General features: G+C 34.1%; 9 protein-coding genes and 6 long non-coding RNA genes across 24 annotated transcripts in view; 9 read left to right on the top strand and 6 right to left on the bottom strand.

Annotated features, from left to right (window-relative positions):
* The first annotated feature begins 11047 nt into the window (after positions 1-11047).
* Positions 11048-12168, top strand: LOC132695601 (uncharacterized). The gene is made up of 3 exons (XR_009617860.1): positions 11048-11580; positions 11663-11733; positions 12114-12168. It is a non-coding gene; the product is annotated as an uncharacterized LOC132695601 (long non-coding RNA).
* Positions 12169-27044: 14876 nt separating this feature from the next.
* LOC132706950 (CCR4-NOT transcription complex subunit 2) lies at positions 27045-33047 on the top strand. Its single transcript, XM_060678552.1, has 7 exons — positions 27045-27501; positions 28479-28677; positions 28847-29027; positions 29097-29379; positions 29784-29891; positions 30005-30140; positions 32575-33047. The coding sequence occupies exons 1-7, from the start codon at positions 27353-27355 to the stop codon at positions 32638-32640; spliced, it is 1122 nt and encodes a 373-aa protein (XP_060534535.1). The 5' UTR covers positions 27045-27352; the 3' UTR covers positions 32641-33047.
* A 1046-nt stretch (positions 33048-34093) lies between these two features.
* LOC132707979 (cAMP-dependent protein kinase type II regulatory subunit) lies at positions 34094-51613 on the bottom strand. Of its 2 annotated transcripts, XM_060680031.1 has the most exons (7): positions 51486-51613; positions 50671-50915; positions 46214-46496; positions 45707-45883; positions 44873-45032; positions 42359-42545; positions 34094-39597 (listed from the first exon to the last, which is right to left on the bottom strand). In XM_060680031.1, exons 2-7 carry the CDS (start codon positions 50900-50902, stop codon positions 39467-39469), a joined length of 1170 nt encoding a protein of 389 aa, XP_060536014.1. In that variant the 5' UTR covers positions 50903-50915; positions 51486-51613; the 3' UTR covers positions 34094-39466. The 2 variants fall into 2 exon arrangements, with proteins under 2 accessions (XP_060536014.1, XP_060536013.1); XM_060680030.1 differs by lacking the exon at positions 51486-51613 and having other exon boundaries at positions 50671-51394.
* Positions 51614-51677: 64 nt separating this feature from the next.
* LOC132707981 (dynein light chain Tctex-type) lies at positions 51678-52453 on the top strand. 2 transcript variants are annotated; one of them, XM_060680034.1, is made up of 2 exons: positions 51678-51832; positions 51890-52453. In XM_060680034.1, exon 2 carries the CDS (start codon positions 51911-51913, stop codon positions 52271-52273), a length of 363 nt encoding a protein of 120 aa, XP_060536017.1. In that variant the 5' UTR covers positions 51678-51832; positions 51890-51910; the 3' UTR covers positions 52274-52453. The 2 variants fall into 2 exon arrangements, with proteins under 2 accessions (XP_060536017.1, XP_060536018.1); XM_060680035.1 differs by having other exon boundaries at positions 51713-51832; positions 51907-52453.
* A 49-nt stretch (positions 52454-52502) lies between these two features.
* LOC132707980 (INO80 complex subunit B) lies at positions 52503-53986 on the bottom strand. Of its 2 annotated transcripts, none has more exons than XM_060680032.1 (2): positions 53565-53986; positions 52503-53466 (listed from the first exon to the last, which is right to left on the bottom strand). In XM_060680032.1, the coding sequence occupies exon 2, from the start codon at positions 53333-53335 to the stop codon at positions 52523-52525; it is 813 nt and encodes a 270-aa protein (XP_060536015.1). In that variant the 5' UTR covers positions 53336-53466; positions 53565-53986; the 3' UTR covers positions 52503-52522. The 2 variants fall into 2 exon arrangements, with proteins under 2 accessions (XP_060536015.1, XP_060536016.1); XM_060680033.1 differs by having other exon boundaries at positions 53777-53986.
* Positions 53987-54076: 90 nt separating this feature from the next.
* LOC132707984 (uncharacterized) lies at positions 54077-54943 on the top strand. The gene is made up of 3 exons (XR_009619803.1): positions 54077-54502; positions 54594-54650; positions 54740-54943. It is a non-coding gene; the product is annotated as an uncharacterized LOC132707984 (long non-coding RNA).
* Positions 54944-55071: 128 nt separating this feature from the next.
* LOC132707983 (uncharacterized) lies at positions 55072-55591 on the bottom strand. Its single transcript, XR_009619802.1, has 2 exons — positions 55296-55591; positions 55072-55229 (listed from the first exon to the last, which is right to left on the bottom strand). It is a non-coding gene; the product is annotated as an uncharacterized LOC132707983 (long non-coding RNA).
* A 383-nt stretch (positions 55592-55974) lies between these two features.
* On the top strand, positions 55975-57927 carry LOC132707982 (cyclin-Q). Its single transcript, XM_060680037.1, has 3 exons — positions 55975-56237; positions 56383-56636; positions 57629-57927. Exons 1-3 carry the CDS (start codon positions 56016-56018, stop codon positions 57906-57908), a joined length of 756 nt encoding a protein of 251 aa, XP_060536020.1. The 5' UTR covers positions 55975-56015; the 3' UTR covers positions 57909-57927.
* A 6309-nt stretch (positions 57928-64236) lies between these two features.
* On the top strand, positions 64237-79821 carry LOC132695596 (uncharacterized). Its single transcript, XR_009617859.1, has 4 exons — positions 64237-64442; positions 78460-78653; positions 78705-79598; positions 79658-79821. It is a non-coding gene; the product is annotated as an uncharacterized LOC132695596 (long non-coding RNA).
* Positions 70156-71342, bottom strand: LOC132695609 (uncharacterized). The gene is made up of 3 exons (XR_009617864.1): positions 71262-71342; positions 70317-71210; positions 70156-70257 (listed from the first exon to the last, which is right to left on the bottom strand). It is a non-coding gene; the product is annotated as an uncharacterized LOC132695609 (long non-coding RNA).
* A 2348-nt stretch (positions 79822-82169) lies between the features above and the next one.
* On the top strand, positions 82170-84055 carry LOC132697296 (uncharacterized). Its single transcript, XM_060662709.1, has 4 exons — positions 82170-82307; positions 82355-82896; positions 83325-83438; positions 83980-84055. Exons 1-4 carry the CDS (start codon positions 82170-82172, stop codon positions 84053-84055), a joined length of 870 nt encoding a protein of 289 aa, XP_060518692.1.
* Positions 84056-109766: 25711 nt separating this feature from the next.
* Positions 109767-111850, bottom strand: LOC132699716 (RNA-binding protein NOB1). 2 transcript variants are annotated; one of them, XM_060666586.1, is made up of 4 exons: positions 111694-111850; positions 111413-111640; positions 110617-111247; positions 109767-110506 (listed from the first exon to the last, which is right to left on the bottom strand). In XM_060666586.1, exons 1-4 carry the CDS (start codon positions 111757-111759, stop codon positions 110382-110384), a joined length of 1050 nt encoding a protein of 349 aa, XP_060522569.1. In that variant the 5' UTR covers positions 111760-111850; the 3' UTR covers positions 109767-110381. The 2 variants fall into 2 exon arrangements, with proteins under 2 accessions (XP_060522569.1, XP_060522560.1); XM_060666577.1 differs by having other exon boundaries at positions 109768-110506; positions 111308-111640.
* Positions 111851-125256: 13406 nt separating this feature from the next.
* Positions 125257-139346, bottom strand: part of LOC132697841 (farnesyl pyrophosphate synthase) — a 111687-nt gene continuing 97597 nt past the window's right edge. For all 5 annotated transcript variants that reach the window (XM_060663545.1, XM_060663553.1, XM_060663562.1 and 2 more), the window contains 4 exons: positions 127268-127419; positions 126391-126534; positions 126100-126250; positions 125257-125865 (listed from right to left, as the gene is read on the bottom strand). In XM_060663545.1, the coding sequence (XP_060519528.1) occupies positions 125530-125865; positions 126100-126250; positions 126391-126534; positions 127268-127419 (783 nt within the window). In that variant the 3' untranslated portion in view covers positions 125257-125529. The remainder of the gene's footprint in view (positions 125866-126099; positions 126251-126390; positions 126535-127267; positions 127420-139346) is intronic.
* Positions 127505-131417, top strand: LOC132697871 (uncharacterized). Of its 2 annotated transcripts, none has more exons than XR_009618311.1 (3): positions 127505-129044; positions 129149-129305; positions 130289-131417. It is a non-coding gene; the product is annotated as an uncharacterized LOC132697871 (long non-coding RNA). The 2 variants fall into 2 exon arrangements; XR_009618310.1 differs by having other exon boundaries at positions 127505-129091.
* On the top strand, positions 133358-138738 carry LOC132697866 (arrestin homolog). Its single transcript, XM_060663585.1, has 7 exons — positions 133358-133602; positions 134398-134628; positions 134684-134834; positions 134894-135090; positions 135147-135344; positions 135400-135590; positions 138175-138738. The coding sequence occupies exons 1-7, from the start codon at positions 133459-133461 to the stop codon at positions 138257-138259; spliced, it is 1197 nt and encodes a 398-aa protein (XP_060519568.1). The 5' UTR covers positions 133358-133458; the 3' UTR covers positions 138260-138738.

The following is a 139346-nucleotide window of genomic DNA, read 5'->3' as shown; positions in this document are numbered from 1 at the left end:
AAATATGATTCGTAATGTGGAGAGGGCGCTTAATATAATGAGGTACATTTGTGGTACTTGGTGGGGAGGTCATCCCTCTACCCTTCCCTGTATGTTTTACAGAGCTTTTGTCAGATCTCATTTGGACTTTGGATCAATATTATTAGGATGTTGCACTAAAAAGGCACTCTCTTCATTGCATAAACTGCAATATAGAGCTCTCAGATTAGCCTTAGGTTATGCACTCAACTCCTACCAACATCCTACTGGGCGAAAATCCGCACGCTTTAACAATAGTCCGGTTATCTAATCCGCCAGACAACTGTTTATTTATTTTAATGCTAATTACCACTTCTTTAGTCGTAGAAGCATTCAAGTTCTGGTGGAGGCTTTTCAGAGAGTCAAACCATTTTTTCCTCTGCAACTTTACCGTATTTTCTTTTTCCTCTCGAGACTATTAATGCTCCCTTAAAATTCGAAGATCTGGGTTTGAATAAAAATAACGATAATTCATTAATTTTTATAAATAAATTTAAAACAAAGTGGCCTTTTCCAGTGCACTCTTTCTACACCGACGCGTCAAAGGATTTAGGTGACCTCTCTATAGCTTCAGCTGAAATATTTGCAAACAAACAAGCCGTAGACTTGATAGATTACCACAATTCCTCTCTTGCAGTAGTTTTGTGCGATGCCAAAAGTGCGCTTCAGTCTATTATTAGGAATGGTACCACATCGAATGCAGATTGTTTGAAACTGGAAGCCAAACATAAGCTTATCACGTTAAGGAATACACCTGATCGAAAGGTCTTTTTATGCTGGATCCCGAGTCATACCTGAATAAGGAACAATGACATAGTGCATAGCTTGGCTAATGCCGCCCGACTGGAGGAACCCGTTCATCTTACACTCGGACATAACGAATTCCTTCCTAAACTGAAGAACAACATATAGACTGCTTGGACCCGGGGATGGCTTGCATAGGCCTCGCTAAAAGGTCTAAATTACTGTTCCCAATTTGAAAGTTCTCCTCGGAAACCTTGGTTTCATGGTTTAAACCTCAACTGCAGAGAAATTACTATCACTTGCCGCATGAGAAGTAATCATTGAAGCCCCCCTGCTCATCTGGGGATAGTAAAAGTTAGAGATACAAGGAACTGCGTTTGCGGAGAATTAGGTGACCTCCACCACATTTTGTTTATTTGCCGGTTGCATTGAGGTAATTCTCAACGCTTGTATGAATCCCTTGCTTCTTCACACTTCTCAACCCCTCTTTCATGTAATAGCCTACTTTTCCATCCATCGAAGATGGAGTTGTCATCCAAACTTATATGTAAATATTTGAAAGCTTGTTGCATCAACCTTTAGCTTCTATCTATTCATTGCATTTTGGTTCCTCTGGGAGGGTGATGGACTTGTCCAGTCCCTTTCAACTAAGGCACCCTTCCAAGTTATAGAGTACAATCATCATTTACCCAGAAAATAGCCGAATGATCCTAGCAGTCGTGGCCAACAGAAGAAGAATAAAAACCTTGCAACATTTTAAGTTGCAAAAAGTCGATTTTTTAAATAAAACACCCACTGGTACTCTATGTTAGAGACAAAAAAAATTACGTACATACTTAAATGCAACAGTTTTACAGAATATAATAATTTTATGTGCCTCAGATTTTGATGAAATTTGGTGATCACCACGCGTACGATCTGATGCGTTCAACGGAACTTTTTGAACGATACGGCCAGAGCGACCGATTTAGAGCTTCACCGCGATTTCGAGTGGAGCATGCGCCTAAGGGCACTGGCGGGTACAGCTGGCCAGTTAAGTTTAATACTTGAATACCGCGAAGGAAGGAAAATTCATAGAAGAAATAATAAAATGAAAACTAAGCACTCTGCTTCAACTATTTGCAAAAACGGATATATAACGTTCACGCGCGAAATCACGATTTAAGACCACTGGATTTTTTTTGCACTGTCTCGATGGACTAAAATTTAAAAAATCTGAATATATTAATAATCCAAATCAGGGGCACATGGTTTAAAACTATATATATATATATATCCGGTGTGACCCGGGACCCAGACCAACGTGACATTCCTCGCCTCGGCCACTTTGCTCAGTACCCCTTTGCACTCCTTTATCAACAAGGAGCGCGTGCGCACTGACTTTAGCGCCATAAGTGCAGCCCTACTATCAGAGCAGAAGAATACTCTCCTTCTTCTGTGGTTAGTGGTTAGCACCTCTCTGGCCACCATCAATATAGTGAAAATTGCCGCCTGAAACACGGTGCAGTACTGACCCAGCTCTCGCAGCACGCTCCAGCTCCGGCCAAATCTCTCATTTTGGACCCGTCCGGGTACCAGACAAGCCCATCCCAGGAGCCAACTCTGCCCTCACTCCACTCTTCCCTTGATAGGAAAAGAAAGGATCATTTATCAAAGAAGGTCATCTCAGGGATCATGACGTCACTCGGCATGCCGATGACACCGCGATCCCCGGGTCAGCCCTCTAAAATGTCATCCGTCAAAGAGAACAGACCCACCAGAGCCTCTAGGGCCCTCGTGGGTGTCGTCCTTATGGCGTCCGTTATACAGAGGCATGCCAATCTTTGCAGTTTATCAAGAACTAGCCTTGCTGCTCTCTTTTGGTCCCTGGCCACCATGCCACTCGCACCACCATGGTATCGTAAATCCAATGCATGAAATTTGGCCCCAGGCCCCAAGTGCCTCCCACAGAGCTCCAAAGGCCGATCTGGTCCTTGATCGTTCCTGGAAGGTCAACTTGGAGTCCAACCATATCCCCAAGTACTTGACACTTCCGCTTGCAGAAAGAGGCACCCCACTCATCGAAATGTTAAGGTTACGATCCACCTTCCTTTTCCTGGTTGTCCCGCTACCATTGTGAGAATCTTGCCAATGCCCCCTTTAGGAGCCGCTGCATTCTTCCCACTTCCGCCTCCCTGTGTCATTATGACAAGGTCGTCTGCATATGCTCAGGTATATGACCTGCTCCCCACCCAGTCTTGCCTCAACCCTCCGGTCGGTTAGCACGGAGCGGATCCATTTTACAATAACCGTCCCCACTCCAGTACGCTCCACCGCCCTGCAGACCGAGTACAGAGCCGTATTATTTAAGGCCCCCTCCATGTCCGCGAACACTCACACCAACAGCCGTCCCGAGACCACACCCACCTCCAACCTGGAAGTCAGATAGTGCAGAGTGTGCAATAGTGAAGGAAGAGATTTTACAAATTCAGCAAAAATATGTTGAACCACCCAGAAAGAAGTCAGGATTTTACAATTAAAAGCAACAGAATTTTGAATTCGAGGAAAAGATTGGAAATAAAACTACTTTGATTGCCCCTAGAGAGAAACAATTTCAGAGAAATATTAGGAATTAGTCTCTAGATGAAATATATTTAGAAACACTTTTAATTAAATTTCCTTGACTTAGTGTACCTTTTTTTTAGGCTATAACAAAGGCTGACTCTGTGCTATGTGTTAAGAATTTGTTTTATTTTTATAAAAAAATATTTTTTTAAGACTTGTAAAAAACCAAAGATTTATACCTATATGCATTTTATTTTCTAAATATCAAATCAATATTTATCTACAAACGTTAAATCACTATTTTTTGATTGATTCAATTGATAATTCTAAAAGCTCCTTAACACTGACAAATGAATTATAAAAAAAATACTTCAATGTAATTTAAAAACTTAATTGGTTCTTCTATTAAACAGCATATTTGTTATCTCATTTCTCTTTTGAAGAGCAACTCTTTTATTTTCATTATGAATGTTCAACATTCTGTCAAAAAAATGTAATGCACATACCTCAGTATAAAATTATGCAAACCCAGGCAAACTTATAATTATATCAGTTCCAAAATCAGGTTCGTCTACATCCAAATTTTTTTAATCTTAAATGATGATAACTCATTGTATTGCAGAAAATTGTCATAATCAACTTGCATATTATTTAAATGCAGAAGGCAATTCATCAGCGGATAAGCTGAGTCTCTTCATATATTTTCTTTATTTAAGTACTTGGAAATCATGTGCTCTGTCTGGCAACAAACCCATCTAAAAATTGTATAATGTTCACAGATTCCTAAAATTATATAACCTTATCATTATACAAAATACAGCACTTTTTGCCATGAACATAATGTATTCCTTCCTATTATAATAATCATGTGGATTATTTCTTGGCTGCTTTATAAGAATGCGGCAACGATCTACCTAACTCGAATTACTCCTAGGAAGCCAAAGTGAACAGAGAAATCCTGTTACAATATAAACTTAATAACTTGATATTAACTGCCACCAACTAGCTTTAAAAACATTATTACTAGCTATCTAGTTAAACCATACATACTCACATTCGATAATTCGAACTACTTTAAATATTAGGGCTGTACTAGGTGCCAACCCCCTGATAAAAAACTTTCTGGTTTTGCTAACATGCATATTGTAAAGAGCCGTTTTTTTGCTGGTGGTACTTGGTTTGGTCTTAAATTTTGAAGATTTCCCACACACAAAAGTAGTCCCTACACAAACAACAACAAATATCTTTATAAAAGCAACCATTGCAATAGTATGCAAACGGACACTTAAGCCAATAATTTTTGGGAATACTTCTACCCACTAACATTAAAGATTTGGTGAGACGTGGGTCTACTGCAAGAGGTTCGGCTAATTCTACCACAACATTTCCGATTAAATTTATAGGATAATTATCTTCTACTAGTTGTTGTAAAATCACGTGGGTAAAAACGTTCGACGGCGCTGCGTAACCGACGCGAAGTTTTATTTTCGTTCATCACCCATTCCATCATTCTTTTGAATGTGTTTGTTAAAGTCACGCATAACTTAGTAAAATTAGTAAGAAGTCTGTTCCGTGTTTTTCGCGCTACCCACTTTACTCCGAGAGGACTCCGTTCTCTTACATTGTCGCTCCAACTTGTGGCTCGAAAGAAGTTAGATTTCTGAAATTTTACGTGAGTTTGACCGGTTTTCACGGATCTTTCGGAATCTGTTCAACTGGACATCGTGCTCTTCAACGTTTTGCTCTCGGTTTGCCGATTAAGGACTAGAAATATGCAAGAATAATTACGTGTTCGCGCCGAACGCTAAAACTCGGAAAAAATTTTGTTCCCATCGACTGAGTGAAGAACACACACACAAACACACACAGTCAATTCGTGAAGAAAAAGGATCTGAAACCAAGCCCTCCGAAAAATACGTCAGTACAGAACGCTGGAAAAAAAGAGGTGACTGAGTGGCAGAAGGTTCAATCCAAGAAGGAGAAGAGGAGCCAAAGCAGAGACCAGCTTACAAAGCAATCGACAAAAAAGCTCCATCCGGAACCAAGGAGAAAGAAATCGCGAAAATGGATCAGACCAGATGCTCTTATCATCCGTCCAACAGAGAAGGTAAAGTACGCCGAGATCCTGCGTCGAATTAAACAGGATGTTCCTGATGAACAGGTCCGCAGTACTGTCCAAAAGATCTATAAGACCAACGCTGGAGATATGCTAATTACTCTTTCGAGGAAAAGCACCGACAAAGGCCAAACATTGAGAAAGACTATTGCGGACATTCTGAAAGAAGACACCAAAGTAGTCTGTAAAGGGCCACAGGAGACGATCGAAATCCTTGACATTGATGACGACACTACAAAGACGGACATCCAGGCCGCCCTTCAAAAGGAAGTTGGAGATAGCTGTGAGATATCATTAGAGGCAATCAAGATCCGTAAGGCCTACAGAGGTACTCAAATCGCTACAGTAACCCTATCAGTAACTGCGGCGTCGAAGCTATTAGATGGAAATGGCAAAATAAGGATTGGCTGGGTCCATTGCCGAATAAGAGCAATTAGAAGACCAGTCCAATGCTTTAAATTTGGACATATTGGACCTCAATGTAAAAGCCAAGTAGACCGGTCTAAACTCTGCATCACATGTGGACAAGAAGGGCACCGTGTCACTGACTGTAAAAATTCTGCCAAGTGTGTAATATGTGCTGAACAGCAAGGAGTGAAGGATGTGGCTCATCATGCCTGCACCCACAGATGCCCGGTATTTCAGGAGGCGCTCCAGAAATTGACAAAGAAACAAACATGAAGATACTGCAGCTCAATCTCAACCATTGTGAAGCGGCGCAGGTCATGCAATCCGTACGAGAATTAGAGCTAGACATAGCACTAATAACTGAGCCGTACAAACATCTGAGTAATCAACCGTGGGAATCTGACAGCACATCTAAAGCTGTCGTTTGGTCATGTGGTAAGCTCCCTCTCCAGAACGCACTCGACAACAACAATGCAGGCTTTATAGCAGCATCAGTAGAAGGCGTCCGCTTCTATAGCTGCTATGCACCACCTAACCTCTCCATTGTTGACTTCACTGATTTTTTGGATCGATTAACCGAAGATGCGAAGAAGTACCACCCAGTAGCGATAGCTGGAGGCTTTAACTCATGGGCAGTCGACTGGGGTAGCAAGCAGACTAACGCTCGAGGTAAAGCACTACTAGAGGCCTTTACTACCCTAGATGTAGTTCTACTCAATAGTGGTGACACGCCGACCTACACCAAAGGCAACGCAAGCTCGACTGTAGATCTCACGTTTGTCAGTAGTAGCCTTGCTAAAGGTAACAACAAATGGAAAGTGTTAAACATCTACACTGCCAGCGACCATCATGCAATATTCAGAGAAATATCAAGCGACCAAAACCTCAGGAGACAAATCAAGAAATCTAACACCATTGGTTGGAACGTAAAATCTTTTGACCCAGAAGCATTGCTAATAGCCTTCGATAGTGATGCGATCAACACTGGATGTGCGGAAGAACAGACGAAGAACCTGATGAGGAGAGTGACACATGCTTGTGATGCCAATATGCCTCGTAAATGTGACATAAATTCAAGATCTTCGGTGCATTGGTGGAACGACCACATCAACAGCCTTCGTAAGAAGTGTCATAGAAAAAGAAGAATCTCAGCGGAGTGAATTGCAGAGTACAAAAAAGCGCGTCATGAACTGAATAAATCCATCAAAGAGAGCAAAAGAAGATGCTGGAAAGAACTTATATACGAGGTAGACAAAGACGTGTGGGGTAGACCTTATAAGGTGGTTATGACCCATCTGAAAAGGCAACAAATGCCATCACCTACGTGTCCTCACCTCCTTCAAAAAATCGTCACTGCGTTGTTTCCACAGCAACAAAATATCGATTACCAATTGGCTCCAGGTGAACTGGACGACATACCATCTGTCACGGAAGAGGAACTGATGGAGGCCTGTAACCGTGTAGGAAATAATAAAACGCCAGGATTGCACTGAAAACCATTTTAAAGGCAGCACCGACATTATTCTTAGACGCGTACAATACCTGCCTGAAAGAAGGGACTTTCCCAAAGAAGTGGAAACAGCAACGACTAGTACTGCTTCCGAAAGGAAAAAAGCCTCCAGATGAACCGTCATTTTACCGTCCACTCTGCATGTTAGATACGGTAGGTAAGATTTTAGAGCGTATAATTCACCAACGAATAGAAGCAGTAGTTGACCAACTCCTAGCAGACAACGAGTATGGATTTCGGAAAGGACGATCAACCCTGGACGCGATCAACCTGGTTGTTGGTATGGCTAAGGAAGCAATCACAGGAACCAGATGGAAGGGTGGCACAAAGAAGTATTGCCTGGTGGCGGCATTAGACATCAAAAACACCTTCAATTCCGCAAATTGGAACTGCATCATGCAAGCTCTTCGAGAGAAAAGGGTTCCAGAGTATTTATGTAGGATAGTGGACAGCTACTTCACCGATAGAGTTCTCAAATACGACACGAAGAATGGTCCAAAAGAGTACATTACCGGGGGTGTTCCACAGGGTTCTGTTCTTGGTCCACTTCTGTGGAATATCATGTACGATGGGCTGGTAAGACTGAAACTGCCAAGAAATGTTAAAGTAGTAGCGTATGCACATTATGTAGCCGTAGTGATCGTCGCAAAACATCTTGACGAGATAAAACATATGTTCGACATAACCTTTGACAAAGTCAATCAATGGATTAACGAAATCAATCTTCAACTGGCGAAGCACAAGACTGAGACAGTGCTTAAATACCAGCAGAAAAGCAGTAGAGACCATCAAGCTGAAAGTCGGTACACATGAAATAACATCGACTCAATTTCAAACAACAGGTGGAACACGTCAGTGTCAAAGCATCAGTACTAAGAGCTAGTCTCGCACGAGCGGAAGACTACTACTATCATCAGTTGTCACATTGGTGCTTACTTATGGAATATCCATTTGGGCCGATGCGTTGGAGAGGGCTATGGAGTTATGGAGAAAGGCTCAACCAGTATATCGTCTAAGTGCTGTAAGAGTAGCCAGCGCCTTCCGCACTACATCGACTCGACTCAATTTCAAACAACAGGTGGAACACGTCAGTGCCAAAGCATCAGTAGTACGAGCTAGTCTCGCACGACGGAAAAAACAGTGTGTGTCATTTCCGGAACTTTGCCACTCAGAATTCTAGCTGAGGAAAAACGGAACCTTTACTAACGAAAGAGGTCAACCACACTAAGTGCCGAGGAACTTAGAACGGCAGAACAGCATCACACGATGGCAATCGCAATTAAAGGAGAGAGTTTGGGTTAAGCATAATACATTGAGCAACGCAGCCAAAGGAGTGACAGTAAAATTTTACCCGAAACGAGATGGCCCCTACTAAATAATCAGAATTGTATCACCCACCAGTTATGAAGTTCCCCGTCCAGATGACTTGGGGAAGACCCTAGGAGTGTATCATGTCTCCTCGTTAACTCATGTAAACTCCGTTGAGGACAAGCAACCAGTCGTTACCTTGAAAAGACGAGGACGTCCACCAAAGAAGAACAAGAAAATATCTGGTTCCTCCTCGAGCCGAGTTCGAAACCAGGGGTAAGAGTGTAACGAACTACCACTGCACCAATGCCATTATATATTAACCGCAACGCCTTGAGACGGCCCGACGCATAAAAAATCCTTTGATCCCGCTCGGACCACGGCACATCACGACGAGTCCGAATTCCGACCTACGGGAGTTGCAGTTCCGACGGCACTGCGTAACGGACGCGAAGTTTTATTTTCGTTTATCACGCATTCGATCATTCTTTTGAATCTGTTTGTTAAAGTGACGCATAACTTAGTAAAATTAGTAAGAAGTCTGTTCCGTGTTTTGCGTACGACCCACTTTATCCCGAGAGGATCTCGTTCTCTTACAATATTAAAATGTTTAATACAATTCCTGTAGAGTATCATAATTGTTTTGAATCGCGTTTAGTGGTAAGACAAATAGATGCAACTATGCAGCTGACCACTTGAAGCCCGGACTATCCGTTATTAAGTGTAACAAAAATAGGGTAAAAACGATTTTTGATTTTGGTTATTCTGTCATTTTGATATTCTCTTCGTCCTCTCATTTTTTCAATCGCGATGTAAAAATAGAAAGAAACTGACCGACCGGTTCGAAGAAGTGTGTATTAGGTAGTGTTGTCAATCGTTCATTTTACGAGGACCGAATCAATCAGTGATCGATTTCAAAAAGGACCGAATCAGTTCAATCAATCGTTCATTTCAATACTTTTTGTTGCCAACTAGTATTGTGTCAATCGTTCATTTTACGAGGACCGAATCAATCAGTGACCGATTTCGAAAAGGACCGAATCATTTCAATCAATCGTTCATTTCAATACTTTTTGATGCCAACATAAGCGGCAATAGTCACTGAATCCGAACTGTCCGAACGACCGATTCAGATTCATTTCAATTTGAATTATTGTTGTGTCTATGTTTTGTTTTCTGTTCTAGTTAGTATAATATTTAGTTGTATTCTGCTTTTTATTGCATTGCATATTGGGTTGTACCAGTAATACATTAATTTGTTTAAATTAAATACCTGTGTGGAAATAGATATTTCATACAATATTCAATCCAACACATAAGCAAATGTACCAATCGATGTTGCCACTCAATACTATAGAATAATTATAACAATACTCCCATTCCTTTTCCGTGACCTGTCTGAGTCATCCATTTAAATCTTCCATTCAAATGAATAGTATTCCGCAAGGCGAATTCGATTTGTTTTGGTACGGTCGGTCGATCGGTCGTCCTGCATTCGGTCACTTCAGACCGGTCAAGGCGGCAGTGCGAGCGAACAAGATGATCGAATCGTTACGAACAAGCGGGATTGGGTCGTTCGATCCTATGAAGTGATTGAATGAAAGTGACCGAATCAATCGCGATTGATACAACTCTACATTCTACTTTGCAGAAACCCATTCAATTAATTTAATTTAACAGCAATCTAGGTATTTTTTTCAAAAAGAACCTTATCAACTGCCTCGATGGAGTCATTGATGTTTTAATATTACAAAAAAGTTTAGTAAAGTCAAGTAATTTTATATTTGAAGATGTATTGGGTCGTCAATCGCCCAAGTTGCATTAAGACAGCAAAATTATTAAGGGCAGTTCACAGATGGTATGTGTCGCGTCACGCTTACGAAAAACCTACCCGGTCTTATCCGCGTAACTAGGTTCGAATAATAATACAAATTAACTTTCGGTAATGACTATATTAGTGAAAACACAAAGAATACGCCCAACAAAATGCAACATACCGCGCCTCATCAAAATCTTATGCACGACTACTTGTTAAAACATATCGAAAACGTCGTCAAAGTTCCTTCCGAACAAATCGGCAGCAAAAAACAAAACCTTTAGTAAAATCTTAAAACAGCACCAACTTTCACACATATGATCGGTCCGGGTAAGACCGCAGGATAGGATAAAAAACGGCGGATTTCTTTTCGTGCGTCTCCAACAGTATGAACTCCTGTTTTATATGCAGAATGAAAGGAGACACTTAAGAAAACACGAACTTCTAGAGGGGAAACCTATTGGAGAAAACTACACATAAACATATTTTCAACCCACCCCTGTAACTTAATTATTTCTTTTTTTTTTTTGATACTGTAAAAACATTCCACTTTAGTTTTTTAAAATGAACTCTTACTTTACGTTTTTATAAATTATTTAATAAATACTTTTATTTTTTTTCTTTAATTTAATTGCGGCTTTTAAATTACTTGATGAATTTTGTTAATCTGGAGGCCTATTCTAAAATAGCTACTGCCTACTGCTTAGTAGATATTTTTAGAGGCGTTAAATAAAATATGAACAAAACTTAAATGAAATCGCTAACTGAACCCACCAATAGCAGGTTGTTGAACACCTGTAGTTTGACTATCCTATTTGGGGCTTCCTGTTCTTACCAATTTTCTAAATTACTGTATCTTCATATAAAAATCACAGAAAAATGTTTAAAAGCAAAACAACATAAATAAAAATTTGTGTTCAGTGTTCCCCATTTGCAACGACCGTTTGTGTTCCCTGGAAAGAATAAATAACACAATACTAAAATTAGCATTGCAGGTCTTTTTAGAATACACAGTTCACATTGCGACATTCTGTTCAAATAACAGCAACAGGCATAATATGAACAAGTTAGATGCTCGGATTGGATTGTTTGCTGTTTCTTGCTCTTTTACATATGGTAGGAATATAGTTTGATGAATATTAAATTTATCATTTCTATTACAGGCAAGACCCATGAAGAGTGTAATATTTTTTTTTAGGTTACTAAATATTGAAGTCAAAAGAATATAAAATTGTTTTTTCAGATGGTGTAAAAATACAGAGTTGCCTGGTAAGTCTTGAAGCACTGGAAACTGAACTTGTACCTGCTTTTACAGCAGTTTTAATGAATCCAACAGATGAAAATTTATCGCTCGTTTATGCTGAGGCTAAATTGGCTACAGAAAGCTAATAAATTAAAAACATACATTTTTCATGTTATATGAAGGTTTAATTCAAATTATTATAATGAGCATTAAACTTGAAATTTTTGTACATATATAAAGTAAAAAACTGAAAAAGCAAATAATATTATATAACCTACAGAAAGAATAAAAAAATAGTATTTATGAATTAGCCTTATTAGCCATTGACGAATAAAATCACCGTGTTTAAATAGAATTATTCTTAAGACTCTTGACGCATGCTCCATTCCCTAATTTTCTTTTGCAGATTGTATCCATAGAGGCAAATTAGTATATCGAACAAATTTTCGAAGCTATAAGATCAGAGAGTTTTTCAGACATAAGTAAACAAGTGTTTATTGGAACTAATTTGGAACAGTCAGATTATAACATTGAGAAAATAAAACTAATTTTTGTCAATTTTTTAAAAGGTAATTTTTCTCGACTTCTAATAAATGTCCACATTATCTTGTGTGCTCAATATGTAGGCATTTTAAAACTTGTTTAAACTAGAGCTTTATTTCATAGTCTGTTTTAGTGTATCATGAAGTAAAGAGTGTAACACATATTTTATTAAAAAAACTTTGCCGATATCCTGAAAGCTTTCCAAGGGTCTTAAAGAATTGTAAATATTAGAAAATCAGGTAAAAGCAATGTATTGCTTTTTGGAGGAGAAGTCTGTACAAGAGAACAGTAATAATAGTCTACAGTTACCTATATTACCTATATTTGGATTTTTGCGAGGTCACCATACATTTTTAGACGAATAATATCGTAGGCAAATGTACGCATGGTAAATAATTTGTATCTTCGTTACCTTTTCTAACTGGTTTACTAATATCGGTACTATTCTGCAGCTAATTTCCTTTCTTTCTTAAAGCAAAGAGTATTTTTTTTGTCTTTGCTTTGCTTTTTTTTTTTTCTACATTAATTTCAGATTTATGGTTTATTTCGTTATGTCTAGGAAAATTTAAGACCTCCGTCTCGCAATAGTAACAAAATGTACTTCTTTTAACTCCGCTATGCCAGTCCCAAGCCTGGGGCCTTGCCACACAAGGGGCAAGGAAGGAGGAGGGATCGAGAAGTAACACCTCGCTAAAAAACCTAGGTTCAGCTGGCCCCGGCTGATAGCACCTTGTAAGGGCCCCTTGTCCAGGGTTACGGATGAAGACCACACCGGCAGTGAAGGCGAAGAAGAAAGCTTCGATTCGGCGGAATCGGCGTAAGTGGCAACCTAGGCTTCTAGGGGTAAATTCAAAGCACCGAATGACTGCCGGTATAAGCAGTCCCCCCCTGTCGGTCAACAGCTTCGGGTGGAAGAACTGAGAGGAGTCGGGGCACTCTCTTGTCCCAGAAATGAGAAATCGTTTCAAAGGCGGAAGAACCAGCAGATGGTCAACGGCAGGGGAATGCAGAAGGCAACGGGAAACCACTGCATTAAAGATCTCTCTAGATATCCCCAGGATATTCATCCGATAAACTCTTATCATGTTGGAAGCTCAAACACAAATGGCCTCCAGTCCCGGGCAGACCTTAAATGGTCAGGAGGTGCGAAGAATCCCCCGGTTCCAACTGGATAAGATAACGAAAATAGCGACCTGGAATGTTAGAACATTATTTGCAGCTGGAAGGCTCGATAATTTGATTCAAGAAATGGACAGAATGAAAATAGAGATCCTTGGAGTATGTGAGGTCCGATGGCCTGGAAGTGGAATGGTCAAATCAGGAGGAAAAGTCTTCTACTACTCTGGTGACAATGCTAATCGTAATCAACACAGTGTTGGTATCTTGATGAACGAGAATCTGCAGAAATCTATGAAGTGCTTTGTCCCAATCTCCGAGAGAGTGGCTCTCGTCCAGATACTTGGCAAGCCTCTAAACATCAATATTATCCAGGTTTACGCTCCGACAGCAGACAAACCTGAACAAGAAGTCGAAGACTTCTTTAAACAAATAGATACGGCCTTGAAACTCACAAGGACTAATGAAATAAATATAATTCTTGGAGATTTTAATGCCAAAGTTGGCAGGGGCAGGACGGGGTCAGTGGTTGGCGACTGGGGTTTGGGTGAGAGAAACAACTGCGAAGAAAACAATCTTATGATCGCAAACACATGGTTCAAACTCCCGGCAAGACGACTATACACCTGGAAATCCCCACAAGACAATAATTATCACGTTGTTCGAAATCAAATAGATTACATCATAATTAACAGAAGGTTTCGAAATTACCAAAATCACCAAAATTTCTACAATGCCGGGTGCCGATATCGCATCAGACCACAACCCGGTGTGCGCCAACATTGTTCTACATCTAGCTAAACCTAAGAGAAAGAGCCTTAGGAAGACATTCGACCTACAAAAATTAAAAGTTGAAAAAACAAGACTATCATATGAGGACCATCTTAATAAAGAACTAGAAAACGTTGTCAACACCAACGACACTGACAGGTACTGGCTCGATCTCAAGCGAGCCTTTACAACCACAAACCAAAAGTTTCTCTTGAAAGAAAAAACAACAAGTAAAAACAAGTGGATGACCGAAGATATCCTAAAACTGATGGAGGAACGAAGGCAATGTAAAACCCAGAACGATTACAACAGATATGGAGCTCTTCAAAGACGAATACGAAATGAGATCAGAGCGGCAAAAGAGAAATGGCTACATGAAAGATGCCTAGAGGCCGAAGGCCTTTGCAGGCTTGGGGATAGTTTTCACCTTCATAAAAAAGTAAAAGAAATAGCGGGGTTATACAACAACAGACCGCTTAGCCTCATTAAAAACCAACACAATGAAATAGTGACAGAACCTGAGGAATTGCTGCAGGTATGGAAAGAATACACAATTCGTCTTTTCAACGACGATAGACCAGATAATCCCCCAATAGAGATATCTACTCTCTCAGGACCGAGCATACTGAGGAGCGAAGTCACACATGCCATCAAGCTGATGAAAAATAACAAAGCTCCGGGCCCCGACGATATGTTCTCAGACACGCTTCATTTAGTCAGCGAACAAAACTTGGAAAAGATCATGACACTTTTTAATGACATCTATGATTCCGGACACTTCCCAGCGGATTGGCTCCGCTCTACGTTCGTTGCAATGCCAAAGGTGAACAGCGCAACATCATGTAAGGATTATCGTCTCATTAGTTTAATGAGCCATTTTCTAAAACTTTTTCTCCGAATACTTCACACAAGGCTCTATCGGAAATGTGAGGAAGTGAGTGGGGCTAGTCAGTTCGGATTCAAGAGCGGGTTTGGAACTAGAGAAGCCATATTCAGTCTTCAGACGTTGGTCCAAAATTGCCAGGATCAAAGAAAGGATGTCTTTATGTGCTTCATCGATTACGAGAAAGCGTTCGACAACGTTAAACACGACCTTCTGATGACATACCTTGGAGAACTGGGACTAGATGGAAAAGATATAAGGTTGATCGGTAATCTGTACTGGCACCAGAGAGCGGAGGTTCGAGTGAGCAACGCTGGAACAACCGAAGATTTCGAAATCAAAAAGGGCGTTCGTCAAGGATGCATCCTGTCCCCCATGCTATTCAACCTATACGTAGAAAAGGCATTCTCCGAGTCCATCTCGGGTAGTCCTCTTGGTATCAAGATAAACGGAATCCCCATCAACAATATCCGGTACGCAGACGACACCGTGATATTGGCAGACAATGCACAGGATCTCCAGAGTCTGCTAACGCAGGTCAATGAAGAAAGCACAATATTAGGCTTAAAAATTAACATCAGAAAAACCAAGGTTATGATCGTTAGTAGGAGCGATATTCCTAATGCGCGAATACATATCAATGAAGAAAACATCGAACAGGTCACACAATTTAAATACCTGGGATGCATGATCAATAAAGGATGGGACCCGGATCAAGAGATAGGATGTAGGATCGAGCAGGCTAGGACAACCTTTTTGAGGCTCGGAAAATTCATTACAGACAAGAACTTGAACTTTGGCCTCAGATATAGAATGGTGAAATGCTATGTCTGGTCCGTCCTCCTATATGGTGTCGAGGCATGGACACTGAGGGCACAAACCATCAACAAAATTGAGGCTTTCGAAATGTGGATTCTACGACGTATGTTAAGGGTGTCTTGGGTCGATTACGTGAGGAATGAGGATATCCTAAGAAGAGCCGGCCTGGCAGAGCGAGAACTATTCGAGAACATCAAGAAAAGGAAAACAGGCTATCTCGGACATATAATCCGAGGAGAGCGATACCACTTTCAGCGTCTCATTCTTCAAGGTAAAATTGAAGGAGGAAAAAGGGGAATAGGCAGAAGAAAGTTATCGTGGCTAAGAAATATCCGACAATGGACAGGGATAAGTGACTTCCAAACGCTACAGAATGCTGCAATTAACAGAACCATCTGATAAGAAGGCGATGAACGCCCACGCAGAAATCTGCTTGGCACCTGAAGAAGAAGTACTTCTTTTAGATTTTTCTTTAGAAGTTGTTACAGTAGTTGTTGTCGTGTTGCTAATATCCTTATCTAAATTCAAATCTTCGCAGATTAAGAGACTCTCGGGTGGAGTGCAGCAGAGAAATATTGTCGAACTAACGTTAGACAATATTTCCTGAAAAAATATTCATTTGATTTTTCTTACAACTTATTATTACTAATACAGTCTAAAAATTTGGTAAAAATTATTTTAGTGCCGAAAGAGGTTTGAGCTGGTATTTGCATGAAATACATAAGATTTTCTTGGCCTTTAGGAATTGCGTGGAATGGTGTTATGTTGTACTGCAAATAAACAAACAAATAAACAGTTAATTTGTTCAGGCGTACCTTTTTATACTTTTGTATTTAATGAGATAACATTTTTTGTGAAATAATAAACGCCTTCTTAACATGTTAAAAACTGAAATAGATGAAGGAACAAAAAGGTTTACAACCAAATCAGCATAGTAAAAAAAAAGGAATTCGGAATTCGTTTAAGAAGAGAGACAAGTTATTATCCATTGAATAATTATGAATAATATTATTTATTCGATAATTTATAGTACCACCATAAATTCACAATTAAAACTCGAAAAAAAATCAGAAAATCATTCGATTCTTGTGGCGTCAAAAACAAATGGACGAATTAGTCAGATTTTAGTTGAAGATAAGAAAAGCAAAAGTACATACAAGTTCCCACCTTTGCGTTCATTACCGACCACTATCTCGAAACTATGTTGCGCTATCAAATTTCATGTTTTTAATCAAGCCTTAGTATAAATAAACCTTAATATTCCACGTCAATATTCTACAATATATATTAACTAAAACTGGTTGTTTGTAAAAGATGTAGGGAAACTCTGTTTAGTGCAGAATAATCTAACTTAAAAGATTACTCCGGGGAAGCAGGATATGCAGGCTATTTTGGTGAATATTTATAATCACGCTAAGAATATTGACGCATATGAAGGATTTGGTGAAATTATTTTACAGAAATTATAGAAACTTTAATAGATATGCCAGCAAACAAGGAAAATTTCTTCTACGAGAACTGATGTGGTCTATTAGAGAACAGCAAAAAAGTCGAAAAATTCATACGTCAAATTAAAAGTTGTTCCCAGTATTTTCTTATCGCACAACTCTCTCCCTAATGTGCATTTTGAAGGGAAAAATATATTTTTTTCACGTATTGACTCACGGATGGAAAAATGTGACAAAAATATATTCCGGGATATCATCCATTCATAATATTCGAGTCCAAAATTCAAAGGAATCTCAACCAGACCTGTAAGTATTATCAGCTATTGGTTGGGTATATTTTATTGATTAAAAACAGTTTGAGGATGAAACCACGGATACAAAAATAAAAACAATTAAATTGTTGAGAAATACAAAAGAAAATAAAAAATATACTAGGAAAAAGGACTTGTGCTACTTTTGCGAAACCGATATTAAAAATTTTCCTCGATAAATCGAAAGGAATCACCCGTATGAATTAGAAATTGCAAGTTTTTTCGAGATCTAAAAAGAGTGAGGAAAGGAGAAAACTTTTAGCCATATTAAAAAACATGGCAATTTTATTAAAAATTACGAAGCAATTTCACAATGCACAAACGCTTGGGATTTTACAGATCGAAATTTTTATATCGACACACAAAGAAATGCACAGGGGCTAGTTCATCAAGAAATGCTCAAGTTGCAAGTGAAAACTTTTTGATAAAAAATTGGACCCGAATTGACCAACAATTAAAAGATCAGGTTTTTCCTAGAATGAGATCTGATAAGGTTTCTTTAGAGGCAAAGAATGACTTTTTAATATATGCCTTTGGAGCTCGTTATCTTAAGACCCATCGCGAAAAACATTTTATTAATGTTACAAGCAGAAAAATGCGAGAGTTGTCAAAAATTTTCTTAGGGCTTAAAAAAATAGATCCAAATATAGCAAATTTATTTCAAGCATTGCAACCAAAGCACTACGATAAAATGGTGGAAGCTACAAAATCTGTGGCTTGATTTGATAGCATTAAGGAAGCCCACAGATGCTGTGAACATTTCCACATCTCTGAGACAGTGTTGCGATATTGTAACTTACATGACCATAAATAGTAAACCATCAGTTGAAACGGAAAATAAAATAGTAAACCATCAGTTGAAACGGAAAATACTGAATCTCGATTAAAAACGATGGTAAATTTATTAGCATCAATAAATTTAATAAAATAACAATTGTTCCTCTAGCGTCTAATCTAAAACTTCTAAAAGAATACTTGATGTCTAGGGCTAATTTGCTCTCTGAAAATGCAGTGAATGGTAATCCCTTCTTAATTTTGGTGGAGGGAGTGTATTGTAGAGTTATTTTATTGACCCGGAGAATTACAGCGTTCATTAAAGGATACTTACGTAGCTTTTCAAAAATCATCAAACTCTTATGAAGAATTTAGTGAAGCTGTCTCGAAAGCAGAAAAAATTTTGTTACAACATTTTAAAAGAATAATGATTAGAGGAAAAAGAGACAGAGGAGTGCCAGTTATATTTAGTCACGATGTGCGGGTGCATATTGAGCAACTACTACAGGCGAGATCAAATTTCGTCACTGACAACAATCTTTACCTTTTTGCAAACCCAAACACGAATACTCCAATATGTGGCTACAAAGTTGTTGCAAAATATGCTAAAGGTTGTGGCGCTAAGAATCCTGAAGCTATAACATGCACAAGGTTGTGAAAACATCTTGCAACGCTAACACAATTATTCAATCTAGCAGAAGCTAGCAGAAGAATATATATATATATATATATATATATATATATATATATATATATATATATATATATATATATATATATATATACTTTTCCCGCTCTCCTTTTTCCATTAAAAAAGAAGCTTGGATACCTTTGTTTTCTGGCAATCTCTATGTTCCTCTGTGCACGTTCGATGTATGGCCCATGAAATTTGAGAGTTGTTCAATTTCATTTTCGGTTAGATTGAATAATTGTGTTAGCGTTGCAAGATGTTTTCACAACCTTGTGCATGTTATAGCTTCAGGATTCTTAGCGCCACAACCTTTAGCATAGTTTGCAACAACTTTGTAGCCACATATTGGAGTATTCGTGTTTGGGTTTGCAAAAAGGTAAAGATTGTTGTCAGTGACGAAATTTGATCTCGCCTGTAGTAGTTGCTCAATATGCACCTGCACATCGTGACTAAATATAACTGGCACTCCTCTGTCTCTTTTTCCTCTAATCATTATTCTTTTAAAGTGTTGTAACAAAATTTTTTCTGCTTTCGAGACAGCTTCACTAAATTCTTCATAAGAGTTTGATGATTTTTGAAAAGCTACGTAAGTATCCTTTAATGAACGCTGTAATTCTCCGGGTCAATAAAATAACTCTACAATACACTCCCTCCACCAAAATTAAGAAGGGATTACCATTCACTGCATTTTCAGAGAGCAAATTAGCCCTAGACATCAAGTATTCTTTTAGAAGTTTTAGATTAGACGCTAGAGGAACAATTGTTATTTTATTAAATTTATTGATGCTAATAAATTTACCATCGTTTTTAATCGAGATTCAGTATTTTCCGTTTCAACTGATGGTTTACTATTTTATTTTCCGTTTCAACTGATGGTTTACTATTTATGGTCATCTAAGTTACAATATCGCAACACTGTCTCAGAGATGTGGAAATGTTCACAGCATCTGTGGGCTTCCTTAATGCTATCAAATCAAGCCACAGATTTTGTAGCTTCCACCATTTTATCGTAGTGCTTTGGTTGCAATGCTTGAAATAGATTTGCTATATTTGGATCTATTTTTTTAAGCTCTAAGAAAATTTTTGACAACTCTCGCATTTTTCTGCTTGTAACATTCATAAAATGTTTTTCGCGATGAGTCTTAAGATAACCAGCTCCAAAGGCATATATTAAAAAGTCATTCTTTGCCTCTAAAGAAATCTTATCAAGTCTCGTTCTAGAAAAAACCTGATCTTTTAATTGTTGGTCAATTCAGTCCAATTTTTTAACAAAAAGTTTTCACTTGCAACTTGAGCATTTCTTGATGAACTAGCCCCTGTGCATTTCTCAGTGTATCGATATAAAAATTTCGATCTGTAAAATCAAAAGCGTTTGTGCATGGTGAAAATGAGTTCTCTGACTCCCTTGCTTCTTCCATCGGTCCTTTTTCCTAGTATATTTTTTATTTTCTTTTGTATTTCTCAACAATTTAATTGTCTTTATTTTTGTATCCGTGGTTTCATCCTCAAACTGTTTTTAATTGATAAAGTATACCCAACCAATAGCTGATAATTCTTACAGAGTCTGGTTGAGATTCCATTGAATTTTGAACTCGAATATTCTGCAAAATTGTAATTTTCTGTAAATGAAAACTAGGTTATAGATTGCTAAAATAACATGACAAAGCAAACTAAGGAGATTCTTGTTTATACTAACTTAAAGACTGAACCAGTTTTGAAAAAACTGCCTCAAACCGACGATTTGCAACCAAAATTTTATGATATGCTTTAAATATATTTTTTGTATTGCAAGATACCTAGTTAAATTGCCATAAAAAAAATCTAAAACTACCAAGGTATGGTTGGTTTAACACTCCCGCAATTATTTGAAAATATAGTAAGGAAGTGTATGTGAAAAGAAGCCAAACACAAGAAAAACAAAAAATAATTATTGAACGACAAGAACAAAGGGGCAATTTAATTCAATTGTCTTGTTTTTTAGCGCAAACTTCTTGCTCTCGAGTAATCGTCCAAGTTATTTATTATTACCTTCTTAAATTACAGATCTCTATTTCTGAGTCTGACGACGATCTATCTGAAAAAAAATCTGGGTTGGCATCATCGCTATCGTCGAATGTTGAATGCGACGAAAAATCACCCTGCAAAAGTTACTAAAATAGAATTCACAATTTTTCTTCCGTGATTTTCTGGATGTTTGCAGATTAACATTTTTGTAAGCATGGAACGTGGTATATCGTCCATGAGCTTTACCAGTGGTAATCTTGGTCAAGAATTGAAATTTTGGAAACAGAAGTTCACAACCTATCTCAAAGCAACAGAAATTATTAAAAAGGAGGAATCGACAAAAATGTGCTCAACTTTTGACCTTGATGGGAGATGAAGGTATTCGAATTTATAACACATTCACATATGAAGATGATGTAGAGGAAACTTTAGAATTGCTTTTTAACAAGTTTGATGAATATTTTAATCCAAAAACTAACCTTACTTATGAGAGATATAAATTTTTATCATATCGGCAGAAAGAAGGCCAAACTATAGAACAATTTATAATTGAATTGAAAAACTTTTCATTATCATGTGAAAATCTTTAATAAAAGACTTGTTGGTATGCGAATTGAAATGCGATAAATTAAGAAAACAGCTGTTTGATAAAGATTGCAAGACTCTACAGGAAGCAGTCAGCTTTTGTGTGAGTTCTGAGTCCACAAAAGAGCAGAATCGCCACATAACTAGGAGACAACAATGGAGATGTAGATACTGTCAGCAAGAAGTTCCGAACAATCAAGGGCGAGGCATTTTTCCAACCAGACGAGATCTGTTCCGTCCAGTAAGCACAGTGCGAGAAGTTTGCAGCAAAACCAGCCATGTCGTAATTGTGGTCGAGTGCATGGGTATCTACAATGTCCGGCGTACCAAGTTAAGTGCAGAAAATGTTTAGGTTTTAATCATTTTTCTCATTTATGCTTAAGATTTTCTAATTACAGTAATAATATTAATAAAAAATCATCCTTTCAGCAGAAACAAAATGCTAACTTTAAAAAAAACAGCAATTTTAAAAAAGGGTTCACACGGTTGAACAAAACTCTTCTTTAAGTGAAGGTGAGATAGTAAGAATTTTTTACTTTTAGACATCATCGAATAAAGCTTTTCTATTAATCCTGAGCTAGGACAGTCTGGGACAATAGGGACAGTCTGTGAGGATTCTTGGGTGACGAACCTTGAGATCAATGACAGGGCAAACATATCATTTAAGATAGATACTGGGGCAATGGCAAACGTAATACCTGTGAGCATACTAAATAAAATCAATCTTAACATTTCAAAAAAACAAATGTAAAACTAAGCTCGTATACAAAAAATAATTTACCAATTTTGGGTCAGGGTTTTCTAAAATGTAAATCGAATAATAAGATTCGCAACCTTTTATTTTATGTAGCAGACATTAATAGCATACCAATTTTAGGTTTGAAAGATTGTTTAGAACTGCAACTTATAAAAAAAATTCAATCAATAGATGATTTTTCTAATAATTTAAATCTCAATCAAATTTTAAATAAATACAAATATATTTTTCCTGGAATAGGTTGTCTAGAAGGGGAATATCATATAGAACTTAAAGGGATTGCTATACCTACGGCTTGTCCTGCTAGAAAAATTCCGATAGCTTTGACTAAAAAATTAAAACATACTTTAAATGAATTAGAAAAAGGAAAAATCATAAAAAAGGTAACTGAGTGTACTGATTGGGTAAATCCCATAATAATTGTTAAAAAACCTAATGGAAATCTTCGCATTTGCTTGGATCCTTCTCGATTAAATCAATTTTTAAGGAAACCAACCTTTCATTTGCCTACTTGGGATGAAATAGCATCAAAAATGCATGGTTCTAGATATTTTAGTACTTTAGATGCAACTCAGGGGTTTCTCCAGATACAATTAGATAAAGAAAGCTCTAAGCTTTGCACGTTTGCGACACCTTTTGGTAGATATTCTTTCCGGAGATTACCCTATGGTCTTTCATGTTCATCTGAGGTATATCAGAACGCATGCAAGAAATTTTTGGAGACATGGAAGGCTGTGCAGTTTTTATAGATGACGTTATCTGCTTTAGTAACTCAATTTCTGGTCATAATTTAATTCTGGAAAAAAATTTAAAGCGTGCTTCACAACATAACATTCGTTTTAACAAAGAAAAATGTAAAATTCTATGTAAAAAAGTCTCCTATATGGGACATGAACTAAGTGAGCGTGGCATAGAAGTAGATAGATCTAAGATTCATGCCATTTTAGACATGCCAAGTCCAGGAAATATCAAAGATCTTCAACGTTTTTTGGGCATGGTCACATATATAGCTCGCTTTGTAGATGGTTTGTCTGAAAAAAAACTTAATTTTGCGTTCTTTACTGAAAAAAGATGTAACTTTTCAATGGTCGGATGAACATGAGAGAGCATTTCAAAACTTAAAGTCAACTTTGACAAAAACAGCTTGTTTGCAATTTTTTGACACTAGCCAACTTACGACTATTTCTGTGAATGCTTCTCAGAGTGGAATGGCGGCCGCTTTGATGCAAAATAGGAGACCATGTGCTCATGCACCGAGAGCATTAACAGAAACTCAGTCACACGTTACTCACAAATTGAAAAAGAATTATTAGCTTGTTGGTTTGGTGCTACACGTTTTTATCAGTATGTTTTTGGCAAAAAGTTCATAATTGAAACAGACCATAAGCCTTTAATTTCAATTATTAAAAAACCTTTGTATCTTACTCCACCAAGATTACAAAGAATGCTCATGCAGTTAAAAAAATATGATTTTGACCTTATCTATAAACCAGACAAAAAACTCATTGTGGCAATTGAGTCGAGCTTTCAATTCCAAAACTAACTTTAATGAAAGTGTTGATTTTGATATTGAGTCACAAATTTGTGCTGTTGAGCTTTCCCTTAATATTACTGATGAGAAAAAACAGCAAATTCGAAAGTTGACCCTTGAGGATCCAGAACTTTGTTTAATAAAAAAACCTTTTGGAGAAAGGGTGGCCCAAAAGCATCAGAAGCTGTCCGGAAAGTGTCAAGTTCTATTACAGATTTAAAGAAGAAATTTCTTGTATTGATCAACTCATTTTTAAGGGCCATAAATTAATTGTTCCTCAAGCTCTACGTAAAGAAATTTTGCAAAAACTTCATCATAGCCACTTACGTTATAAAAAATGTTTGGATATGGCTAACTTGTCATTTTTCTGGCCAGGGATGCAAAAACAAATTGAAGACATGATAACATCTTGCAGTGCATGTCACATGTATCAGAGATCTCAGAGTTCCGAACCTTTGAGGCCTCACAACATTCCCAGATTACCTTGGCAAAAGGTAGCTGCAGATATTTTTTAATTTCAATCAGAATGTTACCTCTTAATTGTCGATTACTATTCAAACTTTGTGGAAGTTGTGAATTTGAATCAAAATTTAACCTCTCAAAATTTAATTAATAAATTCAGATCAATTTTTTTACGTTTTGGTATTCCCAAAATTTTAATAACAGATAATGCAAGCAATTTTTTAGCTTAGAATTTAAGAATTTTTCAAAAAATTGGGTGTTTCAACATGTTACTTCTTCTCCTTTGTATCCTCAGTCAAATGGACAAGTCGAAAGGACGGTACAATCTGTTAAAAATTTACTTAAAAAGTGCTTTTTCAATAAGGAAGATCCATATTTAGCTTTACTAAACTTTCAAAATACACCTTTGGATGGTGAGAACTCTCCAGCAAATGCTGTTATGAATCGAAACTTAAGATCTGTAATTCCAGAGATAAATAATAAATTTTCAAAAAATTTCAACAAGAAAAAATTCAATTCTCACATAACAAAAAACCAGCAGAATCAAAAAAAATATTATGACAAAAATAAACAAGCTTTAGCACCTTTAAAAAACAACTCTTTAGTAAAAGTTCAAATAAAGCCAAAAACACCATGGCAAAATGGTAAAATTTTAAGAAAAGTAGCTTTTAGATCTTATTTAGTACAGCTGGAGAATGGTTCTATTTTTAGACGTAACAGAAAATTCTTAAAAGAGCTCAAAACATCCAAAGATTTTCTATCTCGAAGCTTGAGAGAGCCGAGGAGTTTTCCTGATTTGTTTTCGGAAAATAATTTTCATAATAATAGATATTTTTTGAGAATAGTCAATAATTCAAACAACAATGAAAAGTCCATTTCTGAAGATGCAAAAAATTCTCCTAGACAGAATGATTCAAATAGAGAATATATACAGGCTGATCCTGGTGTAAGCAACAACTCTGGTAGCAACTTAAATGTAAATAGCTGTAGTGACAATGACAGTCTTGTGAGCTGTAGTTCTAATTCTTTTTTAAATTCTAGTTTTATAAATTCCAACTCTGACAAAGAAAAAACTCTAAAAAGTGTAAATAACTCTTTTGACAACCATCAATTGGAAAATGTAGAGAATAAAAAATTTTTAGATGATGCTGGTTTAACAAATAAAGGAATTGACGAAAATAATTTATTGTTAAACTTCTAAGCAAACTAAATTTTTCTTTAAATACTTCAAAGAAGGGGAAGAGAGTACTAGTCATAGAACTAGATCTGGACGAAGTGTGAAAATTCCACAGAAACTTAAAAATATATATATATATATATATATATATATATATATATATATATATATATATATATATATATATTTGCTTATACAACTTTTGTACTCTCACTTTACATAAAGTGAGAACTTCTTTTTTTTTATCAACTTTAAACTCACCTCACACAAGGTAAAATCATTATTTTAATTTCACGGTTGGTCCAAATGAAATTCAATTTGTCTTTATACATATAAGGAATTATATTTTGTCAATGTAATAAATTTACGGTTTAACTTTAACTTTTACTAATTAACTATAATTAGTATTTAACATCAATTTAAGCACTTTTAAATGATTTTACAAAAATCAAAAAACCAATTTTAAATGTAAAATAAAATGCAGCTATGAATTTGTCTGTCTATAGTTTTGTCCATATATGTAAATTGACCATAAAAATGATAGAATATTGTGATATTAGATATAAGGTACCGATAACAATAAAATTAAATCAGTTTCCAACTTATTTATTATGTTTTCAGCATACATTTTGACTTGTAAACTCTATTTGTAGAAAGTTACACTTTTAAAATTTTATTGTAAAAAGGGGGATGCCACAAGGTCTTATTGTGTCTTATTGTATCAATCCCATATACTGTGATGGCTTTATATTTGTTTTATACTATGCTGTACTTTTGGATCACATGATCTAAGGAAACTATGTAAAATAAAAGTACTTTGTTACCGGGTTGCGCTACGACCAGACGTGTTCTTTATTAACCTGTCTCCTCTAAATAAAATAGAAGTTAAACAACAAAATAAACAATGTGTATAGGCCACTTTAAAATGGAAAATAATATACGGGCATGTATACGATCGTTACGCCACGTAGTGCCACTTTCGTAAACTAAAAAAAATATACTTTTCCCATATGGCGAGCTCGAAGCTCACAGAAAGGCAAACTAAAACGAATCAGAGAGATATACTGGATACTGAGTGAATCGTGTAAATTTGGTTTATTTATAATCCATGGTAACCGAGCTATTGGGCAAATCTATTTTGCGTCCGATAATCTAGTCTTTGATGCAATTAATTTCAACAAATTTTATGTAAAAATAACAATGGGCAACCCTGCTGAAAGTAGTTCATAATAGAATTCGAAACACGACTAACTAATAATGACAAATACCTATTTTAACAGCTTTTTATACTATATAGTTGTGGTTTATACAATGGATGATGTAGCGCCATCTTAGAACCAGGTGATTCGTTAAGTAATCGGCTTGATTATATACGTGTGGATAATTCTCTGCTGCGAAAGAAATCTATATATTCTTCGGGATTGTGACAGTTTGACACACGATTTGACATTTTGTTGGACAATTGTAAAATGGTAATGGCGGAAAGTAGTTGGACAATAACAATAAGTAAAAAAGAAAACGCAAGGAAAGCGTTTAATGTGTGTGCATTTTTTCGATTGTAAAAGTTACATCGGATATCGTGTTTTGATCGAACTGTTTTATCAACAACAACGCATTCATCTCCAACCGCATTTAAATTTACATTTGTGATGATTGTATACTTTGTGTACTCTAGTTGTTAAAAAAAGCTTTCCGTAAAAGAAAAGTGACTGAAACCAAACTCTTCCAAATCTTCGTTATGCCTGAAACCAGCTCACAACTTAACAGATAGCTATGGCAAATTTGAACTTTACTAGAAGTATTGGAGGTAGCAGCCTCGGAAGACCGAGTGTGAGTTTCGGTAGTAACTCTATGTCTGGGCATGTTACTCCAGTGTTCGGCCAAAGACCACCATCTGAAAGAAGAACTATTCCTTCACTAGGGTAAAGATTTTTTAATTGAAATTCCTATAAGTGTGGTAGAAGTAATGAAAATTTTAAATAATTTTGATACCCCATACCAAATATTTTACTTATTTTCATGAACAAAGTAGTATATTTAATTCATGTAGAATTTTTAAACCCCATAGCCTTTTTTGGGAGGTCAATAAAAAAGATTTATTCTAGGTATCTGAGATTAACTTACATTGCTAAAATTGAATCTGAAGTAATAAAGTAGGCTAGGAACAGTTTCGACTCTAATGTATTTAGTTCTGTGGGCTGGTTTAAGTCTTCTGTATGAAAACTTGTGTAAAAATGATTTGAATCAAATATTTAACAACAAAAACGAGAAAATAGAAAGCTGGAAACTTCTAGGACCTATGATTCCTAAACAATGCAGTAGATATATTGTATTCCTTTAAGTGTTCAATGCTTGTATGATATATTTTGGAGACCTTATTTATTTAAAATGAACAGATAATTATTAAGGTTACTAGGGTCAAAATAGACACTTGAATTTGGTAATGTTCCCCAACACAGCTATCACACTAGTGTTAAAACTATATTCAATTAGTTTTGGTTAGTCTTGTGCCATAGAATCCTAATGTTTCGTTTGTTCAGTACTAGTTAAATATTAGATCAGTCTAACTTGTTTTAGGACCTAGTTGCACATGTGCTAGGCTCCAAGTTGTGTTTGTGCTGTCAAAAAGCAAACTCAAACTTTTTACCAGCAAAATTAAATTATACTTAATATAATTTGCCAAAGTCAATAATGGCCATAATAGTATCAAAAATTGTATCTAGTTCTCTGTGTCATATGTCATTAAAATCAGTTTTATTTTAAGTTTCTAATGTCCTTCTCATATTTTTTATGGCGAGAGTTGAACAATTGGAAAATGAAACTGTTATTGCAAAGGCACAGTATCTTTCCAATTACAGTGAAAGAAAATCACTCTCAAAATGTTTATATTAACTTTTAGAAATAGCAACCAAATGGGTAACATGAACAGTCTTGGGGGTTATAGTTCCTTTAATTCAGTATTTGGATCGGGTGATGCTAACACACCTTCTCTGTTGGACTTGAGTGAGTTTCCATCCCTGACAAATCGAAGTTCAGGAGATGTTCCCCAGCCTAGTCCTATGCCTGGAGGAAAACCGTATGTTGGAATGGTAAAGCAGGTACACGCAACTTATATAGTTTTTGAAAGTTGTGTGGTCCTTTGTTAAAAAACAACTAGAAAGTTTGATTAATTGTAAATGATAGCTATGAGTCCCACAACATAAATTACTATGGTTTCAGTGTAAAAAGGCACAAAAATGCAATAGCTACTTTAAGACTTATTTTTAGCCAACGTCTGAGACTAGTGAATTTACTATGTCAAATGAAGACTTTCCTGCACTGCCAGGTACCCATAATCATGTTGAGGGCGCTTCACCAACAAGTGCTTCTACAGATAAAAATGGACAAGGTGTGAATACCGAGAGCAATTCAAGTTCTAGGGATGGTGATAAAAATGGTTCCAAACAAGGTAGTTATTTATAGTCATAGTACTGCTTTCTTATACCTTCTTATTATTCTTATTGTTTTTTCAAATTAGGAATCCAGACATCTCCAGATGGTCGTGTCACCAATATACCTGCCAGCATGGTTTCAGATCAGTTTGGAATAGTAGGTTTATTAACTTTTATTCGAGCTGCTGAAACTGACCCTAATTTGGTGTCCCTTGCGCTTGGTCAAGATTTAACAACTCTTGGTCTGAATCTCAACTCTCCAGATAACTTGTATCCATCTTTTGGAGGACCTTGGGCTGAACATCCCTGTCGTCCTCAGGACATTGATTTTCATGTACCCCCTGAGTACCTCATTAATCATGCCATCAGGTAAGTTATGTACGATTTGAATTACAAAATGATTAACAGTGTTACTGTGAGATATTCCTGTTAAAGTTGTATATTTGCTATTATCGTCAATATGCTTTTGAAAGTAAAATATTACCAGAAGTGTTGGGGGAAATAAAAAAATTTTTCTGTAGCAATTGCTCTCATTCCCTTTTATTGTGACTAGAAATTTTCCATAATTTTAATTAAATTGTTTATAATTACTCCGTTTCATTCTGACATGGTTGCCTCGAGAGATGCCTGTCAAAACAGTTATCACCACACATTTATGATGACATTAATTTTGTGATTTTCTTCATTGCCATCTTGGAAAATTTTCCCACATCGCCGATGCGCAACTTTGCCTATATATACCATGTATATACACAAAGTTTTTCATTTTTCAGGGATAAGCTTGCCGCAATGAAGTTGAGTCGATATAAGGATGATCTCCTTTTTTTTATGTTTTACAACAGTGTAGGCGATGTACTTCAAATTGCGGCAGCTTCGGAATTGTGAGTAATCAATAATAAAAATGACGAAAATAAATTTTTAATTTGAAAAAAGTGAAATGAATGTATAGGGTTTGTCTTAATTTGTTAAGGAAACTATTTGTTGCTAATTGCAGGTATAGTCGAGAGTGGAGGTATCACATGGAGGAGAAAGTGTGGATAACACAAGTTCCTGGTATGGTTCTTATTGAAAAGACTTCATCATATGAAAGAGGCACATATTATTTCTTTGACATCCAAAGTTGGAGAAAGGTGTGTATGTTACAGTTGAGTATGTGTCATGGGTTGCTATATAAAGTTGAAATCCAGAAAGATGATTATAGAGCCATCTACTAACTATTAACTACCAAACTAAGAAACGGTCATACATCACATTATGAAGATAATTAGAGGTAATAAAAAATATATAAACAGAATAAACAGAAGCCCATAACAAGAAAAGCCCATAAAGAAATAACAGATCTACTGCATTTTTTCTACTACAAAACAAAAAACTGTTTTTCGCAAAATAACTATTTCATATTCACCCATTTTACTTAAAGGTATGACATGATGAAATTAATGTTTAAAATATCATTTTCCTTTAAGGTAGGGTACAAACAATAGCAATACTGCAATTATCGAAATAAACGAAAATATTCTAAATACTATCAAATAACAGACTATGATTTTGATAGCAGTTGTTTGTAAAACTAATTATTGCCTGTCCACATCAACACATCACAAGTCCGCGCGAGTCATCACATTAAAGAAGCGATATATCTGGTTGCATGGCATTCATAATATCAAATATATTTTGATGTTTAAAATAGGTATAATATATTAAAATAGTCTAACGCACATAAAATTATAAAATTTTATATATATTTTTTTTAAACTTATAGGCATGAGATATTGAAAATAATAGGCTGCAGAACAAGGACGTTTCCCGTAAGTGAGTTCTGCTCAACTTCTAATAAATTCGTTTTACTCTTTTAAGAAGGATGCATAGGTTTTTTCAGGCAGTTCAGAAATTATACCATAGTTGATGCTTTTTGTATATTGTTTTCTAATCTATTCTTTTTTTTAAGCAGATTTCAGTTACTTTAAATAGAAATTGTATGGCTGTTGTTGTGGAACATGTAATTTTGGTAATATCAGTGCCAAGCTGTTGATTGAAAAACAAAAATACTTCTTCAGCATAAAATAAACGTATGTTTCTGTGGCCTTTTGTTACGTGCCAGTAATTGTATATAATTAAACTATTTATCTTTTCAAAGGCCTATTAAAAAAACACTTTTGATCAAAGGATGTGCTTTTAACTTGGCTGTTGGTACTTCGCCCGTTGATTCAACTGTGCAGGTTATAACTTTCAATTTTGTGTGATTGAAAATAAATCTCAAACGTTAGAAAAAAAACAAATATTTTGACCTCACACACTAATTCTGATTGTAACGACGGCGAAACTGTCTATACGCTTCCGCGAATACTGTTTCTTGTAAGTTGTAGTTTTTCAATATACCTATTATTGTGCATAGTTTTCAAAACAATAAAAATAACTCGATGAAAAACATATAAACTTAAAAGCGACCAGCATTTATCCTCCTTTTCCTGATGGCTCACCGATTGTTTACATTCTTCGTTCGCCTTATTGTAGAGGTCGTTTTTGTTAAGTGGGCTGTACTTTGTTATTAACATTTTTTAAATATTTGTAACGATTGTCTTTCTGAAAAATAATCTGGTGAAATGGTCACCTTTCTGATTTTGCATTTCGTAGAACACAAAAACGCCGTGTTTACATTCAATCCGCCATAGAAAAAAAATCGCAAATACCATTACCTATAATTAAACCATTCTACGCAATCCCCACAGGACCGTATTATTGGTGATAAATCATTAAATTTTTAACGAAACAAAAATATCTTGCTGAAACAATATTTTTTATATGGCTTCCCAAAGGACAGTAACTGTAAAGCTTGAAGCACATTTGTCCACTGCAACTAGATAGTATTCAAAGCAAAAATTTTGAAGGAATAAATAAAGGAATAAAAACTTTAAAAACAAAAACGTTAGTGTGTATGTAGAAGAACGTTACATTTTTAAGTGCGCATATAACATACACACTAAAGTTTTTGAATGAGCATTGATCTAGGCGGATATCAACGTCCCTCTGTGTGGGTCTTTACACAACAAATTGAGAATGCAAAACATTTAGAAAGAAATTAGGCAATAAAATGGAAAAAATAAGATTCAAAGTTGATAAACAATTATAAACATACAAATTTTGTTTTTATAAATGTACTTAAGCGTAAACATTATAAACTTTCCCTAATTTCGATATTAATTTTTGTCCTTCACACTATATGATCTGTTTGCGTAGGTAGATACTAAATTCGCCCTTAAATTAAATGAATATGCGAACCTATTTTTTTGATGAAATCGTGAAACCTGACGATTTTTAAGAGATTAAATTTTTATGCTTTTATCTAGGCCTGCCTGGAAAATCAGCTGGTCATAACATTTTAATTTTTTAAATTACTAACCACAAGATGCAAGAAATAATTTGAATGCTGTTGGAACTGATGAGGACAGGTTTTTTTTTTACAACAATCAGTAAATAATTAGTTCATATAGGAATCTGCATCATTGAGAAGAATTCAACCAAGTTCTTCAATCGGTTTATGGTATTCTATATTTTGTGGTATAGGTGGCAAAGGAATTTCATTTGGATTACAGCAAGCTTGAAGGTAGACCAGTCCTGAATACAACGTGAGCTGTTTAGGCTGATTCCATGACCTCCCTATTTTGGGATCCCGCGTATAAATAAATGAAAAATGTATACATTATAATAAAACTTGTTAATTTTTAAGCTTAATTCTGGGCTGCAAAATGGTTGATTTCAATCCAGCTATTTTGCATGTTCAGCTAAGTATGATGAAAAAACATTATATCCAAATTAGATTCAAGTCATTTTATGGATGTATGGATATAAAAAATTTTATCCCTGAAAACAGGTTCTGATGACAAATATTGTTACAGTTATAAATAGTTGACATGAATCCTTGTTTGTTTCTAAAAGTACATTTGCCAAAAACAAATAAGACATGCAATCTCCTTTGGATATAAAGTAATTGGTTTTAAAATTCAAAGAAAACAAAATAATGAAGGATTAAAGTTGTAAATCTATACAGTTTTCATTTCATTTGTATATTGATTTGTACAATATTAATAAATACTTATGGATTTATTTTAAATTTGAGTTAAACAAATACCCCCATCTATAGCATGGTACCTTATAGTATATTATTTGACACGAGCGGAGCGAGTGGTTAATCAACGAGTGACTTAAAAAGTTTACCGAACGTGTTGCATACTGTACTTTTTCTACGACCGTTAGTTTTTGGGTATATTTTCGCAAAACAACACGAATACATTCATGGCCCTCAGAATTGACAAACGTCAACTATCAAGGTATGGAAAATATCTCCGAAAACATCAGGTTGCTTCCAAACCCGTGCGGTAATATCCCGGAAATGTCCAAAGCGGTTCCGATCAGTGGGAAACGAAACTAACGTGGTAAAGTGGCGCTTCCCGGACGCTAGATCGGTGTGTAATTAGACATTTTACAAACGGGAGTAGAAAAATAAGTTTTTTCCACAATGGCTAAAATTAAAAATTTTATGGTGAAAAGCGTATCAAGAAGAGGATGTTGAGCCAGAGTGATTAAATAGTGTATACCTCTTCTTCTTCGCGTGTATACTTCTGCCCTTACTGCAGAGCAGTTTAGAAGAAAAATTATTTTCAGAGAGTTTAGTACTTTTTTCCACTATTCTAAAGTATCCAATTGTGCACTGATCAGGCGTACGCGAGTGTCATTTTAAGAGCTCAGCTCTGCAGTTAATTTATTCGTGTCGTTATGCAAACACGTACCCCAAAAATTAATGATCATAGAAAAAGTGTAGTTAATAAACTTCTAGTTTACACACTTACAAGTGGTGTTTTTTCAAACTTGCGACATAATATACTATTATCTACACATTTTTCTTCATTAAAAGTTTGTAAAAGATGAAATTGAATTGAAAACAATACAGACAGCCGCAAAAATGTTATTGAGGATTCGCAATCATGAAATGTCGGCAGCCGGAACATGAATCAGTAAATGAAATATAAAAACATTTCATAATATTTTTTATTTCCATAAATAATAAATATTTACAAATTCTTACATCTCGTCTTGTACATAAAACATCCTTTGTATATAATAAGCTCTTTAAATTTTAGTCATAAGAAGAAACATGAATGACTAAAGAATACTGAGCACGGTTGACGGTCGAGTGCTTTTCCAGAATGAATATCTTAAATAGTAATAAGCCCACCCAGAGTGACAAAAGTTGTAAAACACTTTTCTGTTCCTCTTAATACAGAACGAGTTGCTATTTATAAATTTAACATATTTCTTTTCCCTTATTTTTTCCCTCATTTCCACCCACAAAATTTACCGAAAATTATGTTTGTGCTCTTAGTAAATTCTGTAGCTGTCAGAAAAAGGTGATTTTTTTTGTTAATGATACAAGATACAATAGTAATTACAAGAAATACACTTACTTTTTAGCACATTTTTCGGAAAATAATGCCAAAGTAATTAGAAACTATTGTTAAAAATGTTAAATTATTACACTAAACAACTCTTTCACAATGCAAACTGTTTTCCGTTGTTCACCAGAAACCATATGCTAGTTCGGTGCAACATAAAAAACACCATACTATATAAAATTCGCCCAAAACTTTCACGTGAAAGACAGATTACAATATTTTAAATCCCAGCATAGCAATAATATGATCAGGCATTATCAAAGTCTACTAAGTAATCAATATACAGTTCGAATTAGATGCAACCAGTGACTTTCACCACTTGCATTTAATACATGCAGGTCTACTGAAGTGTTGACACTGTACCAAATGGGATAAAAATAGTTAGAGTTGTTTAGGAAAAACTATTTTGATATTCTGTATTTAGTCCACAGAAAATTTTTGTAGAAGAAAAATCTTTACTACAGTTACAAGTCAACCACAGTTTCATTTTGTAAAAGTATTTTAACATACTGTATCATGTTAAAGTTCTCGCGTCCAGCGAAATTAAACGCTCAAAGGGACAGTATAGTTTTAGCCTTGTGCCAAACCACTAACACGCTTTATAAACACTTTAAGAGAAGAACGATTTTTTTGCTCAATATTCCTGTAAATGACAACTTTTGTGCAACTTTTACCTGTAAAAAAGTTGCACGTAAAAACTGAGGTGAATTTTCCACAATAGCATATTCTTCAATCGAACTATTAATTATTGTGGGATTTGTTATTTATCTGTCAGCCTTAATTTTTTTTATATCCGAACTGTAGTTCAAGTTGAAACCAGTGAAAGGAAGTGTAGAGGAAGATAAATCTGTGCCGTCTGTCTTTTGAAATGCTTTTTAAATACATATATTCTTTTTGGAGACACTAAAAACAAGACTATTTGTTTATGTCAATGCTACTGCAAACTGAAACATTGTAAAAAATCTTTTTTAAAAAATTATGCAAATTTACATATCTAAGTTGCATTATAAAAACTGTATATGGTTGGTTAGTTTACTATACTGATATTAATGATTAATATAATCTTCCTTTTTTCTGGAATCAAGTATGAATTAAAACACCTAAATTAATAGCACCATACTGTTGTTGGATATATGCTTACTACCTTTGAGATAAAGCATTTGTTTGCTTTCTCTGTTATAGGTAAAGCCTCGTGACAATTCAATTTCTAATTCTTATATGTATATCTACGCCTATAGCGCCTATTTTAATATGGATGAGATGCGAGCATTGCCCACTAACAAGCATTCTATTTTGCACTTAAATTTAAAACTAAAACTGGCAAACGAAATTTTATGTCAGTGAAACAAAAAAGTATAAATACTAAAGCTTACATCCCGAATCCAATAAAAACATCAGACCACAAAAAATACTCTCTTTTTAATAAACAAATAATTAAGTAGAACCAATATTTTACTACACTCCATCATACCCATCTGTTATCGTGATAATTCCACACATCTCGATATGTGCGCAATTTTGTTTCTCGGTCAAGGATTCCAGAAAAATGAAATATTTCTATTGATAAATTTATATTCTGGGACTTTTAAATTTTATGATGTGTAACATATTACCAAAGGTGTACAATTAATTAATGTCAGCCTTATATAACTATTAAACACATAGTATTAATAATTTTTTTGTTTGGGGGAGACAGAAATGATGTATTTTTCATTGAAATAGTCTATTCTTAAAACAGACAGGATCCAATTAATTTTCCAATTTTGAAAAATATTTTAAAATAAGATAAAGCTTTCTGAAATATTCTTATAATCACTTGGTACACATTAGAATATACACTACAGCCACCGATTAGACAACAACAAATAATGTGCAATAAATTAGAAAACAAAAATAAAAAATATAAGAAAAACTTAAGAGATTCTCAATAAGCTATGAGAGAAAACATAAAAAGGGAAAATATTGTATTACAAATTAAAACGTTGGATCGTGATTATCATTGTTAGCCCTTCACATACTTCAAGCTTGAAATTCCATAAATTAATTAAATACCAATTTCATTACAATTTCTAACATTTTGGGTTCATTCAGATAAATAAAGTTAGTACAGTTATCACAGTTTATATATGTATGTAGTGACAATAACAATATAAAAAAAATCGGTTTATCTGTACAATTTCAAATCTTCAAAAAAGTGACGGTTCAAAAACATTGGAATAGCAGTTCCTGAGTTTTATTTGTTTATCATTTCTTATGCATTTAAAGTTGGCCTAATAAACACTTAAATTTCATGGAATTTAATTCATAGTGGTAAATAGTTTAGTTGTTAAACTAACCTGATCATTTAAAATACAATTTACTGATGAACTGTTTTGGTTTAAATTATTTCTCATATAATACAGAGACTACTATTTTTATTACAGAGCAATGTAAAATGAAATTGCCGATAAATAGAACAAGAAATCCCAAAAATTATAGTTTTATCATGTTGGTTCAACAGGCACCTTTGTAAATATTTTGCCGTTTTATAAAAGAAAAAAATGTCTTTGAATTTCGAAAGTTTTATGGCACTGGAAAATAATTAAAAAGAAATATCAAATAAAAATAGATTTATGCCAAACTAGCATTAAATCAAACTTTTTTTTTTGGGGTTAATCTGTGGAAAATATGACAACACAATTTGTTGGTAACCTTTTTTATTGAGCAGGCTGCATATTTCTCGTTACTTACTAATTATACTCTTTCATTACAATATCGTTGATATCATAAAAAATTTCATTTTAAATCAATCATTTTCGATATAGTAACTAAACTCAAACCCGATCAGTAAAAGTCGGCCACTGAACTAGATATTTAAACAAAATATGTAATGTAAGAGGAGATAACTTGAATCATTATGAAGCACCAAAAATTACTGCTAATATAATTTTTACCAAATTTCTATAACTTTAGGAGGCACATTCTGACCTATTCTTACAAATATTTCTGAGCACATTGCACAGACGATGTGGAAAAAGCATGTAGAGTAACAAAAAAAAATTAACAAAATAAGAAATGAAGGATGCAGTTCTCTACGAAAGAACTTTTTAAAAAGATCTTTTTATATCCTTATGTACCATCCACATTCATAACGAATTTAAATTTGCGACTAGAGATTGAGCTTTTTTAGTCTATTGTTCAGTCTTTTTTAAAATGAACATGAAAAGGACTGTTGTTTTTGCGTTCTTCACAACATACGTTTATTCAAATATTAAAAGTCCTAAAAGCCAGAAAATCAGAAACTTATAACCTGACTATTTCTACCAAAATACTTCTTATTCAGTTGCTAAAATTGAATACTTGAAGACCACGTGAAACGTGCTATTCTCAAGTTTTAAGTGTTATTATGGCATAACAATTTTTTTCAAATATTGAGTATGTACTTTAAAAATCAACCTGAAATTCTGACTTAACGTTTTTGACTATCCCATCCGTTAAGTTTAGTGACAAGTATTAACAATAAATTTAATTGAAACTTTAATAGTTAAAAGATTGATAGGTATTTTTTATAGTAATGGAAGCAAAAAATCTAATACTATATAAAACTTCAACATGAATGAGAATAATGAATTCTGCCCGTTCTACCACATTTTGATTTTACAGCAATAGTTCATATGAAGACGGTTTGGTCCAAACCACTTGCCATTTGACGTTATGAGCATTTAAAATAGAAAATTTTTGTTATAAAAATAATGAAATATTTGAAATTGGCCTCAAAAATACAATAGAAAATATAATTAACATAAAATTTATAACAAAAATAAATGCAACTTCTTGTTTAGTAAAACAAAACAGAACAATAACAAAAATAAAATATAATAAATTAGAACAAAAATGTAAAGTATTTAATAATGATGGATGAATTCATCTGCATTATTTTTAAATATTACATTTTTTCTTCAATAAACTTTGTATGCTTTCGATTTTACTGTAGTTTTCAACTGTCAAAACGGAGTGGTTAATTCAAATTCAAAACATCACAACCCCTTCGCAGAAAGTTGTCAATAACGGATCTATTTCGAACCCTGCCTGCGTAGTTGACAATCAAGTCATGCATATTAATCAGAAGTCAGGCCGACATCGTTTCCACGAATGAAGCTTTTAAAAAAGCATGGTTTCGGTTGTTACAGCGTCATTTATGTGAATTCAGATTTTCATCTTTTACAAATATCTCAAACTGAAATTTTTGAAAAAATAACGGCTAGGTATAAAAACAAGTCATATTTTATAGCAATTAAATTGGTTCGAGGTCAAATATCGTCTTTGTTGCAAAATAATTGGCTCGCTAAAAACAATTTATTCTTCTAATAATAAAAATTGCAGGATTTGCGGTCTAATGTAAAATACTTTAAAGTGACTCATTATACCCCACACCTTTAGTCAGTTTATCTGCGTTCGTTCTAATTATTTTTTCTAATTATATTAAATAAACATAACACCAATTTTCACCCCGACTTTTTTGTACATTAATACAAGTGCTGAGCAGAATACAATGTGCTATGCTTTTTTCATGAAAAATGAAAGATGTGCCCAAGATCTCACAAAAATTGACTAAAGACATTTTATTTCCAAATAGGAATCTAAACTAATTAAATGTAAAACACCATGTTCCACAATATTTACATTGACTAGTAGAATTTAACATGTATAAATAAAAATGAGAAGTAGACCCCATTTCAAATGTTTTTTGAATGATTGTACAATGATATAATCACATTTATAGAAGGAAAAATAGAAAATTACCAGATTTCTGGTAATCTCTAACAACCTCCAAATTTTAAAATTAATTAATTAATTATTCAATAGCCACAACTACTTCCCATAAAGCTTAATGGATTTTGTTTTTAAATAAACGACCACACATTCAAAACATTCCCGTACCATTTACCACGAACAGGGAACACAAAAGGAGTAAGAATTTCCAAAAACGTCCCCCCAATAATGAGACGTGTTTTAACACCAGTCATTCATCGCACGTCTTTAATATTCTGCTTCGATCCAAATATCTTGAGCATTTGGTCTTCATAATCAGTAATATTACGTTTCATGATTTCCATACACGGTCCCAAAAGTCGTTCAAAAGCCTCCACATCCAGGACTGCAATGAAAAAGAAATCTACTTAAACCATGATGCAGTTTGCAATTTGCAGTTTATTTAACAGTTGAGTTATTTTGTTTCTGTAAAAATTCACAGTGACACACGAACACAACGACCCAAAAATATATAAAGTGTAAAATTCGCCAATTAAAAAAAAAATAGATTATTTATTCGTTACTTTAATTTTTGACAAAATATAAAACAGGGAAGGATTGTTGTCCATTAAATCGAATTGCAACACTGAATTAAAATGTAAGTGGAAGACAGTCTTCCTGGGAAAGATTGCTATTTGTTTGCTGTCTAGTGAGCGATCAGCATAATGCCCACGTACATCAGATGCATTCACAGTTTTAAAAATAGTCTTTATCCACGTCCACATTATTTAAAAAAAATAACAATATAATATAACCAACATGTATATCTATCGTTAAAGATATATTTTTGCATTTTTATGTGATGCTGAATAAGATGCTTTTGTCATTGTTGTGAAGGTTGACATCGTCTGCTTTAATGCACCTTACAAAGTACAGGGTGGGCACTTTATTAGGGGCCTGCACCTTTTCTCAGTAACTACTGATTTAAAAAGAAAGTTTATACAAAAGTTTTATGGTTTAAATTAGATTTTAAAATTATTTGTTTTTTATATATACAGGGTATCAGATAAGTGCTGGACCGACAAATTAAAATTTTGAACAGAGCACCCTATCTATATATTTTGAAAATTTGCGAATCCTTGCCAAAAATAAAGGTAACTTTTATAGAAACTACTCATTCGAATTTTGTGTAGTTTAGACAGAAATTGGCTTCCACGGCAGGCAGTAAAAACCACTTGATCAAATTTTAAACACATTTTTATAAAACTTCGTTCTAACAATGTTCGATGTCTAGGTATTTTAAAATTATACAGGATGTCTTGAATTAAATATAGTATTCATTTTTTCATTCAATTTTTTTAATGAGACGCCCACATTTTTGATATTTTTACTCAAAGCGGGTCAAAATACTTATAATTTGGTATACATATTATATATATATATATATATATATATATATATATATATATATATATATATATATATATATATATATATATATATATATATATATATATATATATATATATATATATATATATATATATATATATATATATATATATATATATATATATATATATGTATATATATATGTATATATATATATATATATATATATATATATATATATATATATATATATATATATATATATATATATATATATATATATATATATATATATATATATATATATATATATATATATATATATATATATATATATATATATATATATATATATATATATATATATATATATATATATATATATATATATATTTGTTATATACTGACATCTAATTATTTTAAAAAAATTTAAAAAACATATAATTCTTATTTTTATATTAATTTTAAGGATTTTTGCAATGGGTGATGGGTCTTTTTTTGATAAGGTAATAGAGCGATTTATAGGTTTAGGAAATCAAAAAATGTAAAATAATATGTATAATTATAAGATAAGTTTAGAAATATAAAACAAGTAACAGTAACAAGTAAAAGCAACAAACAGTAACTGTAACAATCAAAGTAAAAACTAAGGTAAAACATAATAGAAAATCTACAGTAGGTTTTCAACATGTCCATCATTTTGAATAATATACGTTGTAGAAACAACCTCTATATGGTTTATAACATTAAAAACAAAATCGGTGTTATTTAGTTGGACTACAGCTTCTCTAGTACATCTGTGTAGTTCATTTATCATAGTCCATCTTTCTTTATAGACCATATCTTTAATAGCCCCCCATAAAAAAAAGTCCAGTGGGGTAAGATCTGGACTTTGAGGTGATGTTCCATCCAGAGAATGTAATTTTGATTTAAAAATTCAGCGATATCGTTTCTCCGGTGGTACGGGCGACATCTTGCTGCCATATTAATTGAGTACGTTCACAAGCCGGTATTTCATTTACTATTAATGGTTGTATTTCATTTTTTAGCATATTTAAATATCTTCCTGAGTTTAAGTTTTCATTAAAGAAAATTAGCCCTATAACCTTTGATCGGTATATTCCGCACCACACTTTCACCGATCGTCTACCTTGTCGTTTTACTTCCAACACCCTTTTCTTATTTTCATCACTCCAGTAATCTATGTGTTTTTAAAAATTGAGGCTTTTGTATGAAAAATCGACTCATCGGTCCAAATTATATGACGCAAGGCGCAATAAATTGTCCCATGAATCGTTGAAACAATTATTAAAATTAAATAAAATATGAGAAAGATATGCCATTATAAAATAATTGGTTTTTTTCGCAAGCGAGTTTATTCCAAAAAATTTCGAAAACCATTAGATTTAGGTATAGGACATATATATACCAAATTATAGGTATTTTGACCCGCTTTAAGAAAAAAGATCAAAACCATGGGCGTCTCCTTTTAAAAAAAAAATTAATACTGCAAGTGGAAATTTAAAACAATGTCGTTTAATTTAAGACACCATGTATAATTTTAAAATACCTAGTCATCGAAGATCGTTAGAAGGAAGTCTTCTAACAATGTGTTTATAATTTCAACAAGGAGTCATTACTGACAGCCGTGCAAGACTAACACCCTGTAAGCGTCAGATGTCGCTAGGCATTCACATAATACAAAAAATAATAGTAAGCTGTTAATGGTCACTGTGAAAATTAAAAATTACAACGCAACAAAGAACGGTACTTACAAGCTAATTTTACATCTCCAGACGCAAACACAGATGCAGCACGAGGTCGATGAGTAACCAACGCAAGTTCACCAAAATATCCTCCTTTACCAATACGATTAATTTCAATTTCTTTGCCACTATCATCTAAGACGCTAACAATAACTTCCCCAGATTCGAGAAAGTACATTCCGTCAGCAGCATCACCCTGTGATAAAATATAAATGATAGGTGGCTCAAATTAAGGCAGAATTAAGGTGAGAGTCGACCAGCCTGATAATATTCCATTACAAAATGAAACCCATTATGTAAAGAATTTTTGACTCGGACAAAGAGAATGTTTTAAGCAGTGTTTTGCAAACTTTGATTTTTATTAAAAAAATCAAAAATCATTGATTTTTTTATTTTAATTGATTTTTTTATTTCATAAGAATAAAAATATGTATTTCCAGTTTTTTTTGTAGCAATTACAAAATATTTTAAAGAAACTATAAACAATATAGTACTATATACACACTAAGAATTCGACAGAACGCGCTTTTTGCACGGAAAAAGAATCTATAAATTGTCATTCGACAACGCGTATTTAGTTGGTGATTTGTCAAAGGAATGGAATTAGCGGAAAATAGAGCATTAGGCTGGAAAAAAAGAAAATAGCATATAACAGTTTCACATCTAAACAAATCCAAATAAATCTAGGTGTAACGTGTAGTTCAAAGACTTAAAGCACACCTTGATGTTGATGATAATAAGCAGAATAAAACGAATACAGGTAGGTAAATAATATTTTATTTTATTATTACTTATTGCATTTTTATCTAACTTTCCATCTCGTAAAAAGTAGAAGTATGGTATTCACAAAAACGTTTTCAAAAGAATTAACGCATTTATTATTTTAAAAATGTCACGCATATTTTATTTAAGTTAATGTTTATAATTTTTAGATACTTTCTTATTTTTATTTTCTACGATACATAAAAAAAGTATTTCGTATTCATATAGTGTAATTTATTTACCTTAGGAAAGAATGTACAATGTATTTAAAAAAAGTTGTATGTATAAGTATAAATTTAATAAAATCCAATAAACCCTTTACTAATTTTTTAAAGGAAAATTGGGCGCGTATTTGGTTTACCATTTATTAATAATGGTATAACAGTTCTGTAGATCTTACTACTTAGTGTGCCTCGAGTTCCACAAGAGATTTGTCAAACCTTTGGAAATTTCCGCAAAGTCCAAACAAAATAAAAAAAACTGAAAATCAGCCTAATTTCAGTAGGTTCGTAATGCGAACATCACAGCCGAAAAAGAAATGTTTGACCAACAAATAACAAAGGCAACTTTTCCTAGTAACTTTAGTTTTCGATGTATTGAAAACTCTGAAGCAAAAAAAGCTCTTCACTTATTAAGACCTGGTTATAGGCCGCCACCAAGAAAAACGTTATCAACAAGCCTACTATAAGAAGGAAAAGGCAAAATGTGTTTCCTCTGTCAGGATGAATACGTCCATTTACAAGTGGTGAAACGTCCACGGTAAGCCAGTTATATGTGCAAGAATAACAACTAAAGATGGACGAGCGCTTCTTTACAAAATTAATACTTCGGGAATATCTGATGTACTCTGCCAAGACTTACAAATACCGGATGTCAGGGAACATGTAGTCCAAATTATTAAGTATTTTCGCGATAATCATCTAGCTAAAGCGAAATTCAGTCAAACAGGAGGCAAAGCTTTAGATTAGCGTTGCTGATGGGATATATTATTCAAAATCTGCGAAGAAAACAAAGCCAGATTCAACCATTAAAAATAAACAATAATATTTATGCATTTTAAAACCAATACCTGATGCTCTTGATATTTTGTAGAGAAAAAACTACGATCTCAGATGCTGTAGAGCAATGGGAACATTTTACAATATCACTTCAAGAATGTTATAGAATTACCATTATCAAAAACACAAACACCTAAAGAAAAGAATCTGGCTTTGGATACAAATAATTTATATAGAAACACTGGACTTTTGCCATTAGTAATAAAGTTGCAGTTCCCATTTAATCAAAAAATACGTTTTCGGGTGAAATAATAAAAAACGTAAATGGAATACAGCAGTGCACATCACAAAAGGTTAAGCCAGAAACAGCTGCCAATAATAAAAACAGTTATAGTGTACAACTGCTTTCTCAGTGTCAATAGAACGAACTGTCAGCACTTTTGGTTTTGCACACTCAGATATAAGGAACAGGTTGGGGATAGAAGAAAAGGGTAGTTAGTATTTTTTATTCAAACTATTCAACGAAAATGCAGAAACATAAAATGTATATTATTGTTATTTGTCCTATGTTGTGAAGAGGTCTTTTACTTTTTGTGATATTTTTAGGTTGTGCTTTTTCTGTTGGTCTCAATAAAAAAAAAGATTTAAATCACTTGATTAAAATCAGCCCAATTCTGCTCGTGAGTATTCGTTTTGGTTAACAATCAAAATTGAAGCACAAGTCTTTGGTGAAAAATATGAAATATTTTTCTTAAATCTTTACCTGTTTTATAATTCTCTCTCCAGCAGCAAAAGACTGTGGGACAAGTGCATCTGCGAGATTCATCCGTTCATATGGTTGCAACGTCTTAAGCATAGGAACACCTTCGATAAGTGCCTCATACATCTTCCTTTTTCTGAATGCAGATTTTAATACAATTCGCCTGCAAAAAAGATTTGATAGCGTGTTTTTTGTGTAAAAAACGAAAACTGCAAATAAAGCAACCAATAGAGATTTTTGTGTGAAATAATTACTACCTAGATAGAGATTGTGTCCTCACAGGAATAGTCTGTAGATATATTTTCTGCAAAGAAGCTTGTTCTGAGTGATATATAAAAACTGCATTATTGTAAAATTGAATGCCCTATACTTTATCAACTCTAATGAAATACATTTAGTGCCGCTTCACAGGTTTTGCTCAAGACGGGTTATCAGCGCAAACAATGAGCGCTGATTTACTATACGTTATGTGCTGCTTTCACATGCACATCATATGGAAATTAACACACCAGTAGTTGTTGAAGTTTTTGTTTCATTTTATAATCATCTTATCTCGTGTTACTAGTTTCAATATATAGTACTCTTTGTAAAACGTGACTAAAAAAAAAATTCATAAAGTGCAAAGTATTGATATAGGAATCAGCAGCTTTCATATGTTTCATTTTCCATAGACATCTAACCTACTATCTGGCATGAATTACCCTGTTATGTGTTTTGTTATTTATTACTATTGTTATTGGTTTTATGATTTATGATCCATGTAATTTATAAAAAAGTGTACTAGCAACTCAAATTGCTTAATATGCTTTAAGGCAACCCAAAAACCAACCAAATTACCTGAATGTTTGACGATCCATTGCCCACAAAGAGCCATCACTAGCAGCTTTAATTGTAGCTGCACGAGGCATATTGTAAAGTAGCGCCAGTTCACCAAAGCTGCCGCTATTATCGTAGGTGTGAATGTGTACTGGCTCTTGACCTGGATCACTGGCTACCAATGCGTGGAAGATTCCACTAGAAAGACGCAGGTGTGAAAATACAAGTATTTAGCGCTAATTCCCATTAACATCTAAGTCAGTGGTCGCCAACCTCTTCATTGCGTTGAGCTACTTTGTTAATTTTGGAATAAACAGTGAGGTACTCCCACACGAAAGCCCCATGACAATAAGATTTTTTTGTGCAATTTTGAAGCTTCTCTGATTTTTGCCGTTTCTATTTTTAAAATTAAAATACTTGTGAGAGCTACCAGAATTTTTTCCGCGAGCTACCGGTAGCTCGCGGTCGACAGGTTGGCGACGGCTGATCTAGATGATACAAACTTTTGATCATGGCTCAACAACTAACCTTTGAATAACATAAAAATTATCCCCATCGTCACCTTGTTTGATCACTAACTCGTCTTTAGTTACTTTCCTTTCGAACATCGCATCCAATACTTCATTCATCTGCTCTTTATCGAGAGAACGAAAAAGTAAAATGTTTCTCACTGCCTCTGACAAGCGTTGCCGTTGTTCATCCGATTTGGGAAAAATTGTCCGAGTACCGTCATCATCATCATCCTCTTCAGGGTTGTATGTTTCGGCAAAGACAGACTTACGCCTAGTTTGAAAACGACCCACTGGTGGTTCTGAAACATACAAAGGCATCGGCAACGACAATTACGGTCAAAACTAACACAAGAAAACAAATTTTTGATTGCAATTTGTGCATAACTGACCTCAACAAAATTAACGTTTATCAATTGTTTGCATCGGAAATACACATATAATATAATACCAGGAAATAAGACGAATACATCCGAATGATGACACCAGCCAATGCCATAAGAATTCGCGGTATCATTGCTAACTTAATAGTCATCTTTCCTGAATAAGAAATAACAGCAATGCAAATATATTAAAAGTAGTACGGTAAACAACCCCGCTATTATTATAACTAATAAAATATATGGTGGACATTTTACTTAACGGAAACTTAGTGGAACTAAAAATTTATTTTGCTCAAAAATAATGAAGTCACTAACTATTTACACTATACTCGATTATTTATATTTGCGCGTTCTGACTTGCTTCACTTCTCTAACCCACTGGCCGCCCAGCGGCGCCAAACTAGCTGGCCTGGCCCTTCAACTTTGAGCCAACCGTGCATCTGGTAGGTCATATTGTTGAGGTTTAACAACCTAATCTGTTCCCAGCTTGATACGAGATACAAGTTATATTTATTGTGCTATTATACCAATAAAAGTATTTACACTCGTCCATGATATAGTCTTACTAACTACTGTTTACTTATTTCTGGTAGATATAAACTAATCCATACAATTAAAATTACTAGTTACATATGTTTAAAAAAAATGAAAAAAAAATATTTACAGTTCGACAAATACTTCACAAGCGTTGGATGAGGATTTTTTTCGCTTATTTCTTAAAGTATGGGTTTTGCGTCTGACGACTTGTTGAAAAATTTTACCGCATGGTACCATGAGCCACCCTGCCATTTTAGAAGTCTAGTATAGTTTGGTTTATAGGCTATTCTGTTCCTTGTGTTGCAGTTGTTAATCTCACTTTTTTTTTCTATATTTGTTTTGGTTAGAATTACCTCCAGCTTTCACATCATACTGCTCCTTATCTTGTTGCTAAAGCTTTGGCTGTTCAATAAGACCTGCTTACCTACCTCATTCATCTTTTGTTCACATAATCGTCCCCTAAGGTACTACTTTAATCAGAGCCTTGTCTGTTGTTTCATGAATGGCCGAGCTATATGAACACAGGACACGATGTAGAACTTGGTCCCAGTATTTCTGATGGCCAGAGACTACCATTGACAGGTAACGGTTCATTAGACATCACACTGGGTGTGAGTGAGTTGTCCGAGTTTGCCTTATGTTCATGATCTTGCACACTTCTTGACAAAGGTTGGACTCAAAATTTCCTCCTTGATCGAAATGCAACTGCAATGGCACATGGAATCGGTATATACAAACACGTTGGCAAGTCACAGTTGCTTGGTCCCATTTGGAGTAGTTTTCTGGCCAATTACTGAACTAGACTGTCATAAACAATCATGTATTTATTTCTGTCTCAGGAAACATCAACATCAAACCATCGCAATCACACCTTCCGCGTTCTTTAGGACACGTTCCAGGGAATTTCCCTGAGCCCAATATGATGTTATCTTCGAGGAGTACTGGGCAGTTTCTCATATTTTCTTATAACAGAGAAGAAGCACTATTAATAATGCGATTTAAAAATAAGATCGTTAGGTTATATTTTTGCTTATTTAAGAAGAAAGACCAGAATTCATAAATCAACCAGAAGATTTGAACCCGAAAGATGATCGAATTCTACAACCTATAACAGTGGAAGAAGTTCAAAAGCTTTAAAAGATATAAAAAATAGAAAGGCGGCAAGTCCCGTTGAGCTGGTTAAAAATGGAACGGAAAAATTACTTCAACTAATGGCAAAAGTATTTAACAAATGAATTTTAAATGGAGACAATATTCCAAGGATTGGGGAATGGTATTGTTTGATTCACTAATTAGCTCTAAATGGAGGCTAGATGTAGTCCTGAAAGGTAGAATAGAAGGTCAGTTTCGAGACATTGAAGAACAAAACGGATTCCGAGCCGGTCAATCTTGCTTGCATAAAACTTTCATAATTCAGCAACTTGTTCGAAAGATAATTGCAATAAACATGATAACCCATTTAATGTTCATAGACTTAGAAAAAGTATATGATACCGTGTCAATAAGCAAATTGTTCAAGATATTACATGACTCTGGAATAAACAAGTCATATGCAAGAGCATTGCTAAACATATACCAAAACTCTCTTGGCATAATAAAGGTAGGAAATTGAATATCATGGCCGTTCAAAATATTGAAGGAATTAAAGCAAGATTGTTGTTTCCCCCATCTTCTTCAAATAAAAAACAGCAATAAGATCATGTACACCTTGCTGTTTGCAGACGATCAGATATTCAAAGTGGGGACTCAAAATAAACACATCTAAAACTGAACATCTAGTAGTAGAAGCACCCCTTTCAAACATACAACTCGGAAATTCTATAATTAAAGGCTGTAGAAAGTATAAGTACCTAGGAAACTATATTAGTAAAGACGGAAACACCGAAATATTTAACAACAGAATTACAGCAGGTCCATTTTCTGGTCAAAATCCAAAAAATCAACAAAGCTATTATTGAACCCATCACCACACATGGATCAGAAAATTATCAAATAACAACTAGAACAAAACGCTTTAAAGCTGTAGAAATAAAACTTTTTAGATGAGCATTAAGAAGATCCCGAATTAGAAAAAGAGCAGGCATAAAAGACGATATTTTAGACAGGGCGCAGATAACTGATATAGTATGACCACATAAACAGAATGGACAGAAATATGTGGCCTAGACAACTCCTAGATATACGCTGACAAATAGGAGAAAGAGGGAGAACCCACAAATCTTGGACAGAGGAATTCAAAATGCCATGAGAAAGACAGAAATGAACTAAGAAGATTTTCACAATAGAGAAGATTATGATTATATTAATCGTAATACATTTTCTTATTTGCAACTTTCGTAATAAATTCATACTTCTCGAGATATAGCCGAAAGCTATTCTTAGTGCAAAATTTCTGGCAAATAATCAATTTCCGTGAAAACATTCGCTAATAATACCGCAACTACGAACAAATAAGACTACGAAGATTTTGACAAGGAAGGAGAATTTTGAACCCAATATTCCTTCGTGAATTCATTATAAGGACATGTTTGACATTATACAAACAAAAATAATTTAACGCCATTTAGAAAAAGACACAAAAATGTTTGGTTCCGAAAAAGATACTAATCATAGCTTAAAGGGGAAATATGCCAAATTTTGTCTCCGACATATTAGGTTGGTTGACATCTTTAAAAAATAAATAAATTAACAACATGGTTTGGACTTAAAATTCATGCCTTCTATTTAAATTTGCGATACAATTTTGTGCTTTTTTCTGGAAAACTGCCGTTTTAAGATAGTTACTAGGGATTTATATTCTTTTTTTCAACACAACCAACTATAAATAAAACTAATAAAGAGTACTAATATATTATGTTCTAAAAATTCAACTATTTTCTTTACTGTTTTTAAGGAGTTAATAAATTTGTGGTTCAGATCACAATTTCTTCATTTTTTATTCACTTATCTTTTTAAATCTTTAATTTTGTAATTTACATAAATACCGTGCATATAGGTGAACCTCAATTTTTCACTTTTTCTATAAAAATAAACATTGGTTTAGGAAATTGTTGTTGCTCATAATAATTAAGTGTAAATTTGGTTTGGTGAATAGAGGAAACAAAGAGAAATATAGACTCAGAAAACATTTTAATATATATAAATCTGCTATACCACATTCACAGGATACTGATATGATTCCAAGGTAAAGCATAATTCAATACCGCACTTTAAATAATTCACTTAAAGTATTAATAGACATACCCCGTGCCAAAATTCACGATGTGAACACAAATGTTATAGTGCCAACTGAGGAACCGTATTGTCATTTTTTTAAGCGAATAAGACACCAAGAAAGCTCCAAAAAGGATTTCTGTGATAATTACCAATTTTAAGTAAAAAAAAAAAATGATTTCACCAGGTTTGAATAACAATTTATTGTCTTTTCTATGATTGAAAATTTTTGAAATTCTGGTTAGTTAGCACATAAATATTAGTAATTGAAACTCAATATTCTATGAAAGTATCTCTCTACATTGCAATCATGATGATAAAATCCAAAACTCAAAAATTTTACCTTCCTCTCGTGATAATGTAGATTCATCTGGAGACAATGTATCAGAAGGACCTGGACCATCATAAAACAAAGCATTTGTCCTAGTTTCCCTCAATCTATTAAAGTAATCTGCAGCATAAGAGACTACATCTCCAGGTTGTTCAAGCAAATAACTAATCGTAAATTCCAGCAACACTTCGCGTAATTCCTCTGGGACATGCACCCTGGCCCCCACACTTCCGCCACGATTCATTACTCCTTGGTTCCTGGTAATGTTGTTGAAATTTAATTATACTTATTGGGATGGGTTTATGCCAAAACTTAGTATTGCTCAGTAATGTCAGAACACAGCCATTAATGTCGAAAATACATATAATAAATGCCGTGCGATATATTTTTTTAAAATCTAAAGTCGTATAACTTCTTATACAAACTCATAACATCCAATAAATTAGAGATCAATTTTCATACACTATCCAACTTCCAATTTCCGAAATTACTGCAATGCACTCTATACGAAGTATTATACTAATTCCACAAGTATTTTTCACATGAAAACAAAATTTTCACATATAACCACGAGAAACTGTATTACTGCATCTCCGAAGTTTTTTATAAATGATAAGATAGGCGTTCCGACAAAAAAAATGAATTCCTGGACTATCGATCAATGATTAATGATCCTCTTGTGTCAGAGAACACATGATTCGTCAGGCAACTCTGCAATTTAATTAAGGTCAAGGACAAACATTTCATAAAACGAAGAATATATTTTCTTGAAAATTCAAATTAAAGTTCAGGCAACTCTAAATTGTATTCAATTGGATACAGATTACCTCTGTCAGTCTCGAACTTTCGTTTTCTTAGCCTACTTTTTAAATTAGTTTCCTTCTAGACAAAGACACGTTTAATTGATGACTAAAGCTCAAAATTCAACATTTTTATTTCCAGTTAACCACGGATCGACCGCAGATATGATAACCACACAATTGCTAAACCAACAATAATTGGATTTAAGCTGACTTTATCTGTGGTCCCTACTCAAATTAATTCGGGTTCTTAGCTTCTCTAAGCCCGAAAGAAGAAGTGTTCTCACTTTTCTGTTATGGCAGCAGTCAATCACCTAACTAAGCCAAGAAGTCGCTATTATCCATCTTAGGTGCAAAAATAAACAATTGAATTGGTATGTGTTAGTGAGCACTTGCTACAAAATAAATTTGCAAATTATTGTTTTTAACAGTTTACTTGGTTTAAAAGAGAAATGGAAAAGAATACTCAAGACACTCTGCAACAAGATTTACAAGAAGAGACGCAATTTGTGGTTGATGATATTAGCAAAATTATTAAAGAAGCCATCGAGACTGTGATAGGAGGAAATAGTTATCAAAACTCAAAAGTAAACAATTGGACCACAGCAGTTGTTGAAGCATGTACTTCTGAACTTACTAAACTTATGAAGCCATACAAGTACATTGTTACTTGCATTATTATGCAAAAAAATGGAGCGGGCTTGCATACTGCCAGTTCCTGTTATTGGGATAACAATACTGATGGGAGTTGCACCGTTCGCTGGGAAAATAAAACCATGTTTTGCATTGTGTCAGTCTATGGACTTGCTATTTAGAGTTTAAATATATCTTTTAAGACTTCCTTTTGAGGCGAGATTTAAAAAAATATGTCCCCAAATATTCAAATTTTGACAAAACAGTGTTTTGATTGCACTGGACCACAGAAACAAAATTAAATTTTATTATTTTAAATCTTTAATGGGTATGTTCTTATGCAATAAAATGTGCAAAATTAATAGTAGTTTATTTTAATATCAGCAGAGATTTAAAAAAACACATTTCTGAATTATTATTTAAAAATTTGTTTAAATTACTCTACTTGAAATATTTTTCTTGTAGCATTCAAAACTACACAATGGTGCTCCAGTTTTTGAACAACAGTACTTTTTCACATTTCCACAATTCATAGTACAAAACACAATTTTTTTAAGTTCAGGTGCAACCTGAGAAATTATGGGATAATCTACACCAATAGGTACTGCTAGAATTGTTGACTTTAAACTTTGTTTATAAAGTAGGGTTGGAATGCTAGAACGTATTACTTTTGTTTTAGCTTGTTTGGCTGCTTTAGAATCTTGTTTTTTTAATAACCTTTCCATTGTTTTCTTTTTGTCCTTTTCTCGTTTTTCATCAGCCAGTTGCTTTCTTTTCAATGATTTAATAGCTGCTTTTTGAATGGCCTCAGCTGTCATCACCTTTTCTTTATATCCTGTTGGTAATGACATCAATGTTGTAGAAGTATTACCATCTACACCTCTGTCATACATGGCTCTCTGCCTAGCAGTCATTAAAGCTGGATCTTTTCGCTTAATTTTTTTTAGTTCATCGTCAACATCTTCCAATTTGCCAGATTCAATAGCTGTAAGCCAACGTTCTTCATCACTTGATCCACTATCTCGTTTTTTCCTTTTTTTGTTAAGATTGTTTGTGACGCCTGTGGAGCTCGTTGGTTTACTTATAGGAACCTTGGCACTTTTTGAGCCTGAACTATTTTCGTCCACAATCAAGAGCTCATTCGGAATGGATTCTTCATCAGTAGCAGCCATTTTATTCTTTTTTGATTTACCTTTCTTATTATTACAAGTAGTTTTTTTAGTAGTGTTTTCGTCTGGATCCATTTAACGGAAATATTTTGTTTCAATTAAAAATTGAAGTGTTAAACATAAATAAATAATATCTATTATGTCAAGTTTAACGACAAACAAATTCACTCGTTGGTCAGGGACGGTAAACATTAACCGAATTCCACCTACAAAACCAAAGAAGCGATCTTACTGATTAATAAAAAAAAATAGAAGTCGGGTTGACCGATGAATAAACACTTCGTTGAATGTTATTTTCTATTACCGATTATTAGCTCACCGCAGTGAACCATGATATAGTGTCCATACAGTAAGCACAAAATATTACAACTTAATAGTGGTCTGTACGGTAGGAAACATAGTACAGAATACTCAGATTACAGCTACACGAATGTCGTAAGTTTTTTTTTGTATCGTCATTGTTGCACTTCAAATTGACGGGCTACGCTGTGTTCACCATTTGCAAAAGTAACTTACTTTTAAGTCATCTAGGAAAGGATAGTGACTTCAGCGATTTATTTCTTCGAAAGCACCATGCGGTGCTGCTCTTAGATAATTTTGCTGCAGTGACGTCACCTGATATCCTTTAAACAAGTTTCATACGTTATTTGTATCTTGGGATAATAGTCCTTAGATATTATGTTATTTTGATTTTCAATAATTTTCTACATATTGTATATCATCCTACTAAAGCAATATTTTCATATGAATTTTGGATAGTGGTCACCCTGCCTAGTTAGATTCTTTTCCACAATGATGTTTTTACGTCATTAAGCAGTATAAATAACGAAGTTGAATAAAATTCATCAGTCTGGTAGTAAACAATAAAACTATATATTTTATAAAAAGGCAACAAAAAATTTGGGAAAAATAATCTTTCAATATCAAACTTTATTTTACAAAACAAGGTAACTAATACCAAATTTTTAGACTTAGTGCACCGTAGTAACGTACACTTCATTGGTCGCATTCAGCGGACGTAGCAAAGCCCTCCCGATACGTAGCGGTAGCGATTGGACATTTGAATTTACATAGCCATGGCTGAAACGTCCGGTGCATGTTGCACTACAAATCCATGTTGTGGGGTGGACGCCATTTTTAGTAGCAAGTTTATTTTTGCTAGGTGGCAGTAGCGAAGCGATCGGTATTGGCAGAATTTCATCTTGAAAGAGGAATTTGGTTAGGGTGTATTGGACAGTGATGGTGGGTACAAAATTCCAACATAATAAATTTGTTATTTGTTATTATGTATGTTATTATTCGTATTTATAAAATTTACAATAATTTTTTTAAGGGTCCCAACGGGGAAGTTTTTTCGAAAACCCCACGAATTTTCGAAGATCGTATGAAGGTATGTCTTTTTTTCAAACAAACGGCAAACTTTTTTTAAACCAAATTACACTCACATGAAATAGAGATGCAATTTTAAGTTATTTGCAGAATGTATTTTCACTGAACCGAAGAAATATTGGACAGGATATGGAGAAACTTGAAAAAAATCTACACAGGCACCAAAGACAATCTAGGGAAACCTGGAAGGGGTATAATTTACTAGGAATATTATCACCAGATTGATGAAATACATAGGGAGGACAAAACCGTTAACCTCCTTAACCTAATACCTCTACAATGGTGCCCCTTGCCAAAAATAAGGACCCACCCGCTATCCCAGTGACTTCATAGATGGATACCACTCCAAAGAAGTAAGAAAATCCAGGAGGAAAGAAATAAAATTTTACACTTATGTGAATTACAAAAAAAAAGAGCAATAATTCGAAAACATATTTTTATTTGTTATAAGGGCATATTTGCTATTTGGTTGCTTTCCTCATTTCCAACCTCATCTGCAATATCCACTTCCAGGTGTGGTAGATCATTTTCTAAACATCAAATATCTCGCTGCTCTGAAACGCGCTGGATGTGATAAATCCTAAAAAGTTTACAAATGTAGACCTCGAGAATATTTTAAGAATAAGTTCCCTCCATAATTCCTTACAGTCTTGCAATTCTTTGGTATCGGACACCTTCATTATCCTCAAATATTCGAATTGGTTCTGCTAATTCCAAAGCCATTTGATTAAATTATCCTCCGTCATTTCGTTTTCTATTAAAATGTACATAACATCCTTTCTACTAATTTCTGATGTAGTAGGTCCTAGAGTACAAAGATGTTTCCACTTTATTAACACATGTTAAATCAGCAGCACTACACACAAACACTGAAAAAGATATACCTTCCAGAAAAATCTAAATCTAAAAATCAACACCCAAACAAAAATAAGACACCATAACCTCTACATACCTACACGTTGCCAATAGCTACCGCTACGTATCGGGAGCGTTTTGCTACGCCCGCTGAATGCGACCATTACCGTTTGCGGTCGGTCATAATTATTTGCTAGCAGAACTAATTATCTTATCGGTTTATTATTCCTGGCATTTGCTTAAGAGATGTGCTGCGAATTATCTTGCACCCTTTGTTATTATAATACTTAAGAAGAATTAGAACTAGTTTTGTTTAGGGAATTGTTGGTCGAATAGTCCTTGTAAGTCGTATAAATGAAGAAAAGAAGAATGTTTTGTTTCTATTTAAGTAGATAAAACAGCTTAGAGCATGGTACCTGTGCAGTGAACGTTGGTTTTTGGTTAAACTGTATTTTAAAGTATATAGCATATTCGATATTTCCTCTTTTCGAAAAAATTTAAGTCGGCCGTAATGAAAGACGTAATAGATGTAATGGAGCTGCAGCGAGAAAAGTCTCGAAGAGTAGTACCACTAGATTACAAACAACTGGATTTTAATAACGGATTCACAGCAGCAAGATTTATTTTTGAATGTGGAATTAAACTAAATGGACAACCTCTTACTCTAGCCACAGCTTGTATGATTATGCATCGATTTTTTAAAGAACTTGACCATTCATGTTATGACACATTTGTAAGTTATTGCACCTGTCAGAAAAAACAATGTTATTTGCTTCTTATGATATATGTTCATATGAACTTTTATTTTCTTATGTAGTGTTTCAGCTGTAAGTTTTGTACACGTCAAATGAACTTAAATTTTAATTCTTCCTTTCAAGCTTATTGCAGCCTCATCATTATATCTTGCTGGCAAAGTTAAGGATGACCCTTTAAAAATCAGGGACATAATCAATGTAGCTCATAACACTCTGCATCGCGGAAGTAGCCCTCTCGAGATTGGAGACGAGTATTGGAATATGCGGGACGCAATTGTCCAAGCCGAATTGTTAATTATGAGAGTGTTAAAATTTGAGGTTGGCACTACACATCCACATAAGTATATGTTGCACTATCTTAAAAGCATGGAAGGATGGTGAGTGCAAAATTTGACAAATATAAATGTATAATTTCTAAAAATTTAATTAATTAATTCTTTAAAGACTTAACCAAATTAAAATGTGCTGTAGTTCATTATTTGTTCATGTTTATGTATCTGTGGTGTATTTTATTTATTACAAAAGACTATTAAATTAATTTTTAACATCAGCTAGAACACGTTAGGTTTTGTATTCATTTCATTCATTGAAGTCATTAAGTTGAGCTTGGAGCATAAGGATACAATTGTGGAACTAATTTTTAACATTAGGAAAAAAGAACACTTACAGAGTTAATATTGTAAATGTAATTGTAAATATTTTCCCCTATTGTAGAAGATATTATGATTAACAACTATAAATGCATATTTTAGGACACAAACCTTTTTGATGGAAGTAATAATATCCGATAATATCATTAAGGTATTCAATATTATACTATAAGGCACCAGGTACCGAACCGCAAAACTAATACTGTTATTGAAGTCATACTAAAATAGTAGGGACAGTTCATAGAAAGTAAACATTTTACTTGCTTGACCGCAATCCTTTTAATCAAGTAGGAACTTTTCCCCAAATCTCTTTTTGCTTTCACACTGTTATTTATCAGCAGATAAAACGCCCTTATACAGAGGTGCGGACTCATATTGTATAAGCTGTCTAGTGGATGATTGCTTTTTGTTATTAGTTGATGTTGATGCGGTATGGGAGTTGTAAATATAATCTTAAATTAAAAATGGATAAATACTTTTTCATAAACAGAAATAATGTAATAGATTTCCTGTACCTTCTAAAAATCGCCAATAAACAAGTGTTTTTCAACATTAATTTTCATGGAATTAAAATGAACTATGGTTTCAACTCCAAAATCAAATATTTTGAAATATTTTTAAAAGAAGTGGCATCTGTGTTGCTATAACAGTAGTTAACTTGTTTGGTTCTTGTTAAAAATAGGCAACAATTAATGTTTCCCTTAAAAATTTGATTCCAGGTTAGGCAAACAAACATGGGAGACAGTCCCTGTTGCAAAACTAGCACAAGCATTTCTCCAAGATTTTCACCATGATCCAGCTATTTTGGATTATCCAGCACAACATATAGCAGTGGCATGTATTTCCCTGTCACTGCAGTGTTATGGAATTCAATTACCCCTTATGGAAGAGTCTGATGACGAAGCCTGGTATCAGGTTTTTGTTAAGGACTTGCCGAAAGATAAACACTGGGAAATATTGGAAAAAATTATGGAAGCATACAGTAAAGAAGATAAATGAAATAGAAACCATTTAAACTTTGAGTAAAATCAATGAAGTAATATATTTTCTTTAAGACTTCAATTGATTAGACTGTAACACTAGTAAACTATTTTTAAAACGAAGCAAATTTGTCATTTTGTCAATTTTATAATTCAAGAGTGGAAAAATCAATCTTCAATGATGTGATTTCTTGACTCTGCCTGTGTTGTATATTTGTATACATTTTAAATCAGACACTGCCTACTCTGTGACATCCAACAATTTGTGGGTATATATTTCAATATATTCATATTAACTTGTAACATCCAAAAAGCGGCAACGTCGTTTGGAAAAATGCAGACTGAATTCCAGTAAATTTTTCACTATAGTGTTAGTTTAGTTTTACCAAGTAATACCAAACCCAAAAACCGTTTTATTTGTTTATAAAATGTAAGGCATTTTGTTGGACTATTTTCGCAACAAATTAAGATTTTCTCACGCATTCTCTATAAATAACTGTTGCTCTAACTCAGTTAGATCCCCTCAAAAATAGAATTTGAATTTCAAACAATTGAATTTCTTAAAATTTCGTATATTAAACTATTATCTAAACAAGGTTCAGTGTTCCCCTGACATCTTATATAGTGTTTCCTAACTTCTCTGATAAAAGCAAGGAGGAAAATTCTAACCATAATAACCATATACATTATTTATTTTTGCGAAGTTATGGTACTCATTACCAGGGTCTCTGCAAGTGAACTAACTGAAAAGTTTTAAAATGGACAAAGTAAATTAACAAAACTATTATGTATACCAAATATCTCTGAAATATAGTTTACCAGTAATTAATAAAACTTTTTTCGAAAACGAAGCGACATTTCAAAAAATTTTGTACATTTTCGTTTGAAAATTAGGTGACAATTATTCTCCTTCATTTTGTAAGAGATTTGGAAAGACCCTGCACTTTATCAATAAATAAAACGATTTTGCCAAATGGAATCCTGAAACGAATTTCAGTACGCATTTTGGTCACCTTCAATTTTCCTATTAATTTTGCCCGGCGACCAAATTTGTTACATCTTCACTTATAAGAAACATTTGAGAATCAGTTTGAAAATCTAAATTACGGTTCTTGTAGGGCTTACAAAATTTTTCAAAACGAAGTTATTTGGATTCTTTATTTTGCGGAAAACGAAAAAAAAAACTTTTGAAAAAATAAAAAATAGTTGGAAACTTCGTAGAAATGAGGTCCTTTAGTGCCTTATTGTTGTGGATATATGAACACACGGATGTATTAAACTAAAATAACTTTATTAATAACGAATACACTTATTTTAAATTAACACTCTCTCTCATGTTGGGTTAGGTTCTTTTCTGCACCGTTTCCTCTTCTCTTTTTATAGTGGATAAAATGACAAGTAATCACAACACTCCTCCTCGATTTGAAGTTTTACAAATGTTTGGATAAATGAAAATCGTGATTACAAGAATAAACAATTGCAGTGTTATACAATATTACACTTATCTCTAAGTTTTACAAATAAATCCTTGCTCAATTTCCTGTAAGGAACATTTACAATCTCACTATTTTCATTAGATTGAAATCCTTTTTCCATAGGTATAGATTTTCCACTACATTCTTTCATGTTAAAATTTTCCAATAGTTTTTCAATAAATTTTGTTTGCTTTATTTCTCGTTTACCTTGATCTTCCTTTCTGTTTATTGTCATCCCTAAGAAATTCTTGACTTCTCCCATATCTTTTGCTTGAAAATGTTTCTTTAGTAAAAATACTGTTTCTTCAATGTTTTCATTCTTTCCCAGTACTAATATGTCGTCTACATATAATAATATCCAGTTATTTTTACCGCAGTACAAGCAGCAATCATGTCTTGATCTCTGAAAATTGTTTTCAATAGCAAAATTATTAAAAGTTTCATTCCAAACTTTTGGAGACTCTTTGAGACCATATAAAGCTCGATTTAATCTTAAAACTGTTGATTTTGTTTGAAGACCTTCAGGTGGATATACATAAACCTCAGTTTCTAATTTTCCATTTAAGAAAGCTGTAGGAATATCTATCTGTTTTATTTTCCAATCTTTCTGTAATGCTATGGAGAATAAAACTCTTATTGTGGCCATACGTGCTACAGGAGAGTAAACTGGTTCATAAAGATGCTTCTCCTTAATTTGGAAACCTCTAGCCACTATTCTAGCCTTTTTTATGCCATCGTCTTTTGTTCGAAATACCCATTTTGTCTGTATCGGTGTTTTACCTTCTGGTAATTGCATTTCAGTCCAGGTTTGCATTTTTTCATGCGAGTGTAATTCCTTTTTTATAGCTTCCTTCCATTCAACTGTTTTTATCGCCTCATCGTAATTCTTTGGATCATTCTGTGATGTTAGCAAACAATATGCTGAGTAAATTTCATACTCACTAAGATGTTTTGGTGTGTTTATCTTTCTTCCATGTCTTGATGTCTCAGTTTTTGTTACATTTCTGTCTTTATCATTTAAACTTTCTGATTCTATTCCATCATTATCTTCTGATTCATTTATTCTACCTACTTCATTTTCGTCTGCTTCTGTCTCTTTATTGTAATTTTCTTCATCTCTTATTATTATTTTCTTCATCGCTATGTTTTTGTCTTTGACTTCTTCGATTAACTGATTGTAATTTGTCTGATTTTCATCAAATGTAACATCTCTTGAATATATAATCTCATTCCTCTCAAAATCCCAAAGCCTGTATCCATTTAAACCATATCCAGTCATGATACACAATTTTGCACGTTTCTCTAATTTATTTGCTTTTGGTAAAACAACTGAGCATGCCTTACTCCCAAAAACTCTTAATTTTGATAAATTGTTATTTTGATACCATCTTGTCGAGGGAGGAACACCACCATTTGCTTTTGTGGGTGACCCATTTAATTCGTATGCGGAACATAAGATTGCCTCTCCCCATAACTCTTTGGGTAAATTTGTTTCAGCAAAGTTAGTTCTTACTTTATCTAACAAAGTTCGGTTCATACGCTCAGACTTGCCGTTCTGTTGCGGGCTATATGGCAGCGTATACTCAATCTCAATACCTTTATTTTTGCAATACTGTTTGAAATAATTTGAAGAAAATTCACCACCATTATCACATCTAATTTTTTGTGTTTTTTGACCCTGTTGTGTTTTTATTAGCTTAATAAAATCAATAACGTTTTGAGCAGCCTCATCTTTAGATTTTAACAATTTGACTACCAAAAAATGTGAATAGTCATCAAGTAAAACCTGAAAGTACATATGACCTTCTAAAGATGGAGTTGCCACTGGCCCTGCAATACCTGTATGAATAAGTTGACCAATCCGAGTAGTTTTTCTAGTACATTGATAAAAAGTTTTTCTAGTACTTTTACCTTCAACACAATTACTACAAATTTCATCACTATACGGTAAATTTAACTGTTTTAGACCATAACGATTTAAATGTCCTAGTCTCTTATGCCAAATATTTCCTGCATTATCATTTATTACTTTATAGTAATTTTCAGTTTTTAAATTTATAACAATCAAAAATAAATTATTAAAACTTTCACAATAAAATGTAGCATTGTTGTGTATTATTTTTGCATGTTTTCTACTTGTTTTATCAGTTTCAAATATTATTTTAAAACCTTCTGTTAATAATTTTGACACAGAAATTTAGTTATGCGACATACCATTGAATATTAGAGCTTCTAATTTTATTTCTTTACCTTGGCAAATACCACTCAGCGTTCCCTTTTTCTCTGCAACCAACGTCTCCCCACTCTTGGCCGTACCTATTTTTATTTCTGTCTTTAAATCTTGTATATCTGTCATATAGTCTTGCAGTTCACTTGTCACTAAATGTTCAGTAGCTCCAGAGTCCAAAATAAAACTGTTTATGTTGTCATTCAAGCTCACACTATTTAATGCAATAAATGCAACTTGTTTATCACTTTCTTTTAGTTCGTTTGCCTGCTCACTTGTGTTTGCATTCGCACTATACCTACGATTACCTCGACGTGAACCTCTGTAATTTGTAGCAAATCTACCTCTATCTCTATGCCTATTCTGTAAACACTCAAAAAATTTGTGACCTTGTTTGCCACATTTATAACACACATATTGGCTTGTTTTGAATGTAACTTCATTATCATTTCTAATATTATTCCCATTTTTTGATTTCATTTTTAATTCTTCGTCCAACAATCTCAATTTGACAAAATCCATTGTTACATCTGTGTTTAATGTTTCAATCGCCGTTATTACAGGATCATAGTCCTCATTAAGAGACAAAAGTAAGTGGCACACCTTATCCGATTCTTCGATTTTTGACCCAATACTTTCTAATTCTCATATTACAGAGTCAAATTTCAAAAAATGATCCTCTAATTTTTCGTTCCTTTTACATTTTATTGTTAGCAACTTCTTCTTTAAAGTCAACTTCGAAAATATACTTTTCCTTTGAAATACATATTCTAACGCTTTTAACATATGCTTCTCTGAAGTTGAATCTTTAATTATATCAAGGTGTTTGTCACTTACACATTGCACTATGATTGACTTTGCATCCCTTATTTTAAAATCTGTCTTCTCTTTTTCCTCAGCAAAATTTGATACTTCTTTCTCCAACGTATTTTCAATCTGTTTCTCCTCCAGAAATGCTTTAACTCTAAACCTTCAGTTATTATAATTCTGTGCATTTAATTGTGGAAATACCACCGACGACGTGTTACTTACGTAGTTAGGTGTATCGTCGCAACCAAAATAGCATAGAAAAATATCTGAGTTTAGATGTTTTGAACACCTTTTTAAAGAGTTTTACTGAACTTCTAAGCATCTCTGTGCTACGAATTATCTATATACAGTGTACGCGTAAAATGCTTTTTTATACCCTTGTATGTAGACTTAGCTGAGATTAACTTGGGATTGGGATTGGAAGCTGCGTCAAATTAACTAATTAATTAATGGACCAAACAAATTCTGGTCAATATTTAAAAAATGATGTACAAACTTTATTTTTGAAGCAAAATTAACGAAATTTGGTACACATGTTTCTCAAGGAAATCTCCACAGGATGTCCCTATCAGATTTACTTATACCTAAATACGAAAACTTTTGTACGATTTCAATGATATTCAATTCGCTTGGGTATGGGATCTAATACGTTCAGTTTTAATAATATTAAAATCCATTAGGAACATAAGGGTGTGGGGGTTTATGAAAATGTCGTAATTCACAAATTCACACAGACCATGACTTGGGGACACCAATTAATAGGTAATTAATTATTGCATGTGGGGTATATGTTAGAAGGTATATATTGTAAAAATGTTAAAAAAAATCATAATTTAACAGTACTGAAATATTTCCAAATTGTGCTTGCTCGGTACAGCATGGATTAGCAAGTGTTCAAACAGACTTGCAATCTTTGCACCAATTTTATTTCGATTTTTTTAATTTAATCACAAGTCACATAATAATTACTACTGCAAAGCGATTTCAAGACTGTCTTATCCTATTTATCCGTATTTATATTATAAAAGCAGCTGAATATCTCATATCTTCTACTAACAATTCATCATAAGTGGAAATTATGATTATTTGTCATTTATCCACTGTAAAAGAAGAAGAGGAAACGTTGTACAATAGAACCTAACCTAACATGAGAGGGAGAGTGTTAATTTAAAATCAGTGTATTCATTATTAATAAAGTTATTTTAGTTTAATATATCCGTGTGTTTGAGAAAATCGGGGTTGATTTTCGAGAGTTTTTAGTTCTTCATTCATTTTATTTTCTTTTTAGGTAATAATCGAACACAATGGTTATTATTAGTATAATTATAATAATAAGTATTACAGAAATCGAAACACTAGAGTTTACCAAAGTTAAGTGTTTTAGAGGGCGACTAGGTTTCGAGCACTTTCCATATCTTCTTTTATATTTTCAACATTAATTTCTCTCAACTGTAGTGGTTCGATATTTTGAACCAATTCTTCATTAATAACTACTGACGGAAGTTTTAGTCTTAAATGAATTACGTTTCCTTTTTGAGAGTCATTGTTCTTATTTTTAATTTTAATATTACACTCTGGGGGCAGAATTAAAGATGTTTTATTTATTATTTCAACACTTTTATTTGGGCAAAAAAATATATATTTTTTTGGGAATTCGGGATAACTACTGAATAAGTTTCATACTTATTTATAATTCATTAATGATTAATTTTTATTTAACTTTAAGAATTTATGTTTCCTTTAATATTTTTTATAGTTTATAGTTTAAAATTGCGCGCTAAATGGCAACGAAATTTCTACGGGCGACTTTTTACGCGTTCCCCCCTTTTTTTTTGTTTGCCGATAACTTAATTTTCGGGTCGATCAGCAGTCGGTAAAAACCACGCTGTTGAAAAGGTAGTTTTTCGCTGTGCTCGTTCCGCTTTAGCTTGCTGTTTTGCATTTTCACCGGTCGTTACTTTTGTCCAAAGAACATTTTCCGCATCACCAAGGGGTACCCCGAAGACGAACCCAGAATACAAGGCAGCTCCGTGACACCGAGGTAAGTCGCTACAGTTATTTCGTTGCCCCACTCGGGTTAAATAGTTTTCATTTCAAAATTATAATACAGTCCACTTAACCTTTGGTCACATCGAACCGGATCTTATTGGATCATTCCTTTCGCGTTGAATCACTATCAAGTGCCACAATTTCAAAAACAAATAAATTACAAATTCGTTTTTTTAACTCAATAATTTAAACTATCTAATATTAGTTTGACTTTGAAAATTGCACGTCCAAATCGACCGCACGCTTGCTGTATTCGCACGACCATTTTTTTTGTCCATTTAGAACAGCGTTACAGCCACTTCGACCGTTTCTTTTTGTTTTTTCTCTTAACTGAACTGAACTAGTTTTTCGCGATCGCTATACAATGTCCGCTTTATAAAAAAGATCGAAACGCTGAGGAACGTCCAACTTGGTCGTTTGAAAATTGTTCAAGAGTTAGCGCAAGAAGCGCCGCAACACGAAGACAAAAAAAACCTTGTTACAAATAAGATTCTTAGATATGAATGAAATTAGAGATTCATTTAATTTATATCAGACCCAGATTTTGGAAACTTACTCGCAAAGTCCGGATAAATTAGAAGAAGAAGTAGATCTTTATAATCAGTTTAAACATATGTTCTATGATATAAAACATATTCACAAGAACCTTTTCGAACCAACCGAAATAAAACCTACTTTGACGCAGTTTTGCCATTCTACGTGTTACCTAGCTAAATTAAAAGTAGTAACTTTCAAAGGTGATTTAACCGTTTTCACAACTTTTCTGGACATGTTCAATAGCTCAGTCCATAACAATCCCGCTTTAACCTCCATAGAGAAGTTCAATTATTTAATTTCTTCACTTGAGGGTCCGCCACTTAACATGGTCAAACATATTTCTATGACAGATGCCAATTACATAATAGCTTACGAAACGCTTGTGAAACGCTACGACAATAAACGCCTTGCCGCCCAACACCCCTGCTTTGAAATCTGATGATCCACAGTCGTTACGCAACCTATTAGACATATTCTCAGAAAACATCGCAGCTTTGCAAATGCTACAGTACCACACCGACTCTTGGAATTTCCGTTAGCTAATATTTTGCTAGATAAATTAAACGATATTTTGCTTTCGCGCTTTGAACTTGCTAACAAATCCGCTGACAAAATGCCCTCTTACAAAGACATTTTTACATTTTTAGAATCACAATGTAACTCGCTCTATTCGCTCCACGCCACGTCGAAAAACAAAAAACATTTCCTGACGCCATCCTATAAATCGTAATCTAATTTCCAAGGTCGTATCCATCCTACAAACACTAAATCCTTTCTGAACACCAGACCTATTTCGAATGGTAAATGCCTAATATGTAACGACGCGCATACTATTTATAATTGTCAAATTTTCAAATCGAAACCACCTTTCGAACGCTTTACATTCGCTAAAACCAATAAGCTATGCTTAAATTGCTTAAGCCACGTGCATACCATTTCAACTTGTCAGTCCACTATTTCGTGTCGCTTTTGCCACCGTCGACATCATTCGCTACTACATTTCGATAAAAGAGATGACGCTCCAGAACCGCGATCGCATTTCATCACCAATTCGGGTTCGAGCTCGACATTACCCTCTTCTACGGTTTCCGCCCAGTATTCGCCGCCGAATGTGGTACCCAGTAGTTCTCAACCGTCCGGCAATAACAATGCGCCAACCTCACGCCACAACGAGACGCATTGCGGCTTTATTTCTGCTAAATCTCAAATTTTATTAGCTACCACTCTAGTTCAAATTTTAGATGGACGCGGGAACTTCAAAACCGTAAAAGCCGTTCTAGACTCTGGAGCTCAGACCACTTTCGTAACACAAAAATTAGCAAATCAACTCGGGTTGCCTAAACGTCCACTTGTCACCGACATACAGGGTGTAGGACGAAACGATATGACCTCGCAATTAGGTTCAGTGTTTATCAAACTCTATTCCGTCAACGAACCGAAAGTATTCGTATCTACCAACGCTGTCATTTTACTTCAGGTTTAACGATGAAAATTGCACCAAACGCCACATCCTTTCCAAGCTAGCCCGTATTTACGATCCTCTAGGTTTTCTAGCGTCATTTACGTTCTCTTTAAAACACTTAATTCAACAATTTTGGATTCTCGGACTCGACTGGGACCAAGAACCGCCTCTTGAAATTCTACGCAACTGGGAACCCTATAAAAAAGAATTTCACACTTTAGAGTCGTTTTCTTTGCCGCGTCATATGGATTTGAGTGGCGCTGAAGCCGTCGATTTAGTTGGATTTTGCGACGCAAGCAGACGCGGTTACGCAGGCGTTGTTTACTTGCGTATTTTCCGCCAGCATCGATATCATAGTTACTTCGTTACTGCGAAGTCTCTAGTAGCACCCCTTAAAGTGCTTTCCATTCCTCGAATCGAGTTGCTAGCAGCAACTTTGCTGTCTCAAATACTGAAATATCTCTCTTACACCTTCGCCCAAAATATTTCACTACAAAATGTCTACGCCTTCTCCGATTCCATGGTTACTCTGGCTTGGATAAAATCCCATCCTAGCAAATGGAAACCTTTTATCGCTAACCGAGTGAATATCATTCAGGAAAACACCAATCCCGATTGCTGGATGTACGTTCCCACTAAATCAAATCCCGCCGACGTCGCCAGCCGCGGATGTTCCCCTTCCGAGCTTCTAAACCACTCGTTATGGTGGGCCGGTCCTCCTTTCTTACTGTCGCATCTCGCAGAGTGGCCACATGCCGCCAGTAAAATTACCATACCTCACAACATAGACATGGAACATAACCCGAACACTTGCTTAGTTGCGAAAACTAAGACCGACAATTTTATAAACAACCTATTGGAAAGTAAATCCGACCACCGCGAAATTCAACTAATAACCGCATATGTAATCCGATTTATAAACAATTGCAAATCATCCTCCCGCAAGCAACAAAATTCACTAAATTTTAACGAACTTAATAACGCTTTTAGAATTTTAGCTAAACACGAACAGCAAAAACATTTTCCCGAATTTTTTTTCCAAATTAAGAGTAATAAAAAGCTTCCTAAGTCAATTCAAAAATTAAACGTTTTTTTAGACAGCGAGGGGATCATTTCTTTTAACCAAAAGCACCTTATTTTACTACCCCGCGAGAGCAGACTTTCCTATCTGATTGTGCAATTGATCCATCGAAAATATCTGTATTGCGGTATACAGGCTGTCCAATATTTGACAAATCAAAATTTTTGGATCATATCCGCCAAACGTTTAGTAAAAAGCGTAATTTCTCGCTGAATCACTTGTTTTCGAGTAAAACCCCAGTAGAGATATGTATGCTTGGGGACAACCCCACTCCTCTCCCTTTTGTGGACGTGTCCTCCTTACCCACGACTCTTTAGCTCCTCCCCCTTTACCCATAATCCCTTGAAACTGGCTCCCATTGGATAAGCAAGCACCAATGGGGTTTAATCAATCTCCCCACCTCTAGTTTGCGATGGCGGCGAAGCCAATCAGAGCCCAGATATTTTCCCACCCCTAAGAAAAGCAATGGCGTCAATGAGACTTGATCATATTGTTCGCGTGACCATCTGCACCCTCTAGCGGTTCGAATGTAAACTAGTGTCCCCTCTTGGAATAAGATTTTCTTTAATAAGGTAACCCACCTAGTGAATATTGACCAAAACATTTATTTTAAAAACATATAATTCTGCGAATGTGTATCCTCGCGGGTAAAAACTGTACTTTTATTGCGCACAAAGGACAGGGGAAATAAAGACGAAAAGTGTTGGATTTCTTTTCTCGGAACTGGAAGCTGGCAGGCACCACCAATAATATCTGCAAAACAAAAAGCTGGTTAAAATTTTCATTAATAAAGTAGGATATTAGAAACCATATACCTTTTTAATTTACTAAGCCATCTACCGTGCGTTAACTTCATACATATTTCCGCATGCTTCTGTTTTAAGGTATCGTGAGATATTTGACTATTTATCTGGGAAAAGTTCATATGTCGAAAATATTATGTGTATGTGGCCGTGGTAGGCTTTCTTTGCTATTATAATTTTATTTTTATTATTTAATATTGACAAAATTAATTTATCTATCTTATTGATGATTTTAAGATATCGCAGTCAACTTTACTATTTCATCAATTTCTTTTATTTATTGCTGATCTTTGAGGATAGTGTACATACTTTTTTTCGTAACTTATCTGTATCTACCCTTTAATTTCCTATCAAGCCATAAAGCAAACTCGAAAGGCATCTTAACTAAAAAGTCATATACTTTAAAGCTGCTGCGACTACTACATGAAAGTGTGTTTCTATGCAATCTCAACAATAATGAAATCTGGACGCTTATATTAAATACTGTAATACTCTTCTCTGCTAACGCTCTAATAGACGCTATTTGAACCCTGTTCAAAGAAAAACTTCTACAGCCCAAATAACCTCTCTGAACCACACTTAAGCGCATCACTCTTTCACTGTCTTGCAGCCTTCAGATTAATATTCCGTACTAACTACGTATGCCATACACGAAACGTTCTCTTTTCTAATTTTTTTCTATGCGCTACATTAACGAACAGGATCTTAAACTTTTCTGTCTGTGTATTTTGTTAGCCACGTTAAAAAAATTAAAAAAAAGGTATGCGAACCTAGAGGATATTTTCCATATTTTTCACAAATGGTGACAACAATTAATGCAAGTATTATTTTTAATAATAATCCATCTTTCGCTATGACACGAAAACATCGATTTTTTAATTCTAACTTTTCTCATAGAGCTTCCCTTTAGTCTCTATCTGTTCTTTAACTAAATCCCCACCTTTTTGAAAAACCAACCTCTAAAAATAGTTAATTTTCTCTAATATAAATTTGTACGTTTTCCGCAATATGTGTGAATATTTTTGCTAGAGCATTTAGTTACTTAGTACATGTCCTATTCAATATTTTAAAAATATAATTCTATTGATACGTGTTTAGGATTTGAAGATAACGAAACATTCCCCAGTTTCATAAATGAGAGCTCACTGCCAAACTACCAAACATCACAGTACAAACTACCGTACTACGTCCCCCTGGACAAAAGCAGGTTAGTCAGCGTCATTAATTCTACCTGCGTTAACGAATAGCGTATTGTTAATTAAGGTTTAATACGCAGAAAATATAAGCAACAAATAATTGCAATGAAACTCACTAACATCATAAATTATTAAAAAAAAAAATTAGAACAGTTGGAATTTACTGGAGTAACCAATTTGGCACTAAAAATGGAAATTTTCGATACTCTACTAGGTGCCTACAATAAATTTTACTATTATTTTTAATGCAGAGACACAACGATTTTGTAGTTTTGAATTTGATCAGGGGTATATGACCATAGTTTACGCCGACTCTAAAAGGCATGCAGTCTATTGTTTTTGAACGCCCCATTTTGTGTATTATGTTCAAAACAGAGACTCTCTGGGCTTACGACTACAGCTACCAGCTACTACTTTCAATAATATTAACACAAAAAAAAGTAGGTGGCATTTCTATAATACGTGCAAAGTTTATGTGAAACTGACTGGAAGACAGAGTAATGCACCAATATGTTACTAAACATATTTCGATAGAATTCCGTAAGAGCTTACCTCCAAGTTTTCTCATTTAGTCAGTCAAAGCATCAAATGGAAAATTCCAATCCAACATATGTAGTGGTGGAAATATATCAATCGCCTACGTTACCGATGGTACCCGACTGAAGCTTCTGCGTCTTCTTTACCCCACATGCCTACTTAAAAAGATACTGGTCTAAGTCTCAATATTCCTGTTAAAAAAAAAAGAGAGGTTCTATATTGCCATAAATATGTGTTTTCAAAATTTTACCTGAATGGTTCGTGATTCCTTATATATGCAGTGTTGGCAGCAATGTGGCGACGACTACGCTGAAACTTTCCATATCTCGTGTCCCCATGACTGGTCTGTTTCATATATCAAACCTCACCTCGCACGGGTTTGAACCTCCTTTAAAAAAAAAAAAAACAGGCAAGACTTATACTTATCATATCAAAGTAATACGAGGAACTTATATTTTATGCCAAAACTTATTTCATCACCTCCAAAGGGGAGTAGGGGTTTCTAAAGTATGGTAGGTACATCTCTTTCATTTTTTAATTAAAAAAAGTGACACAATTACGCGACGTAACTCGATCCGGATCGTTAACGCGTCTCAAGATGGGGGTTTAGAGATGCTGAGGTCATTAAATTGATTCACTAATACCAGTACACACTGAAACCCCTTATTTCCAAAATAAAAAATTGTTAACTGTTAACACAACAAAAAAACTATTTTCTCACCAATTATATTTCTGGGTCGTTTTCAGAATTTGTCCAAAGTAGAATCCCAAGAGGATAGGGCCGCAATTTCGAAAAATGTTCATGTCTCCCCACTATGCATTTGTACAAGAAGCAGGGCCGGATTAACAGCAATTATATTCTTGTCAGTCAACATACAGCCGCCGATTGAATTCTCGGATTCTGCTTTACTAGTAGCCATGGTCTGTCAAATATGTTACTTAAAAATTGTATATTTTTTTTTACAAATAATATACCTTTCCTAAAATAATTCCGCCTTTGTCAAGTTGGACACGGGCATGTCTGTCCGCTTTGAAAAGCGCAGGCGTATGTATCTTCCAAAATGATCCAAGCAGGCTCGGATTGCCAGCAAATACACAACTCGCCGATTCAATTCTGAGATGTTGCTTCACGAGTTACCATGATCTGTCAAATATTTTAATTTAAAAAAAAATCTATTATTTAGCAACAATATACCTTTTTAAAAATAATTTCGTCTTTTTTCAAGTTTAACAGGACACGTGTGTTCGTTTCAGTTGGACAAGGGCACGTCTGTCCGCTTTGAAAAGCGCGGCGTATGTATCTTCCAAAATGATCCAAATTGTTAACCTTTTTTTGATTCCTCGTTCCCCGATTCAATTCTGAGATGTTGCTTCACGAGTTACCATGATCTGTCAAATATTTTAATAAAAAAAATCTATTATTTAGCAACAATATACCTTTTTAAAAATAATTTCGTCTTTTTCAAGTTCAACAGGACACGTGTGTTCGTTTCGAAAGGTTTTGTAGTCTGTAGCTCTGTCGAATTCTCCAAAATTCGTTAAACCTTCAGATATTTTCAAAATTTGTCCAACGCAGACTTCCACTCACGCAGTTTCGAAAACTTTCTGGTCTCCCCGCCATGCATTTGTACACGAAGCCGTTCTGGACTATTAGCAAACAGCACATCCGTCATTTTTCTTCTCGGATTCCGCTTGACGAGTTACATCGATCTGTCAAATATTTAATGTAAAACAATCTTATCTATTACTTTTACCCAATATTAAGTACCTATTCAAAATTAGTAGCGCCTTTTCGAGTTCGAAAGGTTTCGTAGCCTATAGCCCTGCCGAAATGGCATTGCATTTGTACACGAAGCAGGGTCGGATTGTAAGCAAACAGCACCCCCGGTCACTTTTCTTCTCGGATTCTGCTTGACGAGTTACATCGATCTGTGGAATATTTAGCGAAAAAAAAAAATTATCTATTACTTTTACCAAAAATGAAGTACCTTTTTTCTTTAAAACAGTTCGTCCTTTTCGAGTTTGAAAGGTTTCGTAGCCTATAGCCCTGCCGAAATGTCATTGCATTTGTACACGAAGCAGGGTCGGATTGTCAGCAAACACCACAAGCGTCACTTTTCTTTTCGGTTTCTGCTTGACGAATTACATCGATCGGTCAAATATTTAATATAAAAAATATCTATTTTACCAAAAATACGTACTCTTCTAAGATAAATTAGCTCTTTTCGAGTTTAAGAGGACACGTATGTCAACTGTAGGATGTTTTATTATTATATTTTCCAGTGTCTATAAATTAATAAACAACAGAAGCTTCCGAATACAAAAATTTCAACATGAGTTTTTTTTTCTTGAAACTTAAAAGTTCTAACCCCTAAAACCATATTTTTAATACGCTGGCGGACGTATAACAATCCCCAAAAATTACCATATTTAAATTGTTACTATTGATATATTTCTATTCCGAACTTAACTCAATACATGCAAAAAAAAACTAGCGAATGTTATTTATTATCTCCGATGGGTGGATGATTGAGAAACGTTTAAATAAATCTACCTTTCTGTCTCTCTTTTTCTATATAGGTCACTCATTCTCTCTATCTGTTACTTTCCACAATCCGAATTTACACTTGGCCCCCCAAAAATCTTGTAAAATTTTATCTGCTTAACTTCTTCGCGTTGTTCATATTGCTGAATTTTTTGGGAGATATATCGTGCGTTATTTCTATTAAAATTCTGTTTCCTTTTTACCTACTTCAAAAACGTAAGCGAGCATTTTTGGTTGTTTTATTAAACAAAAATTGATACTAACCAAGATCCGTATCTCCGACCTCAGCCTCCTTTGATCACTCCCCAATTTTTTTTAATTAAGTATAGAAACCTCGTCGAACATATACATAATACTAGTTCAAAATGTTACGCGGTTACTCATTAAAGTCGCAATTCCGAAAGCTTCTTACCTATCTTTTTCCAGTCTTTTTTGTTTTATTTATCCGTATATGAAACACACATTGAACACAAAACTTAAACTCGTTGGCGATATTGCATTAAGCAACAAACGCGTATAACAGAAACGAACCCTTAACACAAACGCTTCTTTAAACTTCGACTGACACGTGAAACAAGCCGCATTCCTACGAAAGGCAGGTAAACCAAGCAGGTCAAATTTTAAGCTACCCTCCAGTGTCGTCGTAGGTTGGGGCATAGTAAATAGCGAATACAACAAAGCGGTAATTTATAATAATTTAATTTGCATTTTATTTAACTTAAGTTGTTTTGTAGAAAATGAGACATTTCTACAATTAATCAATATACTACGAGTACTTTTCCGCTTAATTACTATTTTTGAGAAACAAAAGGAAACGTTAGATTCCATTCAAACTTTTTCGGTTTTCATGATATCTCGCGTTTATTTAGAAGCTAATGGCCTGTGGCCTTAACCAGACGTTTCCAAAGCCTGGTTTGATATTATGTATATAAATCTTAACAAACACGAAAAATAGAGTTATATTGCCACCGAAAATCTGAATTTATGTTTAAAAATGTAACTTCCCGTATTTAAACTATTGCCTGCATTGGCGCCTATATTTTATAGTTTTTTTTTGTATCCTATTTTTTTTTGTTTTGCTTGCAAATGTGTGTCCATTTTTCGGGTACTGAATTTTTTTTTCTCAAATTATTACAAATTACTCAAAACGGAGTTAAAAAGAGACGAGGAGAAAAGGGTAGGACCCTTATTTCTCCGACACTGACCTCCGATGTTTATAAAAATTGACGCCTTGACACCCTCCCCGTGAATATTTTACAAAGGATTTTTAAAATTTAACTTCCAAATAACGCATACTCTCGCCTAGTGTCACAGTTTTGGGCCCCATTTTGCTATGGTTAGACAGGTTTATTCTTGTACATTGTCGGGACAAAAGAAGCATCTCCTTCATCCAAATCGACTTTTTCATACCTAATATAACAGCTGCCGGGCATCATCTCGCCTTAATTGTTTCTATTGAATTAATTTTAGTTACAAAAAATTAGATGATCGTCAAAATTGGCATAAAAAGATAATCAAGATTTAATTAAAACAAGAATATGCACAAAAGAAAAGAGATAAACTCCGACACGGGAAACAAGGAAATATCGCTGAAACGGCAACTGATCTAGCGCGCGCCTTTTTTAAAAATAATAATTTTTCAAAAGAATTCTAGGCTAAGCTAAATACCTGGTGCAACAAAGTATTGAAGGATCTTCATGATCCTACCTGTGAGCGAGTAGAAAATTATTTGCAAAGAGGATAAAGGTATATCTTAATATAAATAGTTTCACTATTGATAACATGTCCCCTTTTAAAATGGCGCATTATTTGATACGTACTTTTTTCTTGTCAGAGCTTGTCTAAAAAAAAAAATCGGGATGGATGGAGGTTCTCCGTCAGGTTTTTTTCCTGTCGAAACAAGTATGTGCGGCGTTCGCTTTGGATCTGGGGGAATGGGTGGGGTTATACATATATAAGCTATAAGAAATTTTAATTTTTTATTCAGTTTCCACTCATACAATTTCGTGATAAGTGCAGAGTGAGAAAAATGTCCGAAGTCGAAAATTATCCAACGCAAGCATTGGATTCATGGGGAAGATTTGTGGTCAATGCGGAAATAATCCGCGAACAAAAATACATTTACGAGGCAGCAATTACGCTGCCGGAATTCGGACTAGAAATTACCTCAGGTCTTAGCCCAGCAAGAATCTTCGCTCCGGCAGTGAAAGTGAGCTTTATCCCCTACGTTTTGGCGGAGAAAAGAAGCATTTCGTTCGACGAGATAGACTTCACAGAATTAATACAACAGCTTCCATTGTTATTGTTAGCAGGCCCGACTGGTAAAGTTATGTATTTAACCTGCTTCAAACTCAGCTGTCTACAATGTGATGGTGAAGTCTTGGTCAAGATTGAAAATAGCGAGGGTATACTCTATATTTCGAAAGACTGGGTACAGGAATTAATTACCATAAGCAAATTGGTATTTAAAAGAATACGAGTACTGTCTCGTTTGAACTTTTACGAGTACTACGATAGAATATTGTATTTGACTATACATGAAAATTTACTGGAAGACGCCAAAATCTTTCCGCATATAGAATATTTATGTTCTACAGAAGAGAGTGAGCAGAGCTACTGCATGGAGGACTACATGCGTTTTGTAAAAATGCAGATAAAACAAGATATCAACAAAAGGATAGCATGGGACATACCTGTGTTTTAATAGAAATTTACCTGTAAACTAATAATAATAAATGTATTTTTAAAATTCAGTGTGTGTGTATGTTTTATCCTTACCCCCATAAAAAAAAGTAAAAAAAAAACAAGTAATTGCGTAAAATAACTTTATTAAAGAAAAAAAAATAACAACAAAATATAACCAAACAAAACATAGTACCACCGGAATGAAACCATCAGAAATTACCCCAACAACGGAGATTCTCGCATATAATTTACCAAAAAAAATTTTGCAGTGCAAAAGTCAAAGTTCAAAGCTGGCGATGCAGTGAGCATAAGTCGCACAAAATCGGTTTTTGACAAAAGCTATGAAATTAATTGGACACCCCGAAAATTTCAAGATTGTTAAAGTAAGTGGTTCCTTCCCTCTTACGTATATTTTGGAAGATATGGAGGGGCGTTAAATCAAAGCTTCGTTTTATTGAAGTCGAATTACAAAAACCGTACTACCAAATAGTCGATCGACTATTTGCAATTTTTTTTGGTAAATTATATGCGAGAATCTCCGTTGTTGGGGTAATTTCTGATGGTTTCATTCCGGTGGTACTATGTTTTGTTTGGTTATATTTTGTTGTTATTTTTTTTTCTTTAATAAAGTTATTTTACGCAATTACTTGTTTTTTTTTTACTTTTTTTTATGGGGGTAAGGATAAAACATACACACACACTGAATTTTAAAAATACATTTATTATTATTAGTTTACAGGTAAATTTCTATTAAAACACAGGTATGTCCCATGCTATCCTTTTGTTGATATCTTGTTTTATCTGCATTTTTCCAAAACGCATGTAGTCCTCCATGCAGTAGCTCTGCTCACTCTCTTCTGTAGAACATAAATATTCTATATGCGGAAAGATTTTGGCGTCTTCCAGTAAATTTTCATGTATAGTCAAATACAATATTCTATCGTAGTACTCGTAAAAGTTCAAACGAGACAGTACTCGTATTCTTTTAAATACCAATTTGCTTATGGTAATTAATTCCTGTACCCAGTCTTTCGAAATATAGAGTATACCCTCGCTATTTTCAATCTTGACCAAGACTTCACCATCACATTGTAGACAGCTGAGTTTGAAGCAGGTTAAATACATAACTTTACCAGTCGGGCCTGCTAACAATAACAATGGAAGCTGTTGTATTAATTCTGTGAAGTCTATCTCGTCGAACGAAATGCTTCTTTTCTCCGCCAAAACGTAGGGGATAAAGCTCACTTTCACTGCCGGAGCGAAGATTCTTGCTGGGCTAAGACCTGAGGTAATTTCTAGTCCGAATTCCGGCAGCGTAATTGCTGCCTCGTAAATGTATTTTTGTTCGCGGATTATTTCCGCATTGACCACAAATCTTCCCCATGAATCCAATGCTTGCGTTGGATAATTTTCGACTTCGGACATTTTTCTCACTCTGCACTTATCACGAAATTGTATGAGTGGAAACTGAATAAAAAATTAAAATTTCTTATAGCTTATATATGTATAACCCCACCCATTCCCCCAGATCCAAAGCGAACGCCGCACATACTTGTTTCGACAGGAAAAAAACCTGACGGAGAACCTCCATCCATCCCGATTTTTTTTTTTAGACAAGCTCTGACAAGAAAAAAGTACGTATCAAATAATGCGCCATTTTAAAAGGGGACATGTTATCAATAGTGAAACTATTTATATTAAGATATACCTTTATCCTCTTTGCAAATAATTTTCTACTCGCTCACAGGTAGGATCATGAAGATCCTTCAATACTTTGTTGCACCAGGTATTTAGCTTAGCCTAGAATTCTTTTGAAAAATTATTATTTTTAAAAAAGGCGCGCGCTAGATCAGTTGCCGTTTCAGCGATATTTCCTTGTTTCCCGTGTCGGAGTTTATCTCTTTTCTTTTGTGCATATTCTTGTTTTAATTAAATCTTGATTATCTTTTTATGCCAATTTTGACGATCATCTAATTTTTTGTAACTAAAATTAATTCAATTGAAACAATTAAGGCGAGATGATGCCCGGCAGCTGTTATATTAGGTATGAAAAAGTCGATTTGGATGAAGGAGATGCTTCTTTTGTCCCGACAATGTACAAGAATAAACCTGTCTAACCATAGCAAAATGGGGCCCAAAACTGTGACACTAGGCGAGAGTATGCGTTATTTGGAAGTTAAATTTTAAAAATCCTTTGTAAAATATTCACGGGGAGGGTGTCAAGGCGTCAATTTTTATAAACATCGGAGGTCAGTGTCGGAGAAATAAGGGTTCTACCCTTTTCTCCTCGTCTCTTTTTAACTCCGTTTTGAGTAATTTGTAATAATTTGAGAAAAAAAAATTCAGTACCCGAAAAATGGACACACATTTGCAAGCAAAACAAAAAAAAATAGGATACAAAAAAAAACTATAAAATATAGGCGCCAATGCAGGCAATAGTTTAAATACGGGAAGTTACATTTTTAAACATAAATTCAGATTTTCGGTGGCAATATAACTCTATTTTTCGTGTTTGTTAAGATTTATATACATAATATCAAACCAGGCTTTGGAAACGTCTGGTTAAGGCCACAGGCCATTAGCTTCTAAATAAACGCGAGATATCATGAAAACCGAAAAAGTTTGAATGGAATCTAACGTTTCCTTTTGTTTCTCAAAAATAGTAATTAAGCGGAAAAGTACTCGTAGTATATTGATTAATTGTAGAAATGTCTCATTTTCTACAAAACAACTTAAGTTAAATAAAATGCAAATTAAATTATTATAAATTACCGCTTTGTTGTATTCGCTATTTACTATGCCCCAACCTACGACGACACTGGAGGGTAGCTTAAAATTTGACCTGCTTGGTTTACCTGCCTTTCGTAGGAATGCGGGTTGTTTCACGTGTCAGTCGAAGTTTAAAGAAGCGTTTGTGTTAAGGGTTCGTTTCTGTTATACGCGTTTGTTGCTTAATGCAATATCGCCAACGAGTTTAAGTTTTGGACAAATTTTGAAAATATCTGAAGGTTTAACGAATTTTGGAGAATTCGACAGAGCTACAGACTACAAAACCTTTCGAAACGAACACACGTGTCCTGTTGAACTTGAAAAAGACGAAATTATTTTTAAAAAGGTATATTGTTGCTAAATAATAGATTTTTTTTATTAAAATATTTGACAGATCATGGTAACTCGTGAAGCAACATCTCAGAATTGAATCGGGGAACGAGGAATCAAAAAAAGGTTAACAATTTGGATCATTTTGGAAGATACATACGCCGCGCTTTTCAAAGCGGACAGACGTGCCCTTGTCCAACTGAAACGAACACACGTGTCCTGTTAAACTTGAAAAAAGACGAAATTATTTTTAAAAAGGTATATTGTTGCTAAATAATAGATTTTTTTTTAAATTAAAATATTTGACAGATCATGGTAACTCGTGAAGCAACATCTCAGAATTGAATCGGCGAGTTGTGTATTTGCTGGCAATCCGAGCCTGCTTGGATCATTTTGGAAGATACATACGCCTGCGCTTTTCAAAGCGGACAGACATGCCCGTGTCCAACTTGACAAAGGCGGAATTATTTTAGGAAAGGTATATTATTTGTAAAAAAAAATATACAATTTTTAAGTAACATATTTGACAGACCATGGCTACTAGTAAAGCAGAATCCGAGAATTCAATCGGCGGCTGTATGTTGACTGACAAGAATATAATTGCTGTTAATCCGGCCCTGCTTCTTGTACAAATGCATAGTGGGGAGACATGAACATTTTTCGAAATTGCGGCCCTATCCTCTTGGGATTCTACTTTGGACAAATTCTGAAAACGACCCAGAAATATAATTGGTGAGAAAATAGTTTTTTTGTTGTGTTAACAGTTAACAATTTTTTATTTTGGAAATAAGGGGTTTCAGTGTGTACTGGTATTAGTGAATCAATTTAATGACCTCAGCATCTCTAAACCCCCATCTTGAGACGCGTTAACGATCCGGATCGAGTTACGTCGCGTAATTGTGTCACTTTTTTTAATTAAAAAATGAAAGAGATGTACCTACCATACTTTAGAAACCCCTACTCCCCTTTGGAGGTGATGAAATAAGTTTTGGCATAAAATATAAGTTCCTCGTATTACTTTGATATGATAAGTATAAGTCTTGCCTGTTTTTTTTTTTTTTAAAGGAGGTTCAAACCCGTGCGAGGTGAGGTTTGATATATGAAACAGACCAGTCATGGGGACACGAGATATGGAAAGTTTCAGCGTAGTCGTCGCCACATTGCTGCCAACACTGCATATATAAGGAATCACGAACCATTCAGGTAAAATTTTGAAAACACATATTTATGGCAATATAGAACCTCTCTTTTTTTTTTAACAGGAATATTGAGACTTAGACCAGTATCTTTTTAAGTAGGCATGTGGGGTAAAGAAGACGCAGAAGCTTCAGTCGGGTACCATCGGTAACGTAGGCGATTGATATATTTCCACCACTACATATGTTGGATTGGAATTTTCCATTTGATGCTTTGACTGACTAAATGAGAAAACTTGGAGGTAAGCTCTTACGGAATTCTATCGAAATATGTTTAGTAACATATTGGTGCATTACTCTGTCTTCCAGTCAGTTTCACATAAACTTTGCACGTATTATAGAAATGCCACCTACTTTTTTTTGTGTTAATATTATTGAAAGTAGTAGCTGGTAGCTGTAGTCGTAAGCCCAGAGAGTCTCTGTTTTGAACATAATACACAAAATGGGGCGTTCAAAAACAATAGACTGCATGCCTTTTAGAGTCGGCGTAAACTATGGTCATATACCCCTGATCAAATTCAAAACTACAAAATCGTTGTGTCTCTGCATTAAAAATAATAGTAAAATTTATTGTAGGCACCTAGTAGAGTATCGAAAATTTCCATTTTTAGTGCCAAATTGGTTACTCCAGTAAATTCCAACTGTTCTAATTTTTTTTTTTAATAATTTATGATGTTAGTGAGTTTCATTGCAATTATTTGTTGCTTATATTTTCTGCGTATTAAACCTTAATTAACAATACGCTATTCGTTAACGCAGGTAGAATTAATGACGCTGACTAACCTGCTTTTGTCCAGGGGGACGTAGTACGGTAGTTTGTACTGTGATGTTTGGTAGTTTGGCAGTGAGCTCTCATTTATGAAACTGGGGAATGTTTCGTTATCTTCAAATCCTAAACACGTATCAATAGAATTATATTTTTAAAATATTGAATAGGACATGTACTAAGTAACTAAATGCTCTAGCAAAAATATTCACACATATTGCGGAAAACGTACAAATTTATATTAGAGAAAATTAACTATTTTTAGAGGTTGGTTTTTCAAAAAGGTGGGGATTTAGTTAAAGAACAGATAGAGACTAAAGGGAAGCTCTATGAGAAAAGTTAGAATTAAAAAATCGATGTTTTCGTGTCATAGCGAAAGATGGATTATTATTAAAAATAATACTTGCATTAATTGTTGTCACCATTTGTGAAAAATATGGAAAATATCCTCTAGGTTCGCATACCTTTTTTTTAATTTTTTTAACGTGGCTAACAAAATACACAGACAGAAAAGTTTAAGATCCTGTTCGTTAATGTAGCGCATAGAAAAAAATTAGAAAAGAGAACGTTTCGTGTATGGCATACGTAGTTAGTACGGAATATTAATCTGAAGGCTGCAAGACAGTGAAAGAGTGATGCGCTTAAGTGTGGTTCAGAGAGGTTATTTGGGCTGTAGAAGTTTTTCTTTGAACAGGGTTCAAATAGCGTCTATTAGAGCGTTAGCAGAGAAGAGTATTACAGTATTTAATATAAGCGTCCAGATTTCATTATTGTTGAGATTGCATAGAAACACACTTTCATGTAGTAGTCGCAGCAGCTTTAAAGTATATGACTTTTTAGTTAAGATGCCTTTCGAGTTTGCTTTATGGCTTGATAGGAAATTAAAGGGTAGATACAGATAAGTTACGAAAAAAAGTATGTACACTATCCTCAAAGATCAGCAATAAATAAAAGAAATTGATGAAATAGTAAAGTTGACTGCGATATCTTAAAATCATCAATAAGATAGATAAATTAATTTTGTCAATATTAAATAATAAAAATAAAATTATAATAGCAAAGAAAGCCTACCACGGCCACATACACATAATATTTTCGACATATGAACTTTTCCCAGATAAATAGTCAAATATCTCACGATACCTTAAAACAGAAGCATGCGGAAATATGTATGAAGTTAACGCACGGTAGATGGCTTAGTAAATTAAAAAGGTATATGGTTTCTAATATCCTACTTTATTAATGAAAATTTTAACCAGCTTTTTGTTTTGCAGATATTATTGGTGGTGCCTGCCAGCTTCCAGTTCCGAGAAAAGAAATCCAACACTTTTCGTCTTTATTTCCCCTGTCCTTTGTGCGCAATAAAAGTACAGTTTGTACCCGCGAGGATACACATTCGCAGAATTATATGTTTTTAAAATAAATGTTTTGGTCAATATTCACTAGGTGGGTTACCTTATTAAAGAAAATCTTATTCCAAGAGGGGACACTAGTTTACATTCGAACCGCTAGAGGGTGCAGATGGTCACGCGAACAATATGATCAAGTCTCATTGACGCCATTGCTTTTCTTAGGGGTGGGAAAATATCTGGGCTCTGATTGGCTTCGCCGCCATCGCAAACTAGAGGTGGGGAGATTGATTAAACCCCATTGGTGCTTGCTTATCCAATGGGAGCCAGTTTCAAGGGATTATGGGTAAAGGGGGAGGAGCTAAAGAGTCGTGGGTAAGGAGGACACGCCCACAAAAGGGAGAGGAGTGGGGTTGTCCCCAAGCATACATATCTCTACTAACCCCGTATCTACCAACCCATAATGGGTAATTTACCCCACGCTAGAGTCACTCCCCAAAAACCGTTTTCTTCCACGGGAATCGATTTTAGCGGCAATCTGCTTATTACCCTTAGCAAACACAGAGGAGCTAAAACTACCAAGGCTTACATATGTTTATTGGTCTGTTTGGCTACCAAAGCCATTCATCTGGAATTTGTCCGCTGAAGCTTTCTTGGCCGCTCTCCGTCGTCAGAAATTTGTATTCAGACAACGCGACAAACTTTGTTAAAGCTAACAAGGAGCTATGGACACTTGCCCGGAAGTGCGCTAACCAGGAGTGTATTGACTGGCATTTTATACCACCATCCGCCCCCCACTTTGGAGGTATATGGGAATCGGGAATAAAATCGGTGAAAGGTCATTTGATGCGTGTCATCGGTTCGCAAATACTCACCTACGAAGAATTGTCCACCATATTATGTCAAATAGAGGCTGTGTTAAACTCTCGACCGCTCACACCTCTATCTTCAGATCCCAACGACTTTGAAGTTTCAACGCCCAGTCACTTTTTAACGGGGGCTCCGTTAGTCGCCGTACCAAACGACGATGTTAACACTGAGAAATTAAGTAATCCAAATCGCTGGAAACTAGTTCAGAGAATTCACAACGACTTTTGGCGCCGATGGAAGGCGGAGTATTTGAATACGTTACAAACTCGTCAAAAGTGGCTGCAATCCTGTCAAGAACCCACAATCGGCACTTTAGTTTTGTAAAAAGACGATCTCGCTCAGCTCTTACAGTGGCGTACAGGTCGAATTGTGGACATTTTCAAAGGCCCAGTCGGTCACGCTCGAGTCGCTAATGTCCGTACCAATTCGGGTACTTTTAGAAGGCCATTACTTAAATTATGTCCCCTGCCTTTGGTAACCCTCCGAAAGTGACAGTCACTTATTTATAATTCATTAATGATTAATTTTTATTTAACTTTAAGAATTTAATCTATGTTTCCTTTAATATTTTTTATAGTTTATAGTTTAAAATTGCGCGCTAAATGGCAACGAAATTTCTACGGGCGACTTTTTACGCGTTCCCCCTTTTTTGTTTGTTTGCCGATAACTTAATTTTCGGGTCGATCAGCAGTCGGTAAAAACCACGCTGTTGAAAAGGTAGTTTTTCGCTGTGCTCGTTCCGCTTTAGCTTGCTGTTTTGCATTTTCACCGGTCGTTACTTTTGTCCGAAGAACATTTTCCGCATCACCAAGGGGTACCCCGAAGACGAACCCAGAATACAAGGCAGCTCCGTGACACCGAGGTAAGTCGCTACAGTTATTTCGTTGCCCCATTCGGCTTAAATAGTTTTCATTTCAAAATTATAATCCAGTCCACTTAACCAACTACAATAGAATTATCATTTAATTGGGTAGCTGAGGTTTCTTTATATTCGATTGGAGTCACTGGACAATGATTAGATAAATTAATTGTTTGCGGAATACAGAGTTCGTTTTTATTAAGCAGGTTGCTGGGGCATAAGGATATGTTTCTCGACTTTGTAGCAGTTTTCTTTTAGGTTAAAGAAATCGTCTGTCGATTTCAAAAGATAGGGATTGTTTATAATGGATATTTTATTATTAATTGGTATGGAGTATATACGGTACAGATTATAAGGCTTGTTATAAATAAGAGGTACAGCTGCGTAAAATATAAGCTAATTTTTGATCGTGACGTCAGCGTGCGCCACTTCGTAGTATTTAATTATATTATCGAAAGGAATTCGTGTTTTCGGGTCAAGTTTAGAGATAATATTCTTAAGTTCTTTGTATTTAAAATGCTGTGGTGCATTACGTTTATTTCAGCGAAGTTGATAGCGGTCTGCACATTTATTCGCATTTCATCGAAAACGCGAAGATTGTTTTCCAAGTTGTCGAGTAAGATAATGAAATAAGAGGTTATTGTTATAGTTTGCGTCATTTTTGCTAGGTAGTTAATTTGGGTCAGTATATTCTGCTGATTATTTTTTATGTTATTCAGCTGAGCGTCTATGTCCTTTGTTAGCCGTTTAACGATCGTCTGGGTTGAGGATACGACTTGATGTAGGGTTTCTTGATTTTCTTGAAGAATTTTAATATATTGGTCGTATCTATGACCATCATCTGAGTCTAGAGTTCCAAATAAATATTTTTGCACTTTTCCAACGAAATTAAAGAGTCCTCTTTTAATTCTTTTTGCTGGAGCGGTATAATTATTAATAAAGGCTTTAATAGATTCTGCTTGGTCAATAAGATCTAAGGTCCGAGTTAGTAATAAGTGACCTAAGGGCGTATTTAAATTATTTAGGGTGGCATTAATTCGTAAAAGCATTGATTTCGTTAATTTTAAACAATCCTGTAAGTTAGTCAAATTAACATGATAGTAGACATGATGAAAGTTTGTTACAACATAACTATTTCCTTGATGTACTGGTAACAGGGGGTTTGTTATATCTTCGATTTTATATTTTAAATTGAATGACTTTATATTTAGGTTGTAATTTTTGTGCTCACTTTAACTTCCGCGCTGTATTTATTAATTGATTAGTATCTTCGGGTATTTCGGGGTCATTTTCGCGTTTTTCATTTAGTTTTGCTAAAACATTTGCCTTTTTTGTATTAAGTTTTAAATTTATTTTTTCATTAAGTTCCTTAAAGATTTCCGCAAGTTCGTACACATAATCTGTTTGCAATTTAGGTTTTTGTCAAAATTTAGTTGATAATACAGATTTCCTTTTAGAATTTGAAAAGAAAATGGGAAGAATGTATACTATTATTATAATTTATTATTGCGATATTCATTAGCTCTTGGATCGTTTTAGTACGATGTTCATTTTTTAGAGCGACTAGACTTTCCTTAAGGGTAGAATGGAATCTTTCGACTGGTGAGTTTGAATGTGGATTATACGGGGTAGTGAAATGTAACTCGATTCGATACGTTTCACACAAGTGTTGTACTAGGTTACTTTTAAAGCTTTGTGCGTTATCCGTAGTAATTTTACTTGGTGTTCCATGATGTGAAAAGAATTTAGTTAAGCTTTGACATATTTCGAGGGAGGTTTCATTAACTGGGTATGCTGCTGCAAATTTAGAGAATTTATCTATTATTATATATTACATATATTTTCTGTCATTCCTCGATGTGGTGTCTTTGTAGTGTGATATCTTTCTATTATTTCTTTCTGTTCGTTTTGATGTTAAACATCTTCGAGTAATGTGTTAGAAACGACGAGTTTAAATGAATTATTTTTAAACGTTTCCTGGAAGGTCCGTATAATCACAAGATCAAACGAACTTACCTAAGTGATGTTCGATCTTGATTATATGAATGCTTCGTTGAAGTAAATAAGGATGACGTAGTACCTCCGCTTCGGCGTTATCGCTCACTATGTTCAAAGGACAAATTACTCACCCCGGCTGTGTCGTTGTAAGTGTAGTCGTTATTTTTAAAGCACATCTTGTTGCAACTTATAACGGGTTAAGGGAGGGTTGGGACCTTATTTACTTCAACGAGGCATTCATATAATCAAGATCGAACATCACTTAGGTAAGTTCGTTTGATCGTGTGATTATATTCAGCCTCGTTTCGTAAATAAGGATGACGTAGTTATTTAGAGACTGTTGCAACAATTAAACACATATTCAGTAAATCTATTAACCTATGTCGAACAAACAGGAAACGAAAAAATCATTATTAACGAAAATAAAAACTAAAGAAAGCCACGGTAAATAGAAAATACTTAACGTAAGGAAGGTGACATTCTTCAAGTAAAACTAAAAGAACAAATCGATAAAAATAATAATAATTAAGTACTACTTATGTATCAAGCACTGTTTCGGCAAAGGTTTTACTTGAAATTACAGGTCTATTATACACTGTGGTAGACATCCTGGAATTATTTCACCAGCCTGCAGCTCTTCTGATAGTGTCATAGTTTAGTCCTTTTTTATTAGCAGCTGATACTACAGCATGTCTTATACTATAGCCTGTGTCAATACCGCTCTTGCCTAAAACATTCTTAATCCAACGACTAAGTGTTTGCGTAGAGGCCTTATGAAAAGGTTTTTTAATTGTTATGAAACGGATTTTTCTGGTCCTCTAAGTGTTTTAGTTTTTTCCAGATAAGCTAAGAGGGTCTGGGTTACACAAATATGTGGGTCAGATATTAGAAACGGTAACAGTAACAAAGTTTATTCTTTTTTGTTGCTTTAATCCTTTTTGGCATCGTTATTTATATGATTGAAAGGAATCTTTATCAGGGGACGGGTCTGAAGGCGTTGAACTGTCTGTTGCAAGCGCTAACAAAGTTACACATTTTTGAGTGAGAACTTCTTGGTTAAGTTCAGCATTTTAAGCGTTAGTTAGGCGTTAACATGTAAGTTCCTTTAAAAAAACCGTTGAAATCTGAAATCCTGAGCCAAATTTGGAAAAGCTATTTGCGCTATAGCTGACCTATAAGAGTTTAAGGAATTATATGAAGCTCCATTGTTAACTGTAAGGACAAAAAATCCAGAACGTTTACTACACTTACAACAAATGGATTAATCTTTCTGGAGGAACAAACTTCCCACCAGAGTTTCAAACCGCAATTATATTGCTTCAACGTTGCTTCGGAAATTGAAGCCATGCATATTTCTAAGGACTCATTTGGAACTTGTCCACGCAAGAGAGCTTATCTGATAACTTGGCGGCAATTAGGGAAAGGTTGGTCGATAAGGGGTGCGGTATGTCCTAGCAGTTCCCGGTCTTTTGGTGAAGGGCTTAGCACTCTTTAGTTGCTGAGATGATATTTGGAGGCTCTTTGCTGTTTTCAGCCTCTCATCTAAATTTTTCCCAAATAGGCACTCGTCAATTGGAGAGTCCAAGAGCGTTCCCTTTAAATCTTTATTTAAGTTCATAGAGACGAGATTCCTTCTGAAAAGAGTTTCCAGATTATGGATGTCGGAAAGGAGATGACCCGCATCACTTAACTTTTCAATATGTAGTTTGTTTCCCCCCACCGCTGCGTTGAGTAAGTCCGTTACGACTAAACCAATGGCAGACAAACATGAAGCAATTTGAGCCTGTAAATTACTTAGGCGATGGTCTCTAGTTTGTATAGCTTCTGTTGTCGCTTCTTTCACAACAGGATTTAACTTTGGTGGGCGCAAACCCATACCGTTTTCGAGACAGGGGTATTTGGTTAACAAACTTTTGCATTTTTCAGGGTCTAAACCCTTCTGGCCAATATTTGCCCAAATATTGATCACGTTTTGCTGTATCGGTGGGCCAGAATCTTTATTGTTGCCGCCCTCGTCTCCTATTAAGGACAATATCTCTGGTTCCAGAGAGCCGCTCCCTTGATCATTAAGGTTGTCAGTTTTCGTCAAGCAAGTGACATCCTGCTCTGTAACCAAAACAAATGCATTGTTATTGTAAACAATAAATTTCTTGTTATCACAGCCAAGCTAAAATATATTATTACTGTTATCCCAAACAGTCTAAAAAATATTACTGTTATCCCAAACAGTTTAAAATATATTACTGTTATCTCAAACAGTCTAAAAATATATTACTGTTATCCCAAACAGTTTAAAATATATTACTGTTATCTCAAACAGTCTAAAAATATATTACTGTTATCCCAAACAGTTTGTTATCTCAAACAGTCCAAAATATATTACTGTTATCCCAAACAGTTTTTCTGTTATCCTAGACGGGCCCAAATAATAATAACTTACTATTACTTTCAACCAGCTTTCCTGTTATCCCAAACAGGTGAGGATAAGAAATTGCTGAATAGATATTCATTATTCTCCACATCGGGGCAATCACTCGGATTTTGTGAACTAGATGCACTTTCACAAGAACTTTATGATAATAATTGTCGTGGTTTTTTCCGATTTTTCTTTTCTAACACATCCATTCGGCGCTCCAATCTTTGAAGAATCGTCAAGACGGAACTTTTTCCCTCCCGGGTTACTGATGACCCGAGCGAAGGCGACGGGCTACGTCGCCGTTTTCGTGAATATATTGACATAACAGTACACAGGAAATAATACGCAGATGGGAACGATTCCGCACTAAAACGAAGACTGAAGTAGGTACGTATCGGGACGGGTCGGCAGGCGGGGGTGCAACACAGCCGGGGTGAGTAATTTGTCCTTTGAACATAGTCAGCGATAACGCCCAAGCGGAGGTACTATGTCATCCTTATTTACGAAACGAGGCTGAATGTAATTACTGGTTCTAGTTCTTTATTAGGGAAATGTAGACAGTAAGTGTCGGGGGGTGAATTGTCTCGTAAAAGCTTTTGGATTTCTTCCATTGTTGGGTTTTGTTAATGTACATCATCAGTTTTTTCTTAGTGTCAAATAATCTTTCTGTTCTTGCATGAGGTTGTGTTAAATCAGTCCTTATTGATATATGGAGCTCCTACGAGCCGTAGCAACTAAATGTTCGGACGATGTAAAAAATGATAAAAAAGACATTTTTATATCTATTTAACTTTTTTTTTGCTTTGTCGATTGAATAATCAATTTACGCACATTACGATAGCACAGAAAGCGCTATCGTAATGAATTATTTTTTATTTCGCATGAATTACATAGCAAAATAACGGAAACATACCAAATTTGCTGACAAATAAATATTCGGACGCGAATGTATATTGACCAAGAAATCAATGCTACCCATGCATTGATGGTAAAATATAGTGTGCTTAGATAAATGAGATGTCAGTTCGGGTTGTATCTTTCAAGTTTGTATAATAGTTGATAAGAAAATGACGCATGGTGTTGCAACAAACAAAAAAGTGCGAGAAATTATCATCTCAGTACTGAAGAAGTAAATCAATGCACAAAATTTGAAATGACTTGAGTATTGCAAAATCAACAGTCGGGGATATTATAAAAAAGTATGGAGAGACAGCTAGTGTTAGCGTTCGTGGTAAAAGTTCAGGCCGACCTCGTAAAATCACTAAAAGAGATCGACGTATTCTGGTCAAGATTTGTAAAACTAGCCGACGAAGCGTCTTACGGAAAATTGAAGCCCAATGGAATCAAGGCAAACTTAAATGTCTCCAGGGAATGTTGTAGACAATGGATGCATAAGTCTGGTTTGAGTTTTTATAAGGTAAGTTTACAATTTTTCCATATTTTTCAATATAAAAATTATTAATATTCTATGATCTACTTTTGTTAAAGGCAAAGGAAAACCATTATTAATGTCTATTCAGAAGAAAAAACGTTTGGATTGGGCAAAATCTAAAATATGCTGGACAACGGAAACGTGGAGTAACGTTATCTTCAGCGACGAATCAAAATTTGATGTGTGTGTACGCGATTTTCGAAAAAGGGTGCTTTGTACAACATCAGAAGCCTTTCACAAAATTGTCTAAAGCGCACGGTTAAATTTCCCCAGGGTGTTATGATATGGGGGTGTATGAGTGGTAAAGGGGTTGGCAACTACGAGTTCATTGATGTGTTTAAGTGTGAGGCACAATTAGAATCTAGACTATTGTTTTTAAACGCTCTTTTATGTTCGTTAAAAAACAATAGTCTAGATTCTAATTATGCTACACATTTTGTATCGACGCGGAAAGTAAATCCTACCTTGCTTGTTTAATCGCAACTGACTAGGTGCCGTTCTCGTTCCTTTTTGTCGATTGTCTTTTCAAAAAAAAAAGAAACGCCTACAGCGTCGCAAAAAAATAGCCTGGCCGGACCAGGCTAGAGGCTAGGGAAATTTATAATAACAAAAAAAAAACTAATTGATACTCACAATTTACCCAAAAAATATTCCTCTACCAATATAAGATCGAACATACCGCCGACCTTAAAATCACCAAGTGCATTTTCACAAAATAATATTCTAGTGTAATTAATAAAAGAAAAGAAAAAAATACAAAATGATTAAAAAAAAACATTTTCTTCTAAATTTATTCTAAATAAGGTAAAACGACATAGTCTGGATATGGGCCTTTGCAAAAAACCGTTTTTAGTTCTAACTGTCGCTACTCGGCAAATACCGTCAGTTCCAGGATGAACCTGTGTTACTCGGGCAAGTAACCATCGAAGAAGCGTATTTAATTCGTCTTTTATGACTACCATATTTCCTATGTTTAACCAACCAATTCCCAACGTTGTAAAGTATTAATATAAGCGTTCGTATAATCCTTAGAAGGTAAAGAAGTAAGAGGCTCCAGAGTTAAAAAATGCCCTGGAGTCAAAGCGCTTATGTCATTAGGGTCAGTACTAAAAGGGTGTAAAGGTCTTGAGTTTAGAACAGACTCGGTGCAACATAGCGTTGCATTTGCTCGAAAGTTAATTTGTTTAGCCCTATTGACCGAATCAGATGATACTTCATGCTACGCACACCAGCTTCCCATAACCCTTCGAAATTAGGTGCTGATGGTGGATTAAAGTACCATTTGATTTTTTCCGTCTCAACGGCGTTTTTCTACTGGCACCACAATCGGAGCGGATAATATTAAAACGTCCTCTACGAGTGATAAAGCGCTTTAAAGCACCAACGCAAGCGTCCGTACACAAACTGGACACCAGTTCTAAATGTATGGCCGTAACGGCAAAAAAAACAAAAGTACAAACATATGCCTTCTGGGCCTTTATCACTCTGCCCTTTAAAGGCGTTACAGAAAAGGGACCCGCAAAGTCCATCCCTACTTCCTGAAATAGCTTGGCCTGTGATACACGTCCTGCCGGTAAATCGCTCATGTATGGTCTCTTTCTTTTCCGTGTCCAGGATCACCATTATGAATAAAGTATTATTCTAAATATTTCGCTCCCAAAATTTGGCCACCTGAAGGGCCTTGTCGTTGCATTTGAGGAGGTCGTCATGAGAGCAATTTGTGCCAAGCAACCCGCACTGCAACAGATGATTGTAGTTCTGTTCCAAGCCGCAGTCACAGGTAGCATTGTCCTGAATGTAACCCCAGCGTAGCAGGTTTGTTTTGCATCTTGTGACTCCTGTGCGTAGCCGATTTAAAGACTTCCAGGTTGCGAAGGGGAGTTCGTCACCACAGCTTATAGTTTCTTTCAGATCTAAGAGCGGATTTTGCACTTTCTCCTGCCATAGATTTAACCTTCGTTGTTCAGGTGTGGTAGTGAGAGGTACTGTTGAATGGATAAAACTCCTCCTTGACTTGAGCCTTGCTGCTACTGGCTGGTGGTGGAACAGAGGATGCCTTGGGTCACTGATTTGCTTTTTCCGTTCTATTTCTGCCGCCACAGTTCTTCGGATGGGTGGCGGCGCTATTCCTATAATTGGGAAAATCTTTTCAGCAGGCGTAGGTTTGAGGCAGCCTGAAATTATTCTCCCAGTCTCATTAACTGCAGTGTCAACATGCCTGGAATGTACAGAATTTGCCCAAACTGGGGCAGCGTATTCTGCTGTGGAGAGGCAGAGTGCAGCAGCTGAGGTTCGCAGGACACCAGGTTTAGCCCCCCATCTTGTACTTGTCAATTTGCGTATAATGTTGTTTCTAGCAGCCACCTTCATCTTCGTATCCTGGCAGTGTGCTCTGTATGACAGCGTTCGATCCAGTTTGACACCAAGGTACTTAGGCCAGTCACAGTGCTCAAGTTCTTGTTGCATCCAATTTATTTTCAATTTCCTGTTGGCTTCTTTATTTCGAAGATGGAAAGCGCACACCTGAGTCTTAGATGGATTGGGTTTAAGGTTATTCTGTTCATAATACAAACCAAGGTTTCCAAGGTACTGGTTAAGCTCTTCCTCCACCTTCCCAAAGGTTTTCCCCTGTACAGCCACCGCTGTGTCATCAGCATATATGAAACGTCTCACCTTGGAACTATTTGGCTGATCATTCGTGTAAATGTTATATAATAAGGGTGCAAGAACGCTTCCCTGTGCCAAGCCGTTCTTCTGTTGTCTCCATCGGCTATTTTTCCCCTGCAACGTTACATAGAATCTTCTATTCTGGAGAGTGCATTCGATAAACTTTGTGAGCCTGTAATCTTTAGTGAGATTATATATTTTGTGCGTCAATTTTCTATGATTGATGGTATCATAAGCTGCACTTAAATCAATGAATGCAACTCCTGTCACCTGGCCCCTCTCATACCCATCCTCTATGTGCTGTGTCAGGTTGAGGATTTGCCCACAGCATGATCTGCCAGGTCTAAAGCCAGCCTGCTCCGCGATCAAGGACTGATCGATTTTCTCAGAGATCCTGTTGAATATCATCCTCTCCATGCACTTGAAAAGATGACATAGTAGAGAGACAGGCCTATAGTTTTTGCAGTTGTTTGGCTCTTTCCCAGGTTTCAGGAGTGCTATCACTCGTGCTCTCCTCCACTCTTTGGGAATTTGCATAGTGTCGACACAGTTATTGATAAGATTGAGCAGCCATGTTCTTGTCTTTGGTCCAAACTGTTTGATTTGCTCAGTTCTTAGGTCATCAACACCTGCTGCCTTATGCTCCTTCATCTGTTTGATAGCCCCTTGTAGCTCTTGCGATGTGAATGGCGTATCTAAGGAGTGGTTTTCACTCTCCAGCTCTCTTTCAATCTCTATTCTCCTGTTTTTCCCTGCAGTTTTGCCATTTAGGAGGAGCTGGTGGGCAATCTGATTGGCTGTGACATCACCCATGCTTGATTTCTTTGTTGTTGGATCATTGCTTAGATTCTTTAGCAGCTTCCAGGCTTTCCTTTCTAGATTCTGCTATGAGAGACAGTAGCTGTTCGCCAGTGCTTACAGTCTCATCTGAGAAGGGGTCCTCATCGAATAGTTTTTCATAGCTATTGAGGGCAGCTAGAGAGTCATGATCGAGGCCAGCAATATAGTTTACTTGACACCCTCTTGGAATGTGTTTCCTGGATATTTGCTTTACAATATTCACAAAAGCTCCATAAGATCTAGGTATTGGTTCTAACTTTGTGATCTCACTGTCCAAATCTTGAGCAAACATGTCCCATTTTGCTTTTTTGAAGTTAAACCTTCGTTTGAATGGGACAGTTTCTGCTTTTATATCAGCCTCTATACTGCAAGTTATTGCTCTATGCTGTGTTCTGGGAAGAGGATTTTCGACATATTTGACAGCTTGTTGTGCTCATGTATGGTATAACAGGCTTGGGATCCACTCGAAAGCATCTTAAAAAACGAGACAAACACCTACGAATAGCATTTTTCGCTGACAGTATCCAGAACTGTTGTAGAATCAAACAATGGAATGTTTGCAAACCCGGATGCAAATGTTTCCTATGTAAATAAAATATTATTAGTTCAGTAAGACGATGTTTTTGAGGGGGATTTCCTGTCGTGTGGCAAAGATTTTGAATTTATCAAGCGACCGCCGACCCTCAAGAAACCTTGATTATCCATAAATGGATTCAATTTTTTTAAAACCTTATCTACGCTTTTGTTTTTTTCTAGCTTATATATAGAATCAGAGAAAACCTCACGTTGTACTTGCCAAACAAGACACAAAAGTGCATTGTTTATATCTTCTTCGCAAAGAGCCGCTGAACGAACGGCAACCGGATTTTGGCGTTTTGTACGAATATTATTGCAAAATATTACATAATATGCAATGATCCTTAAAAAATTTTCCAATGAAGAATATCTATTAAACACACCGTACGGATCCGATATGGAAATTAACGTCGTCATAAATTTGCTCTCCTCTTCTAAGCATTCAGAGGGAATTTTGGCCGATAAATCGCGGGACGAATGATCAGAAGAGTAACGAAGAAACCGAGGCCCCTGAAACCAAGTAGGGTGTTCTAAGAATTGTGAACGAATAAGTCCTGTACTGGCACAATCTGCGGGGTTATCGTTAGTAGGAATATAACGCCAACTATCAGGAGAAATCTTATCTTGGATATGACTAACTCGATTACTAATGAATGTTTGCCATCTATGAGCAGAGGATTTAATCCACGCCAGAGTTACTTTTGAATCTGACGACGCGAAAAATTTTTTAATTATAATTTTATTCAGAGCATCACCAATAAACTCTACTAAATTTGACAACAAAACAGCGGCACATAGTTCCAAACGGGGCAACGTTATTCTCTTCAGAGGAGCGACTTTCGATTTTCCAGCAACGAAATAAATTTTATGCTTGCCATTTACAAAAACCCGAATGCAGACTACACACCCACATCCGCTTTGACTAGGATCGCAAAATACATGCATTTCACATTCAGCTTGAAACACATGCATGTGACTAGGAATTTTTAGAGAAGATAACAGATCCAACTCGCACTGAAATTTTCTCCATTTGGCGGTAATTTCGGAGGTAGGTTCCTGGTTCCAATCAAGGCCCAAGCTCCATAGCTGTTGAATTAAACATTGAGCGAACAACGTTAGGGGCGCAATCATGCCCGAAGGATCAAAAATTCTAGCCAAAAATCCCTCTTTTGGTACACTTGGTACTCGAAATATTACCAATTTTAAAAGTAAAACTATCAAAAGCTGGTTGCTACTGCAACCCAAGGTGTTAGAGGCATAGCGGTTCAATTGTATCAAAGTTAATGGGTTGCTGATGTTCAAGAGGGGTGTCCCATAAAACCTCGGCACAATTAGTAGCCCACTAGCCTAACTCAAAACCACCTCTCTTTAGTGTTGTGATTACTTGTCATTTTATCCACTGTAAAAGCTGGAGGTTTAGAGTTAAAGCGTTTCTGGAGGATAAACAGATTGAAGATACGTTGGAGAAAGAAGTATCAAATTTTGCTGAGGAAAAAGAGAAGACAGATTTTAAAATAAGGGATGCAACGGCAAAATTAATTATAGTGCAATGTGTAAGTGACAAACACCTTGATATAATTAAAGATTCAACTACAGCGAAGCATGTGTTAAAAGCATTAGAAGATGTATTTCAAAGGAAAAGTGTATTTTCGAAGTTGACTTTAAAGAAGAAGTTGCTAACAATAAAATGTAAAAGGAACGAAAAATTAGAGGATCATTTTTTGAAATTTGACTCTGTAATACGAGAATTAGAAAGTATTGGGTCAAAAATCGAAGAATCGGATAAGGTGTGCCACTTACTTTTGTCTCTTAATGAGGACTATGATCCTGTAATAACGGCGATTGAAACATTAAACACAGATGTAACAATGGATTTTGTCAAATCGAGATTGTTGGACGAAGAATTAAAAATGAAATCAAAAAATGGGAATAATAGTAGAAATGATAATGAAGTTACATTCAAAGCAAGCCAATATGTGTGTTATAAATGTGGCAAACAAGGTCACAAATTTTTTGAGTGTTTACAGAATAGGCATAGAGATAGAGGTAGATTTGCTACAAATTACAGAGGTTCACGTCGAGGTAATCGTAGGTATAGTGCGAATGCAAACACAAGTGAGCAGGCAAACGAAGTAAAAGAAAGTGATAAACAAGTTGAATTTATTGCATTAAATAGTGTGAGCTTGAATGACAACATAAACAGTTTTATTTTGGACTCTGGAGCTACTGAACATTTAGTGACAAGTGAACTGCAAGACTATATGACAGATATACAAGATTTAAAGACAGAAATACAAATAGGTACGGCCAAGAGTGGGGAGACGTTGGTTGCAGAGAAAAAGGGAACGCTGAGTGGTATTTGCCAAGATAAAGAAATAAAATTAGAAGCTCTAATAGTTAATGGTATGTCGCATAACTTAATTTCTGTGTCAAAATTATTAACAAAAGGTTTTAAAATAATATTTGAAACTGATAAAACAGGTAGAAAACATGCAAAAATAATACACAACAATGCTACATTTTATTGTGAAAGTTTTAATAATTTATTTTTGATTGTTATAAATTTAAAAACTGAAAATTACTATAAAGTAATAAATGATAATGCAGGAAATATTTGGCACAAGAGACTAGGACATTTAAATCGTTATGGTCTAAAACAGTTAAATTTACCTTATAGTGATGAAATTTGTAGTAATTGTGTTGAACGTAAAAGTACTAGAAAAACTTTTTATCAATGTACTAGAAAAACTACTCGGATTGGTCAACTTATTCATACAGATATTGCAGGGCCAGTGGCAACTCCATCTTTAGAAGGTCATAGGTACTTTCAGGTTTTACTTGATGACTATTCACATTTTTTGGTAGTCAAATTGTTAAAATCTAAAGATGAGGCTGCTCAAAACGGTAAGTCTGAGCGTATGAACCGAACTTTGTTAGATAAAGTAAGAACTAACTTTGCTGAAACAAATTTACCCAAAGAGTTATGGGGAGAGGCAATCTTATGTTCCGCATACGAATTAAATGGGTCACCCACAAAAGCAAATGGTGGTGTTCCTCCCTCGACAAGATGGTATCAAAATAACAATTTATCAAAATTAAGAGTTTTTGGGAGTAAGGCATGCTCAGTTGTTTTACCAAAAGCAAATAAATTAGAGAAACGTGCAAAATTGTGTATCATGACTGGATATGGTTTAAATGGATACAGGCTTTGGGATTTTGAGAGGAATGAGATTATATATTCAAGAGATGTTACATTTGATGAAAATCAGACAAATTACAATCAGTTAATAGAAGAAGTCAAAGATAAAAACATAGCGATGAAGAAAATAATTATGATGAAGAAAATTACAATAAAGAGACAGAAGCAGACGAAAATGAAGTAGGTAGAATAAATGAATCAGAAGATGATAATGATGGAATAGAGTCAGAAAGTTTGAATGATAAAGACAGAAATGTAACAAAAACTGGGACATCAAGACATGGAAGAAAGATAAACACACCAAAACATCTTAGTGAGTATGAAATTTACTCAGCATCTTGTTTGCTAACATCACAGAATGATCCAAAGAATTACGATGAGGCGATAAAAACAGTTGAATGGAAGGAAGCTATAAAAAAGGAATTACACTCGCATGAAAAAATGCAAACCTGGACTGAAGTGCAATTACCAGAAGGTAAAACACCGATACAGACAAAATGGGTATTTCGAACAAAAGACGATGGCATAAAAAAGACTAGAATAGTGGCTAGAGGTTTCGAAATTAAGGAGAAGCATCTTTATGAACCAGTTTACTCTCCTGTAGCACGTATGGCAACAAGAAGAGTTTTATTCTCCATAGCATTACAGAAAGATTGGAAAATAAAACAGTTAGATATTCCTACAGCTTTCTTAAATGGAAAATTAGAAACTGAGGTTTATGTATATCCACCTGAAGGTCTTCAAACAAAATCAACAGTTTTAAGATTAAATTGAGCTTTATATGGTCTCAAAGAGTCTCCAAAACTTGGGAATGAAACTTTTAATAATTTTGCTGTTGAAAACAATTTTCAGAGATCAAGACATGATTGCTGCTTGTACTGTGGTAAAAATAACTGGATATTATTATATGTAGATGACATGTTAGTAGTGGAAAAGAATGAAAACATTGAAGAAACAGTATTTTTACTAAAGAAACATTTTCAAGCAAAAGATATGGGAGAAGTCAGGAATTTCTTAGGGATGACAATAAACAGAAAGGAAGATCAAGGTAAACTAGAAATAAAGCAAATAAAATTTATTGAAAAACTATTGGAAAATTTTAACATGAAAGAATGTAGTGGAAAATCTACACCTATGGAAAAAGGATTTCAATATAATGAAAATAGTGAGATTGTGAATGTTCCTTACAGGCAATTGATCGGAGGACTGATGTACTTGTCAACAACTACACGACCTGATATAACATTTTCTGTTTCATATTTAAGTAGATTTCTGGACAAGCCAACAAATGATACTTGGAACGCAGGAAAAGGAATATTACGTTATTTAAATACTACTAAATTTAAAGGATTAACTTTTGTGAAAAATGAATCAAGTAATGACAGAGTAAAATTAAAAGCTTTTTCAGATTCAGATTGGGCATCAGATAAACATGATCGGAAGAGTGTAAGTGGTTGCTTAATTTTACTTGGTAACAACCCTGTATGCTGGTTTTCAAAAAAACAGGGATGCGTTGCTCTTTCTACTGCCGAAGCGGAGTATGTTGCAGCGGCTGCTTGTGCTCAGGACCTAATGAATCTTAAAGGAGTGTTAAATGATTTTAAGCTTAATATTCCCACACTGCTTTTTTGTGATAACAGAAGTTCAATATTAATGTCAAAAAGTAATAAGAATTCAAAAAGGGCTAAACACATAGATATAAAGAATCATTATTTAAAAGATTTAGTATTACACAAGAAAATATCTGTTGAATATGTACCAACTGAGGAAAATTTAGCAGACATATTAACAAAACCTTTAAGCAAGGATTTATTTGTAAAACTTAGAGATAAGTGTAATATTGTATAACACTGCAATTGTTTATTCTTGTAATCACGATTTTCATTTATCCAAACATTTGTAAAACTTCAAATCGAGGAGGAGTGTTGTGATTACTTGTCATTTTATCCACTGTAAAAAGAGAAGAGGAAACAGTGCAGAATAGAACCTAACCTAACATGAGAGAGAGTGTTAATTTAAAATAAGTATATTCATTATTAATAAAGTTATTTTAGTTTAATACATCCGTGTGTTCATAAATTCACAACATTTAGAAGTTCTGAGACCTCAAATTTTATACGTATACCTACTTCCAGATCGTGAAAACCTGTCAGAATATCGTCAACGTAAATATCAGACAACAGGATATCCGAAGCTAGTGGAAACCATTGCCGTTCATCTATAGCTAATTGCGTAATGGCCCTATTGGCCAAATAGGGTGAACTACTAACTCCAAAAACCAAAGTATCCAATCTATACTCTTGTACCGGATTTTCACGGTTAAATCTCCATAAAATATATTGAAACCTTTTATCTTCATCGCAAACCAGTATTTGCAAAAACATCTTCTTAATGTCTGCTATCAAAACGAATTTATGCAAACAAAATTTAAGCAAAATGTTAGAAATATCGGAATTAAGTTTTGGACCAGCATAAAGTGTAGAGTTCAATGAGACCCCATTAGGGGATTTCATCGACGAATCGAATACCACGCGGAGCTGGGTTGACACGGATTCTTCCCGTATGACACAATGATGAGGAATGTAGTACCGACCAGGCTCATTCGACTAACGATTGGCATATAACCAGCATCGAGATATTCCCTCATAAAATTTCTATACAAGTCGAGCAAAGCTGGGTTATGATACAATCTATTTTCCAAAGAATAAAGTCCGCGTAAAGCAAAATTTTTCTACTCACCAAAAATTGGGTTCTTTAATCGAAAAGGCAAAGCGACCACGTATCGACTAGAAGAATCTCTAAAATGGGTTTTCTTGTATAGGTTTTCACAAAATTCAGTTTCTGGCGATACCGTTTTGATATTAAGTACGCTTTCGACCGCCCATAGCCGCTTAATATTATTATTTAGCGAAATCTATGTTCGAAATCTTAGATTTTCCTACAGCAACCCAACCAAAAATGGTTTCAATAAACATGGGCCCCTCCGGTCTGGGAAATTAATCTTATTATTTTTCATAATAGATGTAAACTCCGCTACCCCAATTAACAAATCGATATCGCCACGTTTCCAAAATTTCCTATCTGCCAGTAAAGTATCAAAGTATGGCCGATGCGGAATATTCGCTGAAAGACTTGGCAATGGACAACAAATTGTTGGAAGGACCAAAGCCTTTAAAGGCTTTGCTTCTAGTGAAAAGTGAGGCCTGACAATACAATTAACAACCCAATTCGCTGTTACGAATTCTTGGTTGCCAATGCCCGCTATATGAGTTTTAAACTGTTCCAGAGGCAGCTTAAGACGCATGAGACAATCTTCCGAAATAAAATTGGCCGCTGAAGCGGAGTCAAGCAAAACACGAATTGTTAATGTGAATAATAGCCGTAGGAAAAATTGACACTGCATCGGAAGAGGAACATGTGCTTCAAAACAAATCAGAAACAAATGTTTGCCTTTTATAAAATTAAATCTGGCATAAGGAGTTTTCCCCAAAAATTTACTGCAAGACGCTAAAGAATATTCCGCCCTACATAACGAACAAACAACTCCACCAGCTACGAAAACACCAGGCGTTGATCGTGGTTTCTTAAACGAGGCGCGCGCATCTTTAATTGGATATGAAGTTTTGAAATTATTTTTAACCGCCACCTGTATTGCAGTTGAAGCCTGCATAGCCCGAAGTTGCGCATCCAAAAATGAATACAGGTCCTTATATGCCGGTTGTCCCTTCGAAGTTCCACTACTACTATCGCTTGTTTTATTAGCAAATTCAAGTTCGAACCTATTACGCGTGTTGCTGGGAATTTTGTACAAAAGCAAATGAAAGTTTACGAAATCCCATTGATCAACTGGGTATTGCAAATTCCTCCAACTCGGTAATATTATCATCATTTTTCAATGGAGGAAAAAAGTAAATTTCATTCCAAAAATTTTTAGCAATCAGTCTATGATTTTCATATTTTTTAACCAGTGCATTATATGAAATAGAATAGTTATCTTCCGTAAGAGGCATAGAGCGAACCAGAGCTAAAGGCTCACCCTCCAAATACTTAAGCAAGTATCTAAATTTATCGATATCGGCTATCTTGGTATCGCGGTGAATACAACTATTAAACATGTCAAGAAATGTTCTCCACTCTTTTTAGTTACCCGAAAATACCATTACTCCTAAAGGCTCCAGTTTGATAGATTTTTTTGTATATTGCGAAATGGGTGCGGACGAAGAACCAGTATCAACAAGCTCGAAATAAATCGCTTTGAACCCATAAAACATCTTCGCCAGCAGGTACAGAGTAAAATGCGAGCCAGTTTCAGTCAAGCTTTGAAGAAGCCGACAGGATAATTAACGAAACGCCAGCAAGTTCGACTCAGCAAAAACCGACGCAGGAGGAACCCAGAAGTTTTGTAAAAAGTAAGTACTAATATTTAAATATTTTTTTAAATTGTTTACTAAGTTCTTGACGGTTGACTTATTTGCAGATCAATAAATTATGGTACCAAATTAAGAAAAATTGTTAGTTTAGAAATTATGTAATATAATTTTCAATCATTTTCTTTTACGAGGCCAACTGAGGCAATATTACTGTGTTGTGTGTGCTTAATGTTGGTCTAAAATGGGCCGATGTTAGTTATTTGGAATAATTGGAAGTTACTATTTTAGTTTAATCAAAAAAAAATTATAAAGAACACAGACAACTGCGATGAGAACGGCATTTGTTACTCGTTAAAATTAACATTTTCTTCAGAAGGCTATTTACAAATCCTCTAGATCCCTTCTGCATCTTTTGTTTATAAATAAAGCTAGCTGACCTTTCGCCAATCATCCTGATGGCTTCCTCAGAGCTTAAGTGAAGCTTGCTCACATTCTATTCTGAACCCACTGATATACTGTTTGAGAGAGGCGGAGCTACAAGAGTGACATGAACATTATCTCGGATTTCCATATTGTTGAAAGTCAGAGTCGCGGTTAAGATCGTTTGGTTGTTTAGAGATTTCTGTTAATTTTCGGATATTTCCCTGGTAGAAGAATCGATTACATTGATTAATTTTTAATTTGATGGAATGAGATTTCGGTGTCATTATTGTTTTCGGCAACTGCTTATGACTCTATTTGTCATAGTCGTATATTTTTTGTTCTGTTTCTCTGGTTAGTTTTGACATAGCTCTTTCAGATATATTGCAATTCGGGAATCTGGAATCAAACATATTCAACCAAATTGAAAAATGCTTGTCTGGAACATATTTTTCTTGTAACGGTCAAACAGGGCCAACTGTGAGATCTCCAGAATGGTTGGCGAAACGTCAGAAAGTTCGATTTATCAACCACCGACGCAGGTAGAATGCAGAGTATTTGTAAATAGTCTTACATTATTCTGTGAAAGTTTCCTTTAAAAAAAAACTTCAGAAATCTTTGCTAAACAAGTTTGATAAACGCCATATTAGTTTATATTAGCAGCCCTACGTAACGTCTTTAAGCCACACTGTATAATGCGTATTTTAGAGCAGGAATTTAAAAGGGGGATATTTTAAATCAATTTGGGAAAAAAATTTACATGGTATCCAAGGAACTAAAGAGACACTTTTTATCCCGAGGCAAAACTTTATAGAGAATATGTCGAAAATCACCAAAAAAGATACTTTACTTCAGAGGTTCATTGTTAGGATTTAAGTTTAGGTACATTAAAAAAAGTAATATATGAAAATATTGTTCAGTGGCAGTGGTGATACATTATTGTACTTTACTTTTCATACCTCACATTCCTTGTTTAACTTCATTTTTATTTATATCTTAGGGCACAATGAAGAAAAATAACTATTAAAAAGAACACTTTTATCGACTAACTTTTATCAAAGTTCATTTCAAAATAATAATTTTTACTAAAATATAGAAATGTTACTTTTCACATTTATTTTGGTTTGATTAAAAGCAAAACTCAACAAATTAAATCGTTCAATAAAATAGTTCTTATATGTTGCGCACTTTAATAGGCGACCTATTAATATTAATGAAATATTATTAGATAAAATCAAAATATTTTATTACCCAATTATTTAGATAAGTATTTAGCAAATGATATTTTAATTTGCAAATTCCAACTTCTTTTCCTATTGCATTAAACAACCATTTATGTTCAATATTTCTATAATATAAATATTTATATTCGATATTTTTAATATTTCGAACACCGTTCTAAAGAGCATTTAGCAGAAATTATCGGAAGAAAGTAATAAATCTAAAAATGTGCCCAAAAATTGAAAAAGATTCAGAAGTTATTGCATAGTATTCGCATATAAAAAACTAAAACTTGTTGGTGCCACTTTGTTTAATTAAAACATTTTAATAATGTTGCTTCATGGATCTGAAGATTATATAATGCAATAATAATTAAATAATCGAAAATTAGCAATTTGTGCAACTAAATAAAAAATATAATTTTTTTTAAGTGATCGAGGATGGCTCGGTTGGTAAGTCGTTAGACCTGCCAACTCGACTTGCAGTAGAGGTTGTTGGTTCGATTCCCACCTGGATTCTTGGGTGTTGTTATTGCGTTTGTTGTCCGACTTTAACGACTGACTTCAATCTAGTCAGGTTTCTAAGTAAAGACAGACGCGAGTTCATTGAATTAAGGTAAAAAAAAATGCAACGGGCGGACAAGTAATTGAAAAAAGATTAACTTTATGCAATGAGCGGATTTTCTCACGAAGAGAGCAAGCGAAACAAAAGAGTTTGGCAACGTGTCACAGAATGTTGTTTTAAATTCTAATATCATATAAAGCGTACGGCATTGGCAACAGGATATAAGTATGATTTTTGTAAATTTTGAATTCTTTACCACACATTTCGAAAATACACTTTTATTAATTATTTAATTTTTTAATAGAAAAAAAAAGTCTTGTGTTACGTTTACGTTAATTCCAACTTAACCTACTTCCGAATTTGTGGTACAAAAAATAAAATTCTCTATTTCCACCGTCTTTACATGCTCGAACTACGGAGCGCCAATCGAGTTCATTCAATATGAAAAATAAAACTAGGCGAAGCAGAGCCGTTACCCCACAATTTCGCGCCAGTCTGCAAAAGTTAATAGTGACAGTGTTGCCACGTAACAAAGGCGCAGAGGACGCCTGGAAATCGACGAGCTGAAAGTAGAATATATCTTGTAAAATATACAGAGACTGGGTCTCGCGCCTCTACCGGGTATACAGCTGAACTAACAATATACAAGAAAATTCAGTTTACTATGATCGTAGCGTCTTTGTGAAAATTTTAATTTAGACTAGTTAGATCTTGTATATACCGTTTCTATAGCGCTGCATCCGGGCGTCCATATATGGATATATATACATATATATATATATATATATATATATATATATATATATATATATATATATATATATATATATATATATATATATATATATATATATATATAATATATATATTGTCCTTTTATAGAGGTACCTTGCTAGCGTCCAATATACACGGGAAAACTTTTACATTTCAGCATCCTAGCGTCCGTATGTATATTTTTCATTTATTGGGCAAATTTCTGAGCGTCCGAGCAACGTTGCCCGATTGATTGTGTATTAAAGTACATATAAATAGATATGGTCTTTAGAACACGCTTCTCCTTTTTAACATGACGGTGCACAGTCGAGCGGGTATAAGGCGATTCATGTTTTCGCTATATTTTGAAAAATGTTTTGTTGCTAACTGTTTTATTTTTTATTTTATTTTTTTTTTTGTAGATTTGGTAGTTTTTAAAGCTCTTTGCTAAACTTAATTTCTTTGTGTAGATGTTTTCTTTAACACGTCGCCCGATTTTGGAAAGTAATTCTTGAATTTTTTTATTCTTGAATATGTTTGCCAGAAATATTGCACATGTATTTACGTTAGCCAGGCGCTGCTTGGACATAAACCTAACCAATAATAATAATAATTGAAAGCAAATACTATTATTAATTTTTCAAAGAAACTTCCACAGGCTACTGTAATACTTTCTACAAAACTTCTGGTTTCCTCCTGCGCCGGTTTTTGCTGAGTCGAACTTGCTGACGTTTCGCCAATCTTCCTGTTGGCTTCTTCAGGTATTGAGTGAAACTGGCTCGCATTTTACTCTGTACCTGTATATATATTGTTTGAGGGGGGCGGAGCTAAATGAGGGGCATGAACACCGTCTCGGATCACTGATTCCCATGTTGGTGACAGGTAAAGACCAGAGTCGCGGTTAAGATTCTTTGGTTGTTTAGAGATTTGTTTGATTACATACAAGAATTCGCCAACAGCTGATGAATTTATTTGTCTTAGTCGTAAGGCTCTTTCGTGTTCTTTGAGCCTAGTTGATATTTTTCGTCCGGTTTCTCCAATGTATTCTTTGCCGCATATGCAACCCAGAAGTTTTGTAAAAAGTAAATACTAATATTTAAATATTATTTTTTTAAATTGTTTACTAAGTTCTTGACAGTTGACTTATTTGCAGATCAATAAATTATGGTACCAAACTAAGAAAAACTGTTAATTTAGAAATTATGTAATATAATTTCAACTGGCCAACTGAGGCAATATTACTGTGTTGTTTGTGCTTAATGTTGGTCTAAAATGGGCCGATGTTAGTTATTTGGAATAATTAGAAGTTACTATTTTAGTTTAATTAAAAAAAATTATAAAGAACAGAGACAACTGCGATGAAAACGGCATTCGTTACTCGTTAAAATTAACATTTTCTTCAGAAGGCTATTTACAAATCTTCTAGATCCCTTCTGCATCTTTTGTTTATAAATAAACCTAGCTGACGTTTCACCAATCATCCTGATGGCTTCCTCAGAGCTTAAGTGAAGCTTGCTCACATTCTATTCTGAAGTCACTGATATACTGTTTGAGAGAGGCGGAGCTACAAGAGTGACATGAACATTGTCTCGGATTTCCATATTGTTGAAAATCAGAGTCGCGGTTAAGATTGTTTGGTTGTTTAGAGATTTCTATTAATTTTCGGATATTTCCCTGGTAGAAGAATCGATTACATTGATTAATTTTTAATTTGATCGAATGAGATTTCGGTGTCATTATTGTTTTCGGCAACTGCTTATGACTCTATTTGTCATAGTCGTATATTTTTTGTTCTGTTTCTCTGGTTAGTTTTGACATAGCTCTTTCAGATATATTGCAATTCGGGAATCTGGAATCAAACATATTCAACCAAATTGAAAAATGCTTGTCTGGAACATATTTTTCTTGTAACGGTCAAATTTATGAACAGGACCAGCTGTGAGATCTCCAGAATGGTTGGCGAAACGTCAGAAAGTTCGATTTATCAACCACCGACGCAGGTAGAATGCAGAATATTTGTAAATAGTCTTACATTATTCTGTGAAAGTTTCCTTTAAAAAAAAATCTTCAGAAATCTTTGCTAAACAAGTTTGATAAACGCCATATTAGTTTATTTGGCACGAATGGAGCGAGTGCTTAATAAATGAGTGAAAGAAGAAGTTTACAAGGTGTTGCATACTATATGCGTGTACCTTGACCATCAGAATCGACAAACCAAAGCACTGGCTAATATATCACCGGAAATATCCGCAGTGGCTCGCAGCCCTACGTAACGTCTTTAAGCCACACTGTATAATGCGTATTTTAGAGCAGGAATGTAAAAGGGGGATTTTTTTAAATCAATTTGGGAAAAAAATTTAGATGATATCCAAGGAACTAAAGAGACACTTTTTATCCCGAGGCAAAACTTTATAGAGAATATGTCGAAAATCACCTAAAAAGATACTTTATTTCAGAGGTTCATTGTTAGGATTTAAGTTTAGGTACATTAAGAAAAGTAATATATGAAAATATTGTTCAGTGGCAGTGGTGATACATTATTGTACTTTACTTTTCATCCCTCACATTCCTTGTTTAACTTCATTTTTATTTATATCTTAGGGCACAATGAAGAAAAATAACTATTAAAAAGAACACTTTTATCGAATAACTTTTATCAAAGTTCATTTCAAAATAATAATTTTTACTAAAATATAGAAATGTTACTTTTCACATTTATTTTGGTTTGATTAAAAGCAAAAGTCAACAACTTAAATCGTTCAATAAAATAGTTCTTATATGTTGCGCACTTTAATAGGCGACCTATTAATATTAATGAAATATTATTAGACGATAAAATCAAAATATTTTATTACCTAATTATTTAGATAAGTATTTAGCAAATGATATTTTAATTTGCAAATTCCAACAACTTCTTTTCCTATTGCATTAAACAACCATTTATGTTCAATATTTCTATAACATAAATATTTATTTTCGATATTTTTAATATTTCGAACACCGTTCTAAATAGCCTTTAGCAGAAATTATCGGAAGAAAGTAATAAATCTAAAAATGTGCCCAAAAATTAAAAAAGATTCAGAAGTTATTGCATAGTATTCGCATATAAAAAACCAAAACTTGTTGGTGCCATTTTGTTTAATGTTTAAAACATTTTAATAATGTTGCTTCATGGATTTGAAGATTATATAATGCAATAATAATAAAATAATCGAAAAATAGCAATTTGTGCAACTAAATAAAAAATATAATTTTTTTTAAGTGATCGAGGATGGCTCGGTTGGTAAGTCGTTAGATCTGCCAACTTGACTTGCAGTAGAAGTTGTTGGTTCGATTCCCACCTGGAGTCTTGGGTGTTGTTATTGCGTTTGTTGTCCGACTTTAACGACTGACTTCAATCTAGTCAGGCTTCTAAGTAAAGACAGACGCGAGTTCATTGAATTAAGGTAAAAAAAAATGCAACCGGCGGACAAGTAGTTGAAAAAAGATTAACTTTATGCAATGAGCGGATTTTCTCACGAAGAGAGCAAGCGAAACAAAAGAGTTTGGCGATGTGTCACAAAATGTTGTTTTAAATTCTAATATCATATAAAGCGTACGGCATTGGCAACAGGATATAAATATGATTTTTGTAAATTTTGAATTCTTTACCACACATTTCGAAAATAAACTTTTATTAATTATTTAATTTTTTAATAGAAAAAAAAAAGTCTGTGTTACGTTTACGTTAATTCCAACTTAGCCTACTTCCGAATTCGTGGTAAAAAAATAAAATTCTTTATTTCCACCGTCTCTACATGCTCGAACTACGGAGCGCCAATCGAGTTCATTCAATATGAAAAACAAAACAACTAGGCGAAGCAGAGCCGTTACCCCACAATTTCGCGCCAGTCTGCAAAAGTTAATAGTGACAGTGTTGCCACGTAACAAAGGCACAGAGGACGCCTGGAAATCGACGAGCTGAAAGTAGAATATATCTTGTAAAATATACAGAGACTGGGTCTCGCGCCTCTACCGGGTATACAGCTGAACTAACAATATACAAGAAAAATCAGTTTACTATGATCGTAGCGTCTTTGTGAAAATTTTAATTTAGACTACTTAGATCTTGTTTATACCGTTTCTATAGCGCTGCATCCGGGCGTCCATATATGGACGCCCGGTTGTAGACGGACGCTCGGAAAATAGCAAATTGTTAATGTACGGACGCTTGGAAGATAGTGGGATATATATATATATATATATATATATATATATATATATATATATATATATATATATATATATATATATATATATATATATATATATATATATATATATATATATATATATATATTTTTTTTTTTTTTTCACCTATTGATTCACGGATGGAAAAATGTGATGACACTATATTCCGGGATATCGTCCGTTCGCTTGTTGAACTCCGACTGGAATCCTGCATCCGACTGGAATAAATATGAAAAAAAAAACAGCCCTTTTCAATCACACCACAATGGACGTTCATTTGATTTTCAAAAAACAAAAATATTACGTACTGAAAACCATTCCCAACGACGAGAAATCTACGAAATGATCGCAATTCAAAAAAATAGCCTTTTTAATACTATTTAAACAAGTAGTTCTTTGAACGATATAACTATTTATTTTTTCATTATTGGACGCCGAAAGAGTGGGTGCCATTTTCCAATAACAAAATGGACAAAAAAAGACCCGAAATTTTCTAAATTTTTTTTTCCACGTAGATTCACGGATGGAAAAATGTGATGACACTATATTCCGGGATATCATCCGCTCGCTTGTTGAACTCCGACTGGAATCCTGCATCCGACTGAAATAAATATGAAAAAAAAACAGCCCTTTTCAACCACACCACAAACATTGGACGTTCATTTGATTTTCAAAAAACAAAAATATTAGGTACTGAAAACCATTCCAAACGACGAGAAATCTACGGAATGATCGCAATTCAAAAAAATAGCAACGCCGTAAACTCGAAGACACACACGAAGAATCTCAATAAAGTTTACCATAACTTAATTAGATAAATATAAAAAAAAACAACTCCAAATAAAAAGCAAACCAAAAACAAAAAACAATGCAATGAAAAGAGGCGCACTTCCTCGCTTATCAGTGTCATTTTTAAACTCTTGTTCGTCAAATGTACGTTTGTGTATCTGTCCGTATATATTTTAACCGAAGAACAAATCATTTTCGATTAAGGTATGTTCTATTACACAATTTTTTTTAATGTATTTTGTGTTTCACCTTTAATATCATACTATTCATATGTATTATGATTTTATGTCCATTTACTTATATTTGTCCATTACTTTTATTTATTTTGTCCATTTACTTTTATGAAAGTGTAAAAACAACAAAAGACATATAATCGCGGTGATGTAATGAAGGTCGAATTGACCGAAACGTGAACCGATAAATTTGTCATATAAATAAATAAAGTAAATATAAGACTAAAAAATTGTTCTTTTATAGAATAAATTATAAGCCGTAAATCAAAATTTGTAAAAAATATGGTTCATTAAATTAAACTGTATTATAGGCTGCATCAAGAACTACCATAATGTATTTATCACATACACTGCTCGAGATATTTGGAAAAATCCATGTGCAAGTCGCTTTATTTGAAGCTCAATCCATACGCGATGACTGTTACAACGTATTGCATAGTTTCAATTTTTTTTGTCGAAAATCATTAACTCTATTTCAAAAATGCATGAACTAACTTGGTAGATCCAGGGCTATATCCTCTACTTCAAGCATTTTTTGAATTATATACAAGGTGTGTCGTTTATAGGCGAAGATCTTGAAAGTTTCCATTTTTGGGGGTAAATTATTGGCGGTAAATGAAAAGCGACAAAAGATGGGATAGTTTGATTTAAATAGCATAAACTATGTTGAGAGCTACAAATCAAACAGGGTGCACTTCACATTTGCAAAAATGTTTTTGGGAATGTCTAGTACTGTAGTACAGATTTTTATATTTACCAAAGACTTCCGTAACTTTGAAGTTCAGCGAGAAATGAAATATTTATTAAACTACCCTGTTTCAGTAATGTTTTAATTATAATAATACTCTTCAGTATTATACATGGTGCTTTTTGTTTTACGTCCTTGATAAACAAAGCTTTTTTTGTAATAAGATGATAAAATTTCTTTTAACTCCTTGTTTTATTTTTCTATAAATAAGTACCCATACATCCTACTGACCTATTTCGATAGTTTATTAACCCAAAATTTTATTGGTACAATCCCAGTCACACCGTTTGCTTTGAACAGGCTTTTAAAAACTAGCTCGAGAACTCAAAATCATGTATATTATGTATAAATTTAAGTCTAACCTAGAAATAACAACCACTTCAATTTTTGCCATAATTCCACCTATTGTATGTAATGCAGTATGTATATATATATATATATATATATATATATATATATATATATATATATATATATATATATATATATATTAATGTTTTTTTTTTCTGCTCTCATTAGGATTTTGTTTCATCCAATATTTAAGGTCCGATCCAGGTCTAATTCCCAATTGAGCTGATTTGGAGTTAATGTCACGCACAGCAAATGGAGAATACCCTAAAAATTAACAAAATCTTTCAACATGTTTCTTTTTCAATATTCTAAACAAAAAATAATTTTGTCACACACATTAACCAAAATTGTTACAAAATAAATTCATAATTTACCTGCAATGTAGTCATCATCTAAGGGGTTTGTTTTTGTTTTTGCAAGTCTGGTAGGTTTATTATCAGGCATGGGTTGATCCTCAACTAAGATTGGGTTATTTGGATGTTTCCCTCCTTTTATTGTTGGCAAACTAAATTTTTTTCCACGAGCAGTTAAAGGTCTTCGCAGATTAATGTGGATCTTCATTTCACCATTGTCATCCAAAGAAATGGCTACTTTCTTTAGAGTGTCATTGCCACATTTCGGGCAAAATTTTTTTGTCATAATACTTGTAGTTTTAAAACAAGCATAACACCTCAAAATATATGTTTTTAATTGTTTGATTAGGTGGCCATTTAATGCTGCCACGTTTAGATTCATTTGTTTCAAAACATTTTGCATCGCAAAGTCTGTTGTCATACAGGCTACTGGGACATGTTTTTCCTCCATAAGTTGAGAATTCAATTGGGTTTTGACAACAGATATATTAGAAGGAGTGATCCAACCACTTTCATTGTAATCGTTACCACTATCCAAATCATTTAATTGCTCTTGACTGTCATCACAAACTAGTTTTTCAAAATTTTCTGCTAACATTGAATCCAAATTCTTGCTATTTTGTTGAGCTTTATTATCTGTGTCTATTTCATTCTGAAAGAGAATTTATTTAGATCTGATAGTATCAATTCTACTGTTATTTTTTTCACTCACTGGTGCAAAAAACCCAGTAATGTCAGATGTCACGGGATCTGGGTTTTCTGTGGTTACTAGGGGTTTTTGCAAAATTGGTTCACTTCTTAGGTGATTTGTACCAACCTTTTCTTTTTGTAGTTGATAAGTTAAAGAAATGACTTTAATATCGGTGGCAGAGAGGCTCGGGTAATCACCAGTTTTCTTTGCAAATTCTGTTACTAATTTAACATTGTCTGGAAAAACTTCTTTAATTACTAGATCAAATGGCAATGTAACCAATCTTCTTAACTGCCTCCTATTGGTAATTTCGTCTAGTACTTCTTGACATGTAAGAATAACATCTGCAACTTCCTAAAAAAGGTTATGAGGACAATGGAAATAGTAAAGAAAAAAAAATTACTTACATGTAATGGTGCTTGCTGTATAAAAGCTGTAGTATCAGCAACGAGATATTCAACAGATTTTTTCATCTCTCTACTTTGAAATAACTGAAAAGTATTTTATTTTTATAATTTTTAGCCACCACGTTAACCGAAAACATAGACAAAAAAAAGTAGTTTAGGTAAGGTCATATTCGTGGTCTGTGGTTAAGTTCTTCATCTTTTTGTCTACTTCTATTCTCGAAAAACGCCACAACCATTCGGTCAAAGCTTAGAAGGATATTTGAATTACACGACAAAACATCATCGGTAAATAAAAGGATGGTTACCCCAGTACTTATATTTTCCTACTATGTAATTATAGAAATAAAAAAGCGAAAAAAAAGCATGAAAAGAATTTTGTTTTTTTTTATAGCAGAGCAAGGCTGATTGTAAGAAATATTGCGAATGCCGCTATTTTGCCCTTCTGTGACAACATGAAAAAGTGTTTGAAATAATTAAATTGTATTATTTATGGAGAATGTTTTTTTATTAATTGAAATTTGAACAATATTTACTGTTCTGTTAAAATCTTGTCAAATGAAGACACATGCATTTATAGCGGGGGTTAGGGGTTAATTCCATAGACCCGGTCAAACTACAATTAGCTGAATTGACAAAATTGCAAGGAAATCCAAGTTTTTATTATTCCCAAACGTTGCCACATTTTGCAAACCCTTGGGAGTAGATTTTTTGTATGTATCAAAACTAGAAATAAAAAAAACTTTCTGGTTGCCCTCATGTGTATGTCATAGAGAAGCACATTAAAAAGTTTGCCTGCCTTCTGGTATGTTAATATATGTCAAAATCATGTAGCTACAAGACAATATAGTGACCCTTATACGGTAAAACGTGATGCGTCGCAGGACTCGTAGGTGGCTATGATATTCTCGTAGAGAAGGTGTGGATTTTTTGCGCATGCGTCACCCCCAACTATCTGCAGTTCTATCAATAAATACCGATTTTGTAAATCTGCTTGTTGGATTTGGGACAACTTGAGTAGCAAAAAATATTGTATGAACAACTTCAAAAGAAGGGATCTTACTTAGTCTTCGACTATTTTCCCAACCCTTGCGTGGCTCTAGAGTAAGCTATTTCATTGACTCGTAATTATCACCTACCTCCTTTGTGTGAATAACTATTTAGTACAAGTTTTTGGACAGTTATGGGACTGATCCACGTCCTTTATCCCATTTTTTTTGTAGACTTGCATATACGTCTGTCTCCTAGTTTTGATATAATAATCACATATCCATGTAATGTCATTCAATTTACATTTTTATTTTTTACTTTACCAAAAGGTGCTAGGGAGGCTGATAGCTTTATAGAATATGCATATGTGAGGGTCACATCATCCCTTTAAGCTATGGGAAAGGTGGTAAACACTTCATAAAGTAGGTTGTGTAGTGCTTTTTAGGTAGATATTGTTATCAGTTTTAAATCGGGTTACTTGTTTTTTGGTCATTATCTTTGGCGATGGTACTTAACAGCCCATATTTAGAGTGCCAAATGGTACCTTTTTTTTTGACCCGACTGATAAAATTTATCAAATAATTCCACATTTCTCAAAAATATTATTTTGTTGGTAATATATTACCAACTTATTGATATTTTTCCTGCAGAATTTGTGACTGAAAATTTTCCATCCTGAATATAAGAGAAATTTTTGTTGATTGGGGGGCGTTTTTGGACTTTATTTCCAACAAGTCAAAATAATAATTTCTTCAGCAGATCCTTAATCTCCAGTGGTAGTAAACACAACATTACAAGTTATAGAGACGCCTGGCACAGAATAACCAGCGGTCATCAGTTTTTAGAAAGAACTTAAGGCATAGTAACATATTAGCAACAAGTAAAGTGCTTCTGATTTAAATTTTGTTTTGAATTTGCAGTTATTTACATTTTTGCTTTAGTTATTCTACTAATAATTAATAATAGTTTAATATATTATAAATATTTTTTTTTACTGCTTTCATCTTCTTTTTTCCAATTTTTAGGTGGTAATCTTCTAAAAAATTTTACATTTGAATCCAGATTGCAATAAAATATAGCTAAGTTATTGTGTGAATGAATACTAGTATTTAAAGCCCGGTGGACATAATGCAATTTCTACATGTATATTTAGCATTTAACAATTGCTGATAAATATTTTTTACGGGGATTTTTTTGCGGTAGCCACCAATCAATTTTTGATATCATAATGGTTTTTTAGAGTCACATTTCGTGAATTCCACTTTATTTAAATTTTCAATAGAGGTTAAACCAATAAGTTTAATAAAAAAAAAATTGTGCAAATAGCGCTTAAAGAACCAAACCGCTAACATACTTACAGAATTATACTAAGGGCGCCGATTCGTGTCCTGTAATTTAGCATAATATTAACTCAGCACTTGTCGCTAATGTTTTTAATAACGCTTTCTACACCTTAATTCCCTTTTTGCCTAAACATTTAATGGGATTTCGACATATTTGAGAAAATACTGCCGTAAAAATGCAGCATCCAAACATTGACGACCTGCCCGCGACCATATTGGTTGTTGGAAGCCGCAATTAGAACTGCCATTGCCATTGCCAAGACGGAATTTCAAATCTCCTTCCAGGGCCTCTATTACATATACATATATATATATATATATATATATATATATATATATATATATATATATATATATATATATATATATATATATATATATATATATATATATATATATATATATATATATATTTGAATTCAAAGGATATCGGGTAGCGGTCCGTGGTTAAAATAGAAAGCTCCTTTTTTCTTTAACACACAATATTTCGTCAATTTATTTGTTGACTTCTTCAGGAGTGAACTAAAATTTAATGAACACAACAGGTCAAACTATATAACAGACAATTAAAACAATCGTGAGAAATACTTACAAAATTAGAGTCTACCACATAGTTCCTCAAAAACCATACTTTACAGTTAAGGTAAATCAACGAAGCAACATAATGAAACAAACGGATAAACACTTAGTATACAATTCTTAATAATGGTAGGCAAAAGTTGCGCTAACGGGGGTAGCGAAAAAAACAAAAAAAAAACAATAAAAAAAAAACAATCGATCTAAATAATGACAAAAAAAGGGGCATCAAAATAACCTACTCCGTGGATCAACAACGCAACGCGAATACGCTACTCGGTGGCCGAACATTACATTATCTGTGGTTTAACTGAAAAATGTTACAGTATATATTGCTTATTTGTTGTGTATCAGACTTGTAATTAATTGAATCTTAGTTTTTGTTAATATGGCACATTTCAAGAAACAATCGGGCTTTATAATTATTGACACAGTGCAAAATTTTTGGATTGCTGTAGTCAAATTCATGTCCTGTTTTTATGTAATGCTCAACCACTGCACAAGTATTCCTATGAATACGGCAATCACTTTTGTGCTGTGTTAAACGTTGTTTTAACCACTGTGAGGTCTGTCCAATATAACAGCCTTGACAACCCAAACACGACAATCGATATATGACATTACAGTTATATAGTAGCGGAGTTGGATCTTTCACTCTAGAAAAAAGTTTGGAGACTTTTTCAGTATTATATTTAGCAATTTTTATTTCCTTGAATTCTTTGAAAATATTTATGATAAATTCTGTGAGGTTTTTAATATAAGGTATCTTTCTGTAACACATCCGAGCGTCTGGTTCCTCTGTTGGACCGTCAAATGTGTTGGAGTTATAGATTAATCTCTTAAGTATATGTTTTGGATATCCGTTATTGACAAAAACGTTGAAAATTTTTTTCAGGTTATTTTGAACAAAACTTTCATGGCTCAAATGTGTAACTCTGTTTTTTATGCCTATAATTGTATTATATTTTTGGTTCTGTGGATGAGAGGAATAATAATTAATAAACCTACCTGAGGCAGTTTTTTCTGGTACCAATCCAAAATAATTTCATTTTTGTTAGTTCTAATAACCTTGGTACCTAAGAAGGGGACATAGGAGTCTTTTTCATGTTCAATTGTGAATTGTAGGTTGGTGTTGAAAGAATTAAAAATACTCAAGGTTATATCTGTTTGGTCACATGGTACCGCACAAAGAAGATCGTCAACATATTTATAAATAAAAGGTAATTTGAAAGGTAATTTGGGTATAATTTGATCTAGTAAATGGTCCAATACTAGGGTAGCAAGTATTGGACTGATGGGAGAACCCATTGGGGTACCAAAAATTTGTTTGTAGAATTTTGAATTGAAACTAAAATAGGTGTTATCAAAAATAAATTTTATAAGTTTGAAAAAATTTGTCTTTGTAAGATTAGTGTGTTCTTTTATCTTTTTCCATTCATTATCCAAAATCTGATTTACCAATTCGAGAGGAATATTAGTAAAGAGCGATACGACATCCAATGAAATCAAAACATAATTGTCAGGGAGTACGTAACTGCTGATCATGTTGGCAAAGTTAAATGAATCTTTTACATTATAGTCATTTGTGTTTGTAAACGTAGTTTTAAGGATATTAGCCATAAATCTCGATATGTTGTACGTAACAGAGTTAATTGAGCTTACTATTGGTCTCAGGGGGATATCTGTTTTATGGATCTTAGGCAAACAATACAACTTTGGAAAGGATGAATTATAGATCGATAGTTGTTTACATTCACTGTCAGAAAGCTCTCTCTTTGTTTTTAATGATTTAATTATCCTATTGTAAGTTAATTGTATCGAAGTAGTAGGGTCGCGGTTAAGTCGTGTGTAGGTGGTCGAATCGTTTAATAATTCCATTGTTTTTTGAATATATGTGGTTTTGTCTATAGCAACAGTGCAACCACCCTTGTCCGCTTGCAGTATGTACAAGTCAGGATGTGCATTCAAAAAATGTTTAGCTTCTTTAAACATTGTGTAGAAGCGAGAAGAACCATTACTATTATTGTTGTGCATGTAGTTTGTGAATGCGTTTGCAACTTTTGCCCTCATAATATCTTTAGAATTGTCCGGTACAACATCAATAATATTTTCTATGTCAGCCAAAAAATTTTGATTTAGAAACTGATTATTATTGGCTGGTACGCTAAATTTGGGACCGAGTGATAAAAAGTCGGATATATTTTTTGGAATTTCAACACTAGAATAATTTTGGAACCATTTTTTATTGTTATAAAATAATACATTTTGCGTAGATTGACATTTAAGAAGCAAATTGAATTTTTGTATGTTAAACTTTTTTACTTTATTGTATATGAGTTCTAATCTACTCTTATAATCTTGTATAATATTGATAGGTATCAAGTTAGTTATAGATTACTTTATATTCTGGATTGATTTGTTAATTTTCGAAATAATGTTACATGTCATTTTTATCTCAAGGGACAATATTTTAAAACTAATGTCAGATATAAACCTGTCTATCCTGTTTGCTGTCGATATATCATTACCAACAATTAATAGTCCATGCATCTTCTTTCCACTATCTTGAATGTGTCTAGGTGTCAATCTAGATTTTCTGCAACGTAAGAGGAAAATTCTTCTATTATTGTTCCTTGCTAAACTTCTGTTCAAATTTGCCCACTGCTTCATCAACTTTACGGAGCGAAGACCATAGAGTTGTCCAATCACTTGATAAGAACCCATCATCAATACTAACACTTGGAATTTCTTCTTATATCGACCGTACTAAACTTATTTGAATTCAAAGGATATCGGGTAGCGGTCCGTGGTTAAAATAGAAAGCTCCTTTTTTCAGAGGAACCAGACGCTCGGATGTGTTACAGAAAGATACCTTATATTAAAAACCTCACAGAATCTATCATAAATATTTTCAAAGAATTCAAGGAAATAAAAATTGCTAGATATAATACTGAAAAAGTCTCTAAAATTTTTTTAGAGTGAAAGATCCAACTCCGCTACTATATAACTGTAATGTCATATATCGATTGTCGTGTTTGGGTTGTCAAGGCTGTTATATTGGACAGACCTCACAGTGGTTAAAACAACGTTTAACACAAAAGTGATTGCCGTATTCATAAGAATACTTGTGCAGTGGTTGAGCATTACATAAAAACAGGACATGAATTTGACTACAGCAATCCAAAAATTTTGCAATGTGTCACTAATTATAAAGCCCGATTGTTTCTTGAAATGTGCCATATTAACAAAAACAAAGATTCAATTAATTACAAGTCTGATACACAACAAATAAGCAATATATACTGTAACATTTTTCAGTTAATCCACAGATAATGTAATGTTCGGCCACCGAGTAGCGTATTCGCGTTGCGTTGTTGATCCACGGAGTAGGTTATTTTGATGCCCCTTTTTTTGTCATTATTTAGATCGATTGTTTTTTTTTGATTGTTTTTTTTTGTTTTTTTCGCTACCCCCGTTAGCGCAACTTTTGCCTACCATTATTAAGAATTGTATACTAAGTGTTTATCCGTTTGTTTCATTATGTCGCTTCGTTCATTTACCTTAACTGTAAAGTATGGTTTTTGAGGAACTATGTGGTAGACTCTGATTTTGTAAGTATTTCTCACGATTGTTTTAATTGTCTGTTATATAGTGTGACCTGTTGTTTTCATTAAATTTTAGTTCACTCCTGAAGAAGTCAACAAATAAATTGACGAAATATTGAGTGTTAAAGAAAAAAGGAGCTTTCTATTTTAACCGCCGACCGCTACCCGATATCCTTTGAATTCAAATAAGTTTAGTACGGTCGATATAAGAAGAAATTCCAAGTGTTAGTATTGATGATGGGTTTTTATCAAGTGATTGGACAACTCTATGGTTTTCGCTCCGTAAAGTTGATGAAGCAGTGGGCAAATTTGAACAGAAGTTTAGCAAGGAACAATAATAGAAGAATTTTCCTCTTACGTTGCAGAAAATCTAGATTGACACCTAGACACATTCAAGATAGTGGAAAGAAGATGCATGGACTATTAATTGTTGGTAATGATATATCGACAGCAAACAGGATAGACAGGTTTATATCTGACATTAGTTTTAAAATATTGTCCCTTGAGATAAAAATGACATGTAACATTATTTCGAAAATTAACAAATCAATCCAGAATATAAAGCAATCTATAACTAACTTGATACCTATCAATATTATACAAGATTATAAGAGTAGATTAGAACTCATATACAAGAAGGTTTTCAATAAAGTAAAAAAGTTTAACATAAAAAAATTCAATTTGCTTCTTAAATGTCAATCTACGCAAAATGTATTATTTTATAACAATGAAAAATGGTTCCAAAATTATTCTAGTGTTGAAATTCCAAAAAATATATCCGACTTTTTATCACTCGGTCCCAAATTTAGCGTACCAGCCAATAATAATCAGTTTCTAAATCCAAATTTTTTGGCTGACATAGAAAATATTATTGATGTTGTACCGGACAATTCTAAAGAGGGCAAAAGTTGCATATGCATTCACAAACTACATGCACAATAATAATAGTAATGGTTCTTCTCGCTTCTACACAATGTTTAAAGAAGCTAAACATTTTTTGAATGCACATCCTGACTTGTACATACTGCAAGCGGACAAGGGTGGTTGCACTGTTGCTATGGACAAAACCACATATATTCAAAAAACAATGGAATTATTAAACGATTCGACCACCTACACACGACTTAACCGCGACCCTACTACTTCGATACAATCAACTTACAATAGGATAATTAAATCATTAAAAACAAAGAGAGAGCTTTCTGACAGTGAATGTAAACAACTATCGACCTATAATTCATCCTTTCCAAAGTTGTATTGTTTGCCTAAGATCCATAAAACAGATATCCCCCTGACACCAATAGTAAGCTCGATTAACTCTGTTACGTACAACATATCGAGATTTATGGCTAATATCCTTAAAACTACGTTTACAAACACAAATGACTATAATGTAAAAGATTCATTTAACTTTGCCAACATGATCAGCGGTTACGTACTCCCCGACAATTATGTTTTGATTTCATTGGATGTCGTATCGCTCTTTACTAATATTCCTCTCGAATTGGTAAATCAGATTTTGGATAATGAATGGAAAAAGATAAAAGAACACACTAATCTTACAAAGACAATTTTTTTCAAACTTATAAAATTTATTTTTGATAACACCTATTTTAGTTTCAATTCAAAATTCTACAAACAAATTTTTGGTACCCCAATGGGTTCTCCCATCAGTCCAATAATTGCTACCCTAGTATTGGACCATTTACTAGATCAAATTATACCCAAATTACCTTTCAAATTACCTTTTATTTATAAATATGTTGACGATCTTCTTTGTGCGGTACCATGTGACCAAACAGATATAACCTTGAGTATTTTTAATTCTTTCAACACCAACCTACAATTCACAATTGAACATGAAAAAGACTCCTATGTCCCCTTCTTAGATACCAAGGTTATTAGAACTAACAAAAATGAAATTATTTTGGATTGGTACCAGAAAGAAACTGCCTCAGGTAGATTTATTAATTATTATTCCTCTCATCCACAGAACCAAAAATATAATACAATTATAGGCATAAAAAACAGAGTTACACATTTGAGCCATGACAGTTTTGTTCAAAATAACCTGAAAAAAATTTTCAACGTTTTTGTCAATAACGGATATCCAAAACATATACTTAAGAGATTAATCTATAACTCCAACACATTTGAGGGTCCAACAGAGGAACCAGACGCTCGGATGTGTTACAGAAAGACACCTTATATTAAAAACCTCACAGAATCTATCATAAATATTTTCAAAGAATTCAAGGAAATAAAAATTGCTAAATATAATACTGAAAAAGTCTCTAAACTTTTTTCTAGAGTGAAAGATCCAACTCCGCTACTATATAACTGTAATGTCATATATCGATTGTCGTGTTTGGGTTGTCAAGGCTGTTATATTGGACAGACCTCACAGTGGTTAAAACAACGTTTAACACAGGACAAAAGTGATTGCCGTATTCATAAGAATACTTGTGCAGTGATTGAGCATTACATAAAAACAGGACATGAATTTGACTACAGCAATCCAAAAATTTTGCAATGTATCAATAATTATAAAGCCCGATTGTTTCTTGAAATGTGCCATATTAACAAAAACAAAGATTCAATTAATTACAAGTCTGATACACAACAAATAAGCAATATATACTGTAACATTTTTCAGTTAAACCACAGATAATGTAATGTTCGGCAACCGAGTAGCGTATTCGCGTTGCGTTGTTGATCCACGGAGTAGGTTATTTTGATGCCCCTTTTTTGTCATTATTTAGATCGATTGTTTTTTTTTTTTGATTGTTTTTTTTTGTTTTTTTCGCTACCCCCGTTAGCGCAACTTTTGCCTACCATTATTAAGAATTGTATACTAAGTGTTTATCCGTTTGTTTCATTATGTCGCTTCGTTCATTTACCTTAACTGTAAAGTATGGTTTTTGAGGAACTATGTGGTAGACTCTAATTTTGTAAGTATTTCTCACGATTGTTTTAATTGTCTGTTATATAGTTTGACCTGTTGTTTTCATTAAATTTTAGTTCACTCCTGAAGGAGTCAACAAATAAATTGACGAAATATTGAGTGTTAAAGAAAAAAGGAGCTTTCTATTTTAACCACGGACCGCTACCCGATATCCTTTGAATTCAAATAAGTTTAGTACGGTCGATATAAGAAGAAATTCCAAGTGATATATATATATATATATATATATATATATATATATATATATATATATATATATATATATATATATATATATATATATATATATATATATATATATATATATATATATATATATATATATATATATATATATATATATATATATATATATATATATATATATATATATATATATATATATATATATATATATATATATATATATATATATATATATATTCTCACGTATTGATTCACGGATGGAAAAATGTGATGACACTATATTCCGGGATATCATCCGTTCGCTCGTTGAACTCCGACTGGAATCCTGCAGACGTTTCGCCAAAATCTCACTTGGCATCTTCAATGCTCGCGCTCCGAAAACACTTCGTTCGTGTGTTCGAAGTGTTCGACTCGACAAAAACCGACGCAGGAGGAATCCAGAAGTTTAATAAAAAATAAAATTCAATTCTTTTTGACGCTTGTTTTCTCTTCCGCAGGATGACCAGTCAGTGCAAAATTTAGTCTATTATATACAACTATTGTTTAAAGTAATAACTAAATAATAACCAGATTTTTTTTTAATAAACAGGGTATTTATTTCATGACTAAACGTTCCTAAATGTGTGTCCGGAAATAACTACTTTAAGAAATGATTCTACATGAATAAATAAAAAAAATCATATGAACATATTCCGAAAATAAATTTCAAGATACAGGATGGCAAACTTAGAACAATTCTAATCACAGCACAGGAGCATATGGTGTTTACAAAGCAACCAAAAGTCGTGTTGAATAATATTTATTACAAACGGAAAAAAAATTGCACCTTGTATCTCGAAAACGATATATACATATGTTCATATTAAAAAAAAAACTTTTTTCATGCAGAATAACCATTTAAATTATTCGAATGTTATTTGAATTACTTTCATTTTGCTTTTGAAATTTGAAATTAAAACTAATAACTTAACTTTAATTAGCGAGTTTAGCATTGATTAGACTGAAACCATTAAGCAATATATATATCGCATTTTGTTGAAATTTGTTAGGTGGATATTCAGTTTTAAGAATTTTGGGATTTTATGGAGAAAGGACATGTTTATAGATATGATTGTATTGAAATTATATTATCATTTTAGATCATTTCGAATTCTCATCGAACTCAGATGAAGGCCCCACATATTATCCGTCGGACTCAAATTCCGAAGACGAACGAACTTGTAAGATTGTCATTTCATTTTTGTCAACTTTTAAAAACTTTGAAAATGTTATCCTTTACGCCTTAACACTTAACTATTTGCAGGAACCAAGATTCAAATATATCGACTCATTAGATAAAGTTACTGATTTGAAATATTCTCTAGTTTCGGTAATCTATGGTTTACAATTTAAATTACAATTCAAAATGAATTATTTATTCTAGACATCTGCCGATTCTAAACCGTTCTGTTCAAGTAACTTATTGTTAACATCATCTAAGGTAAATAAAAACCGAATGATTAGTTTTAAAAGACAGTCGCAACAATATCAACATAAAATGGAATTTCAATTCAACGTTTTAGGTTCTAGAACATAACGAAAAAGATTAAGCATTTTGCTGTGTAGCAAAAACGTTGAAGTTCTAATACTTCTTTTTCTTTGCATAGCTTCTGGTTCTAAATAAATAATTTGTCAATTGTTGATTAAAATAGTTTCTCACAGTAATTTATTGAAATGTTAAGTTTTTGAGCTTCCATAGTCTAAAAATTTTAAATGAAACAATCAAAAAACAAAAAAAATAGTGTAAATGCTTATAATTTATCGGGAAAAGCAAAATTATTCCAAATTTCGACTATGACATGAACTATAAAAAATAAATAGTAAATTAAAAGCAAAATAACTTAGAGAATGAATAATTGTGATATGTATTGTTAAATATTTATAATATGTTTTATTCATTTCATTTCTACTTTTTAGGATAAGAAAGAAGTGAACTTAGTAATTTCCAGTCCTGCAACTGCAAACGTTTTCCATTCGGCAAACAAAACTATAAGAAAAAATAAAATAACTCGATTTCCAGATTTCTGCTTTTATTGTGAAATTGATGTGTTAAATTTTGCTCGAAATTGAAGTGCAAAAAATACATACTTTTAAGCCAAAAACTATCGAAAGGAAAAGACTTATTGCATCTTTAAGAAAGCGAGAAAATCACATTAAAAACTCTCATTCTATGGTTAAGCCTGTTCACAGAACCTATGTTGACACGTCTGAAGAAAGCTACGCTGCATGTAAATATTGCTATGGCCATTATTCATGTAAATTACTTTGGAGATATATAAAAAGTTGACCAGAGAAAACAGAATCATCTAGTAATGAACACAATTTGCTTCTTTCTAAGAGAATTATTAATTCTGATTTAATTTATTGCAAAAAAAGATTCTCTTATTTGCGACTTTGGAGAAAGATATTTAAATACTCATAGAGAACAACATCATGTCAATATTTGCTCACGGAAAATGAGGGAATTGTCAAAGGTCATAACAGAGTAAAAAAAAATCAATAAAAAATTAATAATTTGTATGATTTGTTGCATCCTCAGAATTATGTTGTTCGAAGTGTCAATATTATTGCGAAATATGATACACAAAATGATATTTACATATCTCCCACTTTTGCTATGAATATCTCTACAAGTTTAAAAGATTGTTGTGATATTGCAATATTAAATTTTATAAAGCGAAAATATTGCTACCCAAACGTTAGTGCTGCAGAGGCTGAAGCAAATGTAAGTATATTCAAGAGATTATTGGAAAGTAATTGGAAACATGAAATATCTATCCAAGCTGCTAGAGACTTGAATACTAAAACTTGGAATAAGACAACAATAATACCTTTTGCGTCTGATTTAAAATTGCTTAAAACATATTTAATTGAAAAGAGCAATGAAGCTGAAAAAAAATTAAAGAGGGTTCCAATAGTCTAAAAAATTATACAGTTTTGATGGAAACGGTGTTTTGCGGGTTATTGCTTCTTAATAGAAAGAGGGTAGGTGAATTGCAGAGAATGAAGCTGACGTCTTTTACATTATCTGATGAAAAAATAATCAAAGTTACGAAGAATTGTCGGACGCCATTGCAACTTCCGAAAGAATTCTTTTGAAAAGTTTTAAACGGATAGTAATAAGGGGAAAAGGGGAAGAGGGGTTCCTGTTCTATTTAGCAGAGATATACATAAAGAATATGTGGAGCAAGAAACCCACGAGCTTTAACTTCTACTAAATTAAAGAAACATTTGGCCACATCACAAGTCTTTAATATGTCACAAAATGAAATTGAACAATTGGCAACATTTATGGGCCACACTTTAAATGTATATAGTCAAAATTATGGACTTCCAGATGACATTTTTTAAACTGCAACAATTGCGAAACTGTTACTTCTCATGGAAAATGGCAAAGCGGGAAAGTACAAAGGAAAGACATTGGAAGAAATTGACTTAAATTTAGAAGAAGAATTAAACCCACAAGACGTAGACGAAACTGACCAACAGTTTGCAATTGAAGATGAAATCAATGAGCATCCCACTCTTGCAGACAAAAATGAGACATTAAATCAAACAAACAAAAAAACGGAACTTGCACATTCCAAAAAAACGAGAACTGGTTCCATGGACAGCGGAACAAAAAAAAGTAGTAAAAGATTTTTTTAAGATAGCCAGATGTATATATACATTATATATATATATATATATATATATATATATATATATATATATATATATATATATATATATATATATATATATATATATATATATATATATATATATATATATATATATATATATTTGGAATAGGCAAAGGCAAATGACATCTGCTACTTCTCTAGAAATTACTACAAATTAAAGAAAAATTGAAGCAAGCATAATATTTATTGCTTTAAACAGAAAAATCATATCAGTAAAAAATCTATAAAAACTTTAAATATAATATGGATATATTAAATTAAAATACCTATAAAGGAACATACCCGAGTACAAGGTGAAGATGACTGAACAAAGGGAAAATAAAAACTAATGCTTACTACATACTAGGTTGACAGAATTGTTGGTTAAATATTAAAATACTAGCAATACAGACATTATTCAAATCAAATCTTTTACAAACTTTACAAATAAAATGTTATTAATCACTCCTCTAACATTCTCGTTTGTAAAGACGTTCCATGATCTTAAAAAACAATTTATGAGGCAAACCTTTGGAAATTTGTTGAATGTGAGTTTTAATAATATTAAAGCTTTCTTCCTCATAGATCGCGTAAGTATTTGGCAAACTTAATTCTTCATATAGATGTCGTATTGCCTGGACTGATTCGAGGTCCGATTTTCCATAATGGTCCTCCATTATTTTTCTTTGGGATGGACTCGCTCTCTGAAGAGCTACTACAGCCAGCCAAGAACATTTTCCGTCTTCAATGTCCGTCCCTTTCTTGCCCATAATAGCGGAATCACCAAAACAATCCAAGAAGTCGTCCTGAAAGAAAACAGAAATAAAAGGTAGACTAATATATTGTTCCTAGCTTTCTATATACTAGGGAACGTTGAAAATTTTCCCCAAGATATTTTTGTTATCAGTCTCACACACAAGGCGAAAAAGGTGAAACTAAAAAGGCTGAGCAAGCTTTGCTATGATATACAGGTTGTAATATTGAAGTTTGCATATCGTCAGTTGACAGTATTTGCGATTAGAAAAAAAAGGAAAAATTACCTGAATCTGGAAAAATTGCCCCATTTCCAAGAGGATTGTTTTAGCCTGTCTATGCTGTTCAGTATCGTGCAAATTTGCCAAGTACATAGCTAGGGCCACAGGCATTTGAAAACTGTAATATGCAGTCTTATACCTCACAATCGAAGTATATCTAAAAATTACAATATTATTACATTAATAATAGTCAAATTCCATTTTAGAAAGTTTCTTCAAAGTTAAAATGTGAACTCAAAAATTGGTTCCAAATTTACATTTGAACAAAACGTGTGTAGAAAAATAAAGTCATTTCACCTATGCATTGTAAACATATCTAATTTTGGTTTTCCATTATTGTCCATGCACATCAAATCCAGACTCTGTCCCATCGCCGTCTTAAATATAACGTCATGAAAGAGTTCCATCATTAACAGGTAAGCGGGATGATCCCTAAAGTGCCTGAAACAATATGGAGGTAGTGGTTAGCAGTGCCTCCACACATTTATGGTTATGTAATAAGAATAGACATAGACAATTGACAACGGTTTTAAAATCAAGAAAAATGTTATAAATTTTTAGTGATTTTTGACTGACCAAATAATAAATTCAAAATAAATAATAACTTCAAAAGCTACAATATTTCTTCAAAAAATTTGTATGCAACATATTATAATTATCAAAAGTTACACTACAAAAACTATTTAGTTTTGGGGCAAATTTCTGAAGAACAAAGAGGAAAGTTCTACTTTCTGTATATTCATAATCTACATGTAAAATAAGTACCAGAAAACAAATACAAAATTATGAAAGTGGACTCCAAAAAAAGAAAGATTTTTTCATTTAAGTTTTTGGTATTAATATTAATCACCTTGTATTTGATCATTTTAAAATAGCGCCAAATTTTTAAATAAGCAACTAAAACACCGGAGTAGATTGCTATGAAATATTTGGGAACGTTGAATTTGGGTTGGTATTTCTAGACTATAGATAATATTCTACTATAGCCATAATCGAGATCTCACGTTCCTTGTTTTAGTTTTTCAGGAATGTGAATAATGCATATATATGAATAATGTTAATAATGTAAAATAATGTTGTTTGCGCTAAAAGATTTACCACCTTAAATAATATGCCTGTTTTTAGGATTGTTTGTTCTTAATAAGTTGTACTTTAGCGGTTTTGTGTCACTCACTTCTTAAGAAGGGCATATACAGCATTCTCCACCATTAAGGCGTCGTTAAATGCTGACAGTCCTACGTCAGGTTGGCGGTACCAACATGCGACACCTCTGCGAGTTTCCGACTCATCCAGAACGTCGTCCACCACTACCAAGAAGCCTTGAACCTGAAACAAACAATACAATACATACATATATAGTGCTGTAGAATCAATTTTAAACTAATTTTTGCATTTTTTTTTGTTAATTTTACGGTGTAACGCCAGAGGGCAGGTAACTGCTGATTTTCACTACCTAAGGCTAGGTCTTTTGGTGATTTTGTGTTTTTTGGGACTCTCCATGCGGGTGTTGGAGGGGCAAAGATAACTTCCATAATCAAGTGCGATATCAGAAGAAATACGCCCCGCGAAATTTTAGAATTCTACTAAAGTTGGATATAGCCAATTTTGTAATTGTTAGAGATAATCACAAACTTAAGCACCTTTTTGATGTTAAATGGACAGGCCATGAGGTTGTTGGTACTAAAGGTGATGTAACCTACGAGATTTTGAGAAATGGTAAGATTATAGGCGTCCATATCAATGATATTAGACCTGCATTTTTTCATAAGTATACAGTTACCATGAGAAAGTTCGCATCCGAATCATCAATTCATGAGCCATTGTTTCAGCCCTCATCCAAACAAATTGTCGAGTTTCCAGATTTGACTGCTTCTTGAGCGGGATAGCTCAAGTTCGAATGGTGAACTGATCTTAGAACGACGCCATTGCACAATTATCCTGGATAATTCAACCTCTTACAGCGACGGGCACAACTTCAAAAAGCCGAACTTGCGCTTACAAAGAAAGAAGCCCCCAGAGAATCGTCAAGCGAGTCGTGATTTCAAACTATCATCCCCTATGAAGAGGTCACCCAGAGTACGCAAAGTTCGCAATAAATGTAATTGTTGCGACTAAGTAGAAATGCCAAATTGGATCTGTGTGGACAATATCTGATTTAATTTCCACTGTTTTCTTAATCATGATAATATGTAGTAATTTTGAGTTTGAAGAATTGCTTTGTAATAATATAATAATAATAATATTTATTCAATTTAAACTTTACAATAACATAATCTATAAAACTGATTTAAGTGGAATAAATGTTTTGTTTCACTGAAGCATTGCGAAATGCTTATGCGTGACACACCAATATTAAATGAAACCAATAATAATTACAATAATAACAACGAGGCAAAGAATCTGCTTGTTACATTTATAGTAATATAATATATACTCATACATGTAAGCAAAAATAAAAAAAATAAAACGAGGATAAAAACATTAACTCACTAGACATGTGAATATACATAATTCAAGGCTTATTTACGTTTGATATTTTAAGTTAATGAGGTTATCAAAAAGTCGTCTGCCCATCTGAAACATCCATATCTTGACATCTTTTTTAAATTTTGTAAAGATGGTTTGTTCTCTTATATATGCTGGTAGCATGTTATATAACCTAGGTGAGAATATAATGATCGTTGTCCGTGTGTTTTTGTTCTAACTGTGGGATAGACGTCCTTGTTTTGTCTGTTTATGGTATGATAAGTGCATAGCATTTGGATGTCTTTTAATATACTAAAGCAGTATAACTGACGTATCTCGAGAATTTCATTCTCCTCAAACAGTAGGTCCGATGGGTAAGTTTTTTGTTTGCTATAAATTATTTTTAGAAACCACTTTTGCAACACATTTAGATTTTTCAGGTCGTTTTCAGAGACCCCGCCCCAACCCAGGATGCTATAGGAAAGGTGAGTTTGTACTAATGACATATATTTCGGCTTAAAAAATCTCGTAGGTAATTAAATTTTGATAGAAGTGGTCTGATTTTTTCTACTATAGATTTAATTTGCAGATTCCACTTGGGCTGAGTCAATAGTAACACCAAGATAATTAAACGATGTTACTTGCGGAATTCCTGTCATTTCAACTGTTAGATTTCCGATGTTTGGGAGTTGATTTTATATATATAGAATGAGAAAGGTAGCTATTTGGTCTTCTGTAAATTCAATGTAAGTTTATTGTACTGATACCACGTTTTGAGAGTCTTTAAGTCCTGCTCAATTTGTAACTTTAACAATTGCCATGTTTTTGCCGGTCCAAAAATTACAGTGTCATCGGCAAAACTGAAAACTGTACTTATTGGTGTCTAAATTTAACATATCATTTACGTATATCGTAAACAGTAGAGGTCCGAGAACTGTACCCTGTGGTACGCCACATGTTACTGTCTTCATATCGCTCAAAACACCATCTATGCTTACACACTGTTTACGATTGAACAAATAACTACGCAGCAACTCAAATACTCTCCCTCTCAGTCCAGAACGGTTTAGTTTATCAAGTAACTTATTGTGGCAAACAGTGCCAAAAGCCTTGCTTAAATCTAAAAAAACGCACATGCAAGGGTTACTTCAATCTAATGAGTCGTATATTTGGGATGTTAAAGATTTGATAGCATCATGTGTTGGCTTCCCTTTTCGAAATCTAAATTGAAAGTCTGAGATTATATTGAAATTATCAAGAAATTTAACAATCGTCGTTCAAAAATTTTAGAAAACACTGAAAGTATTGATATTGGACGATAATTTTCAACGTTTTCTCTGTTGTCATTTTTATATAATGGCTTAATAATGCCAACTTTTAAACAATCTGGAAAACATCCACTCTCAAAACATTTATTTATAAGAAACGTTAAGGGTTCGGATATTTGAAAACAAATCTCTCTTAGAGTCTCGCTTCTAATACAGTCCCATCCAGGAGCTTTTTTCGTTTGCAGTTTTTTTATAACTTTTTCAATTTCCTGTACATTTACGTTACATAAGAGCATTGTATTTGCCAGCATGGGAAAATCATTTCGATAATTAGGGAGTTATTTTTTCTGCCAGCTTTGTACCCAGTTCAATATAAAATTTATTAAACTCGTTCGCAATTTTTAATCTATCTGTTATTTTCTCATTGTTTTCACTTATTATCTGTCTAATCTGTGTTTTAGGTTTGGAGGTAGAACAGATGCGATTGACACAACTCCACAACGCAGACGAAGAAGTTTGATTTTTATTAATTTCATTTTGTACATGTTTACGCTTAGCATTTTTTATTTGCACCCGCAATTTATTTTTATAACTGTTGTAACCGCTTTTTAATAATTGGTTGTTCGGGTTCTTAACTAAGTCTCTATATAATTGTTTTTTTCCCTAATTGTTTTTTGTAGCTCTTTCGTCATCCATTCTTTTTTAAAATTATTTTTATGTTTATAAAAAATGTTATTTGTGTTATTTTCTATGTACGTCTATAATTTATTAATAAAATTTTCCATGGCAGCGTTTGCCAACCAATTTTCCCTCTGCAAGACATGTCTCAAACTAGGATAATTAGTGTATTTTTATTTACGATTATATCTTTGTCTTTTTTTGAGTTGCTATTAGGAGGGATGGAAATAGCTATTGGATAATGATCCGTGATGTCAACATCAAAGATAAACGATTTTGAATTATTTACTATATGGGCTGGTCCTTTTATGAAAAAGTGATCTAAACAAAACAAACAAACAAAGATCTTGCTCTTGTAACTTTATTAATGTAGGATGTGAATGTGTATTTTGTTAAGATGTTTTTGTATTCTTCAACATAATCGACATCACTTAATAAATCAATGTTGATATCCCCAACCAATTTATGAAAACTGTATTTCTTCCTATCATCCAAATATTGAAGTAAATGCATGTTAAACTGGACCTCGTCTATTCTAGGTGATTTATGGATACAACTTAGAAGAACATTTTGATTGTTTACTGAGATAATACCAATAATAATAATACTAATACTTTTGTATCCCATTTGTACAGTGTTATACTCAAAATTTAGTTGCGATTTCATATATACAATGACACCATAATTCCTATTTACATTACCATTGTTATAAAGAATATTGTAACCCTTTAAATTGAAGGGAGTTTTGTTTATATCATACTGGATAAATGTTTCGGACAGCACAATTACATCAAACTCTGTAACAAAACTGTCAAGAAACAAAGAAAATTCCTCAAAGTTTTTGCTTAAGCTGCCTATGTAAATGTGAATTATTTTAAAATCGATTGCATTGAGAAATGTATTATTAAATATTTTGACACTGCTTATAAAGTTTGTATCAATCAATTACCTCTCGTTCAAAATCTTTGGTCTTTTTGCTTGCGTTGGCGACCTATTTGATAGATGTTATTGTTTCCACTGTCATGCAGTTTAGTTGGAGCAGTGTGTTAATTTGTGTAATAACAAACTCAGATAATGCGACGTTGCCGATATAATCTAATCCAAAGATTATAATACTATTTCTTTTGAAGTTTTTCTCGATGTCATTAACCTTTTTTTCAAGTTTTCTGCATTTGTTTTCAAGTTCAACTCTTTTATGACTTTCTTCTAGAATGGTGACTTTTAATTCATTAATATCATGGTGTACGAGTGAGACTTCAAACTGAATTTCTTTCTTTAATTCGGTTGTCTGTTTTTCGTTGGAGTCTTGGATGGTTTTTGATATTTTATCAAAGAAGTCACTGCTTATATCGCTCATTTCTATCGTTATTTACATGTTTTCGAAAGGGGAGAATATTGTAGAATCAATTTTAAACTAATATTTGAATGAGGCCATCTAACGTGCGCACGTTTAAACCTTTATTGCATTATTTTTGTTAATTTTACGGTGTAACGCCAGATGACAGGCAACTGGGTATTTTCATGATATAAGGTTAGGAGTAGTCTTCTGTCAATCGTTTATTTTACGAGCACCCAATCAAACAGTGACCGATTTCGAAAAAGACGGAACCATTTCAGTCAATTGTTCATTTAAATACTTTTTGATGCCAACATAGGCGGCAATAGTCACTGAATCCGAACAGTCCAAACGATTGATTCAGATTCATTTGAATTTGAATTATTGTTGTGTCTATATGTTATGTTTTCTGTTCTAGTTAGTATAATATTTAGCTGTGTTCTGCTTTTTATTTAATCATGATTTTATTAAAATAGGTGCTAAGTTGGACCAGTAATACATTAATTTGTTTAAATTAAATACCTATGTGGAATATTCAATATGCAATTCAATACATAAGCAAATCTACCAATCGATGTCGCAACTCACTACTATAGAATAATTATAACAATAGTTCGATTCCTTTTTCGTGGCCTGTCTCAGTCACGCATTTAAATCTTAAACCATTCAAATGAATCGTATTCCAGTGAATTGGATTTGTTTTGGTACGGTCGGTCGATCGGCCGTCCTGTATTCGGTCACTTCAGACCGGTCAAGGCGGCAGTGAGAGCGAACAAGATGATCGAATCGTTACGAACAAGCGGGATTCGTTCGTTCGATCCTATGAAGTGATGGAATCAAAGTGACCGAATCAATCGCGATTGATACAACTCTAATGGTATAATGGCCCGTACGGCCGTACTTAAAAATTCTATTAAATATCAGTATATCTGTTAAACTGTTAAACTCTAGTTAGGAGATTGGTTGGCCTTTTAGTGGTTTTTGGGTTTTTCCGCAATCAAAGATTGTTGAAGTAAAGGTCCCCAGAAGTAATTTTTTTATGAAGCAGTTCTCGATATACCACAAGCAATCAGCAATCAATACATGTACCAACCTTTTAATTTTTTCAAACAAACCTCTAATGTACAGCGTGCTATAAAAAAAACCTTGCAACTACCCGTCATCCGCAAATAACTTTGAAGGTTTGATAATGATAAGAAATCAGAATCCAAAATGCACAGTATTTTGCAATTTTCAATTTTTTATATTAACTGTGCAATAAATGGACAAGTCGTATTGCGGTATACAAAACATCATCGAGTTCATCCTAAACATTTTCCGAGTATAGGACTAAATGGCGGTATAATATTCTTACCCAATAAATCTTATATATTAAAAAAACATTCTACCAAGAAATCTTACATCCATAGCAAATCCAATTAACGGGATCGAAATCCACTTACACATACGACGACATTTGGAAGCCTTATATAACTCGAACCTATAAAACGACGGGGATGAACTTCCGCGACACTTCTGACGGAAGTAACCCAGTGCCAATTTGATCTTGGTTAGTCCTTGACTCACGTGTCCACTACTGAACCGCGCTTACTTTCTTCGGAAAAAAAAACTTTTTCAATGGTGGTTGCGATTAAAGTATTCAAGAAAACAACACCGAATGGTAAGGTCACAGTTTATCTAAGCAAGAGGGATTTCATCGACCACCTCGACTACACCGATCCTATCGATGGAGTCGTCGTCGTTGAAGATGAGTATTTGCAGGTGAGTGAAGTAAAAGTTTCGCTGAATTAGCTTTATCCCGATTGATGAAATGGTGGAAATTAATTAGTTTCTGTAATCTAACTTGGTGTTTACCATCAGCGACAAAAGAATAGTTGAAAAAGTACTGATTTTGTACCCAAATAATTTTCTAACGAAGGGTCGGAATAAAAATTAGACAGTTTTTTTGTGTATCTACTTTACCACATTTATTATACGAAAAGTTAATTTCATTTTTCGGCAAGTCAGTATAGGTGATTCGAAATTACACATCAAAAACAAACAAAAAAAAGTTTTAGAAGTATTCTAAAAAAAGGTAAAAATCTCCATTTTTGTAAATTCTTAACCGCAATGACATAAAAAATTCGGAGACATTTAGGGCACAGCTATTACTAAAATACCTTGGTAACTAACTTATTAATACTCCCGCCGAGTTTGGCTAACCATCCAGCAAACATTCTTTATATATAAAAATATTTTAATTGATCTTTGTCACGCCATAACAAGGTCATTTTATATTTTGCGTCAAAATATTGAAAACATTTTGATGTCAGCTATTAACGACAGAAATTAGAAGATACGAGTCCGAAATTAGTTCTTTAAGGATTCAAATATTATAAATGCGTTATGTTTTTTTTTTTCAAAGAAACTTCCACAGGCTACTGTAATGCTTTTTACAAAATTTTTGGATTCCTCCTGTGTCGGTTTTTGCTTAGTCGAAATTGCTGACGTTTCGCCAATCATCCTGTTGGCTTCTTCAGAGCTTGACTGAAACTGAGTTATGTTTTGTTTTTCAAGGGCCGCAAAATCTTCGCCCAGGTGGTCACCGTGTACCGCTATGGGCGAGAAGAAGATGAGGTTATGGGCCTCAAATTCAGCAAGGAGATAGTCGTCGCAACAGCCCAAGTAGTACCGCAGAAACGTGACAAGGACACCGAGCTCGCTCCTATCCAAGAAAAGTTAGTCAAAAAAATGGGACCTAACGCCAGTCCATTCACGTTCCAGTTTCCGGATATGGCTCCATGCTCGGTAAAAGCACGCCCATATAAGCAAACCGGAGGTTTTACGTCATAATTTTCTCCAGGTGACGCTCCAACCGGGTGAAGATGACCAAGGCAAACCCCTCGGTGTAGAATACTATGTCAAGTGCTGGGTTGGTAATAACGAAGACGACAAGGGCCATAGACGCAGCACGGTACAGCTTGCCATCAAGAAACTGCAGTACGCTCCGTTGGGTATTTGCATGTTCGGAGACGTTTCTGATGCTGTGGATAAACTTGAACATTATTTTTAGATCGGTGCGGCAATCGATTGCCCAGTTCATTGGTGTCCAAAGGCTTCACATTCTCAAGTGGCAAAATAAACCTGGAAGTCACCCTCGACAAAGAAATCTACTATCATGGCGAGAAAATTGGAGCTAACATAATGATAACCAATAATTCTAGGAAGAAGGTGATGAACATTAAAGTTTACGCGGTGCAACATTGCGAAGTGAGTGACGCAAGCTAACATTAAGTATTAGCTCTATTTAATATTGCGATCTGCAGGTGACCATGGTAAATGCTCAATTTTCCAAATATGTCGCGAGCTTAGAGACCCGCGAAGGATGTCCGATTACACCAGGTGCTAGTTTCACCAAAGTCGTCTATCTGGTGCCTCTAGCTTCCAGCAATCGGGACAGGCGTGGAGTGGCTTTAGATGGGCGTCTCCGAGATGATGACGTAAATTTGGCGAGCTCCACTTTGGTATGTTAGTGATAAATGCGGTAGGTATTACCGACTTAGTAATAATTTTTCATAGGTACCAGAAGGAAAATGTCCAATCGATGCCATCGGTATCGTAATATCCTACTCTCTAAGAGTTAAACTGAATTGCGGTACATTGGGTGGCGAACTGATGACGGACGTGCCTTTTAAATTGTTGCATCCAGCCCCTGGAAGTATCGAAAGAGACCGAGTGCAGGCTATTAAGAAAACCAAATCTACCGAGAGGTATGGAAAATTAGTTTCTTTGTACAGATCTAACAAAAAACAAAAGCATTCGTTGCTGTTAACATATTTAAGGAGACAATGAGATATTCGACATTTTTTGGTGGTGCAAAGTTTTATTTATCCCGGATTAGATTTTTTTTATATTTCCGGCGTTTACACGATGCGTGGCTTATAGGTACGTGTTTCGTTCAAATTCATGAATCAAAACGTTTTTTAACACATCTCGGAACCTGACGCTGACTATTTTTTCATAAGCTGCATCGATAGAAGTCAGCGAAAATAATTAGTTTTGCCTCCATGTAATCTGAGATCACGGGTCTTGTACGATATTTCTATCCTTGTGGAATAAATACACGTTTACTGATATACTTTGAATGAGCTTGACGAATCTGCATGAACCTTCCTCAAACCGGTCGGTTCGCCTCCTTTGATCCGCACAAAGTTCCTGACAATCAATAGAACCTTGCAAACTACCCATCACAAATCCTGAGTCAAAACAAACCACCCGTGTCAGACGGTGTGCAGCTCCGTATTTGCCCAGATAGGTTCGGCGCACCAAGCACAGTGTAACCAGCCTTTAAGTCACAACTCACACGATAAAAACGTCCATCTTTTCTCTCTTTTTTTAATAATAATTTTTATATTACTTTAGATTTTTTTAAATAAAATTTAATGTACATGTATGATACAGTAAAGGACATTTTATGGCGCAAAACATTTTTTTTAGCATTGTTATCAGTATGGGACGCCGCTGGTGGCTCCAAAAATAAAAATTATTTTCGGAAATCCCATTCGATTTGGATTTGTTTTTTTTTTTCACACGAAGCAGTTACCGCATAAAAAATTAAAAAAACGATTTTATGTACGATGGACCTTTGTTATAAATTGCGATTTAGAGCTACCAAATAAAATAACATTATTATATTGCTTTATTTGAGAAATATTTTTTTGTTGCTTTAAAAGAGAAATCTCGGACGAACGTGATTTGGCTTGATATTCAAATGAAGTAACCATTTACGCCACTCTGATTTTCAGAGCTAGGTAAGCTTGCTGCTGCTCCAGTTACGTCAGATCTTTAGAAATAAACTAAACATTTGAAAAATAAGAAATTGAGATTAAAATTAATCCATAACATAATTCTCAGGACTCTATTAAAATTTAAAAAAATGAATACTTGAAACTGTAGGGTGGTTTAAAATTATATAAAAACGAAACCAATTAAATATCAGTCATATCATATTCTGGTTCCATCTTGGTTTGCTTTGTGACGTATTATAAGAATTATATGCTGGCGTAATTCAGGTTTGAGGTTCGAGCAGGTTTTATATATTATTTTGTTTCTATTTTCGTTTTCACTTACTATATAGACATTAGCTGAATTGATTTAGTTATTTTGTGAAATATTATTTGATCAAGGTGGACAGTGCTTCGGAGAATACTGAACTCTAGACTCAACGATATTTGTCTTTACACAATTTTTTGAAATAGTTGAAACAACTTCCACGTTTTTTTGTAATCAATCATAATATGAGCGAATAAATTTTTTGGGGCCCTATTGTACTCCTCACGCCACACTGTCGCTGACTGAAACAGAGTGAGTAGTTACACTTTTTTTTCTTTTCCCGTTTCTTTATAGAAACCACATACATTTGTTAAAAAAAAATCAAAAAACAAGGTTATTAAAATTTCGACCAAAACAAGTAGACTTAAAAGTATCATGTAAAAAAAAGTTAGCAAAAATTATTATCAAGTTTGGTTGACATTAATAAGCGTCTGAATAAAACAATATCTAAAATCCGATTTATATGTAATATTTAGGCAAGGCAGAACATGACATGATGATGGCGCTCTCAGTTTCACCACAATATGGAATCTATTTCATATATTAATGATTGCTAATTATTCGGTTTGGTTTTTGAGTGAGTTGCACGAAATATCGGGTATTAGATAACGGTTTAGATAATTCTTCACTTTCATTTTTAAAGTATAAAAAAAAGACTGATTGTTTCTGGAAATTATTTTCTAGATTTTTCTAGATGTCTGCATGCAAAATTATATAATCACCAAGAAGAATAGTGTTTCCTCCATATTGAAAGAAAAACCTAAAAGCAAATTTTTATATGATCGATCTAACTATACTGGGTGTTGTTAACGGTTCGCCAAAACTGAAGGGTATAATTCTTCAATTAAATGTATGTCCTAAAAGTCTTAACTTTTGATAACGTGGTAACTTTTGGTAACGTGTTCGGAAAAAATCTTTCTCTGTGTACTATCTAAGAAACGAGACCAAATATGTATTGCATTGCTGCAGTTTTTCAAACTAAACATTAAAAATTTATATACATTTAGTTACAGTGGTTTTTAAAATCATCAACTCATTTTAAATCAAAGAGTTATGCAAAGCAAATTTTTTTGTCCTCAAAACTCTGCTACCTTGTTAAGTCCTTTAGGACATATATTAATATGAAGTGTATTTGTTAAAATTAAATTAATCGAGGAAGTATTACGTTCAGGGTCGACGCGCCATTAAGGAACGCTCTGTATAGCTTGACATTGTATAACACAATATATTTTCAAATTTCAGAGCTCGCTACGAGAATGATGACGACGACAACATTGTTTTCGAAGATTTTGCCAGATTCCGCATGTCACGTGACGAGATTGAGTAAAAGTAAACCTATGTAAGGCAACAGTCGACTACCAACAGTGTGAAAAACACGAACGCAGTAATAAAAGATTATTTGTAACTCGCCGTTATCATTGAAAGTGTCAATAAACATCGACACAAACATGCCGTTTCAATGAGATCGGAGACTTACGATTGATTAATTGGGAACTTCTTTCAATGGTAGTAGTATTGGTAATCGTTTATCGTCTTACATCACTTATGAAACGTAATTAAATACGAAAAAAAAATCTAAACTAAGAAACGGCAACGTTCTTCCGCCAGAAGTGATTATAGGAATAGAAAAAAAAAAACGAAATATTTAAATGACGACTGTAATATTGTTTATGCTTGAGCTATGGAAAAGTGATGTTCAATTTTGAATTCTAAATATTCTAATTTCATTTATTATAATAACGCTATTAGTTGTAGATATACCTTATCTGTGCATGCAAAATAAAAATAAAATCGTCTTACATATAATTGTTCGTTTGTTTCACGATATATAAACTACGTACGTAAACTTAATTCGAATTTTGAGGGCTTAAAGAATATTACTGTGCTCAAATTACGACGAGACGCAATCAAGGCCACGGAAAATGGTAATGTAATTTAAAAACGTAGACCAGAAAATGTCAACTATATAAATTATTAAATTCTTCATGATCAGAAAAGTAAAAGCAAATTTTCAAACTCTCGTTTTAACTTTGTCTTGCTGACGATTACCTGGAACGAGGGTTTTTAAAACCGAATCTTCGTTGAAAATATTGTCGCTAGCATTGAGGCAGATATGCCTCTCAAACTGGAACCTTCGTGCAAACATACCAATGCAATAAAGATTAACTGAAGTCTGTATCTGTATCTCTATCTACGAAACGAGACCTACGTCTTTTTTTAGTGTACGATGTTGTGGTTGGAAACTCTGCAGCACGTTATGGCAACTGGCCTTTTCTATTCACCATATTGGTATTGGTTTGGTATTAACCATATAGCTACTTAATAATATAGAGGCCCCAAATACAGTAAAACTGCGCCTCAGGCAGCTATGACATTTAGTAGAGACAAGTTTCACACACCAATTTGCACGATGC

Source organism: Cylas formicarius, unplaced genomic scaffold (assembly GCF_029955315.1).
Source record: "Cylas formicarius isolate icCylForm1 unplaced genomic scaffold, icCylForm1.1 PGA_scaffold_10__41_contigs__length_53128322, whole genome shotgun sequence".
Classification (NCBI taxonomy): Eukaryota; Metazoa; Arthropoda; class Insecta; order Coleoptera; family Brentidae; genus Cylas; species Cylas formicarius.
The sequence above is the reverse complement of the archived record's forward strand: the minus strand, read 5'-3'. Positions and strand labels throughout refer to the sequence as shown.

What these genes read in the sequence shown, in the direction of transcription:
- LOC132699716 (XM_060666577.1), bottom strand. Translation starts at nt 111,759, where the DNA reads ATGAAAAAATCTGTTGAATATCTCGTTGCTGATACTACAGCTTTTATA. An exon ending in TACAGCAAGCACCATTACAT is followed by an intron (nt 111,641 to 111,693) that starts GTAAGTAATTTT and finishes AACCTTTTTTAG; the next exon opens with GAAGTTGCAGATGTTATTCT. An exon ending in TTACTGGGTTTTTTGCACCA is followed by an intron (nt 111,248 to 111,307) that starts GTGAGTGAAAAA and finishes ATTCTCTTTCAG; the next exon opens with AATGAAATAGACACAGATAA.
- LOC132707980 (XM_060680032.1), bottom strand. Translation starts at nt 53,335, where the DNA reads ATGGATCCAGACGAAAACACTACTAAAAAAACTACTTGTAATAATAAG.
- LOC132707979 (XM_060680031.1), bottom strand. Translation starts at nt 50,902, where the DNA reads ATGAATCGTGGCGGAAGTGTGGGGGCCAGGGTGCATGTCCCAGAGGAA. An exon ending in GAGAGAGAATTATAAAACAG is followed by an intron (nt 42,546 to 44,872) that starts GTAAAGATTTAA and finishes ATTTTATCACAG; the next exon opens with GGTGATGCTGCTGACGGAAT. An exon ending in TGGAGATGTAAAATTAGCTT is followed by an intron (nt 39,598 to 42,358) that starts GTAAGTACCGTT and finishes TTTTCATTGCAG; the next exon opens with TCCTGGATGTGGAGGCTTTT.
- LOC132707982 (XM_060680037.1), top strand. Translation starts at nt 56,016, where the DNA reads ATGAAAGACGTAATAGATGTAATGGAGCTGCAGCGAGAAAAGTCTCGA. An exon ending in ATTCATGTTATGACACATTT is followed by an intron (nt 56,238 to 56,382) that starts GTAAGTTATTGC and finishes CTTCCTTTCAAG; the next exon opens with CTTATTGCAGCCTCATCATT. An exon ending in CTTAAAAGCATGGAAGGATG is followed by an intron (nt 56,637 to 57,628) that starts GTGAGTGCAAAA and finishes ATTTGATTCCAG; the next exon opens with GTTAGGCAAACAAACATGGG.
- LOC132707981 (XM_060680034.1), top strand. Translation starts at nt 51,911, where the DNA reads ATGGAAAAGAATACTCAAGACACTCTGCAACAAGATTTACAAGAAGAG.
- LOC132706950 (XM_060678552.1), top strand. Translation starts at nt 27,353, where the DNA reads ATGGCAAATTTGAACTTTACTAGAAGTATTGGAGGTAGCAGCCTCGGA. An exon ending in TAAAAATGGTTCCAAACAAG is followed by an intron (nt 29,028 to 29,096) that starts GTAGTTATTTAT and finishes TTTTCAAATTAG; the next exon opens with GAATCCAGACATCTCCAGAT. An exon ending in CTCATTAATCATGCCATCAG is followed by an intron (nt 29,380 to 29,783) that starts GTAAGTTATGTA and finishes TTCATTTTTCAG; the next exon opens with GGATAAGCTTGCCGCAATGA.
- LOC132697866 (XM_060663585.1), top strand. Translation starts at nt 133,459, where the DNA reads ATGGTGGTTGCGATTAAAGTATTCAAGAAAACAACACCGAATGGTAAG. An exon ending in ACTGCAGTACGCTCCGTTGG is followed by an intron (nt 134,835 to 134,893) that starts GTATTTGCATGT and finishes CATTATTTTTAG; the next exon opens with ATCGGTGCGGCAATCGATTG. An exon ending in ATTTGGCGAGCTCCACTTTG is followed by an intron (nt 135,345 to 135,399) that starts GTATGTTAGTGA and finishes AATTTTTCATAG; the next exon opens with GTACCAGAAGGAAAATGTCC.
- LOC132697296 (XM_060662709.1), top strand. Translation starts at nt 82,170, where the DNA reads ATGGGTAATTTACCCCACGCTAGAGTCACTCCCCAAAAACCGTTTTCT. An exon ending in AGGCTTACATATGTTTATTG is followed by an intron (nt 82,308 to 82,354) that starts GTCTGTTTGGCT and finishes TGTCCGCTGAAG; the next exon opens with CTTTCTTGGCCGCTCTCCGT. An exon ending in GGCAGCTCCGTGACACCGAG is followed by an intron (nt 83,439 to 83,979) that starts GTAAGTCGCTAC and finishes CGTTTATTTCAG; the next exon opens with CGAAGTTGATAGCGGTCTGC.